The following is a 144,179-nucleotide window of genomic DNA, read 5'->3' as shown; positions in this document are numbered from 1 at the left end:
AATAGTCACTTTAACAAAGAATCAAAGAAAAAGCTGTGTTCAAACTCAGCTTTTCTCGCATACCTGAAGCTGGAGTGGTTACAGTAGTGGTTGACTTACAAATATATGCCAGAGGATAATTTTCATATTTGGTGTCACAGCTTGATCTGTCTGTTGCAATTTGCTGGCTCCATCAGTCATTCAACAACGGCGGTCCAAAGACCCCATGTGTTATAAAGCACACAGAGCAGAGATGGAGACTTCGGATTACAAAGAGGTGGCAGGGAGCCATTTGAAGGATGATGAGTTATGTCAGGAACGCGAAGAAATTTTCATCTCATCCACATCTGTAACTTAAAATGGAAGCTACTGGACGAGGAACGTCTGCTAATCTAGATTGTATTCGTTGGCTGTGTGTCTGTGGACAGAGAGGACAAACAGGGAGAAAGAACAGATCTGATGAATACTCATGAAACCTGCAAGTACTGTATGTGGTTCACTAGGCAACAATAATGCTTCAACCACTACCATTTCAAAAGGAAACAGTGTATTTGCCAGCCTGTCAGCACACAAACATACAACATAAAGCCAAACTGAAATCAGCAAACCCAAGCACAAAAAACCCCCAAAAGATCCACAAAGATCTCCAACATGACCATCCAGTTAAACATTATTGTACTAATTGTACTGTATTTTTCAGCAGTAAACCATATGAGCTGATTCATATTGCTAAGTGTTTGATTATACAGGGATTCTTCTATGCACTGTGGGTGTGAGTGTGAAAGAGAGAGAGAGAGTGTGTGTGTGCACATAGGCATGGATCTAATTAGGATTCAGGCAGTTAATGGGCAGAGGCCTGATGGTGTGTGATTTCCTAATGCGTAGCAGGCACTGGGGGGACCATCAGCCCTCATGTCTACATACACTTTGGTTGAAAACTACAGTGGCAGAGTAGCTTTCACCTTTTCACTGTTGTGTTTATGTTTGTTTGGTTTTTTTGTTCTTGTTCCTTGTTTTTTGTTCTTTCAGTTTTTGTTTTTCTGTACTTTTCTGTTATTTTCCGGACAAAAACTCTCACACCAACTTTCGCTTGCGCTCTCTCTCACACACAAACTAGTACTTCTATCTTTGTGAGGACCCCTCATTGACATAATTGGCTTTGGCATTCCCTAGCCCATTGCCCTATCCGTAACCATCACATCTGAATGCCTAACCCCAACCCTCAGCCTAACCCTAACCTGATTCTAACCTGAACACTAAAACCAAGTCCCAACATGTCCTCACTCTGTAAGGTCTATAACTCAAACTGGTCCTCACAAAGATAGAAATACAAGTAGACACACACACTCACACTGCCTAATGAATAATGGCTGAAGTCAGGGGCAGAGAGGTTATTCATTTACAAAGCACTTCCTCTGCTTTCATCTCCCTGTAGGGGCATCACTCTCACACTGAATGAATCCCAAGAAACACAGAAAGGTAGAGATGGAGAATTTAATATGCTTATTATATTGTGTGCTGCTGATGAGTCAACTTAGACACACACACACACACACACACACGCACACGCACACACTCAGCTGGTACCCACCGGAACTACTCTGACGATCATCTCTGACTTTCTTTATCACATCAGGACAGTCTTTCTTCTTCAGTTTATCCCAGTATACACTGCTGCCCAAACACAATGCAGCTGTATCACTTCTTGTTTAATGTTCTATTCTATTCTGTTGTGTTCTGAATTGTATTACTGTATTACTGAGTGGTTCATTAACACATCCATCTGGTTTGGCCAGACTCCTCCAACTCCTCCCACAGCACGCTGCAATGCCTCAATGAACGTACAGTTCTAACATGGCCTTGCCTCTTGATTAACGTACAGTCCATAGACAACTTGAACCACAGCAGCTGAATCTAAGGAGCTCCGGTCATACCAGGAAGTGGCACAGTGATGTTCATCCACATGTCTTCACAAAACAGGTGGTGCTGCAAATTCGGTGGCATTAACTGAGAGCACTGAACTCAGCTGTAATTTATAGTATGCTACTTCCCTTATAAAAACTTATTAAAAGACAGTGAAAGCAACAGAAACATCATCATAATCTGATAACTGTCACAAATAATACACTGCAGAGCTGTTAACCCTGTGTACAGTGCAGTGTAACCGCTTGGACAAGCAACAGACTGAGTGCACGACTGATCTGATGACTGAATCGCCACTGGATGTCAGGCCAAATTAACTGTGATGCATTTACTTACCTTTGTCATACTGAAACAGAACAGACTACATAGTCAGTGAATATGGATCTTTGAATTGAACTATACTGTATGAAGTGATTTGAATCAGCAAAGTATGTTTGTGATTTCCACCTCTAGTTTATACTCTTATACTCTGATACAGGATGAAGCACTCTTTTGGACTTTCCTTCTGAGATCAGCTATGTCAGGTTTGCTACCGGTCGAGGTGTCTTAATGGGAAAGCTGGAGTGATGGAGTATCTAGAATTACACACCACACCCTGAGGGAGCAGCAGAAGAAAATCTGCAGGAAATATTACTGTAATTCTGAGCTCTCTGGATCTGGTTTGTGGATTTAGAGCCAAAAACTGGAAGAAGTCCCATAGTCTTTCAGGGAGCTTAAAGACATTTGACCTTTTGCTTCAGTTTATTGGTTAAATTTTGAGTTTGTCTCTTCTCTTCACCATATGAGGGATAAGGTAATTACATTTTATTCATATAAATGTCCTTTCTCTACTCCCTAACTCTGACTGCTATGACACACACAGAAACCGAAGCAGTGCAGGAAAGCCTCTGGCAATCAGAATGGGATTTATTTACATTTGTGTTTGCTCGCAGTGAAAACAGGAAAAACTGGGTAGTTAGTATGAGCATCAATTCCAACCATGACTGAACAGAAAAAGAAAACAGGCCGTGCTTGATTGACAAGTGACCTCTGGGAAGTACAAAAGGACAGCAGCAGAGGGAACTTGGCACCAAGATAACCATGAATAAACGGAGGATTGAAAGGATTACCAGCGTAAATGCAGCAGGGAAGTTTGCATAGAGGACAGGGAACAAAGAGCTTGTTAGCAGAGTAGGGGTCACAACTTCAATATCTATTACAGACTTACATGAAAGTACTCAAGGATGATCCGAGCCAGTGGAGGGGAAAACAACCTCTGCATCTCTACAAAAGACAAAAATAAAGACAAATAAAATTGTCAGGACTCTCAACACTGACCTTCAGATGATCTGGATCACTGTGCTCTGTAACATACTGTATGGCCACACTGATAATAAGACACATCAATACAAATGTTTCTATAGCTGGAGACCACATGTGGCCTTGTTTTTTCTCTCCTGAATACAATGAAAATGAAAATGCTCTTCTTCTATTCACCTCATTTGCTTTCTTTGCCTCTAACTTTGTCAGTAGAACTCTATGTCACACACACACACACACGCAATCGCACACACGTACCTTTTCCCTTCCCCACGACCCTGCCTGCTGTGCCAATGTGTTGCTGTTCTAATTAAAGGCAAATTTCCACTGGGGGACGGGGACTGAGTTCATAACACCATCTGAGTGACAATAGAATTGACGGTGTTGTAGCACCATCAGTATGCCATGCAAAACTGCTCGGCCGTCCCCCACAGAAACACAAACACCTATGCTTATTAATAAAATTCCTGTGACTGAGCAGGAGAGGGGAGGGGTACTGTTTGTGTCTGGTGTTTGTAAGTTCACATAATTAATGTGTGTGCACGTGTCTGGCACTGATAAGAATGCCTGCGAGGGTGTTTTTAGTGTGGGAGTAGCTGTGTGTTTGTGTGGATGTGTGCATGTGTAATTATGTGTGTGTCAAGAGTTGCTGCCTGTCTTCACTCTCATTAACATACTCCTCTATCAGAGCAAGATCAGCAACAGCTACATGAGAGCTAACAACAACAGCTCGCACACAATTGCTTTCACAACACTACCTCTGTAAGCTGTCAGACGAAAAATCAACCAGCTGTGGCTAAAACAAGTGCAAATTGATCACAATTAAAAAAGACATGAAATGGGTCCACGAGGAAGGAAAAAAATGTCACGACTTTACAAGTAAATGGAAAAAAAAGCAAACCTGTTTCTTCAGTACACAACAATTTGAAACTTTAACAGCTCTCCATAGTGAATTAATGGGTTAGTGAGTTTAATGTGGCATTTGGCAAGGCTTTTTTGTGTGGGGGGGAACATACATGCCTCTGAACCATTAACTGGGGTTGCATTAGTGTGGACAAGCATCCCATCCCCACTAATTTCAGATGCTGGGGATTTACTCTGTTTCCTATGATTAATTACTTTCGGGGTTTAAGCCTGTCTCCGCCCACTGCAAAATTATGAAAAATATGTCCTGGGGTGAATAAGGGAGGAGTGGAACGGAAAAAAAATTGTTTACATATTAGACCTGATATCAGGGTGTTGTGATGAAGCTGCAGGGTTGAAGTGATGTTACTTTATTGGGTTGGATCTGAAGACTCCAAGAAAAAATCAAAAGGTGTGGCATTAGAAAGAAATGAGCTTACTAGCTGCTTCAGTTGCATTGATTTTGATCCATTGTGAGTCTGATAATGTTTTAGGAATGCAAATTAAAAGACTTATGCTCAAATTTAGTAATTTTTCAGTCTGCTTTTGTTTGTAAGTGCGTAGTGTATAAGCAAAAATAATGCACTCAGAGCTGTTCCAGTGTAGGAAAACGATGGACGAGTCAAAGTTTCAAAGAACGGTTTGATGTGAAACTGGAGCACTAATATATAAACTCCTCTCCATTGTATTAGGACACTGCATTGGGACAGCTCATCATGCACCATCACTTTCTTAGCAGGCAGACACAAACACGTCGTACCGTTCCTCTCACATCATATGAGACGTGCACTGGCGCAGCATGACAGTTACCTGATGTTTCCACAGACTGTTTAGCCTGCTTTAGATGTGATGGCGACATGTTGTAGTGTGCTGCTTGCCATACACGGCACAGTCGAACAGACTAACTCTATTCTCTGTGTTTCTCTGTCTGACTAGCTGCCTTCCCACTAAACCCTTTCTAAATGAATCCTTCTAAGACCCTTATTGTTCGTAGTGTGGCGGCTCCGCAGTTTAAGGTGTGGGATCGTAGTCATTTATAGCTCTCGGGCTGTGCGTCACCCAAACTGGGACGGGTTTCAGCAGAGCTGCTCAGAGAGATTAATCTGGTGGGGAGAAAATATATAGGAGAGAAACTAAGCGTAAGAGAAGTGTCCCCCAGTGGTGCACCTGTTTTCCTGAAGTGATTTATTTTGTGGAGAGTTCATAATACAATTATAATATAGGGCAAGAACACTGTGCTTCCATCTGACAACTCCTTGCTGGAAAGAGAAAATTCAGCAACAGCAAGAGAGAGAATAACTGTATACAGAACAGAGATCAATAAGTGGTTGAGATAGCTACTGCTTTTTCATGGCTTAATGGTATTTTAATGGTTTTTTAATGGTATTTTAGATATCAGGCATTCTCCACCTTCAGTCACTATATATCCTTAAAGATGCTCTGTTGAGTAAATAAAAAAAAGTTATGTTGTTTGTCAACAAAATGCTAAAAAGCATTGCACGTGTCCCTGAGCTAAAACAAATGCACCGAGCGCATTTCCTTCCACCAACACTCAGGGGAATAAAATGAACTCATTGGACGAACCGGGTATCGATTCACTGACATGCTTGAGTGAGAGCATATACAGTATGTCCTACATAAGGGGGACCCACTATCAGTTGTCACAGCACCTTTAAGGTGCCCTGACAAGTGTTAGATCCTTCAGTTTTGGTTGAGTCATAGTTTTCCTTTAAGGAGAGCAGAGGTACTGTACAATTTTACGTAGCTAAACCGATGCATGCTTTTGTACTCTACATTAGTCAGCTTGCTCTATTTATTTTTTTTAAAAAGAAGCAACATCGTCACAGTAAATTCTTGACGGCACTGAAGTAAGTTGTGTTTACAAAGCAAAGGGAAAATAAAAAGGATTTCCTTCAGTAAGATTGACACAGGGTCACCTCGATTCAGCGTCACAGCATCGTGCTAAGACTCTCTGCAAAGCGTCCTTCTGGCGTTGAGTCAGCGTTTATTCTGTTTGCTCTGTTTAAGTAAACAGAGGCGCCTCAGCACATCATAGAAAATACAGTCAAGACATAATGGACATATCTGTACACATACAGATGTGCCAGCATACTGTGGTGTGTGGGCACATGTGTTTTCAGATTTGCATTAATGAAGCATAAATACACATGCACACACCTACTGTACAGTGTATATGCATGAGCACACACTTTGACACACAGACTCCCAACGACCTAAGCTGAGACAGTGTTCCACTGTCTGAAAAAAGAAAGGAAGCCAGCTGATGGGGTTTTAAATAAAGTACAGAAGTTCAGAAGACAAACAGGTGGATGGTGAAAGGAAAATAAAAAAACCCCCAAAACATCCACTGTGTTTTGTTCTGTTACACAAAGATAATGCTTCTGAGAGTTAGACTGGTGACCTAGTTCCAAAGGATGTCTTAGTTTCCAGTATCTTTATACACTAGAAGATATAGAGGATACACTATAGATGTAGCTGTACCTACAAGATTCAGGAGACCTCAAATGGACAAAAGCAGAAGGAGCAGAGGAGGAGGAGGTGAAGGGCCTCGAGGATAGATGGAGGACAATTCTCATCTCAAGAGATTTTTCACGCTTCAGTGGTTTTTGTCCTTCCTCTCATCTGGCTTCACTGCTGTTAAAAAGCTTTTCACAGCTCAGACTAAATGTGAAACACGGTGTGTGTGTGTCTGAGAGAAAGGAAGTAGCAGAACTATTTTCAGATCTCCTAGCTGTACAGATCGGTGTGTATCCAGCTGTCCACAGACGCCAAATCACAAATGCAGCATTACAGAATCCTGAACACTTCACACACACTTCATCACGTCACATCTCTGCACCGACACACACACAGAGCCTCATTCACTCTTCCCATACTCCCCCTCAATCAATCAACAGCAGGCAGGTGATTCGGTTTCAGCTCTATCAGACTGACTGTCTTGGTGATTTGCTCTAAGTGGACATTCAGCCTCAGTAACATCTGTGTTTACCTCGCTCACTGAAAGCGGATGGATCAGCCTCTCTCCGCCTGCACTAAAAGGGCTCTTCACAGGAGGTGGCTGTAATCACTATGGAGCCCACAGCTTGTGGTCAGAAGAAGCTGCAGGATGCCGCATGCTGTGTGTATGTGACTATGGAGAGATGACATGATTGGAACAATGTTCCCGGGGGCCTTTAGTTAGTTTTTTCCTGTTATACACTGCACAAAATGTTGAAATGCTGATAACATTCTGCAGGGGGCTGATCACGGTTGCTGGGTTAGATCGGTACCAATAACTTCACTATTACTAAACCAGGTAATGAGATTTATGGAATCATCAAGACACTCTTCATCCCCACCCACTTCAATTATTAAAATATGGAGAGTTTGAGCTACTGTAAGTCTGTCTCGTTTGCTCTCTTCAGAGGGAGTGTGACCTCCTTCCCTCTGAGTACTGACACAAGACAGTTAAAACAAATGCAGTGAACTCTCTGGTTTATGTGTGCACTCTTTGTTTTATTTAAGGCTGAATTTCATAAAGGAAAAGACATATTTGGGTTGAAGTACGCCAGGAGGCAACTTCGTGGATGTAGATCCCTTTGCAGTCAGCGATGATGGCCATTACAGAGGGCTACCTTCTGTTTACTTTGGGCTGGACTCAAAGACAAGTGTTTGAAATGATTTATGTAAAAAACATGTTTTTACATAATTTAGCATTTTATAAAGCTGTAGGAGGATCATGCAGCTAGCCTTAACTGATGCTGTTGTATGTGACCCTTTGTTCCCCTGCATCTTAACAACGGAGTTGGGGAGTGCAAAGTTAGCACAACCCAAAGAGTCACAAAAATTAAAAATTTAAAAAACACTTTTTTTTTTGCGATATTGCAGATACAAACTTGAACATCAACAATTTTAAGGTAGTTCTGACTATGTCAGTGAAAAAACAAAGGTTACAAAAATGATTATTTTCCATTTAGCACTTCCACTGTGCCCCCTAAAACCTTGCTGCAGTGATTTCCTGAGTCCTGCATTTTTTTTTATTTTTTATTAAACTTTAATATCTGCCCCTCTGTGACATTGTTATTTCAGCCTTGGCCACCATGGTCACAATTACAAAAAAAAAAAGAAAAAAGTGGGAAATGGAAAAAGAAGAAGCAGAAAAACGAGAGCGCTTCTGTCTGACTGAAGGACAATCTGACAATTGACGGAAATCAGTGGAGCACTGGCAGCCTTGAGGGAGACACAAGAGCACCATCACCGACAGCTGAGGGTTCTTACAAGGACAAATATGTCCTCAATGGAGTAGCAAGAAAGAAAACCCGTATTTTTGCTGGCTTTGTTCACGCAACAGTGAGTACAAATCCTACTTTATTGTACAATTGTACAAACTGTTGTTTAGTAGTGTAGGAAAGAAGAGAGGTAATGCAATTTTACAGCTGTGTATACGTTGAAAATTGGAAATTCATGTCCGGTAATGTATACACAGTCTCAGGTCTCAAGTCACAGATTCAAGTCTTGAATCTATTAATATGAAAGTGACCTTGAAATCCCCAGTGATCAGGCTATCTTATTTAAGCACCACATCCTGTTTACCAAAATCTTTCAGTTGCTGTGTTTGGATGAAAGTCATCCTGTGAGGGCAGCAAGGTGCAGCTGCGCCTGGAGGCCTGTATCGTACCACATGGTTACCTGGATCTCAATGGCTCTTCTGTTTCCGCAGCTGTTGCAGCAGTAAAACCTTTTGGGGTAGCTGCTGGCCAACAATATCACCTTTCCTGGAGCAACAGAGGAGAAACAGGAGGTGGGTATTCTGTAGCCAACATTCATGACAGATGACACAAATGACAGAAACACAAATGGCTTAAACTCTATGGATCGGAAACTATATTTTACACCGTTTAAATTAGGAAACCCAGATCAAAATTAGTTTTATGAGTAAATCAACAACTGAAATTTTTGATACCCCAGCATCATTTATTTTAATCATGGAAATTACAACTTGTTGGGCTTTATCCCTTAGCTGAAGAAAACTTGGAGCGTCTTTTTCTCCATGGACATTGGAGTTGGTGATATCCTAAGGACGTGTACACCATGCTGAATGTAAAAACATGTTTAAATAGTTGATAAAGTCAGCAGGTCACAGTGCCATAACAAAGTCTCTGTTGTTTTTAGAGCTCCACACACCAGCATGAATCTGTCCCTTTCACTTCATGTCAAATATCTCTGCCTCATGTTCCTCCCTCTGTGACGCCACTGCAGTGCTTCCACATCCACCACCTCTGTGAGACGCACCTCACGGTTTGACAACTTCTGAAGTGTGATTGAATGATAGCAGCATTTTACCTTAGGGCATTTTCACATTAGTTACTGGTTACGCTTCTTCATGGATCATTGTGACCAAATGAAAAAACAACATATGCTCATGGTAAGATAATAAATAAGCTACCAAACGGAAGCTGAACACTAGTCATCTGTTGCTAAATAACAAATGAATATTCAGCCCCGTTTACATAAAGAAGCTTGTGACTTTTTGTTCAGTATTTGAAAATGGCATTCAGAAGGAGAAGGTACCACATCAACCAAGGTGAGGAAATGCTGTTATAAAAATTAACAAAGAACTGTCAAAGTAAAATACACATTCAGAGTGCAGCATCAAATAAAAAAAAAAAAAAAAAAAGAAAGACAAAACTTAACTTAAAGAAGTGAGATCTTGTCTGTGTATATGTCCAGAGGGAATGACAGTCCTCAGGCAAATCAGAAGATGAGGAGACATGCATGTCAAAGACTCTGTAGTCAGTCAGAAAACTTCAGCAGAAAGAAAATACTCATTGGGATTACAGCCACCACTGAAAAGATCAGCTAGGTGCATATAAAGGGAATCTCAAGTTCGGTGTTTCTTGTGCGACATCAGCTCTGCAGACTTCTGATTATTTCCCGTCTGTGTCTCAGAAACCTCCGGGGACAGCAAAGGGCTGAGAGTGGAGCGTAGTGAATGTGAAGGATAATGTGATAGAAAATGAATTGTCTCGGGTGGTTGGTTTTGTCTCTTAGGGAGGAACGGTATCCCAATATGTTTTTCCACAACACCAGTCAAAGCCCAAATTCTGCAAACAGAAGTCGACTTTCCACTAAATCTTGTGTGCTTTAAATGTCACCACGGTGCAGGAAGTCATTTTGTGGAAATTAGCTTTCCTTTTCTTTGCCAAAATAATGTGTAAAATAAAGTTACAGTAAATTTGGACTGAATGTGTCATAATCATTTTATATGCAAATAACTTCTTTGAATTTTAAGAACGAGACAGAAAATTGGGCTTTTTGCTCCCTCAATGAGGCCTGTCAGGCAGCTGTATAGACTGTAACAGCACACTGCAGCACATGATCGGTGAACTGTGAAACAGTTGAACTTACAGTTGAAGAGCCAGTCGAAAAAGAAATACTGAAAGAAGTAGCAGTTAAAAAGGAAGTGGTGAAAGAAGTTGAAGTGTCAATTTAACGTAAGCACTGAGTAGAGTGAAGTAGTGAAGTGAAGTATTGGGTGAAGTAAAAGGAAGCGAAGTCACGTCATGCAAATTTCTCACTCAAGTTGAAACATTTCAGCTTGAGAGGCGACTGTGCACAGAACCCACACATACTATCCACGGCTATTTGATAGAAGTACGTGAAGAATCGGACAGTGGCAGGTCTTTTCACAAACATGGCAGTGTAGCGTTGATGGTGTCAAAGCCATTCATTACGACGGCGGCTTTCTCTGCTCACAGAGAGGATGCTACAGTGCACAGGGTTAACAAGAAGCATTTGCCTGGAAATGGAAGCATGGCCTTATCTGTGTCACTGTTCGAAATCCTTTCTCCCAAATCAACACAGTGACCAAAGCCTGCTGAGCCCAGAGGTTGTCAAGTGAAACTTTGAGAAGAGAGTTTAAATGAACGAAGGATTAAATGTAGCAGCAGAGAGACACAGAGATACAAGCGAGATATCAGGAAATGCTTCAGAAGCTTTCCCGCCCACAGAGATGCTGCTCTGGTCACCTTAAAGCAAAGGCCTTCACACCCACAAAACCTTTCTGACTCCCCTGAGATGTGGAAAAACACTGTACAGAAAGTAAAAATTGGAAGTGTGCTGCCAAAGGCGGGAGCAAAGAATGGACAGAGGATCTGAACCTGCAGGTCAGGCGGCTGTTAGGAAACTCCACTCTGATGTCTCCACAATCTCTGAGAAACTGGGTAACGCCTGAAGAGAAAGTATAGTAGATCTGAGTATAGTTCTCCTGACTATTTCTCACACTCTCTGAGACGTTTGCTTCAGGTGAAAGAAGTTTTCTTCCTATTCTGAATCTTATTAAAACTTTCATCCAAGACACTAGAGAGGCTGTCAGCACTAGTGTTTCCACTGAGGATAGAGTCAGAAAGTCAGTGTGTGTCTAAAGTCTGTGATCAGATACGCAGAGACCAAAGCTCAAGTTTTGATCGTCATCTTTAAACAATCATCCAAAATGTGCCAGCCACAATCTCCATAAAGTACATTAAAAAATATTCTCAGAGAGACCATACAGGAGTGCTATGGGAGCCCACAAATCAGTAAATGCAGGAGCAAGCATGGAGCATGCAGGAAGGCTTATGAGAGGGAGGCTTGCAATATCTACATTCTCATTTCTTGTTTTTGGTTTGTTTTCTCACTTCATGGCTTGACAAGCTTGTAACCCATCCCCAGTATCATTTTGTTTAAATCTAAATTTAAAAAATCATCACAAAAGAACAGAAAAAATTGAATACAATTATTTTGCACACATTTACAGTTATGTAAATGCCAAACGTGGTTGATATTGACAGTGACGGAAAATCCTGTCATGTGAAAGGAGTGGTGATGGAATATTAAGCAGAAACCTGCAATAGCTAGTGACAGTGAGCCGACCGGGAAGCATCGCCAACTGGACGTTGCGTACTTGTGTAGAACAGAAACATGGCTGCCAACAGCACGTACAGGAGTTTGGCCTCCTGAGCGAGGTGGACAGTTGAAATGGAGGTTTCACTCTCCACCTGTGTACAAACACAAATAATAACGTTAGCTTGTAGCAGTAGCTTGCCCTTGCCCCTTTTGAGATTAACAATGAAAATTTATTTCCAAACCACAGCCTCCAACAAGGTCAAATAGCTGAATCAACACCTCTAAAGGAGGCTTCAACAAAAACTGAACATTATAACCTTCATGAAGGAGGATTTACTACAGCACTGTTGTATTAGACTGCATTGTTTTTAGCTAGGTGGATCAAATAAACTGCCAACTTAACACACAGTGTGTAGATACACATTCTAAAAAGGCATAGAAATGTACATGTTTCTATGTGTCATTAACATGCAGGTACAGTGGGCTGCAGCCACACACTACAGAAAAGTGAAACTCATAAAAGCATTAGATGATGAAGTATGATTTGAGGCATAATTCTCCACCATCTGTGTTGTTTGCTTATAGTCACATTGTATAGTTATATGTTGTGTTGACATTTATTACAGGCTTTTTTTAAATGAAGCAAATGCAAATTCAGAGCAAGCAGCTGTCCTGCTTTGTAGAGCAGAGGAACTACAGGGAATATATACTGTACAAATAAATAGCCCAAGGCTTTAATACATAAACTAGCTAATTAAACACTTGTGTTAAAATCACCTACAATGAGTTTCATTAATGTTTGTATCAATTACAATGATTCTGTGCCTGGAGCACTCATGAGGCAGGGTCACCTCAAGAGACTGTAAAATGTCAACTCTGAATAAATGAAAATTAACTGTAGTGATTCGCCCACAGCCAACTCTTAGACCTCAAACACCAGGAATTTGAATCAATAAAAATGTGACCTTGATACTGACAAGGGAAAGACTTTGCAAAGACTTCTTAATTTAAATACAAACACTGGCTATGGTTATGAATAGAGAATTTGTTTATCAACCTGGATACTGAATAGCAAAGTTTTGGGTTAACACAGGCAGATTTGGGTCAAACCAAGTTGGGAAAGTCAGAATAAAATGATGCTCTGAGCATGAAAAAGCAGATTCTGTCTGTCATAGCATATAATGTCAGTGTTACGTGGACTTACGTACTGTCACAGACCAACAAGTTCTCATCTGCAAGTTACACAATTTTTACAGTGCATTTCAAAATAATCCACGAGTGTTAAGATTATCTGGCATCCCTGTTGCTTGAATGATGACACTGCAGCACTAGTTCCATCCAGTCCCAATAGATACCACTCTCATGTCTGTGCGTTAAGTGTGGAGCTGGAGCCGAGAATCAACTAGCATAATAAATAATAAAGAATAAATGAGCTAGCCTCGTGTTTCAAAAGTTTGTAAATAATCCTGCAGCATCAACACTTGCCACTCGCCTCTGTGCAGCATCTCTGTCTGTAGTGATGGTTGCCAATGAGCGGTCAGTTGGTCAGTGAGTTGCCTCCTGGCTCCACATTTAACACAAAGACATAAATGTGGTGTCAATCTACTCCTCAAACTTTTGGATTAAAAAAAAAAATAGCAAAGAAACGTATTTCCACAAAGTTTGAACTATGCCTTAAAGGTCAGTGAAAATGTAGTGGTCATGCTTAGGCTTAGAGACAGAGTCACAGAGAGATAGAAAGCTAGTTTTGATGGTTAAAGGGCTTTTAAAGGGTTTCCAGTATTGATGTTAGAGGCTTTGTGCGTTTAGCGACCATCCACTACAACTTTCTGTTGCAAAACTACTCACAAAGTAGTTTGTTCTAAACTGTTATAAACAAACTACCAAAGCTGCTGTTTTTCTGGAGCTGATCGTCATTATGAGCACCAGCTTAAGACATTTAAACAGTCGACCAGTGTTGTTTTTTTTTAGTTAGGACAGTTTCATTTAGTAGGTACAAAGAGTTGCACGCTGAAGAGAAACACAAGCTGCTCTGGGTCTAAGTGTAACTAAGCAGAACTCAAAAATAATTAGCAACATGACTGCAGCTTAACTACAAAGTGCCTCCAGACAAATCACTGGGGAACTTTTACTAATGTTGACATGAACAATTCTGACACTTACTGCACATTATCATTTGTTTGTTCAGCTGCAATTATACTGGTCCCCTACGTACAATAATAAATATGTAAAAAGTTATCTCCTCTTGGGACTTTATAGATGATGGAATTTCCCACGATCCAATCCATACAGGGAAGTTTTTATCCATCTGCTCTTTATTTATCTATTTATTTATTATAAAAAACAGAAAAGCCAAAACAGATCAGACTCTGAAGTGGAGTTTACTGTTTCTGTCAACCAGGAGAGGAGTCGGCTCTCGAGACAAAACTAATAACAATAGAAGGACTTAACTTGTGAGGTTTAATGGAACGAAAGTAAAACTCTGTAACTATAAACAACAGATTGGATTTCAGCAAAACACAGGCAATTATCCTTTCAGGGTGTGCTTTCACTCTGAAACTCTGTAAATGTTATTATTCTCCAGTACATACTGTACTTATAGTAAATGCCCTAGAGACTATAATGCAGTGAGTAAATACATTTGGCCATCATTTATTTTTGCTTTCTCTGTCCCCAGTGGCAGTTTGTTGCCTCCAAGCAATCTCCTCATATCCATCTGTACTGTCATGTAGAGATGTATAGCTGGGCTATTTGTGTCCCATCCCGTCAACACAATCTTCAAAGTCCATCATACATCTCCTGAGGTTTACATGACCGTGCTTTTGTTTTCATGTTGAATTTACAGTGTGTGTGTAAGAATATGTACATTGCGAGAAAGAGTCAGAGGGAGAGCAGGAATCAAAGATACTAAGCGGTCGTCATTCTGACGATAGACCATGGCAAACCAAGGCTGCTAGAAGTGTCTAACGTGTGTGTGTGTGTTTTCAGTCTGACTGTATCTATAATCCACTACTCTTTCTGTGTTGCCTTGGGCTGATCAAAGCTCCTTTCTGCTGCAGAAGAGTCTCCAGGGTCCATGAGTGAATAATACTGCGCACACACGCGCACACACACACACACACACACACACACACACACACACACACACACACACACACACACACACACACACACACACACACACACACACACACTCAGTCACACACAGTCACACATCGCCTGATTCATAACAGTCCCAGCTATAATTAAAACCCATGTCTATTTTTTGAGCAGTGCACACATGAAAACATGTCTTGCTGCAGTGTTTCATAAACCAGAGGTCAGTATTCAAAATAGGTCATGAACACGCTTTGAGCCTGCATATAAAATTTCATTAAGAAGAAAAGTGTGCCCTGAGTTGGAACAAGTTGAAAAATCACTTGAGGTTTTATGCTTATGTTCTGAAACTAATGTTTGATAGCTCTAAAAATTCCTCTTGTAAATCCTCTTTCATTGATTGACTTCATGCTGTAATTTATACATATATTTAGTAAACCCACTTTCCTGTCATGTCTACTGAAGTTTGTGATTTTCTACATTCTCCCTGAGTGATTGTTACACGAGCCCAAAAATAGTTACTTGAAAGACGCCTCTGTGCTTTGATTCCAAGGGACACCAATACTAAAGATAGCATCCATCCATCATCCATTCCATCATAATCCATTGTAGCTAAAAACTAGTTTATTAGAGGCATGGATCCTTTAGTAGTTCCCTTATGGTGTGGATGTGGAGGCGGCAGGTATGTCGTGGCTCAAATCTCTCTCACAGTTGGTGTAGTTTCTGAATAGCTGAGTCAATAACTGCCTGTAAGTGAATAACTGTCTAACTGACTAATGTCAGTTATAACATTCCTCCACAAATGTGATTGTTGGACCTTTATCTGTGGGGACTCTCTTCATTACATCTGTTTGAAGAGTAAAGGATGTAAAGCTGCCAGCTGCTAGCTGTCAAATGTGATTCTAACAGGAGATCTTTAGTTAACTTATTTCATTTTTCACTTTAACTTTTTTCAGCTACTTTTGTGGACTAACGCTATGAGAACTTCATGATGACGCTGACATTTTATTTCTTCCTGGCATGAAACACATTGTTACTCATTCGACAGCTAGTCTATACGTCTATACGATTACTAATGTTAATCCAGTTTTCCTTGTTACTGTACAAATTCATTTTTATACTCTGTTTGCTCATGCTCCATTTACGCAGTGTTGGCAGATAAGATGAACAGAAGGAACACCTCTTATTCCGACTTGTGTTGACGCATTATAAGGTGCTTAGCCCTAATGCTGACCTTGTAGTCACACGAGACAGACAGAACATAAATTACCTTCTTTTGTTGTGTTACATATTTGTAGCAGTGTTACAAAGTGAAAACAGATGCAGACAGTGTATAACTCCTATAAAATCAGTTGAATCAATTGTATGTGTGTATTAATATGGGATTTTATTTTGATTTAACCAGTGGTGGTACATTTGCAGCCATTCTACCAAGTCTGTAGACGTGTCTGCAGCTGATTTCACCATGTGGGAAATATTGTCAGCGTCAGAAATTCCTGATATCTTCAACTCTGAATTAAAGGTCAGAAGCTGACGTGAACACTTACCAATGAAAGTGATGAATATATAAGTTGTAAGCTTCAACAGCACCAACCGGGGAGTCAGGGAGGTATCGCTCAAGAACAGTCCGCACACATCCACGCAGTCCTGAGAAGAGATCTAATCAGGCAGATTGAGAGAAAACACTTGTGTAGCAGCTTTAAAGGTGAAACAGGGTGAAAATGCAGCTTTAACCATCCCTGTAAAACCAGGCTTTAACTGCCCTGTACAAGCCCACAGATGTTTGCACTTGGTGCATTTGATTAAATCTCTGTTCAGGTTGAAGGTGGACGGAGCTATGCTGGAAATGATGTGAGGTCACCTAACTCCATGTGCTAACAACAATAATACAGATGTAATTTGTCCAGCCCTAACATGTGCCATGAAGTTGAAGAGTCAATATGCCTTTTTTTTTTTCTCTCACAGAAGACATTTTGACATGTGAAAGCAGGAATAGCATAAAAGTGAACAACAAAATTAGTGCTGGCTGTATTTCATTTAGCTGCTTCATTTTTCAGGGTCCTGGTATTGTGCATGCTGACTCACTTTCACACTGTCATGACTTACTGGGGCACTCGACTTGAACAGAGACATTGTTAATGCTATTAGTAAAACCTGTGCTTTTCCTTCTGCACCAAGACAGAATGTATGCTGTAAAAAAGACCTGTGAAGCTCAGTCTAGGAGGTGAATTTAAAAGAATTAAAATCACCTGTCTAGATATACCATGGGTTTTCAGGGCCTTTAATCTGTATTGACTGAAACATGAAGGCAGTGAAAAAGCAAAAAGGACAAACTCAATACTATAATAGCCAACATAAAAGAAGGATTAACTCACACAATTAGCCATTTGCATTACCTAAAATGTTTTTCTGTGCATCATGGTTTACGGAGCTCTAGTACTATAATGAAATAGACAAAAGATTTACAATAAAATGGACAAAGCAGCCATTAACAGGATACAACTGCAAAGTTCGTCTTTGGGTTCTGTTGACCTTATTAGGTGCATCAAATGAATTTTAGAAACTCTGAGAGAGGCAGCTTATATACACATACAAGGATACAGAGAGACACAGAGGTGCAGTCAGACCAGAGAACAAACCTTAGATGAAACTGAAGGATATACATGTGGTGTTGCAGGCAGTGTGGAAACCTGCAGGAAAGATGAATGAAATGATGACATAAAACACAGGTTCGTGTCCAGCACTGCAGGCTGAAGTTTGATCAGTACAACTCAACATATGGTTTTTGTTTACTGGGGAATTTTTCAGTCTTTTCCTTCAGTTCACTGTGTTTTTTTTTATATGATAGCTGCCTTCAGGTAATTGCCACTTTCTGTCTTTGTGTGTCTCTTCAGTGCTTGCTTGCTGCCTTGCTTGTTTGCTTTCTTGTTGTGTGATCTGGTCAATGTGTGAAGTGACGGGCGTTCAAGGTTGATTCAGACTTCAGACAGGCAGCGTTGGATGAATGTTAAAAGACGCTTTCACTCCCATCCTTTTCAAATGGGCCTCTTCATCTCCTCAGCCCGCCTGCTGAGCACCCTCACTGGGCAGAGGGAAGCTCAAGGCCAGCCTCTTTACCAGCTCTTCACTCCTCTGCCATCTTTCTATTTTTCTTTCTTTTTTTCTTCTTAAAGGAATCATTTACTGTTTGAAACAAGATAAGAGGCAGACAATTAGCAAATGATTCTTCTTAAATCCTCACTGGTGACCGATCTGTCCTTGTGTTTTACTTTTTCTAATGTATCGGCTTTGATGCCTGTCAACCTCAGAGGGCACATTTAACATGAATCAGGTACCTCTTTCCTCAGACTGTGTTGTGACAAATTGCTGCAGTGATGCATTAGTCCCATTAGCTGCAGAAACAGTTGGTACAAGGAAAAGCTTTGTTTGGTGTTTACTGTTTTTGGACTGGTGCTGTCCAAGAAAGTGTTAAAGGCTTTGTTTTCCAAAGAAAAGAGAAATTCCATATACTATCGTGGTTTATATTCAAAAATGCACACATATACATGAAGCAGTGCAGGCACTTGTTTCAGCTGCGAAAGTTGGCAGCTTGATACAACTTTACAAAGCATCTCGTAGTGATGGTCTCAGATGTTGTTTTCCATGCTGCAACCTTTCATTCACTGAATGGGAGTGAATGAAAGGTTGGCTACAAATATTTTATCTGCCAGGATTAACAGTAAACCCACAATGTGCAGAATCTGCATGTGACTGCAATGCAGGATCTTTCCAAAATATCCTGGTGCATACATTTTTAGAAAAATTAGATAATGCCAGATAAAAATGGGTCCAGTCTATGTTACTTGCAGCCCATTCATCTCCCCAGCTTGGACCTGTGTGGGGTACCTGTGTGCATCAAGGTGTTGTGCTCTGCCAGGGTTGATGTCCCTTTTTGCTTCATGGACAGGATCTGAAGCTGCAGCTGGGGGAGATGGAGAGTGTCCAGTTTGGGGTCCTCAGAATCAGAAGTACAGGTGTTGTGGTGAAGAGGGAGTTGAGCCTGAAGGTGAAGCTCTCAGTTTACCAGGCAATTTACACTGTAACCCTCACCTATGGCTTTGGGTAGCCACCAAAAGAATGATATCACGATGAGTTCCCTCTGTAGGGTGGCTTAGCTTACCCTAAGAGGTAGGTTAATGAGCTCAGGCCTGTCCTCCCTTTAGACGTTTGCTGGGCTTGACCAACCGGCAGGAGCCCTGGGGACAGAACAAGAATACAGTGGAGGGACTTTATATATTATCTGCCATGGGAACACCTCAGGATCTGCCAGGAGGAGTTAGAAGACATTGCTGGGGAGAGCGATGTCTGAACTACCTTGCTCAGCCTGTGACAGTAAAATAATTGTCACAGTCAATCAATACAACCATTTGGAGCCTCAAAGAGAAATATTCAAATCTTGCACATATTGACTTTAAAGGAAAATGCAGACAATGAGAGTCAAAAAGTCATCAAATCATGCTGGAATTGACCATAAAAAGAGATTTAAGACATCGGTGCGGTAAGTTTTTGTTTGTGGCTTTTGGAGAACACCACCCAAAGGGTTCACATTAGCCCTCAGTGTTTTATTTAGCACTGCATCACTGCATGTAGCTTATTGTGCCATGACCACCACTACTGAAAAGCCCCTTATTGAATCAGGCTTCTCTCTTTTTAACTCTCTCTCTCTCTCTCTCTGTCACTCACTAGTTCTCTCCCCTCATTACTGCAGCTCCCTGAGGGGATGATGGAGAAAGAGTTGGAAAGAGAAGTGCAGAAAAAGGGAGCTGCATACTGCAGGTGAGGAAAAGATGTGGTTAGAGTTGCTGAGGGAAGGCAGGGCGAGAGAACAAAGATGGAAGAAATACATGCAAATAAACAAATATGCATATGCACACACACACACACACACACACACACACACACAGACACACTGCTCCTACGCTGTTATCTGCACAGCTTAATGTTACACACTGCTTTGAGCCACTGCTTTCTTATTTAATACTGACGAAAAGAAAGAGAGAAAGTGAGGAGGAGGTGGAGGAAGAGAGGGATTTTCTCTTCATCCACTCACCTGGGGTGTCTGCCATTGATTTGCTGCTCTTTAAATATTTGAGCGGCTCTTTTATTTACACACAACTTTATTTATTCAGGCTCACGTCGACGCTCAGTAGGAGTCAGCCAGTTACCTATGCATTATTGACGAGGATGCTGTTGACCTCTCATGGCACCTTTCTCTTCCTCCTCCTCTCCTTCTTTTCCCCTCTTTCCCTCTCCTCTTGCTACATCTTCACCTACTTCTCCTTTCCCTTCCCTTTCATGTCTTTTTTTCTACCCACTCGTCTTTCCCCTTCTAATTTCATTGTACCTTTTATGTCTCCTCTTGCTTCATCTCTCCCTCCTTTCCTTTCATGCCTTTCCTTTTTTTCTCTCTCTCTGTCTTATCTTCCACTCTCCTGTTAGGTCTGGAGGTATTTTACTACAAAACAAAGGTGAATCTCAGTTCCATCTTATTGTGTTGGAGATTAACAGTGATTCATGCACACACTACACATTTAGATCTGCCTATTGTTCTCAATTGCTGTCAACTCCCTGCATAAATGCATATATATAAAAATTCATGCTACTGCTTCATCACTATGGTTTCCCAAGTTTGAACCCTGCTAATCTTCAGTATTGGCACAGCAGGGGAGATTTCTTTCCAGAGGGAGAGACTGAGATAGCAGCACATCTGAGACGAACAGGAAACAGGCCCACTCCACCTTGATGTGAAAAGCCCAGCGGGGATCTGACCACATGACTAAAGGCAATGGATGCATCCTCCTCCTCCTCCACTTCAAAAGACTGTCGGCTTCATTAAAGAGCTGCGCCAGGATACATGAGAAAGTACTACAAAGAGACGAGTGTTTGTCTTCACATCTGTAGGCGAGCTCGCACTTACAAACACACATACATTCGCCAAAAAGCTTCCGCTTACTTCCAGACATCAACACAGCGGCACATACATAAACATGCATGTACGTCTAAACAATACTACAAATGCACACGTAAACACATGTACTGTTGTATAATCCGAGGCTGAACGGGGACAACGCAGTGTGCTGAGGTAAAAACCAGAGGAAGAGGTAATTAGGGCCACGCTTACTGTAGCGGCTACGACAAGGCACAAACAAACAAAGTGCGTGTTAGCAAGACTGTTGTACCAAAGATCTGGTGGGCAAATTGGACCTCAGAGAAATGACACACAAAGCACGAACAAAAGAGAGACAGAGGGGGAGGAAAAGGGTGAAAAATGAGAGTCTGGATTTGGGTTGAAGGTGAGCAAGAACAAGTGTGCTCACACACACACACACACACACACACACACACACACACACACACACACACACACACACACACACACATCACACACATCTCTCTCTCTCTTTCTCTCTATCGAGGTGAGGTGTTGAATGTTGGAGAAGTTAGGATGACTCTAAAGGCCTGTGACTGGCAGGGGCCCAAAAAAGAATTAGATCATTAGGTACATTTATTTAAAATTGGTAGCCTCATCAACATTTACAGAATATTTTATTGTGTACTAATAAAAATGTTTCTTTTTCCTTCTCTTGCTTTTGCCAGAAAGTAAACATCTATAGAACCTCTGTCTTGCCCAGAAAAGGAAGAAGTGAAAGAGAGGAGAGAGAAAAGAAAGGGCGTCACTCTGTCGCCCAGTTTTTTTACAAAGAAAGGTGGGTGTAGTCCGTGAGCGGTGGAAATCAGCCTGGTTGTTTAGTCCATAATGAAATAGGCTGCTTGAACTCCTCTATCATTAGTTACTTGTGTTTACATTTCTCTCCTCCTTTAGTTGACATTTAATCAATGCAGGAAAACTCTTAGCAAGCTATTCATACTAAATCAGTCGCCCCTGCCTCTGCCCTTGTGCCAGGCCCAACAGATGCAGCTTCAGGCTCAGCAGCCCTGTCTCCCCATCCCCATACGCCTACCACTGAACCAGCCCTGCTCCTGAAGAAGGAGGTGAGCAGCATTGAGCTGAATGATATGGCAGTTGGTATAATTGCGGGAGGGACTCGTGGGAATTTCTTTTTTTATTATTACTATGAAAAAAGAAAAATAATTGCTGCTGATTTTCTAGTTGGTTTGTTCACTTAGTTCAAAAATCTGCTGCTGATTTTATTCCTTTTGTTCGTTACATCATTTTATTTATTAATCTATTCTATTTATCAATTAATTAATAGGATTTTCCATTAAAGAATTTAACCATTACAATTACATTAAAACAGCAAAAGATGGCCCTTAGCACATTATTGATCCAGGGTATCAGTCTTGCATCGATCAATGAACAGTGTTATATTTTCAGGGTTGTCATGGTCTCTGGTGGTGGGGCGGTGGGGGCCAGTGTGATGTGTTTCCATGGGACCCAAAATCCCCTGCAGCGCCCCTGTGGGGCTACTATGACCACACGTCAATGCCTTAGTCAATCTTAAGCCGAGGAACAGCAGGTTCTGACAAACATGCTTCCTGCGAGTTATATATTTATTATTGTCAATGGCTCAGTAATTATTCAGCTGTGTACATCAATCTGTTCCTGTGCTGATTAATTATTGTTTAAACAGCATAAATAATATGCTTGGATGTGGTTCTAATTCAAATTCCTTAACAGCTGACAGACCAAATAGGACTGATAATAAGCTCATTAATGCTGCTTTGTAGATACAGTTGCCCACGCAGCCTGGAAACTCTGAAAACAGACACAAACAAAAATAAGACAGACATGCACGCGGAGTAAGAAAGACAGAACAGCCACGAAAGTACATTTACTCATTTACCCTGTACTACTCTGAAGTACTCTCTATTTTGTTTTACTCTACTGGTTGGGGTTTTACATAAAAAAATATAGCATCATCTTATATTAGGACCGCAAATAACAATTGTTGTCATTATTGATTAATGTTATGATCATTTTCTTAATCAGTTAATAGGTTTGTTTATAATTTGTTCATCCAGATTCCAAGGTGATGCCTTCAAACATAGTTTAATGCAGTGGATCCTCACATTAGAGAAACAAGAAAAAAAAAAGAAAAATAAACTTACAGTTAATATTACAGTTCATTGTACTCTAATAGGTCTTTTATAATGTATTGCTTTACGTACTTCCACCTCCATCAGCTACAACATTAACATGCTGATTAATGCCTCAATTATAATAATTCAACAGTATATCAAGATATAATGACACTGGCAAGGGCCATTCTGCAGCCACAATGAACACATTACTTTTGATACTTTAAGTGCACTTTAAGCTGATTACACTTTATATGTAATTTGACTCCTGCTGCTTTTACTTAACTAAAAGATCTGAGTACTTCATCCACCACTGCATTATATATATAGATAGACTCTACATGTTATCATACACACATAAGGCTGGCAACTAACAATGATTTTCATAACTGATTAATCTGCCAATTGCTTTCATGATTAATTTATTAATCGTTACGTTTCAAAAATGTCAGGAAACAGTGAACAATGCCCACCACATCACAATTCCAATATAAGACAAAGAAAAGCAGCAGCACAATGCTAACGATCGAGAGGCTAGAACCAACATTTTTGGTATAAAAAATTACTCAGAAGATTGATCGGCAATCAGAATGGTTGCCAATGAATTTTCTGTCGATGAACAAAAAAAAAAGAATCTACTAATCGTTTCAGCTCTACAGACACGGACACACACGCCGGAGACTGACAAACAGAAGTCACGAGTGTTAAAATCCTCTTCTACAAATCTACAGGCAAGTCAAGTTCCCTCAGCACTGGCTCCCTCTGTGCTGTTGCCTGCCAACACCTCTTCACTGAGTCACATTCAAAACATATATATATATTTCTTGGAACAGGTGCATGAACAGTGAACCATTTCTTTCAGTTTTTCTTGTCACGAGCCTCACAAAGAAAACACAGTTTGCTACCATGCATACGAAGCATAATTATTCAAACAATGAGACTGGAAACCAAAAATGAGCATGCACGCTTCTCTCTGCTGGAGAACAAAAAGCGGCATCAGAATAAATGTTTAGTGAGAGTCTTAATCACACATGAACCTTCTTTAAATAGAAGGCAGATGAGCAGTTTTCACTGAAGGAGACTTGATTAGGCATTCCCCTCAGTGATCAGCCATTCTCTATGTAAATATTTCCCACTGTGGATTCACTGGTTTATCAGGCAAAAATATTTTTACCAGTCTTTACACTGAGCTATGAATTTTACCCTGATAAAACTGATAACTGATCCTGGCTGCTGCTGGATATTGTTTAGGTTCTGAAGTCTTAATCGCACAAAAATAATTCTCCTGGGAGAAGGAGCAAGAAATGTCTTTTTGCCGTTTTTATCAAATGCAGAGCAATAAAGTGGCTGGCACTGACATTTAAGTTCAGTTATAACATGTTAGCGCACTGTTTGTTTCTTATGCTTTACTTGCTAAAGTGTTTGGTTTATGTTATTCAGTCCGGATGGAGCCTTCAGTCAAAATGAATTGTGGAAATGCAAATACATTCTGCTTGGATTGTAGCCTGAAGCTATTTTGACGACTACAGCTCATTCTGCGTGGTGTATCTTCATACACGGACACACAAGCACGCACTGTGTCCTTCAGAGGCATGTCAAGAAATTTTTTGATGGGGGCCCTACAAAAAACAGGAAATGCAGCTGTAGGGAAAAAAAAAAAAAAAAAAAAATCCCCATCTGGTTACTAGGCAGCCGGGTGTATTAAGTTTGAAAGTCACCCTGAGAGCCGATAAAGGCTCCCAGAGAGAGATGGAAAGCTCTGGGTTTATAGGCTAAAAATTAATATCTGATGGCTGTAATAAAAGTATGCTCAGCCTTCAGTGGTTCAGTTTCATGTGCATGCTTCCACAGTAAGCTGCACAGTTCCTCACACAGACACAACTGCAGATTCTAAACAGCGACTATCAACCTTGTCTCCAATGAGTTTCGTTCACATTTAGCTAACTGGCAACAGTAACTTATGTCTATTGCCTCACAGGAAATAGTGTGAGGTTCATACAGTGCAGTTAAAAGTAAAGGTGTGGAGGTCAGGGAGGTGCAGGGGTATAGTAAGTGTTTAAGCCAGATTTTTTTTAAATATTCAACCGTGGCCACAGTCTCTCCCTAACCTTAAAGGAATACTTTGACATTTTGGGAAATACATTTATTTGCATTTTTACTGAGAGTTAGATTAAAAGATTGATATCACTGTGATATTTGTTCATTAAGGAAGAAGTGATTTCCTGGAGTCTACCCACTGATTGCCTGGCAGCTTCACTCCAAGATGAAGTGACTGCACACGGCCAAGAAGTCGTTCAGGACTTAACCCATGTCAAATCCATGGCTTGTTGTTTTAAAACATTAGTTTCTGTATGGATTAAAAAAATGAGATATAATGTGTTGATGAGTGAACTTCAGAGGTGTCTTCTATTTCCAGCTAATTGTCATCTGGCACCAGCATCTTACTGAATATAAAGCTATAAGAGTGGTAACATTTTCTCATCAAAACTCTATGTGGATCTCCCAAAATGTTGACCTATCATTTTAATCCAAAAAATCTTAGTTCCCTAAACTTAACTACACATTATTTTTGCCATAAGGTAATAAAGGAGGAATTAGAAACAAACTAACTAAAATACATAAAGAATTTATGCAAATCTAAATGTGTTGTTTGATATCTTGACATAAAGTGCAATCCAGGCAGCCCTGTGTTTCCCTCTCAAAACATACTTTGCTACTGCATAACATGCTCAGCTTTTAATTCATATGAATGAATGAATGAATCATCATCATCACACATTATGCTCAGAGTTGTGAGAGTTGAACCCTTCATTGGCTGCAGCCTGGCCTGATGTGCCGTGTCCACAGAGAGAGAGAAAGAACTGAATTTCTGTTCGAACGCCTAAGTGCTTTTTTATGATCATTGTAAATATTTTACTCAAGTAGATGGATGAATTGTGGAGATGAAAAGTGTTCACTGCAGTCTGAATTGCCTCTGGTGTTAAATTGATATCGCAGTGAGCTGGTGAATGGGGTGACATTTTTTCCCCATGCTAGTGCGGGTCAATGAGGATTTGATGAATCTACTTTGGCCTTCACACTTGTGATTTATTATTCATTGAATTATGCTTTAGTCACAGAGATTCAGAGCAAGAGCAGCTCTGTTTCTCTAACACACCCACACACACGTGCACTTGCATGCGCACACACACACACACACGCTATGTTTGACGCACAGGTATTCATTTATGAGTAAATCAAAGAGCTGTGTATTGATTATTGATTATAAGCCAGACCATCACTATTGTGGTTAATCTGATCTGACTTGATAAAAAACAAATAAGCAAACAAAAACGAGATGCCGTTTATCCTAAAATAAAAAACTTTCTACACCAAATACCAAACTGAAACTAGTTTTCAAACTAAACTGATTCCTCCTTTTGGTAAGTTAATGCTACAGAATTTAAGCTTATGCACAGAAATATAATAAAATATAAAACAGAAACAGAAAAGAACATATAAAGAACAAAAGTAGCCATGAAACACTGGTCTTCAGAATAACTGAATGTGTATCTGTTTGCATGAGGGAGAACAAAACTTTGCTGGAAAGTGTCATGAAAAAGAGATGTCAGAGATTTGAATTCAAACTGTGTGAAATCAGATCTCAGTTGCTCATGGCATAATGAACAGAGGTCAATTATTGACTTTTTGTTATATTAAAACAATGTAAGTTTACATTCTAAAGAGATGCAGAAAAAATTCTTGTTGTAAAGTAGTGCTCACTGCCCTCAGACTGGGACCTGTAGAGTTAAACAGTTAATCAGGATTGTTGCTTTAACTTTAACTTTAAACTCAATTTTTTTGTGACAAACCTTCAAAATAAGACTTCATTATAGTTAAAATGTGAACTCTCATTCAAGTAAGTTCCAACTGAAAAAAGCTTTTAACAATACAGGAACTAAAACGCAAAACTGTGGTTGTTTGCCATTGAAATGCATTTTACTGAACCATAATCCAGGCTGTTCACACGTTTCCCTCAGTGTGACTTTTTAGCTTCATAAGTGATTTCCTTTCTTTCCCAGACAGCTGCTAACCAGCCTTTAGAGTAATGGACATTAACCTTTTTTCCTCTGTACGGCACATTACTGCAGATTTTTTTTTTCAGTCAACCACAATTTTAAAAAGTAAAAGCACATTGTTGACAATCAGCTTCTAAAATCTGATTTTCCTCCTCCCATATCTCTGTTACTTTCTCCTTGGTTTCTAATTGACAGCTACAACCTGCGCTGGCTGTTGACTCCCCGTGAAAAAGATCAAACGTTCCTCCCTACAGTCGGATGGATTGATGGAAGTCTGGATGAATGTGGATGGCGGGAGGTGCAAGAAGAGAACAAACCCTCCAACCTAAAAAGACAGGAAGGAACTGTGTGAAGACCAGATGCAATATAAAAATCCACCACAACACTTTGATGTGTTCTGATTTTTTTATTTTATGACTTTTTTTTTTTCCAACAAAAAGCCCAGAGGACTCTTTTAAAATCCAGCAGTGAGCTCTAAAGGCTTATTTATTGAAAAATAATCTTGTACCCTTTATCTTTGTCCTCTGTCCTCCTTTCTTTTTGCGACCAGAGATGATTGCATTGACCGATGCTGCCTCAGACTTGGGGTTCAGTCTGATAAATGACTCTGTCCATCATTGGAGGAGGGAGGAAAAAGCGAGGGAGATAACCCACCTGTCCATCATCCTTTGTCCAAGTGCAGAGAGGAGATTGGATATTGACCCATGGTTGCCTTCTCCAAGCCAAGATATTTGAAGACTCTGTCATGGAATGACACTGTAGTCCCAATACTGAGTCTCTCTGCAGTCACAAGTGTACATTTTCCAACTTAAACCCCTTATTTTCAGCAAGATACAGTTCCAAAAATGAAATGTTGTGTATCACATCTTGTAGAAACTATTATCCTGTAGTCGGAGGGTTAATGTGAAAGTTGGTTGGCTTGGTGAGTTGTAACCCAGCCTTTGCCCCTTCAGTGGAATGTACTTCCTCATTGTAATGACAAGTGGTATCATCGCTACCCTGTTCTAGGAAGTCTTGCAGCTACCCAGTACGTCTCCAGCCTGTTACAGAATAGTAGCTGCTTTAACAACTACAGTCAACCACAATCAAACTGGCAGCTATCCAAGCCTACTTTAAGCTCCTCAAATCACTGCATGCCTGTCCCTCATCATCCTACATTTACTGTTTTGGGGGGAAGCTGCCTTCCTGCACCATTAGGTAATTTGTCACACCCGCTCTGGCTGTAGCTGCCTTCCAGTGTCCCTCTTTCCCCTGCCAATCTGTGTCTAATTCTTTTGTATCTTCCCTTCACATGCCCTGTCATTATAGACAGTCTCTGCACAGCGCCACCTGGCCGCGGCGGAAGTCTCTGCAGGGGCAAAGACGTCTGTATTTGGGGGAGTGACCTGCACAGCTGAAGAGGAGGGGTTCCCGCTGCAGGCCGCACTCCTGCCGCACCACCGAGAAGGCTGGGAGGATGTGGTTGATCTCTGAGTCTACCACCTCGCACTGCACCTCCAACCTGAGCGAGTGAAAAGAGAGGCAGAAATCTGAACCCACACTAAAATAACACTTCACTGGGTTTAATATTCTTGTTGTGTTCTTCAAAGGAGAACTTTGAATCTCAGAAAATACAAGTAATAAAAGTTATTTTTAACTATTCAAGTAACGGGAAAGTGGAAGTGGCATAACCTCAAAATAAGTGGAAAGCAGAGACAGAAAAAGAGAGATTTCATCACTTTCATCACACGACAGATGCCAATTTAAAAAGAGTAGGAAGGAATTTGATGGAGAAGCGACAAGGAAGTTGGAAAAACTGCAGGTATGAGATGTCACTGTGAGAAAGAGAACTTGTGTCAGAGACACAGACCTGAGCTACAAGGAGGAGTAACAGAACAGAAACAAAGGAGAGAGGCACTGTAAACCAACAAAGGCAGAAAAAAAAGTGAACACAAAAGATACTTGGAGGATGAGAGAAGAGCAAAGAAGAAAAGCTGGAACTGAAAGCAGTCAGGATGGGGAGTGTTTGGAGGAGAGACTCAAACACCAGCAGGCTTTCAGTCTAGGAGCTACAAAAAAAGGAAAAGTCTGAAACTTAAGTTTCTGCTTCAGCTGCCTGGAGCTGGTACAGTAAACTAAATAAACACCTGGCGAGATTCTGCCTCACCTACTCTCAACTAGAGTTGAAATGTAGAATCTTTAAAAATTTGAATTGTTCAGCAAAATTTTATTTCCAGTTAAACTGTAGATCTTTATATCAACCTGGCCATTTAAGTGGCCTCTCACCTAGAAATAATAAAGTGTTGCTTCATAGGGACAGCATTTAGCTTTGATTAATTTAGTTTCAATTAATTTTTCAAATAATTTTGTAGGCATGATGAAAGCCCCAAAACTGTGACTGGGCAATTCAAATGTAATGAAAAGTATCAACACATAGAAAACTAAACTTTCTGTTAAAACTTGATTTGAAGTTTGACAGCACAGTTACTTTAGGCTGACTCACCCACGCAGGGCCTCCTTGTTGTTGATGAAGCGGAAGTGAGCGGGCTCACAGATGAAGCCGGCAGACTGGCATGCCTCCACACAGGACTGGCCCTCTTGAGATACAAGCAACCTGAGGGAGGTGAGAGGAGGCCAGGCAGGGGGAGCCGTCACATTGGACGCCCAACCAAGGACTGTGGAATTGGGCAGAGGCACAAACAGAGGTCCTGTAACCCTGCTGCCACCGGCAGACCCCTGTTTGGAGAGGTTGGCTGGAGTGAAGGGAGGCTCTGGAGCACAGAAGTCCTGCAGGTGAAAGATACAGCAGAATTAGTTTGTGCAATCATGTTATTGTGGTACTGCTGTTGGAGGATTACCTAAGAATGTGTCTTTTGCTGTGTTTATGGGCAGAATGGTGATGCAGCTCAGTGGAAAGCATATTAACAGCAGGTTGTTTCACACAGCAAGTGTTTTCATTGGTGTTCTGTATTTTAAATAGCTGCTTAGGGGGCCCTACCTCACCGCCATGGCAGCTGACTATATCCAATACTACTGAAAGCCTGTATCATATGCAAGAGGTTGTTGCTACCACTGTACTCTAACACTGTCTCCACAGGAGGCGTAGTGTGAGCAGCACATTAGCGAAGCAGAGCAATTGATGCCATTAGCTCAGGGGTTCACATATTTTTTTCCCAGCCTACAGTGTGAAAGGACAAGAATAATACAATGATTTGTGTGATATTAGTTAAATTAGATTTTCTTTATTCATAATTGTAACTTAGAAAAAGATCTGACAATGTTTAAAGACAAATTTATACATAAATGTGAGTAATACCAAAGGGTTCCCATATGATACACAGTATTATAAACAGTATGTATAGATCCAGACTGGCTGATCTGGATGATCTGGATGGCTGGTGTGGGGGTGCAGGTAACACATAACTCAGGGAACTCAGGGAAAACATTAATACCATGCTCTGCATTGTTCTTCTCAGTTTGATTTCTGTGGTTGCCATGGTCACATGGCGAGCTGTGGCGGCAAATTGAAAACTGTTCAACCCTCAACTGCTCAACCAATATGTCAGCGGCAATCAGCTGTGCAAGTTCACAGGAGCGCAGCTGCCCTTTTACTCTATGCCGCTGCTATGTGCCTAAAATGCTTGATGAAGCACTGACTTAAAAAACAAACAAACAAACAAACAAACAAAAATATATAAAAGCATATTAATCATGTTAAAATATCCAAGTGTGAGACAAAAAGAAGGTAATTTAGCCAGCTGCTATAACGGGATGTTGTATCGTGTATCGTTATTGCTAATGCATATGTGCTGACAAATAAGTGTTCTTTAGTACTGTGGAATAAGCGAAACAAAAACACTAGAGAAAGCACAAAGGTTCACCATCTGCAAGCGGCGGTTTCTATCTTAAATCTTGGTAAACAGGAATCTAGTTTAACTTTCTCCAGTCTCTCCTTTGATAGTATAAATGCTGTAGTAGTGGTTTCTCTGTCCAAACCACCTGCCAGTCAGGAGCTGGCAAAGATTGTTGAGAGACCCTCTGCAGTTTGTCTGACATCTAGGGTGGGATTATTAAAAAAAAATAAATAAATAAAAAGTCTCTCTTTCATGCTAGTCCTCCATCATTATCATCCTCATACTTCAGTTCTTTCTCCTTTACTCATCCCTCCTCATTAGTGTCAGAGGACCTTCTGCTTTAGAGCTGCAGGGCAGATATGTGGTTTGTTATGAGAGTTAGCATGTAGATTAACCACAAGTCCACATACATGGAGCACAAAAACACACAGAGACACACACAGAGACACACACAGACACATAAGCCGAGATACGCAATGTTCTGGGTGTTGAATGCACACAATGATGAAATACAGAGCAGAGTGGGGAGTGTGAGAGCTGGTGAAAGGAGTGTATGGTTGAGAGAGAAGGCGGGGTAGTGAATAGAAGAGACCATCCATGCATGTGGGTGTTATGTCCCCTGGTCTGTGCACATTTGTGTTGACATGGACTGGACCTCACCTGATGCTGTATGTAGGCATGTACTCTCTCCAGCATCCCCTCACAGGTGTATTCATAAGGCAGATAAGGCTCAACCTGAAAATAGCACACACAGAAACACACAGGCACAGTCCTCACCCTGTTATTTTTTTCCCATAATTTGCACATATTAAAGTGTACTTTTTTGCTGTCACTTCATTGTTCACTCTAATTGCAATAAATTGTCTCTTCTCCTTGTTAATTTCAGCAGATGAATGTTTCTATTGTCAGATTTCTGCGAGGCCTAATCACAGTATGTCACTGCTTGGAAACTCATTAGGCTTTATTTGCATACCAATAGATCATACCCTGCTGTGATGTGCAGGTTTTATAGCTAAAGCACACTTTTGATTGGCCTAATTAGAGATGAGCTGGAAACACTATATATGTATTCTTTTGTGTGTCTAGATAACACCAATGTTGAAAACATGCGAACAAACTGACACAAAACTGGGTGAATGTAAAATGTCTGAGTGCAAAGCTGGGATTAATAGAAACTGAATTAGCATTTAATTTAATAAACAGTTTTATAGTGTTGATATTGTATTTTTGAAATCAGACAAAAATGTCAATTAAGGCTTCATGACTGATTTAAAAGATGTTGTGCAACGAACGGAAAGAATTTTAACAGCTAACAGCAGACAGAGAGAGAGAGAGAGAGAGAGAGAGAGAGAGAGAGAGAGAGAGAGAGAGAGAGAGAGAGAGAGAGAGAGAGAACATCAGAGAGATCCAGCCTTTGTAAATGGTACGCACCTCACTAAATTGTATTTCCAATCTAAAATCAAAGCAGTCTAATGTTCAGCCACGTGTGAAATCAGGCTTGGCCCATTTCAAGTGAAAACCACCGAGAAGCAAGTATGCAGAGATGATGCAATTTAAAAAGTTCCGCGCTCTACAAATCTGATCAAAGCTTTATGTTAATCTACTTTGTAAGCTGGAGCAGAAAGTAAACATGTGGACAGAAGTGTTACACAAACAAGCTCCCTGCGATAACAATCTATGTAACAGAGTTTTCTTTCAATCGCGTCTCTTGTTAAGCATTACTTAACCAGGCATGGTGACTTAGAGCACATTCTCATTTGCAGGAACAGCCCTGAGGAGAGAGATGCTTTAAATAAAGACCAAAAATATTCCCCTTTTATCAAAAAAACCTTTTAACTATCAGACTTTTTCAGACATGGCTTGTAAAATAACCTTCACCGTCTTTAAAGACCTTCCTTTGAACGATAATTTTAACTAACTACAGAATGAAATACTGAAGCATAATTTGGCCTGAGACTATGCAAAGGTCTTTGACAGCAAGCAACAGGTCAGACAGGAGGAAGAAAGAATGAAGGACAGAAACAGAAAAACACATATAGAAAGGAGGAATGTTGGATGGTAAGGGAATAACAAAACCAAGGATGGATAAGAAAGAGAGAGAGAAAGAGACTGAAATAGATGGAGAAAGGATTTATTGGAACATGAGAACTTGTTATCCAGAGACGGCTTTGTCCTGCATGACTGAACATGAGACTCTGCCCCACATAGAGTGTATATGTGTGTATGTTTGTGCATCTTGTAGTAAAGGGCTATAATGTGCAGGTAAGGCTCTCTGCGCTGATATACCTGAGGTGTGCAATTTCAGTGTCTCTGACTCTATGATCCAGCTGTGGTTATATGTTTGGGCAGTATAATATTATATGACTCTGTGTGTGTGTGTGTGTCTGCTTGCTGGGGCATTGTGACTCCAGTGAAGGGTGAAGTGGTCCATCAGCTCTCTCTCAGTGGTCTGACAAAGCAGACGGAGACAGAGCATTCACCCAGTGCTGCTGAACGGTAGCTTGTCTGACAACAACAGACAAGACGATGAGATGAGAGCTGAGACACACACAAACACACACACACACACACACAGGCATCACTACAGATATCACCTTTTGTCTCATCTTTATGCACATTACTTCTAATCTGCTAAAGGTGCAAACTCTTACAGAACATTTAAGGGACAGACAGCTGTCTTTCTGCTGTGTTCAGCTTTAAATATACAGCTGTAAATATGTCACTTTGTCAGACGTAAAAATAACTTCAAGAATATCTACTGGACAGCCAGTTATTAAGCAGTGTTGCACAAGTGTTGGATTTGTGCACTTGATGCACGTGCAGTCTTAACTTTTCACTTCACTTAGTTCGAGATATAAATGGTTTATGCTGTGGTTATTTTAAATTGCACAATGTGTCTTGTTGGCACATTGGTCTTCCATTTTAATGAGAGCAGAAAGTTTTCGTAACGTTTAGTCGATTTCGGCCTCAGACTCCCTCTCAACCTCTCTGTTCCTCTGTCTGTATGTTCATCTCTCTCGCTTTCCTCTCTTTCGTGCTTTTCAGAAAGATTTAATCTGCCCGGTTGGCTCCTTAATTAACCTCTCTCCCACTCTTGGCAGTTCCTAGCATCCTCAAATTCTCTGTCAGCCCACATTTTCTGTGTGGAAAAGTTCAGTAATATCAGACTGCTACCTACATACTGGCAAACTCTGCTGTGGTAAAAGCTACTATGCTGTTGCATCAAAGTTTAGGAGTTTTATCAATCTCCCAGCGACAACAGCAGGTCCAGCACTTTAAACTCCATCACAGCTTCTTAAAGGAAAAAGCAAGCAAAAAACATCTATAAAGATAAAATCACAGAGTAAAAGAATTGAGTGATTCATTATCACAAGCCATACAAAAATATTGCTATTACTATTATTTTTTATGTCACTACACAGATATGAACCATTGAGCCACACATCGTTATATGTTTGTCCCCTCATATCCATCTGACAAGACTGTTTTTTAGATAATCTATGTGCAGTGAAACTGAAGAATAAAACAATCAAGATTTTTTATTTATTGAGTGAACCAGTATTTACATGAACTCAGAGACACTTCAATTCACAAGTCTCGTTTTTTTATCTTTGAGTTACAGTGCACAGTGGGTGAGAATACCTTGGTCCTCATGATTTCCCTGATGGCAGAGTCGAACTCCAGGGAGTTGTTGTAGTCCACTGTCATGACGTGAGGTCTGCCAATGTACTGCTCTGCATATGGGTGCTGGGAGGACACCTACAGGAAACACATGCAGAGCATCCAGTGAGAGCTCTATAAATAGTTGTCTTTAAAGTGTTATTGTGGGGACTGGTGATGAATGATGATGAAGATGCTGTCAGAGATAATAAAGTCAATTTGATCATATCAAATGCATACCATCCATGATCATTTTGTACACTGAAAAAAATGTTTTTTTACAATACTACCTTAGAAATTACCTTACCTCTCTAGAAGTGGGCTTGCCTCTGAAAAACTCGTGATTGAGTGAGCTGTGAGGTGGGTGGAACTTGGGTTGGAGGAAAATGCAACCATTGGCTATTGCTTCAAGAGGGGCAGGGCCTTCGTAGGGGAAACCAAAGCCAATAAAAAGCTAGGAAAAAAAAAATCACAAATGTTATTTTATAATTATGGTAACTAAGTTCAACATGTTTTTGGATCAGTTATTGCAATGTGTTGTGTGTAAGCCAAAATCAGTTTTTAAATAAATGTCAGGAGAGGTGGGTAGTGTAAGCCTGAGAGAAACACAGAATAGAAGCTGCAGATGAAGAGTCTGTGTGCACTCAGACTGACACCAGCAGTGAGAATTTAGCAAATGAAGTATGTGTGCAGGACATATTTTCTTCAGTCTCTTGCCTTGGCCCTGCGCAGCAGTTGCTGCAGTTCATGCTGGGGCAGCAGGCCGTGGTTCTTCACAAAAGCCGGGACCTCGGGAGGCCTCTGAGTCTCATAGTACACTGTGCCATGGACCTCCATGTACCTGTGGAGAATCTGCAGGAAACCTTCCTTACCCTGCTGAGAGAGGAGGGGAAAAAGATGAGTTGGTGAGATGGAGGGCAAGGGGTGAAGAGGAGGGAGTATGGAAAAAGAGTCAGTGTAGAGAAGAATATGATTAAAGGCTGCGAGTCCAAATACAGTGTGCAGTGTTTGTTTTGTCTCTGATCTTTGTGTGAGTTGTCTGAAGTCTGAATGTGCGGCTGTTGGCTTTTGGTGTCTGACTGTGTCTATAACTCTACATCTAAAACTACGTTCAGGGTGGATACACAGCAGCCTGTGTCCACATTAGCATTTGGAGATCATTTTCATCAAGATTTCTATCCACACAAAAATGCAACAGGAAAAAGGAAATCATTTTCATTTTACTCCTCCTCGACTTAATATAACACAACTCTCCAGTGCATTGCAGTCATTATTTAAGAAGCAGGACAGACAAAGCACAAATACTCTTGACCAGGTTCTCAGCTGGTTAACCCTCCATTCTCCATTCATATATTGTACCATAAAAAAACAGTAGCTAATGTAATCCCTGTTCTGTGTGTTGAGATGGTAATAAGAAAATCTCTTCTTTTTATTCCCCAAAATGTAACTTAAACATAAAGACAAATTTGTCCTTAGTGTGTGGACACGGTTTAAGTCTCTTTTCAAGTATGTATGAATTCCGAAGTCCTCTGGCCATCTACTGTAAAACTATGTGTTTTTTTATAGTGGGTTTGACAGTTCTACCAGAAAAAAACAAGTCCACCTGAAACCGACCACAGAGTAACACCAGGACAGAAAACAAAGATCAAGAGGAGAAACTGCCACAGTGGTATGCTGCCAATGTTCAACATGCACATGAACATGAACTCCACTATATTGCTGCCACTACCCTGTATTCTCACTGTTTTTTGATTTGTAGGAAACATACTGGATAAGCACTGGATACATGTACACCTTTCGTTCTGTTACCCACAGAGAGGCTTCTTTGTCCAAGGATTAAAACCTGCCCTGAGATGCAGAATCTGGTTTAAAAGTTTTTGTATCAAAATCAAAAGAATGACATCCATTCATGAAAATCAACAGGTTATTTACTTAAAATACAAAACATTAGCTTAAAAGGAAACATAGAATGTTATTAAACTCATTCACCAAGCAGGTGCATCTCTTTTACAAAATGATCATGCTGGGGCTTGTGTGGGTGTGAGGTGCGATAAAGCATTACTCGTGCTTACTCATAGCTGTGCATTCATTTCTGTTTATTTTTCCAAACAATATAAGCATTTCAGTTTGTGTGTTGAGAGAGCCCGAGGGTCATACTTTCAAAGTCAGGGTTGAGCATGATGACTGGGAGAACAAAAAAACAAAACCAGAATCAGCTAACAACCAAAACTGAATCATGTGAATGGAGTGTAACCCTGGGCCAGAGTATTGACTGACCATACGGTGTTAAGCAGCTTACTGTATCCCTGTTCTGTGCTGTGGACCCCCGTAGCTGTAATTGGAGGCTGTAGCAATCGATAGTTTCCTCTGTGAGGATTTTCCCAGCCAATTAGGAGATTAGCTCAAGCGCTAAGTGCAGCAGACAACATGAATTAGCAGAAGGAGAAACATAGGCAAGGAAGAGGGAGGTTTCATAACCTGCACTTGTAGTTGTGTACATGTATGTGTGTGTGTGCATGCATGTCCAAGCGAACTCTCACACCATGCATTGGATTAGGAATGGTAATAAGTGCATTCTGCTGTGCAGGTTTTTATGCCTCACTACATTTCATGTGGATTTAACAAAATAGTTTTCAGGACACCAACATGCTGAGTTCATTTTGCATGGCATGTTGGAAGTATATCACTACATAAAGAATTATTTGCAAAGCCTTATCCTCCTCGCTAATCACCTGCTTGGGAGCCTCAATTTGCCACACCCGTCAAGCTTTCAGTCCTCACATGCTACATATGTTGATTGCAGTGTAAACAGTGGCAGTCTGGCAGATTTACCCGGCACATCTCTTTGTTATTTTTTGAAAGAATGTCTGTGATTTCAAACAGAGGCAGAAAAAGCCAGGCATCTAATTTCAAGCTGGCACCTGATGTGTGCACACATATTTCTTTTATTTCGTTCTAACTCAACTCTGTTCGGCTGTTTAGCTTAAACTTATTTGTATTTTCAAACTCAGTGTTTTCACTTTTGATGTTTCAGGAGAAAAGGTTTTAGGATGAGGACAAAGTGATATGTTTGGCAAACGTAAATCCTATCTTCGGTAACGTTTGCTGGGGGTTGCTGGAGCGTAAACTGTCCTAAATCCAATAAAGAGCAGGACAGAGCCATTTCAACTAGTTACCTTTGCTAATCCACGGTTGGACAGTTACTGTCTGGGGGAGGAGTTTAGCACAAAGTCAGTTCTTATCCAAAATGCTTCAGTGGTTCTACTGACAGGTTGGGAGCCTCAATTTACATCTCATTGCAGAAACCTCTCAGCAGGTAAAAGACCATACAAGTACGAAATTATTAAATTACTGCTGTGAATAAGCTGGGAGTCACTTGAGAGAGAGCAGCATCATCCATTAGTGCTGCATTGGCCACATTAACCAAGCTATGCTGTCAAAAGTTTCAACACAAAAGTCACATCCTTCAAATGATTGGCTGCCTGTCCAGTCATTGTGCTTTCTGACAAGAAAGACGATAAAGAAGATAATCACTGTTATACATACAACTCTTGAAAAATGATGCGGTGCATTTGTGAATCTGTAGCTTCTCATAAATCACTTTTCTGGAAGGAGATGTGATAAGAGCTGTGTTTGCATAAATGCTTGTCTGTGATAATGAGAATGTGTGTACTCCTTGACATGTTAACAGCTCAGAGTAACTTTGTGCGGATGCATTGGCTGTAAGGTGGACATGACAGGAATATTTTTGGCGAAAGTGACAGGCTCTTACCTGAAGCTAATGAGCATCCAGCCAGATACAACGGTGCACCACAAAAGAAAGAAAGGGAGAGAATGAGGAAAATAAAATCAGATAAAAATGTAGATAGACAATAGGACAACAATGGTGTAAACAGAAGCGAGAGAGAGAGAACACTAAAATCACATATTACGTTTTCTGCTTTTTCACCAGGCCTTTTGCAGATCAGTGTATTGTGCTTTTATAGTCTTTCATCTCCCTTATGTGCTCATCTCTTTCACAAGTCACAGCTATCAAGAAATCCAGGAAGATTGTAGACAGGCGGTGGAAACAACATCTCTATAATCATTTTAACAATGGAAGCACAACTGTGCCCTTCTACAGTATGCAAAGGAAGAGCAGACAGCTTTTGAGACAAAAATTGCCTGTAAATTAAAGCAGTACAATTGTGTATATAGAGCCACATGAAGCTGAACTGCAATGGTACAAACAGCGGGGTGTGCAAAATGCTGTCACTGGATTTTTTTTGTTAACACTGCAGTATACGGTTGGGTGTATTTTGTGCGTGTGTGTGAATCTGCATGTATCAACTCTGAAAGAGACTGCTGTATGAAGAATTCAGCTTTTGATCTGTTGATTGATATTATGCATGGAAACATTCAACAGCAGCAGCAAGATCAACAATAACAGAGACATACTGAGACAGTTTCAGTTTGTCTTTGCCATTGTTTTAGGGAGCAAACAGCTCTTGCGAAAGCAAGTCTCTATATAGCTCCAGAATCTATAGCATCAATAACAAAATTTTTGTGTGTGTGTCTGTGATTTGTTGTCTGTACCTTCCACATGCTGGCCTCTTTCCCGTACACAACGGCCATGTTGTTGACTTTGTTCTGCTGAATGCTCCTCTTCTCTGTCTCATTCAGCTCCTCCGAAACGAAGCCCATGAATGAGTTGTCTGGTGTGTGAGCTGAATGTGTGCGTGTATGTGAGTAATAAGGACAGGAAGGATAGCAGAGAGTAAAGAGAGAGAAAACATTACACAAAGAGGGAAGAAGAGAGGGGGAGAAAGAACGTTTCACAGTGAGTGAGAGACAGAGAAGAAAGACAGAAACAGAGCACTACATCCTTGTTTGCCTCAGCTCAGTGGCAAAACCAGCGTGATTATTTTCTTCCTCAGTATTATAAATAGCGATTGTCATAAAGCCAAGCTGCTGTTGGGCTCTGATGGTTTGGTAGTATGGAAATAGTTTTTAAGTACTGGCTGTAAGTTTAAAGTATTTTTCTTGATGAAATACAACTATGGAGATATTCATACTCTCTTAGAATGGCTTTCTAAAAACCACCTATCTACTGTAACTTCACAGTCACAGCCATTTTTATTGCATATCAGTGCACATTCTCAGATATTGAATAACCATAATGAATTATGGTGCCTGATGCGCTCTCATAAGGATGACATAGCTGATGAAGGCTGAGTCGGTCATTATAGCTTAGGACAGTGCGAGAACAGTCAGCCACATATTGATGTTATAACGATCCTGTTGTCGAGTGGCAGCTATAGATGAATGGACATGGCAGTGTTGAGAACTGAATGTGAGAGCAGAAGAGAGTTAAGTAGTCAATGTTTCAGTAAGGAACAACGAGGAGACAGACAATAATGTGGGCTTTGAAATCAGCAGATCAGACATATTGTGTAGCATGAAAAGGAAAAAGAAAGAAAACGAGAGAAGGAACAGATGCAGCTTGAAGGGATGCAAGAAGCTGTGGTGTTGCTGAAAATAGGTGCATTAAACACATTACTCCAAATTAATGTGAACAAGCAGCCAGACCTGTCAAAGAAAGTGAAAACACTGAATTGGAGTCATTTTTATCACATTTAGAATGACTGTCAAAACTGATGACAGATCTTTGTGTGTGTGTGTGAGTGTGTGTGTGTGTGTGTGTGTGTGTGTGTGACAGTTAAGAGTTTTGAAGTTGTAAAATGCAAATGTTTGAACTGATGGAGTTTGTACAAGTTTGGGATTGGGAGGATATGAAACTGTGAGCAAAAGCACAAGTTAGTTTGAGCATTCTTTACTTATAGAAAGATTGTTCATTACTGATTTTGATAGGGATGGCTGCAGCTGGTTTCAGAATTACTTCAGTGACAGACATCAGTATGTGAAGATGGACAGAGTCCAGTCTGGATTCCTGTTGGTTACAGTGGACATACCACAGGGATCTTCTCTGTTCCCGTACCTATTGAAACTGTCTCCTCTCCACACAATTGCCAAATTCATGCAGACGATACAGTTTTGTACCGTACTTCTGAATTTGTCAAATCAGCCATGAAGAAACTACGACCCTCCCTTCATGCATTGTAAAATTCTCTTATTAATCTTTAACTAATACCTAATACAAATGAAACTAAATCCAGGGTTTTCTTGACATCGGAAAACATAGACTACTGTGCTTCCAGTGTGCCCTTAGATTCTTTTTACCATTCATTCATATCTATAAAGCCCTGGTTAGTAAAATACCACCATATATCACATCTATGTTGCATTGAAAAAGTATTATATTAGTGCAGCAGACTCACAGAATCTCTTGTAACCTAAAGCTGAATACTCTCATACCTCTTGGACACTTATGGAACTGTCCATTTCCTGCCTGTAACTGTTTTAAGTGATTTTGTTTGTTGATTTTGTATATTTCTGTTGTCCATGGTGTAATCTTGACATCATTGTAAACGAGGATCACCCTCAAAACTTTCTCCCAGAGACTTCAAAAAAGGGTTATATATACAGAGGGGTCCAAAAGTCTGAGACCACTCTCCTGAAAAACTGTATACTGATATTTGGATGAAAAATTCCCAAAATTAAACTTAAGGAAGTGAATTTTTTCTTACGGAACATGGTCATGTACTGTCTGGCATTGAGGTTCCAGTAGCCCCAGTTGGTCCGGTAGCCGTGCAGGGTAGCATACTCCTCATGATTGTAAGCTGGCTCTGTCCCAAAGGTGTCAATCACTCGAATGTGACATCTGTAAAGACAAAGGACAACCACTTTAAAACCAAATGTTCCTAATGTGCAAAAAATATCAGGAACAATTTTTCTTAGCCCCTATTTAGCATTTATAAAGAATTTATTAACACTTATAACTGGTTTATGACAGAATATAAAGCTCTACAATGCAATTTTACACACCAATTGTAACACAATTAATGTTGCCAACAACTATAACTTCATGACACTGATAATAGTGTAGTTATTTATCATTTATACATATATGAAATACAGGAAGACACATGATATAATGTTGTCACGACTTTTGAACACATTTATAAACAGTTTTGAATCCTTGTTTTGTGTTGACACACTGGAAACCACATTAATAAATCATGTAGCATCTTCATCATATATATTTATACTGCAATTTATCTCTACATTACATAACAGTCTTTTGTGCATCTTATGACACTTCATATCTTTCTCATTTTCTATAAAGTTGGATAAACTGCATTCATTGTAATTTTATAAGTCACAGTCATATTTTCTTAGGTGTTGTAGTCAGACAAATCTAAGCTCTGCCTCACTTGCAGGAAGCACCTGGAGGGTCGTCCCTGATGCTGACTGAATTACATGCTAAATTTACTCAGATTGTGAGCACAAGCTGAACGCAAGGCACAGCACAAACAACAGCAACCAGCAGTTTTTTTCTACAAAGTGTAGCGCGGGAGGTTTGACATGAAAATGAGAAGGAAAAATTTTGAGGTTTAGAAGGTGGAGGTGTGACAGATAAGCAGACACACACACACACACACACACACACACGCTCTCACATAAACACACGCCCTTGTCTGTACTAGAGAGCATGTTTAATTTGGCCTGTATGTGAGCTGAAGGGATTAAGAAGAGCTGAAGGTGGCAGAGTCCATTTCCATATCGCTGAGACTCTTTCCTGGCAGGTAACTGTGTGTCTGCATTTGTATGTGTGTGTGTGTGTGTATGTGAAAAAGAGAAAGAGTGAGATAGTCCAATAACATTGTCTGAGAGTCTCAAGAGCACTTAAAGGCTTTTACCTCTGCATACTTCATCAAAAAGCTCACATAACTGTTTCCTGGCACATCTCTTGCCTTGAAGCTGCACATAGGTGTCTATTTTAACATGCTGATATTCTCACATATTTACAACATCCCAACGACGGGATGTTCAATGTATTACCCTTTCACTGTAGACACTGTCCCTCAACATGTCTTTCTGTGTTTCAATTAGTTATATCCTATGTTTTTCAAAATTACTTTTCAAAAACTGCACTGAGGGGCCATGAAGTTGTTCCCTTAAAAAAAAAAAAAGTGTGAATTGCAGTGATCATTACTCTGTTTGATATACATGTAGATAGAGGTAAGTACGGCAATAGAGGTTATTCATGTGAGAGTCTTAAAGGACAGCTGAGTATTTCACTGGTGTACTGGTATGGCCTCTCCACAGATTATGTTTTACAGTTCAGACTTTACAGTAGCCTAAAAGTAGCATAGCTAGCAAGGTTACAGAAAAGCTGTCTCTGTAACATGACATATTCACATATCCTGTCAAAGCTGTCTCTTGAGAATCCTCAGGTTTCCAACCACACTTCATACTCAGACACAACATGTTTTGTTGCTACTCTGTTTTATGGTCTACTGAAGCTGCTCACACTGGAGAAATTGTGAGAAATCTATGATGGATTTCTCCCCTTTACTTTTTGAACACTAGTGTAAATTGTGAGTCCAGAAAAAAAACAGTCTTTGATTCTGATAACCTGACATCGAAGCAAAAAGTCCTCTATTACTCTCCTTTACTGTAGCTGCCTGGATAAGAAGTCATGTTTCGGTGCTTACCCCCTTGATTGAGCAAGGTAATCTTAACTGTTCTGAAGTGTTTTAAACAGAAACACTTCAGAGTTTCTTTGTAGAACTACTACAATAATATATTGTCAGTCTTTTATGTGACCTACTCTCAACAATTGCCAGTTCTCTAACCTTCAATTGTAAGAGTTCATCTTCCAAGAACAGCATTTAGCTTTGAACACAGACGTCTGCCAAATGAAAAACAGAGTCCTTGTGTGTTTTTGTGTTTATATGTTTTCAGGAGCTTTAATACGGAAAAGAGAAGAAAAAAAAATCCTCTGAGGGGATTCCAATCTCATTCAAGACAAGGTGACACCCCAATCTTGTTTGACACTCTTGTTGATATTTCTGTCGTTGACTGCAGCATGCAAGAGGCCAACCTTTAAATTGACAGAGATATAACTTGGATATAAAAAAGGCTTATCTGCAAGAGGGAGTAAAGAAACATGCACTTATCTCTGCAGCCTTGTTTTGAGGCATCGAAGAAATTCTGAGGAAAATATTGTGTATTTATTTGTAAGGGTCACAGAAGCTGACAATGAATTATTAATATCAAATGTTAGTTTCCCTTGTCTCTGTCTCCCCTCGTCCGCTCTCTCTAACCTGCGCTATCACATATCGCCAGCTCTGAAACGGTGAAAATGTTTCTGTCTGCAGATAAGAGGTCCCAGAGGGAGGGGGAAAAAGAAAAAAAAATGGAAGAAGAGGGGATAAGCGGAGGAGTAGCTGAGCTGAATATCTAACAGGAGATCATAGTATGGAGCTAATCTGGGTTAAACGGCTGCTCAGAAAGGCTCAACAGTCCTCTGAGGTGAGGGAAATATGGCAGAGGGGTGCTTTGTCACCCAGAGTTTAAGAGCTAGAAGAACCTGGCTTTCATTGGACAACAGCCGACACTTTACACTTTAATTTTAAGATTTGTCTGTTATTGTTATCTGCCTGATCCTATGAGCAGTTTAGAAGTACAACCATACATCAGAAACTCACTTAACTCCGGCAGAATCCTTTTCACATGTAGAAGGTGGATGCACATAATGAGGGCTATCTGTATTCAATCACAGTTCCTCAGACTTGATTAATATTTGGTTTGTGATTCAACAGCAGACATGTGGGCAGGCAACAGGCTTTCTAATGAATCTGCTTGCTAATAAGTCTCTGAAACTTTGTTACGATACTCTGCCACCTAACAAATGTAATCAGATCTCTCAACATGTTAAAGCACTCTTAAAAAGCATGATGACCAAACTAATGATGTGCTTCTGCAATATGAACTACCGTATACTGCCATTTCAGTCACTTAAGACACTTAAGTCAAGGAACTGACCATTTTCAAATGGTTAAACAGAATGATTTGAAAAGAAATGTTCTTTGTTCTTTGACGGAGGTCTCAAAGAACCAGAGCAGCAATTAGGACTGTACTGTGGGAACTAATCCTCTTGATACACTTACATGAAGATTAAATCTTAGTTTAATTAACAATATCAAGAATAAAGCATGTAAGGAGGAGGGGGACTTGTGGCAGCAAACAGCGTTGGCATGAGCGTGAGCCAATAGAACAGTGTGAAGTGTGAGGTTATACAGTAACTGCCAGTCTGTGTACCTGTATAAATATGACTGGATGTTAGTAGTCAACTGATCAGCCAAGAAGCTGATGAACAAACTAGTCATTTATGAAGGGTCTATGAAATTTCTGATGTCTGACTACAGCTCTTTGTCTGAACCGATGCCATGCTTCATTCAGCTTAGGCCTCTATTAATCATTCTTCATTGATATCTCCGGGTGTTTTTTGACATTTGTACTTCGGTAAGTGCTGGGGTCAGCTACAACCTTCCACGTACACACACACTCACACACAAACACTCCACTCCAAATACAAAACTTTCCAATAATTTTCAGGTGGCTCATTGCCTGATTAAAATGGCACAGTCCCAGTTTTGAAGCATTTGATTTTGCCAACTCAGTCTGTGCTTCAGGTCCAGAGGTTGCCCAAATACTTGGACAGACATTTGTTGGCTGGCTTTCTGGCAGTGAAGCATTCGTAACACACAGCCACATTAGTGCACCACACCTGACACAGTGGTAAAGTGGGATGCAAGATATTCCTTTACTGCCTGAGTGAAAGCGCTGAGCTGCAGCTGATTGTGTCAGTTTACTGCTACCCAGAGGCCTTCGTCTCTCTCTGTGTCTATGTCTGTTTCCCTTTGTCTGCATCTCTCTCTCTCTCTCTCCGTCTCTCTCTTACTCGTTTGCTCAGCTGTTTCGTAGGAAGTTTCAGCCTTAGAGAAACAGAATAATACAGCTAAGATCACTGTACAGACTTTATAGACAAAAATTCAGTGTTATGTCTTCTTCCATGACCCTTAATATTTTATTGTCCTAATGACATGGAAGATGAAATTAAGCTTAAATTTTTCTGGTCATTGGTTTTATTTGTAATGTTCTGAAGAGTTTTAAAAAAATCGTTGGGAAATTTTGCAGTCTTTAACTGGACTGAGTGCCCATTGTATGTATTAACTGTGCATGGCCATTATGAATGTAACACTCTGTAAAAACATATTACTATGTAGTTATACACCAGTAACCTAATACGTATACTCTAGACATAGATCATCAGTACACATGGTAATCACTGTGTTTACACAAGAAATACACTAAGTTAAAAGAAAGGCCCTGTGCTCTTTTAGAGTGTTGTTCAAAGGCTATATTGGCACGTGGAATTTCAGAGATTAAGAAATAAGATAAATGGTTAATTGTGCTACATGCAGTCTTGTAATTTTGTTAAATTATTCCAACTATATCTGCGGGATTCCTTTCTTTCAGAGTGCAGCAATGTGTTCAATAGTCCCTACTCCATCTATCATTTATCCTTCATTACTTTAGCAAATGCTGTGGCTTAGTCACTACACTATACCCATTAGTCTGTGTTAGACTACTGTAAAGTAGAACTGCCTGAGAATAACCATGACGAGTTGAATCGAGGGCAACTGGACTCGGTTGTAGACCTTGAAGATGTTTCAGCTCTCTTCTAAGAGGTTCTAACTGACTGGTATCCCTTCTTGGATAACCATGACCTGGATGACTGAGACTCTTCACAGACATCTTACTTGAACATATTGTTGTTATACTGTGGATCTGGAGCCACGGTGCTTTTTCAAAAATGTTTTCATTTCAACTAAAAGCAGTGGTGCTGCTAGTTGGAGGAAACTCAGCTAAGCAACTGTTCCAGTGGTACAGAGCTGAAAAGAAGCCCAAGAACATGCCAGGAATTACAGATATTAATAATCTCACAGCAGCTGTTAAAGTGTTGTCAAGGGGCCCAAAAGTTGTGCCACTGATTGAAAGACTAAAGTAGATTGCTTGTCTATGGTCTCAGTTGAGAAAATTCCTTGGACAAATGAAACCTTCTGTAACTTAATTATTTAAAATCAGAAAGATGTTTATCAAGATACAAACATGCTGGAGGTAGAGTATGTTTTCATGTGACAGTACAATTTCTAACACAAATCTCAGCCAACTCAAAACCAGATCATTCTTTTTTTTCAGTTTTACTAAATAAAACTTGATTTTTGAAATAAGTACTCTTTACAACATTAATGCAAGATGACAAATCTTCCATAATCAACAATGATCAAAACAAAAAACCAGCAACTGATACCTGCATGAAACGTGTTCTTTTGCTTGCTAAAATTAAGTGAAATTGTTAAAAGTTAGTGAAGTGTCCCCAAAGGATCAGCAGGCTCCAGGGAAGTCCAGGCGTGTCCTAGCTCATCCTCTGTCTTAGTAAGGAGGGTTTTTTTTTTCTTTTTTTTGGTTTGTTCTTTTGCAGGCACCCCCCTGGATATCTTCACCGATCTGCCTCTATCAGAGCAGTAAATTTACCATGCAGAGGAAATCAATACGCTAGTCCTATTATCAGACGTGTGGGTGTGATTTAAGACTGTCCTCTATCGGCTTTCAGCATCTTTAATGACAGCGCACATGCCCCGACACAGCCTTGCCTGCACGCACACACACACACACACGATCTCACAAGCACAACAACACACTGGACAGCACCATGTTGTCCAGGCATAATAACTGAATGTGGATGTTGGAAGGAACATAAAACAAAAGTAATTAAAGGGAGCTGAAGGGCCCCAAAGCTCAGAGCACTTGATTAATGATGCCTTTCAGCGCACAGGGCTCAACTAGACTGGTGTAAAGAGGTGAGTGTGAGAGAGAGAGAGAGAGAGAGAGGGAGAGAGAGAAGGAGAGAGAGAGAGAGAAGGAGAGAGAGAGGGAGAAAGGGAGAGAGAGGTCAATAAGTCATTGACCTATCCTAAACCTCAGGTGAATTGTTGAACTGTAGGGTTAAGATGAATGGATAAAATGAACAGGCATAGATACCTGGTGGGGAAATACTGGAGAGGGTGTAGGTTTCTTGCTCTACAGTTGATCAATACAAATTAATGGAGTATGTAACATATTATGCACCTGACTGTAAATTTTGTGTGAATTCTTTAAAGCTTATAGTGTCTTAACAGATCTTTACACGAGCTCTCGAGCACACAAAGAAATGAATATCCTGGGCATATCCTCTTCATATATTTGAAATCACTGAGGTGCATCCTCTCGTGAAAGCGAGGATAGGTGTTCCTTGTTCCACCTGTATTGCTGAAAAATTCAGATAATTCCCTCACTGCAAGCTTCTGGGTAAACAAAAGAGACCGTCTCTTAGAAACACTAAAAGTCACATCCTGTTAGAGAAAGCAGAAATCAAGGCTCCACGCGGTAATGATGGAGCTGGGAGCTGCTGACCTAAGCAAGCAATTAGGTGCGGACTGCAGGCTGACTGGCATCTCGTCTGGGGGAAATGTGGGATTATGTGTGTGTGTGTGTGTCTGTGTGTGTGTGTGAGAGAGAGAGAGGCAACTTGTGAGAAAGAGGAAGACGGCAAAATAGGTTGTGTGCTGGGAAAATAGCTCCCCAATCCACCCGTAATGCATTTCTCTTGCTCATAATTGGATTTTAAAAATACATGGAGTGGCCCTTTACACGTGGTGTCAAGCTGATGCCTGATCCCTTCTTCTCCCTCTGTTTTATGGTATCTCTCCTTCTCTGTTCTCTCTATTCTCCTCTGTTGCCATCTCTCCACACACCTTCACTCTTTCATTGTTTCCTCAGTCTTTCCTCTCTCTGTTTCACTTTCCTTTGGCCTTTATCTTTTATTGTTGCTTCTTTATGCTGGGAGCAAGAACAAGGAAAGCAAAATGTCAATTGCTGCCATCACACACAGGGGATAGATGAAGACGCCAATTTATTGGACCAAGAAAGATGAGAGTGGGACAAAAGGGGGTGGCTGCAAGCTGTTTTTAAGGGTCTGGAGAGGACAAGGCTCAAGCTGGACTTTCGATCTTTTGTGCTTTTTTTTTTTTTTTTTTTGGCCACAACAGCACAAAAAGCCTCTAAAGATAGGACAAGGTTATGCTGATTTTTTTTTCTTAAATGCACTGTGGCACTTTAAATTCTTGTTTTGGGTATTACATTACTGTTTTGTTGCCTTGGTCTCATGACTGTCATGGCCTAGTTTCCAAGTTGTTCCATCTTTGTAGCAATGCCAAAAGCCATTAAGCACATTTTTGTAACAGCATGAAAAAAAAACCCTCAGTCTGTTTCTTCTTAACATCTCACTAATCTTTCTTCTTTCTCATGAGGCAGATGTCTCCTGTTTTTTTTCCTTTCTTCCTGTCTCTTCTTCTTTCTGTGTTTAACTACATGCCTCCTGTTGAGCCTCTCAGTGCATTCAAACAACAACGATAATAAGCTGCTGAGACAGGGTTCAATTGGAAACTGGTGGAGTCTCAAACTGATGTTTATGCGCGCGTGTGTGTGTGTGTAAGAGTTGGGGGCGTGCATGATTTGTATATGCGTGCCAGTGTGCTTGCACGTTGACTTGTCAATATCTCATATGTCTCTAATCTCACACTACATGTAACACTTATCTTATGAGTGCTGTGCCAGGTAATGGTGCATGACACGTGGTATCAGCTTGTGTGTGTGTGTGTTTGGTTTGTTGTGAAGTTGTTCCACTATATCACACCATGCAAAATCATATGTGTTTGTGTTTGACATGTTGTGCATTTTGATCTTTTGGTTTTTTAGCTGGACGGAGATTAGTAGAGAAAATGTGTGTGTATGTACGTTTGTGTTTATGTGACAGAAAGTGTGTGTGAATTTAACAAGCTCAGAGATTTACGGTCAGACCTCGAGACAGAGACACGTACACCTTATTACCAGGAACAATTAATCCACAAGCACAGCCAGTAATCTACCTACATCTCTGCCAAGAACATTGCTGAAATGCACACACCTACAGACACGCACCTGACATACACACACACACACACACACACACAAATGAAAATATACACGGATAAAGCAGCACACAGACACACAATAACCATCACTAACTTGTGTTTCTTGAGTGAGAGCCCCATGTGTTGCTTCATCTGCTGCAGGCCATGGTAGTCAGTGTAGATGAGGTCAAAGGGCAGCGGGCCAGTGAGTGGGCAACTGCCTCTGCCCGGAGGCACGCCGAGAAAGCTGGAACACACATAAGTAAAACACTCAGTTAGGAAAAACAGAGGAACATGACAGAGAAAACAGAAGGTTCACTCTGAAAACACTGTGAGCACATGAGCTGCACTTCAGCCGGCTGAGCTACCGGAGCATCCAAACATTCATTATTAACTCGGACAAAAACTTTTTGGTTTTGCTACAAAAAGAAACGGTGCAGAGAAGGTGAGCATACATCAGTGTTAGCTGTAAGTCAACATTTGAAAGTTTGTAGGGTAGGGATATATTCTCATTGTACAACATTTTATGGACTGTATTAAGCTGATAATGAGCCTGCTTGCATTTTCTGTCTCTGTTGTAATTATCACCCTTGACTGCTTTGAAAAAAAATGTAGGCTAGTGTTTAACTTGCTTTCTATTGTACTGTTGTGTAAAACATTCTTAAATGTGTTTACAGTATTGTAATAATGGTTGTACCACAGTGAGTTAAATTACCCAACGTTAACACATTAATGATGGGCAGCATTTAGTTTGACATCATTAAATTCTGTATAGTGACTTTCTCTCTGTACCTCCTAACTTCTATTACCTTCTGGCATCCCTGAATGCATTTAAATGTGATCGCAAATCCTCAGTCTCATAACTGGTTTACAACTAAATAACCACAAACTAATGGAATTCCCATCAGCCTTAGCTGCAATTTGTGTTTAGTGCTAATCAGAAAATGTTTGCATATTAACATGCTAAACTAAGATTCTGAACATGGTAAAAGATTATACCTGCTTACCATCAGAGTGTCAGCAGTGTCATGTCTAACATTAGTTTTCAGCTTAACCATTGCACCACATGAAATTTAAAAGCTTCAATATCCAAAAGTGATAATGGAAATTATACTTGATAACAGTTGGAATCACCTGGAAAACAAAGACTGCTGATTTACACTGTTCCATCAGCAAAAGAACTGCATGGTTAGCATCAGCAGTGTTGGCTGAATAGACAAAGAGCACCAGCTACAGAGACTGAACTTCATCAGCAGAAAACCTGGTTTGACTGACAGCTGATCTCTGAGAAGTGCAGCCTTGCAAAGAGAACACAGCAGGGAGACTTTAACACTACAGATGGAACCTTTTCTTTCTTTCTTTTTTTTTTTTTTTCTCGAAAGAACCGTGCTACACTAAAACTACAGAAGAATACATTTTTTTTAAATGCTGCATGCTGCTCGAAGAAATCAAAACCCTTAACCTGGAGCTGTTAGACTCAACCTGCTGAGACACGCACACAGACAGAGGTGACAGAAATATACTGCATAGTACGAATATGAACCATAGCAGTCACATTACAAGGAACTCCCTGCATTTTCTGCCTAAATGATAAAGCCCACCAGCGTATCCTTCATAAAAAGTTGGGTGACTGCAATGACAAAGTAACTCGATAAGCTACTACTCAAAACATGCCAACCACTGTTTGCATCTTCCCTTGCTTTGAGTTTCTCACATCAAAGTTAAAAATCTAATACCCTGGAGAGTCCCAAACTTGAACAGTGCTGTTGACTCAAAGCTGAATTAAAAAGTGTGTTTGTGGATCGGAGAGTATCACGTAGGTAATGCTGAGTTCAATCAAAGTCAAGCCAGGGGGCACAGAGAAGGCCTATAATTCAAACAAACAGGATGAAAAGAGCTGAATTTATAATGACCTGGCTGAATTTTACCTTACAGCAACAACAACAGATGGTCGATGGATGGAGGGAGGGAGAGAGAGAGAGAGAGAGAGAGAGAGAGAGAGAGAGAGAGAGAGAGAGAGAGAGAGAGAGAGAGAGAGAGAGAGAGCAGGAAGAGATACGTCTATATCCAGTGTATTGAGGTTGTGTTTGTGCGTGTCTATGTGTGTATATGTGTGACAGGTGATCTAGTGTGTATTATCTATACCTGCTGTGTTGTGAGATTCAAATGTCTGCCTGTCAGTTTATTGATACATCCACTTCTACCACTTCCCAAAAGTCTACTTTGATTACAAGACTTTCAAGACATGAACACACACATACACACGAACACACGTACACACGTACACACACACACACACACACAAAGTACAAACCAAAGGAGTAGAGAGATATTATTCCTAAGTGTGTGGTGTACTGCGCCCAGTTTCACATCCTTGTTTGACTCAGCTTCAACTCATTGATCGACTGAGGGCTTCTCTGTTACCGTGCGGACAGAACTGCTATTGGATATCTGACCTGTGAGTGGTCTGCTAGCTCTTACTTAGCTCTTATTTCTGTGACAGATGAGGCCAAAGGCTAATGGAGACTGTAATGCAATTCGTACCCCCAGTGAATTTCATCTCGCTATGCTAGTTTTACAATGGAGTCTTTTTGGCTGCACCGCTTATCCAAAGGGTCATTTGATAGTGTTGTGAGGCAGCACTTACAGGAGCTCTGCTGGCAGCTACTAACCACCATCAGACAGCAGGGAAAACACACGCATAAAACAGTCTGATGTAGTGATTGAAGTGAAAAATGAAAAAGGTACTAGTGGTCTAAACCAACAACTGCAGCATGTGGTTTCTAAGTGTGGGCATGTTTTTGTTTGGCGTACTGAGATAAATGGCAAACTGTTGGCAAGCTGACATTTGTTCATTGGTTAAGGCTTTGAGATGCATCTGAACGCTCTGGAAAAACCTATTAAGCGGTTAAGTTTAGAGTTGAGATTATCTTGCCAAATTTCTATTCCCAAGATCAAGAATGAACTTTCAGGCTCAAGTAGTAGCACGTAGTACCCTATAAACATAATCACATTTCCGGGAACATTTCTCTGCGTGTACGAAAACCACATCCACATTTACTCAGCTCAAGTTCGTGCACCATGAAATTTAGGCTGTTGTTGAAATTTTCAAAGAAGAAAACCTAGGACGCAACGTAAATGACACAGGTGCTGTATGAAATATCACGGTAAATATTCCATGAGTACAACATGAAAAAACAATAAAAATGCATGACTAAAATTAAACACAATTGTATAAAAGAAAATCATTTGATAAAGCTGTCATAACTTGTAACATAACAGCTGACAATATTTACATTAGTATAAATTCAATGGTGAAAGAAATGTTTAGATTTTCTACTTAAGTGAAAGAAATACCACACAGTGACAATTTTTTAAAATTGTATTTAAGCAAAAATAGAAGTGTTATGAGCAAGTATCAAAAGTATTATGTATTTTTTAAATGTATTTCTATATAGCATAATTTGAATGATTGTATATTACGTATGGTGCATTACTGGATCATTATGAATGATGCCCAGATGTGCAAACAGAATTTAATGTTGCAGCACTTTTTATTTGAACTATTTTCTGTACTGTTGGGCAATGGGATCTTTAACTATGCACCACATTTAAAAAAAAACTAGTCTTAAGTTTTCCATAAAAGCGTAATCTGCAAAATAAAATTTGGTGACTTAAAAAGTAAAATGTAATGTAGTAAAGTAGGAGAAAATGGAAATACATAAGTAAAGTACAAGTCCACCTCAAAACTGCACATAAATACAGTAGTAAATGGACTAAGATTCCACAAGTGCTGAAAGTAATGTGCATTATTTGTCAAAAGACCAAAATCGAATTAAACCAGGGGTCAAAATTAGTCCTGCATTTAGTTTAACAGCATCTTTATGTCTATTCAGTGTATTCAGTGGAATTAGAAACACTTCCAGTTCACATCCAGTTCCATGTCTCTTACATCAAAATCCATAGCAGGCATTTTAGAAACTACCTGCATCTGCGGTTTGAAGTCGTGTAACACGTTATGGAATAGCATGATGGGAGTTCAAGTGTGCACTTAGCCTGGAGTGTGGTGCCTCTCATTAGTCTTGTTTCTATTAGTGATACAATGTCTGCCTCCATCCTTATAGATAAAGGTGCACCCTCTTAGTTAAAGAGGCCTATTCAAAGAGTCCATTCAATGAGAACCAATCACATTTCAGGGATGTCAGAGAATAGCAAGCTTTCTACAGCATTATTTAGGCTTGTGACAGAACCTTTAGATAAAAATACGTATCAACCCGGTCCTAAAACCAGACTCTTTAAGTCAAGAATGCGGGAAGCTACACAGACATAGCCAAAACACAACTCAGCTAGTAAGAGAGAAGAGGAATGGTAGCCACCAACTACAACTTAATTCATTAGAATTGTTAATTAACTCTTTTCTTTTATAGCTTTGGACAAAATACTTAAAGCATTTGCTTACTAAGCCTCACCATGGGGATTTAGTGGTGTGTTGTATTTCACTGCATGACTCGCTCTTCAAAGCCTCGGATTATTTATCAGATTATGTAAAGATAAACAGTGAGTCAGGTCATTTTAGTCAAGTCTGCTTGCATGTACTGTCTGTGCAATATTACAGATTTACCCAGTCTTGGCACAATCATTATTGTTGAAATATCTACATGCTCAAGGGTGAGGAGGGTTCAGGAGTGAGACAGGGACGATGTTATTTGCTCTAAACAATTGAGAAAATATCAGTTTGATACAAATGGTTGGCCCTACTTACTCATTCATTGTTTCATTTATAAATACCAGAAACTTTATGATAGATAATGTTTACAAGAAACGTACCAAAAAGCTGTGTACTAAAAAATCTGCAAAGCACTTATTGCACCACTCACTGCTGCTCAGTGAGCTCATTGCTCTGGGTCCACAGAGATAACTGAAGGGGACTCAGATGAGTGTATTAACTTATTCATCAACAGGAAACCACAGCAAGGAAACCTGATATGTTATTATTTTTAATTTTCCCCAGTGGAAATTACAGCCTTATATGTGCTAAGATGTTCTCTTAAAAAATTAAAGCTGAGGGTAAAAAAACACGAGGTGTGGAAGTAAAGGAAGGGTCATCATACTGAAGGTGAGGGTATGAGTGGAAGAAAAGTATGAACATCTTGGATGAGGCCTGGAAATGTTTGGGTGACCATGCTTTTAAAAATGGTTTGACTACAGTGTATTACCAACCCTCACACTGCTGCCTCAGGTTCCCAGATTTTCATATTTTCACATTTTCTTTCCAGGCTGTATATAAGTCCCTTAAAATCCTTCAAAATGCATCTAGCTCTAGACATTCATGCTGTCAAAAATATTTATAGTATATTTGGCTTCTTTTATAAATAAAGAAAGAAAAAGTTTTTGCATATCTTTGGAAAACAATATTCTCTTTCAAAGTGTATAAAACAAATTGGAGTCATGCAAAAGGTCCCCAAAGCAAAGTCGCACAACAGCAGTGAACATGTGTATCATATTGTGTCCTAAAGCAGTCAAATACTTCGCAAAAACCCAGAAAATAAACTTAATTTTATGGATGTTTCAGGGTGTGACAATTGTGACGATTCATGTTTGTGTGGATGTTGTGTCTATGGTTAATGTGTTAATGCTTATAGCGGATGTTTATCATTGATTAGAGAAAAAGCCATGATATGCTAAGTTGTGCCTGGTTATTCATTGAGGAAATCCAGCAATAACATAATATGAATAATCCATTTTCATTAAGCAGTGCTGGAGCTCAGTCAGTCCTTTTGTTTGTCTGCAGAGGCCTATCAGTCTCCTCCGTCTGTCTGTCATGACAGGGAGAAGCGGGACAATGAAACCAGCAAGAAAGGGCTTGGATAATTGCAGTAATGCTAACTGAGATTCAAAAGAATAAGAGAAAGAAAAAAACAAAACAAACAGAAAATAAGAAAACAAAGAAAGAAAAAAGCACACACTGTAATGTACTAACAGCTGAGAAAACAGCAGCATGGCAGAAAATGGCAGATTTTGTTTTTCATTTTCCATCAGAAACCCATTTCTCTCGTTCTTTCGCTCTAATCCCTCTTTTGGCAGCTACTCAACTATAACATATCCGCCAAGAGTGAAAATGATTTGTTTATTCCTGAAATAGTCTAATTCATTCTCTCTTTTGTTAAGGAACACTGAGGGACATCTTTTGCTGATCACACTACAATAACCACCTGACCTCTGGATGGTATACTTGTTTACAAAGCTCAGCTCAACCAGCTGTCCATTAAATTTGCCCTTTGATAGAGGTCGGTACAGTATGAACACCTTGCTCACACCTTGTATATGACGACGCAATGACATTCAACTAAATTTGGCTTTACTGCTAATTGGACACGCTGCCAGTGTTAGAAACAGACAATGTCAGGCTTGTGACAAACCAACAACAAAAAGTATTGTTGTTATGGAAAGGTAAATGTTGAAAGTTGTGCCATTAGGTCATTAAAGTAAAATAGTACTGCATTTTTGGAATAATTCAATTTGCAATCTATAATTAGCTGCAGAATTTTGCAGCTATAATACTAATACTAAACAAAAGAAACAGAGCATCACTCAAGCCCACTTGCCTAGAGATACAATATTTGTTACATACACAACAGTTCTACAATAGATACAGTACAGTAGTGAACAGTATACCAGCACAACACGTATCAACATTTTAAACCGTGCATGAATGCTGACATGCAGAAAAGACTCTACTCACAGATTCAAAATAGACATCAGTAATATGCACACACAAACACACACACTTAGGATGGCAGCCATCCCAGACACAATTCCAGTGCCATGCAATGCCACACAGGAGTCCAATTACCCAGGTTCTCTTGACTCCTGGCTGGCATGTAGTCAACGAGCCCTCAGACTGAACTCACACACATGTACACACACATACACACAAAGATGAGGAGAAAGGCAATGAAATACCATTCAGTATGAGAATATGGGAATGGAGAGCAGCGTACCAATATAATAAACCAGCAGTATTGCAGAAAAAAAACAAGTGTGGCTCATGCAGTTGTTGATAGTGTCCTACAATCTGAAAGAGATGTGGCATAGTCCAGTGCTCATGAAACCTTTTTAACAGGGTAATGTCCACTGTTGACAGGACAAAAACTAGCAAAATTGGAAATTCAAGGACATCTGTAGGTCGTGTTAAAAGCAGTTACTCTACAGCAGTCATGAACCAAACTGAAGTGTTTTGGTTGTTGTACAGGAAGACAACTCTGATGGGAAGTGGTCCCTTACAAAGTAGCAAACATAAATGATTCAAGTTTACATTACATGTGAAACAACATGTGATCAAGACAATCTCAATGAAATGCTGCATATAATGTTGTATGTGTGTGTGTGTCTATGTTGGTAGTTATGCTATAAACTGTAGCTATTCCACTGAACACCATGTGACAGTATTGATCTCCTAAGGAGCAATTTAGCAGTGTGTTATTAGATGTTGAAAAGCCATAACACAAAATGTGAAATAACACACAAAGCTTTCCTTCTGGAGAACGAATATCTGTCATTTATATTATTTTTATCTCTCTTGCGCTATATGTAAATATATATGTGTGTGTGTATGCAGTGTGTAGTGAGTGTGTCTTGGTAAGGAATTCTATTATTCTCTCACCCCTGCTCCCTGGTCTGTAGTCATTGTATGCATTGGTTAATGTCATAGCCTCTTTATCCTTTTTTACAGTATATGTGTGTTTGTGTGTGTGTATGTGCGTGTGTGTATGTGCGTGCGCGTCTGTGTGTTTGTTTGTGTATGTATGCGTGACATACCAAACAGCTGGCCTTGTGCCACTGTGAGGTGAAGATATTCTTCTCAGTTGGCGACACTGAGAGAACAGGTGATCCATACTGGCCACAGGGATGCGTGACCAACTGTGTGTACAGAATGCACTGCATGGGTGAGATGTTTGTGAGTACATGCATTCATATTGTATCCATTTGTGTGTGTATTTGTCTGCATGACACAAAAGTTGAAGGGCATTCCAATCAGTGCTGTCAGCTAATGTCATCCCCACTGTCCTGGTTGACAGAGGGCGAGACGGGGTCAGCGGTGAGACGGGGATGGTAGCAGCTGAGACCGTGACAAGCAGTGCACAGTATGTATATGTGTGTGTATCCTGGGACGAATAAAAAAACAAAACAGACTGATGGTCATGTTTGCTATCAGATCCAGATCAAATCTAGATTTTGAAGAGACCTGGTTCACTTCATATTTACTGTTCTACTAGCATTTACTTCATCCTAAAAAGAAACTGCATATATATATATATATATATATATACATTCAGGAACAGAGCTTTGTATCACAATAACTAAGTTATGTCTATGCACATTTTATTTGACCTCTTATATCAAAGAAAAAAACTGCACTGGCAGGTTGATCTCTTCACTGGACATCAGCATGATGCAGCGTTTTGACCTTCAAAGCCAGGCACTCTCTTTTAATCACATTTTTGTTTCTACATTTTTCTTTTATTATTCAAGCAAGTCAAAACAAATTAAAATAGTCCCCAGGACTTTGCAGGACATCCAATTTGCTTATTAAATTTTCAATTTGGATGAAACATTTTCAACTACATAACAACAGTACATAAATTTTTTGTTTTGACATCTTGCTACCTGGGCAGCTCAGATTAATCTACACAAGCATAATACATGCAAGTAAAAATTCAAACACACCTCACTCTGCCAGGAAAGAAAGCTAATATCGAAAACAATATGGTAATCATTTCTATTTCAATATAGGAGAGTGGTCAAGCCAACAGAGCACATTTAGAGAGCAAAGACGGTGTGAAATAGAACTGCATGTAACTTTCATCAGCACTGCTTTGCAAATTTTAGCATAAAACTTTGAGGGAATGTGTGCTTGGTATGCAAAATGTGTACATGTTTACAAGCCCAAAAATTTCAAAGAAGGGTCATGCAAAACTTAAATTATGAAACCAAAAAAAAAAAAAAAAATTTACTCCTAAATTTCATGAAACTGTTGCTTTGGTGTTGCATAAGGTATCATCAAAAAGTTTCTGCCTTAAAACTCACAAAGTTGAATTTGGTGAAAAAGTTTATCGCCATGACATGATGACAAAATTGTGCACCACCAACTTGATCCTCTCATGTGTGGACCCTGGAGGCAGCTGTAGGAAGTATAATACTCCCATTTCAGGAAGACAAGTCTCTGTGACATGTCTAGAAGTTACTTCAGTTATGTGAATGTGTGTGAGTGAGTGTGTGCACGTGCTGTAATGTAGATAGCCAGAATATTTTTTTTAAAAAATCCTGACTGAAAAAGTTGTAAATAACAAATACTGTTGTAAATCATCATGTTCTTAATTCTCAGCTCAATCTCACACACACACACACACACACACTAATCAAACACTCATGTAATCATCTGTTTCCACATCCGCTTCTGATTGCACCCAGGGGATGGCAATCTGTGTGCATGTTGGCAAAGTTTTTCTTACTTGACACAGACACACCCGCACACACCCGCACACACATGCACACACACACACACAGAAATGTACATGCACATACTATTCAACACAATCTTTCACATGCAAGCACTCACATACACTGAAACACACATGCATATACGGCTGTGCTAGAAGCAGCTGACAGGCCCCAGTTATCATCCAGGGCAGGTTGCACTAGATAAGGAAGCCGCTAGGCATCATAAACACCAATACACAGCGAGAGAGAGAGAAAGAGAGAGATAGAGAGAGAGGGAGGGAAAGAGAGAGAGCGAGAGAGAGAGAGAGCAGCAGAGGGAGGGATGAATCAGAGATGAAAGAAGGAAGGGGAAAAAATTCAACACTCCTGTCAGAGATATTAAAATACTTAGATGAAGAGCTTCAGTGGAGAGAGTCAGAATGAGAGACGGGAGGGGGAGAGAAAGAGAGAGAGAGAGAGAGAGAGAGAGAAGGGAGAGAGAGAGAGAGAGAGAGAGAGAGAGAGAAAGAGAGAGAGGGAAAACCAAGTGGGAGTAAGTGAGAGGAGAGAAGAAGAGGGGAAAGAGTGGGAGGAAAGAGGAGAAGGCAAGAAGAGAGAAAGAGATCAGGTAATGCTGGACAGAAAGATGAAGAGGCTGGAGCAGCAGATTCGGGTATGTGGGGATATCAGTTTCTAAGTGAGGGTGTGTGTGTGTGTGTGTGTGTGTGTGTGTGTGTGCACGTGCGTTTGGGTGAGTTAAAAAGGAAGAGAGAGAGGGAGAGAGAAAGGCAGATGAAGTGATAATAAGAAAGGAAAATAAACCTCTAACCTCCAAGGTCTTGACTTTGGGCTCTGGGGGAAGTATGAATCTACAGAAAGATTTTCATGCACAGTCACATGTACACACTCACACACACACACACACACACGCACCGCATATGCATATACCCCTGTGCTAATAAAGCCTGCTCCTGCTTTGTCTCCCCAGATGTCAGGCGTGCTGCTCTTTTCCCTTCGTCAGCAACTTTTGATCTAATCCCACTAAATCAAGAGGAATAAGAGTTGGGATTGGTTCTGACGGAGGAAGTCGAGGGAATTGAAAACACACACACACACACACACACACACCAATGGATACACATGTGAGACCACACACACACCACGTATGAACATGCATATGGTCGGATATGGGTGTGTAAATAGATACTTTGGCAGATGTACATATCATTATGCTCTCACACATGGTGCAGATCAGATAAATCCACTCTGCAACCTGCCACCGACACTCAGGAAGGAATGAAACAGAAGCAGAGGACCAGTCAAGTGATACAGCAGGCAGATGCCTTTCATTCAAGTGTGGAGCGAACACACGCATATGGATGAATGTGTAGGAACAAACACTTACACACGCAAATCATCTGAAGTGAAGTGGTTGTGTGGATGCAAGTGCCATCCCACATCCCAGCGTGCGCGCACACACGCGCACACGCACGCGCACGCGCACACACACACAACGTATTCAAGTGAACTCATTAGTATTACCCTGCTGACAGGGCAGAGCACTGACTGAGAACCAGATTTTATCGATGTGTGTTGTAGACCATCGACCTTCTGAAGATGCACTCAACTGCCTGAATTGAGCTCGAGCTCACGCCTGACATTAGACTTTCAAACCCACACTGGGGCTACAGCAAAGACTTTTCCAGTGGCAGTCGAACGACAGGGAATAAACCCACCGCTCGTCTGTGCCTTGATAAGATGCAGAAAAAGTTTGCACTCTTGTTGTCTTCAGGGAAGTCATCAGTCGTACTTGACAAGTGTTAATTAGCGAGTTGTCTGTTCACACCTAGAGTTGATATAACTCTGGGGCAGCCATGCAAAAGTATCCAACGTGTTATTTATACAAAGTGGTGGAAAGAAACAGCGGCACAGAGAATTTCTGACTCTGTTCTCCCATGAAAAACAACAGCCCTGGCCGTTTCAGCAAATGACCACAAATAACATTTATGTTCAAGCGACAAAGCCCACTAGAAGCCATAGGAATTATGACTCTTGTCTGTTGGCAGCAAATGAGGGAAATAGTGTGCTACAGTTATAAAAGTGACAAGGAAGACCACTGTTTGCTCCCTGTTTTCTAGAACAGTCAACATTTCTTTCTTATAACCATGACCACAATTGATCCCTAACCTTAAACAAATAGTTTTTAGATGTTCTAGTGGCATGACTCTAGGGTGAGTCATGTGTTGGTCTATCTGCCTGGCTGTTGGTTGGTTGGTCACTTTGGTCCTGACTAAAATGTCAAAACTAAAAGTACACAAATCAGTTTAATTAGGAAGACTTGTTGGACATTTTCCAAATATGTTCTTTTCAGGATAAAATGAAAGAAGGGACAACAGAGAAATGATCTCTGCTGACGTCATTTGAGGTTCATGTAAAAGGGCTAGTAAACGGGAGACCTGCATCGGTCCCTGACAGGGTGGATTTTAACTCGACACAGAATGAAAAATTCTGAGAAAAAAACATAAAAGTGGTGGTTTGTGGAGGACATAGATGTTATAGACCCTCATACATCCGCTCACATCTCCCCATCAGACAAATGGAGCAGAAACTCCATGTCGGTTTGCCAGTGAAGGAGCTGTAAAGAGGCTGTTAGAGCAGCATCTGTCGGCACTGATACTGTAGGCATCCACAGAAAGAACCGCCAGTGGATTTTATAGCTGTCTTTCCTTTCTTGAGTTCAGTTATTATCCAAAATTTGCTGCACAAACCACAGATAGTGTGAGAGCGACTGGAGTGATGTGTGCATAAAGGAAAAGGCTAAAGTGAGACAAACTAGAGAAAAAAAAAAAGTAAAGGTGAGAGAAAAGACAGCAATCTATTTAGATTTAGTGAAATCAACCTTTCTTCGCTCAACCTAATTTCAAGCCTGACTGCCCTAAAATGGCCCAATTTTCTCCTGGAGAGGGTGAAGAAATATCAGGTGTACTGACATCAGTTTGAGCCCGGCTTTGACAGCCCGTCGCTTTTTAAGCCATTAGGAAGAGCAGACGGTGACAGCATCATTGAGCCAAATGTTTTGGGTTCTCGTGTTAACTCTGAACAACCTCAAGGACACCACGTGAGGTGCAGTACGTAGACACCAAACCCAATTATGCTTGACTTGGCTCACATCAGCCGCACTCTCTTTTCAATGGAAGTAGAGATAACAAGGGCTCTGATACAACTAACAAGCACTGTCAAGCTTGCTAAAGGAAAATATGGATAATAAGAGGTTTCTGACCCCATTTTTAGTAGTGCTTGGCACAGATGTGATAAATTGGTGTCTCTGGTTTGAATGTCATTTAAATTACTGAAGATTCCCAGATAAAGTTAAAGAAAAAAAGGGCAGATAAAGAACAAAGAGTCGACTCAGTACACAGATATACTGTACGTGTTATGCTAATAAGTAATCACTAATAAAAGTCATAACAAATTTGTGAGAAAAGGAACAGAGGCCAGAATGTGAGAACCCTATACCCTGAATGTGATTTCCTATCAACTATTCAGTTTTATGATGTACATAACAAATGATGTAACTATTGCTATATTCTTTTAATGAATGACTGAATACTTTCCCAACATCAAAAGTGATGACTATGTGCTTGCTCTGCAGGTGCTGCACACTAATTTATCAGTAGTGGTCATGCACCATTGCACTGAGAACCAATTAAGAACCATTATGTGGTTCATAATCTTTCAAGCCAGGGCTCATTACCTCTCTTAACCCAAGAATGAATTTCATTCTTTCAGCCTCACCCTACAGTATCTATGACGCTAGATCTTTCACTAAGCTACTCCACCCTTTATGGCGCCTTACTGAGTTGCATAATAAATCTGCTTACTGTATACAAAAATACTAGCCATCATAAATGTATTAGTTTTTGACAAATTTAATGGGAGACTATCCAAAGTGAGGCTGATGCAGTTATAGCACCCCTCTGCATTGTTTTACTGCAGGCCTGTTTTGGGTCTGAAATTCCAATAAATCAAACAAACTGACATTTAATTAACGAAAAAAAACAAACAATTTTTAGGGCTGTCACATTTTCACAAACTTTTCAAGCTAACATGTAATTTCTTCAAATTTGTTCCATCGTTGGTGCTTAATACAAAAATGCTCCCACATAATACTACTCTACTATCTGCTCAGTAAACAGTGGTGCTTCTTCCACTTTGTGCTAGCCAACAACAACGGCCTAGTTTGCTGAGAGAAAGAAGGCTGTAATGGGTCAGACAGACAGTGATTAGGTTGATTTATGATGGTGCCTAGATTTCTGTAGTGTAAAGCCAGATGTGTTCTTACATGAGATTACACTTCCTCCAACCTCTCTTTTCTTTCCTTTTCTTTATTTCCTTTTCTGTCTGCCTAAGGCAACTTCTCGTGAGAAATAAAGCTTGGTGAAGGAAAGGAGGTTGATGAATGGCTGATAGTGTCGGTTTTACCAGAGCTCGGCTCAATGTGTCCCCGGGCCGTGGAGCCTATTCATAGTTAGAACTCTCCTCCCCTGTTTCCATTCCCCAGTAAGAGGAGATTGAAAAGCCCTTAGCGCCTGGGTCTGGGATGAGGAAACACACTCACTCCCATGCAACACGCAAACACACACCTTGTCTCTGGCACATCCCCTTTCTGTACCTGTCTATCTAGCTTTTCTTTTTTCCTCACTTTTTTCTCACCCGGAGCTAAATGTTTGGGCCCTGCAGCTGCTAGAAGCTGACCTTGGCCTTTCTACACTCTACACACTTCTACAGTCAGACAGCTGAGGCTGTATAAAGACAAAGATGGAAAGTCTCCACTCTAGCCCCCTCTCTCTTTGTCAATCACCATTCTGCTTGCGCACACTAGACAAAAATGATTTAATGGGCCAAAATGGCTTACAAAGAAACTACTGTCTCCTCAGAGACATAGACTGCATCCTATTTAGGATTATCAAACCACATTTACTGATAAATCACATTTATGGCTTATGAGTGAGGAAAAAGTTTTCCTGTCACCACTTGTTCTCATTCATGCCTCTCTCTCTCACCCACACAGATCATTCAGTGGTTGAACTGATCAGGGATTAGATAAACGCTGTAAGAGTCTGACGCGCTGTCTGTAAGATTGTATGTGTTAAAATCGCTGGAACCGCTTTTCTTTCTGTCTCAAGTGACATGAAGAATGACAGTGGAATTCCAGCTGCCATTATAACAGGGGACAGACCTTGTACAGGCTGCTTCCGAAGATCCCTTACCGATACAGTTAAACTTGGGAGGAGTAAAGATTGCACGTGTCTTGGAGAGGTGTGTGGATTAACATTTTTTTTAACATCTGGCTAAAATGCAGGCTATTTCAACTGACTGCCTCCTGCCCAACACACCTGACGTGACTAAGTGTAAATGGGGTCTATGTTCCAGCATGCCATTGTACATGCTGACTGGGCACTTAAATGGAACACAGCTTACTTAATATATATAATATAATATTTTTACTTACACCTGTGATTTCTTTCTGCTTTGGGAGGTAAAAATGTCAGCTGTGAAAAAAGGTCTATAAAGAGAGGGATTAAAGACTGAGGATTTAAGATGAATGCTAGGACTGAGTGACTCTAGGAAAAAATTGCAATCAGTATTATTACAAAATATGGCCCAGCTCTTCTTCATGTTGTAAAGCTGTCCTTATGTTTAAGGTCTCCAAACTGCATTGTACAAGACAAAATGTACCAGCTTACACAGACACACTTATGTGAGTACACAAAAGATTGTGCAAAATCAGCTAAAGAAACATAAGCAGAAGCTTGTCCTATTTGTATTCCCAAGTCCCAGTTGTGTTATGCAGACCAATTAGAGGTAATGTCATGTGGAGATGTGAGTCAAAGCAGCACCAGTAACGAAAGACACAGCAACCCATGGGCCACAACTGTTTTTTCCCCTCAGCTCTTTAAATCTGAGACAAGGGATAAGGGAAGTCATTACAAAGCATGTGCTCAGTTGTGGGGTGTGTGTGTGTGTGTGTGTCTGTAAGGGGTTAGAAGCAAGGGTAGGGGTGATGAAATGCTGTAACAATCCGGGAAGTTGCTAACAAGCACATTGATTTGAGCTTAGAGGGGAACAAACTGTGGGGAAAGAGAGAAAGAAACAGAGGCAAAGAGAGAGAGAGAGACAGACATATAGAAACCAAAACAGAAACAAAGGTGAGAAGACACAAGGCAACAGAGAAAGGGAGGAGAGGAAAGAAGGGGAGAGGAGGTTGCTTGCAGTTTGTTTCTGCAAACTCGTACACTTTACAGGACCAGTGTAAGATCTGGGAGGCAAAAAAAAAAAAATCCCAATTATGTTTTCATTAGTATATACTCACCTGTAACTCTGAATTGTTGTATTTTCGTTAGCTTAGAATGAGCCCTTCATATCTACATAGGGAGCAGGTCCTCTTTCACGGAGTCCGCAATGGTGACCACCACGTTTCAAACCGAACACTGGCTCTGGAGAGCCAATGTTTTTATGTTACCTGAAGGTCACCATAGGTTCTCCTACATGATTGGAAAGGGAGGGATATTCAGTTGCTTGCAATCTGCAACCTCACTGCTGAATGTCACTAAATGCTACACACTGGTCTTTCAAGCAGAGAAAAGGATGCAGACTGAGCATACTACTCATTTGCACGCTCTAGTTTTTAACACAGAGATACGCTGACACGCCTTCCCACATACCAACACACACACACACACACACACACAAACATCTCCCCACAACTGATTAATGTTAATGCGCTACAGTTTTGCCTTAAAGGGGGAGCTATCTCGCCAGTCTCTTCAGGAGTTTCACACACCTCAGCACGTTCCCTTGAATAAAGAGATCGGATACACACTCCCTACATAACTCAAAGGTTGGATATTTTTAATAGGAGACACTTCTTCCCCCGCATTTACAGCCAAGTGTATAATGATGTTTCGAGTCAGCTGCTTTACAAGTTGTTTCCCCCTAAAACCTGCGTAGTTGCTCACTTGCATAACAAAGTCAGAGAGAACAGAAAAGTATTAAAGTTATGAAAAATATAAGAGAAAGCAGCGATGTCAGGAAAGTGAGAACAGCCTAATTGTGCGAGAGAGGAAAGGAAAGCATGATTGGGGTTTTAAAGAGGATGTGTGTGTGTGTGTGCGTGTGTGTGCTTATCTGCTTTGGGTAGGTATAATAAAGCGGCTCGTAGCCAGCCTGTGGTAGAGAAGGAGGTGAACTGAGGTCACTGACTCCAGTCTCTCTATAGGATTCACTTTAATGATGGTGGAAGGTGAGGGAGTCGGGTTGATGGGGGGTGACGAAAGGAGAAGAGACATGTGGAGACAATGGGAGAACTAGAGACACAGGGAAAAGGGGGAGGGTTTATGAGGCACAGAGATCCACAGAGCGAGACTTGGCTTTTCAGGGACTACAGAAAAACAGACACACCTTAAAGCAAAATAGAGGAAGTAGTAAACACCTTCAAAAAGAGCCACTCCCACCACCACCCACACGTCCACATCCACACACTTATTCTGCATAATGCACAAGTTCAATTTCTGAGAGAAATTTCTTAGCTGAAGCTGTGCAGAGAATCCACACCTCTAATGTAACTACAATGTCTCTGACCAGTCACTTACAGACACACAACTCATTTAACACATTTAGTCCACTGATTTTGAGAAACACATGAAAGCGAGAGAGGAAACTGTTGGAAACTGAGACACTGTTGGAAAACAGAAGAGAAGGAAGAAACAGATTAAAACAAGGTTTTTACAAGTGTCTACAAAGAGAGGCTGAAATGCAGCAATGGTCAAACTAGAGGGCCCACAAGGCACAGAGCAAAATACAGAGAAAACAAGTGTGCAACTGAGAGAATCTGAAGACCAATCCAATTTTATAACTTTTATAAGGCATTACATAATCTCAGTAGATAGCTCTTTTTGCATTAATCTCTTGGGTTATGCAAGCCAACTCCGGGCCAGAAGTGCTAGACTTATAGCAATGAGCTTATGATGCAAACTATTACTACTTCTTTTACAGCATGCTGCCACTGCTGTACACACACACACACACACACACACATGGATTCACAAGCGCATATGGAGCCTTCTTCTCCTGTAACACACTCCCTCTCACGCCAGACATACTTACATGCAGACCAATAGGTAGATTAAACACACACATAAACACAACTGCTCTACTGAACTGGCTGAAGGTAGCTCTGACTGTTGCCCTATTTTACAGCTAAACACCAGAGGCTCTATAGGCTTTTAATACTGATGCCTGTCCAAATAGTATAAAAGCCAAACTTCCATGACCTTTTGTACAGAAGACAGGGTGCTCACAGAGAAATGGGAGCATGTATGCTGTTCGAAAGGAGGAGGAGAGGTGAAAAGAGAAAAAGAAGAGAAAAAAAAACAACAGAACAAAAAGCCTAGATAGGTCAGTTCAGTGTGAAGGGTACAGTGTCAACAGTAAACCTGAAATCACTGCACCAGATAAAACACAAGCCTGTTCAGTCGCTTACCCTTACTGTGAGAAAGAGCTTAAGGCAACCGGGGGATTAAAGTCTGGGAAAGACAGACTGACGCTCATTGAGATTTGCTTGTTATATGAATGGTTGACTTCAGTAGTTTGACTAACATGAAGAGAAGACAGGAAGGAGAGGCAATAAGACAATAAGCAGAAGGAGAATCACTTAAATGCACAGGGAATGTAGCTGGCAATGTAGGGAGGCATCTAAAAAGAAAAACTTAAAGAGGTTTTATGGTACAGATGAAAGCTAAAGTGCAAAAGATTTATGAACCGACGGCCTTTATAGCATCTGTTAACTGTTATTAAGAGTGGTACAAAAACTGATCTCAGCCACCAGAGAGAACTGAACCATTATCTTGTCTCTCTGTGGCCCAGGAAGTCCTGACTCAGCAGCCTGAGAGAAACTTGTAAAGAAACACACATGAGCAGAAAACAGCAACATTAAGTCGCCAAAGCAGCGTTACTTCATAACTGCATTAACTCATATCAGCAGCATTAAATCACAGCAAAAGAATTTACTTATATCACTAACATTAAATCATAACACTACCATTAACTAACAACAGCAGCCATCAGCATTCAAAGACTCTTCGAGGGAAGGGGCAGAATGACAAAGGGGCACTTCTAACTGTGTACATGTTTAGCCAGCAATGTCATACCAAAGAGGCCCTAAAGCTTAACAGAACACCCAGGTAGGTTAACTACAGGTGCAAGTTTGTGGAGCTGAGGGGCACTTGGGCTGACCAAAGAGGAACCGAAGAGCCTCATGTGCCCATCAAGTGCCCAAGTGATGTAACATTGGGAGAAAGTGAACCATGACACTGGCAGGTACTTGGGGGCCAGTTGGTACAAGCAGATTAGAAACCACCAATCCAATACACAACACTACAAAACATGCAGTCCTTTGCTCTGCAACCTTTCTTAATAGTCATTGCGTTACATGCGATCAGGAGTAGCCCACAATGCTCTGATGGCACACGATATGCCACAGGGGAAAGCAAAAAAACCCTCCACATTTCTGTAGTGCTCAAAACACTACTAAAATAAAAAAAATAAAAATAAAAACACCTTACAGATCTGAAAGGAAGGTCTGAATGACTGCGAATCCCTACAGTAGGCCTTATATCCGTCCCGTACCACTATCCAATTATCAGCACATCTCAGGGACAAAAGAGAGTCGATGCTTTTAGTTTCTTCACTTCTACTCTCTCCTTTACTGTACTGGAGGTGTTGATTGGCTGTTACGCTGTCTCTCTCCACCTCCAAACCCAAACAGCCCAGAGTCATGGAGTCTGATCTCCATGGCAACTATGAAATTACCTGTATTTGGGATGAGACTGTGAAACCTGACACCTCAAGTTTGAAAAAGGGATGGAAAGGGAGCGCATTAAAAAGGAAGTAATGGAGAGTGTGGGAAGAGATCAAACATTTAAAGCCTATAGCCTTTGTTTGGGTTTTAAATTGCTCAACCTGACTAAATTTAACACTGTTGTGCTATACAAACGTAAAACACGGTATAAGTTTGGAAAAACGTAAGCACTTAATGCTCAGCAACACCAACACTGGACCCTCGAGTTTCAAGAAATCTTTGCACCCTTCAGTGGACAAATAAGAAAGGAAACAAACTCCAGTGCGACAAACAATGTTCATAAAGAATCCTATAAAATCTGATCAATTTAACACTTGAACACTTTTCAGCAGCAACAGCCACGAAATTCAATCCACTTCCTGATTTGTCTCATTCATTGCTTTTCACTGGTTTTCACAGATTGCCTTTGTCAGCTGTCCCATAATGCCACGATGATGCACGTCAAAACACATGCTCCTATTGTTTTCTATGTAAGGCACCACACGCATTGCACCAGAAAAGCAGCACTTTTATCCCATTTGTTCCCTGGTTCTTCACATCCAAGGTTATGTTACTGTATAATGACTACTTCCTCTGTCCACATGGTGTTTCAAGTGTGTGCTATGGGCTGTGCACTGCAAAAAGCCATTGATTTTTTTTATGCTGTATCAGATTCTTTCATCTTTCAATTAAACTGAACTTTCTATCACTTTACAGTAGTGACAGGATCCAACAGAAAGGTGCTAGCCATCCACCATCACAACGACTGCTGCAGCTCTTAGAGATCTGGAACCTCCGCTCTGTAACGTAGAGCAGACGGAGCCCTGTCTTTTCTCCCACTCACACTAATACATCTCAGGTGCCTTTCCAATCTAATTGGCACCAAATTCAGCCTGTCAAGCTGCTCCGTTAGCCCACACTGTGCGCAGTGCACACTCAGCAGAGATGCAAAAATCTGCATTGAATTAACTCATGTTTGTGTGCTGCTGTGTGTGGGCAAGTAAATGGTGCAAGTGAAATTTCTGCTTTGTGAATAAATGAAAGAGAGGCCAAAATTCAAAACAATGAGATGGTGACAGTAAGCCTTCCAAAAAAAAAAAAAGAAAAAAAAGAAATCCATTGCAAAGAACCATTATTTGCATATTTGAATAACAAAACTCCTGCCCCACCTCAACAGATGCCAACTCAGCACTTTTCTAAACTCCCTTTTCGTCCCTGTTCTCCCCCATAGGCTTCTCCATACACATTTTCTCATGAGTCCATCCACCAGCCGCACAGTGACAGTGTTATGAGAGAGAAAAGTCTCTGCTCTGTCACATAAAAAGGGAGATTATATGTTTATGATTCCCTGTGCCATTATGTCACTGCAGTCCTACACGACAACATAATCACCTTCATACAGAAATCTATAGAGCTTTTCATCTCTGCCCTCAGAATTCAGCTCAGTTCAGTAAGTATAATACATCACAAGTTATATCAATAGAAGTTGTTTTTGTCTACATGCTCTGGTTTATTTTCATTCTCAGGCATTGCCCATGGACCACAGTAGATTACAGAGTCTCTCTGTGCTGTGTTCATGCCTCTCTAGTGAATAATGTCCAGCCGCTTGACCACAGTACAGACTGGAAACTACAAGCCACGGTGTATGTTATATACAGTAACACAACTCCAGCCCTAATCAGCCCCTCAGTGGCCAATTACAGCAACTCTCTGCACCCTCCTTAGCCAATCACAACTCTTAGTTGTGGCCATGAAATCAATATATCCCAGACTATGTGCACATACACACAGAGCCACACAGGAGACTGTGGAGTTGTGGAGTCGTAGAGGTGCATGGACTCCGGGCACTTTTTGTTCGGTTTTGTTCTAACACTGGTCAGCGTTGCCCAAAGGAAAGCAAAGCTGCTTCCAAATCTGTGTTTGGACTCAACTTCCACTAAAACAGCCTCTTTGGGACAATCGTTGTCTGCCTGCCTGGTTTTCCATTTGTCTCATTCAGCCTACCTGTCCAGACTGTCAGATCATTTCCCTGTATTTTTATCTTTGTGTGTCTGTCTGGTTCCATCTCTCCACCTTTCTGTCTTTGGGGAAAAATGTTCAAAATGTCTAACCTGCTGTCTATGTCTTTTTGCACATTCCTGGGGATGGAAACAACGGGGGAAGTAAAGTATGTCTATAGAAATGGGCAATATTGGGAACAAGTGAGAGAAAGAAGGTGCTGAGGGAAACTACTTTCAAACTACACAGGAGTGCTGACCGAGGAATAAATAAACACAGCAAGTGTCAGACATTTTGAAATTCTGAAGGAATTATTTACCCAAAACAATGCAATGGGACATTGTTTATCTATCAGCATGCCTCTTTACCTCCATCACACCAGCACACAATACTTTTATTTGATAGCACAATGAATCAGCATCAGCAGCAACAATGAGATCAACACAAGACATCCGTTTGGAAAAACTATATGACATAAAATTTTACCAATGCTGATTTGCATCTGAGGGATACTTTGTGTGAAATGTTGTTGACTGTGAGACATGATGGTGTGACGTTGTTACATAGAGTGCAAGGTAATCACTATGGCTACCATGCTTCCTGTCTGTTTAAAGTGTGAAATAACAAAAGCATGAAAACAATGTTCTTACCCTCAGTGCATTTCAACACAATAAAGACAACATTATCAGATTTGTCTCAACATGAGACATAAGAAAGGAACGCACACCAGTCTCATTTTTCTAGTAAAACTGTGTGACAGCTAAACTGCATAATTGCCTTTGCTCAGCTGTATCTCTCTTTTTTTTTGTCTTACTGAAAGTAGGGACCTGAGGAAATGAGTGTGAGAACAAAAAAAGGTGACACATCAACAAAAAAATGACTGGACACACTGTATAAATCCTCTCTATTGCACTTTCCTGCAGCAAACCATGAGTAGATTGACATCAGGACTGAGTCGGGATCCAAATGCAGTCTGAAGAAAGATTAGACTGTGTCTGAGTAATCCAAAGCTAAAAGCTATTTTTCCTTCTCAAAGCCATTCCATGTGGGTGAGGTGGACAAAATAATTCTTCATGCTGGTATGTTAGATTATGCTGCACAGTCTCTAAAAACATTGCAGCCCGGGTTGTGAGAAAGACCAATTTTAAAATGTGGGTCCCAAGATACTACAGTGACGCACACGCAGTTAAAACGAGCCTGCCATCGATTTCAAATCTGACAACTGAACTCAGCCTTGTGTGTGTCCCTGCCATCTCTAAACTCATTTTTTAAGTGTACAATTCCTTTAGATTTTTCCACTCTCTCCTGCTCCCTGCAGAGAGGTTATATGTCTACAAAATGACTGCCAAAGGCTGGGAGTCAATACAATACTTCTTCAATGATTTGTGAGAGTTGTCACACGCAATGCTCAGTGTAAAATGCAGAGTACTGCAGGGTCTCTAAAGACATCATTATATTGATCTATACGCTATACCTGTGTCACAGCAATGATCAGTGATGACAGAAAGACAAAGACCATTGGCCCAATCAAGGCTGAACAAAGACGTTGCCCATCTACAGTGTGATTCAGCTGTCTTCTCACACTCATACCTATTCATAATTCTGCTGTTCAACATTAGCCATCCATCTTCAGCCTGACAGCCTGTGGGATTTATTCAGTCTCGGCCATGAAGTAGATATTGCCGAGCCTGGACAGAACAAGCCTGAGGGATCTTTCCCAACAGGATAGATTTACATCCACCCCCCCCATCTGTGTATGTGTGTGTTGGCTATACAGCTGTATCCGTCAGCAGAAACATGTAAGCGTGCTGACGCAGGGGATAAAAAGAGACACCAATGCAGTCACACTGACAGGAAGCTGTGGAGTGCGTCAATATGAGATCAATACAGCAACAAATATATCAACAGGACCTTAGGGCCCTCATGCCTAATCTTTGGGTTAAGTGGGAATGGGGTGTAATTAGAGCACAATGCTCTCTTACACAAATTGAATAGAATATGTGGAGTACAAGAGCAGAGTGATAATGAGAGGATTGTAAAAGGCCCCTGGTTTGTTGTCAGAGCTATTGTCAAGGGTTCTTTTGTGGCATAATAACAGAAGGTCTACACTTTACTATCTTTCCAACTATTTTAGTATTTTTATTTTGATTTTATAAATTGATCTTGCAAGTTCTATTTTGTTTTATGTTTTACATTTTTGCACAAATTTTTGATTTTGCCACTCACTGTCATTTATAATAATAATGATAAAAAATAAATGTTCAATTTATATAGCAGATTTAGTTACAAAGTGCTTTACCAGACAAAACAAAAACAATTGGGAAGGAAATATATGAGCAAAATTTCTTTAAATAAGGTAGAGCAAAATAAAACAGAACATTCTAAAATGATTAAAATTATCGATAAAATTAGAAACAGGAGAATGACTTCATAAAATAAGAAGTTTAAAGAAGTGACGGCAAAATTCGGCAAAAGTCAGGGCCCCAAAGAGTGGGGGCCCTGACAGAACAGACCCGGTCACCTTTGGCTCTTAGATGAGATTGTGGAGTGGCTAGCACAGCCTTAGCTGAGGACCTCAGGTTGCGACAGGGCACATCTGGTGCCAGAAGAGGCACTGAAAGTCATCTTCAAGATCTTCAAATATTGACATAATGTAATTAGTCAACTGGAGAAATGTCACTGACAGGCCCCTCTTAATACCATCTCAGATGGAGGTTTATTCAAGTTTCAGCACTAAATCCTTGATCATGAACAATTTTACAAACCAATCAACCACAAATACGTCCAGTGTTGGTTTGATACAGTTAGCACATAGCAACTCACCCCTGTAGCTCCTTGACCGACATGGAAATCTTGAGGTTATGTCCCAGAACATGAAGGGCGGTGAGGATGTCAGCCCACTGGACCATCTCTCCCAGTGGACCCCCCTTCAGCACCTTGGGGCTGAAAACATCTCCAGACTCCTCTGTTAGAAAGCCTACATGGACCAGGATCTGAAGAAAGACAGGGACATATTGTGGCAGAGAGTTGAAATAAAAGTCTGTGGAGGAATGAAAACATTCCTCTTCCTTTAATAAACTATTTACTAACATTAACAAAATGAATCTCAATACAATCTACTAATTATAAAATGATGTTAGGCTGTTAACTCCTTTGCGAGTTAACACCGTTATTCTAATTTGACATTTGAAAGTGGCATTTCTGAACTCAAAGTAGTAATAACTCCATTTACTGTGTAGTGTAGATAATATAATTGAAAACATCCAGCCATTCCTCACATGCAATAATAATGTGCATCTGTTCAATGTACATACTTTACAGGCGACTGATTGATGATACTCATAAAGTATATATTGTACAGTACATTTAATTTAATCTGATTTATATTACTTATAAAGTATGTGTGCGTTCTGAGTAAAGTTAAGCTCCTTGAAAGTTAAGCTTCTGCAGTTCAAACTGTTTTAATGAGTTTGAGGATTAGAATCATTTGAATTTCAGACTCTTCCAAAAGGAAATTATGGAAACTGAAAAGTAATTCTTTGAAATCCTTTATGAATTATCCCTTCATGTGCCAATGGAATAGCATGCACATGAAGAAATACATGATTATGGACTTCACTGTACAACTCATCTTATATGCACTGTATGTTCATACAGATAACCGCTGTAACTAATTCCTGGGCAACCAATCAGAAAATCCCTTTTGTTTTACAACATCATATAACACATGTGAAGGTTTATATGTTGCACTTTTACACAACTTTGCCCAAACAGGTTCCGGTCCTGTCATGCATGTGCACCTAGCAACTCCATAATTAGTGCAACCCACCGAGAAATGAGCAACACGTAGCTTTTTTACAGCGGATTAGACGCAGTCATGTCCAAACGTTGCTCTGCTGAGTAATCCTGATTAGCTAACGCAGCATGAACACCTCCCGCTGCTTTTGCTGGCAAATGCAGCCAACAACTTTCACCATGCAACATACATAATGAGCTTAGGGTCAACTGTGTGGAGTTGGCTAGAAACTTTTGATGGCGATTGCTTGCTATGTCTCCCTCTGCAAGTGTATGCGCGTTCTGTGTCTGTACCTTCACAGCAGTGGAGGTAAATGATGAAAAGCCTCCAAGAGCTTTTTACAAGTGTGCTGCAGTGCACTCTGGTATTACTCTCTTCCCCTCTCCATCATGTCTCATTAGCCCCTATGCGCTAAAGTGAAGTTTACTGTCGGAGCCAACACTTCACACAAAACAAACATGCCCTGCCCCTACATATCACATATTTCATGATCCTGTAACCCGTATGGAAGTATATAATATAGTTAAATGTTTTGAAAACTGTTTTGAGAGGTCGTGTATTATAGCTGTATACGTGCAGTACAAATGCTATAGTCATTCCACTGATGTCCCATAGTTAACATGTACAGAATGTGTGTAAAACATTAGACAATGGTGTGTATGCAGCAGAGTCAAGCTCCAGTGAGACTCCAGCTGGCGTGAAAAATCCCCTGATTTAATAAGCCTGCTCTATTAACTTCTGCTTCATAAAAGAAGATAAGTGAAATTTAATTACAGTTTGGGTGGCAGATGGCAAGAGTGAGAATTCATGGCACCAATACTATTCACTCTCTTGACTTGGTGGTGGTGGTGGAGCACACAAACACTGGCGACCACGCAAAAATGGAGACAGAAGGAGCTGCATTTCACATACTGGCAGCAGCACAGTAACGCTGCTAAATAAATATGAGAAATATCACAGAGTGGCAGCGGAGCTGAATAACTGTGGATTGGATCCTATAAACCTGGCATCCACACAGAGAGGCATAGTTAATAGGGAGAGAGGTAAGGGTGCTTCGCAAAACCTGGCAACTTGCACCCAAGATCTAAACTGCTGAGGAGGGATTTCACTTTCTCTCTAATAGGCAGTATTTATCTCCATTTGCTAATGCTAATTCTGCCGTATGGGAACAAAATTAGAGTGGAGTTCAATGAAACATATCAGAACAACGCTGGAGAAGTAACCTTTATATCACAGAGTAGGAATCAATAGCTTGAGCAGAGAGGCGAGAGAAACTAGTGTGGGTGGCTCGCACAGTGTTTTTTTTTTTGGTGCAGATCACCGGTACACACTCTCACCGCCAACACAGTCTTGCATATTTGTTCATGCGCTTGCTTGAAAGCGAACAGGTGGAAAAGCCACACAATGGGAAGTGAACAAGAGAGGGAGTAACTCTGAAGCTAAGGCTGCACTTCCTAATAAACTCCTGTATCACTGCCAGCTGCCTCCCTCGGGAAACTGATCACACGCGAGTGAGTGGAGCTCTTTATGCAGTGGACTTGTAGTACTCCCAGATGGTGTGTGTGCTGATGGATTTTGGAATATTGTTAGTTTTTGTTTGTTTGCGAGCATTTTTTTCCCACACTGACATACATCAATGAACTCCAGTCAGAATGCGGTGTGTGTTTGTGGATGTTTGTGTGTCTTTCGCAGTGGATGCCTGCACACTCACCGTGAGCTCGGGGGATTCTCAACAGGATCTAAAGCTGCTCTGTACTGTCAATGTCCCGTGGGGATTGAACACAAAGACCTGCCAAACCCACTGAGACAGACAGAGAGGTACAATAACAAGGCACTCGTGCTCAAATCTCTCGCTCACCTGTACAACGCCCCTTCTGCCTACGTGTGTTCGAAACTTTAATGCCACAAGTCAAGGTTTTTTCACCATATTTTCCCTGTTCTGAGTGTTGTTTCCTAGTTATATAACTTGGATTATATTTTGGAAAAGGAAATCTTTTGTCTTTCATGCACTGATGTTAGGAATGTTGTTGTGTAGTATGAGTGTGTGTCTGAGGAAAAATCCTTGGAAAGTCCTTGCGTACATACGAGAGCAGAAATGGCTCTCAAGGATGTGATACCACTCCACTGCTCTGCTCCACTCCACTCATCACTAACAGGCTAACAACAGAAGAATGCTAATGCTTGTCTCAGCATCTGTAAGCGCAGGACTTTGCATGAATGCATGTGTGTTTGAGTGTGTGTGCAACTCTGTTCGTTCATGCACTGTGGCCCTTATGAAGGTCGCAGCTGTCCGATGGAAGGCCACGGGTGGCCATACAAGCTGGCACTGCCAGCCATCACTACTCTACCCTTAATTTCACCTTCTCTCTCAGCCACTTCTACAGACGACTTTCTCTTCTTCATTTCTCCTCACGTCTTTCCTCCTTCCCTTAGTGTCAAATTCTTCCGGCCTGCTTCCTTGTCCTCCTCTTTCCTTCTTACTTTTACTTTTTCTTAGTCCCCCCCTCATCACTTCACCTTCCATATCCCATTAGTCTCCTCCACTGTCTGCACTTCATCAACCAGAGGTCAATTAACTCTCAAGAGGGCAGACACAGGGAGAAGGGAAATTAACAGTTTGGCATATGCTGACAAACTCACTAAATGTGCATGCTCAGTGCACACCAAGCAGGCACAGATGCACACAAAGTTACTTGCTGAGACACTTCAACTAACAGGCAGAGAGTGCACTGTCACAGGTTAACAGGATAAGTGTCTTTGAGTCTGTTTCCTAAAAACCTTTCCATTACGCCATGATTTAGCTGAATGTCTCCTTTGATGTGCAGAAAAAAAGAGAACAGCAATTTGTTTTATATTATATTTATACACAAAATGTTCCATTAGCTACGTTATAACGGATGAATGGGTTGACCCAGGCTTTTAATTTAGTTTGATAACAACACCTGAAAAAAAAAGAAGAGTTCTATCAGATGTGTAACTGCTTTGAAAGTGAAGTGCAGCAAAAGGTTGATTGCATTCTTTCTGAACTTCACAAGCATTGAGGAAATAGGCAGATTAGTCACAAAATGAAAGCGATTTCCAAGAATATTTAACACAGACTTCATCTTCTTCATCACACACCACGGCACAAAATCTCTCAAATGTCTATGTCTGAAAAATATTTGACTGGAGAAAATCTATTCTGCTCTGAGTCTCAGGTAAAAAAAAACCCAAACTCTTCATAATTGCATTTCTCAAGTTTCCAATCGCTCTCATGCGTACACACGCACCTCCCTGTTTCTTGTCCTTGTGTCTGCAGCTGACAGTTAAAAAGAATCATCTTGCTTCTCTCTTGATCCTTTCTCCCCCCACCCTTGCCTCTGTGCTCTACTAATTTACTTGTTTTCTGAGTAAACATCTACTCTGCTTACAGTCAAAGATGGAGCTAAACAAGGAAACAGAACTGAATCAACAGAGCCCCATTGGAATTGTAAAGACTGCGAACTCAAGCAGAATTCTAAAGTCGCTATTGGAAGTGGGGATTTTGTCAAAGGCAAAGGTTAGGTGAGTACAGAGCCTTAGTCATTTCACATCAGACAGTTTTTTCTGAGGTCAGAGTTAATTAAAATCAAACAGTGCTCCCTTTCTCAATGTTGCAGTTAGTGCTTATTTTAAAGTTTAAATGAATCTTCCTGCGTGGGAGGAAAGTAACAGTCAAAAATGGTAAATTTGACTGGAAGAGACTGAGATTTCATTTTCAAATAAAATGCAAGAGATTCTGCCTTCGGCTTATATTGCAGTGATATCCAATTAGCAGTCAAGCACACACACACACACACACACACACACACACACACACACACACACACACACACACACACACACAGACCCAAACAGGCACAAAAGCACACATTTTTACTTCCGTTTCTAATTATTGTGATAAACAGTGTTTGACAGCCAAGGCTAACTCTTACAAACACCAGGACATCTGCTGTTGAGATAGCAGCAGTATGTCGTAAGGCATATAGGCCGTCGAAACAGCCACAGAACCACGATAGAGGATAACAAATCCCCTCAGTGCACTACAAGAAAAGAGAACATCAATCACAGTGACGGAGGACTATTTCCACCCTTGTTAACTTATTTTAGAGAGAGATGGGGGCAGAGAGAAACATTTTGGAGAGAAGAAGCAGAATGTGTGCTCAATCTGCCTTCTCACATCAACTCATTCACTTATCGTTATTTTCTTAACTAAAAGATTATGAGTCTGCTCGGAACAGGAAAAGGAAAGTAATAGGTAGGAAGGCCTGGCCAACCTAAAATGTAGTGGTGCGAAAGGTTACACGCTGCAAGACTCCTGAAGTTTTAATCACAGGGAGCTTTTGTTGACATTTGGAAAAGTAAGCCTTTAAATTACAACCTTAGTTTTTTTATTTTAAACCAATTTTTAATGGAATTGCCAGTAATCACAGGCAACCTGAATCTCCGGTCTTTGCTGCTTGCACATCTCAGCTGTGCCTCATGACTCCCCTATCTACCTCCATCAGCCCTTTCCTAATCCGTATTCTACAGTATCCTTCCCCACCATCATCCATCCCCCTCTTGTGCTTCCTTTCTCATCTTATTCTTCTTCCTCTGACACTAGCACATGCTTCGCATCTTGTCATAATTCCAATCATTCATCATCATCCTTCCTTACCCCCTATCTCCCTTTCTTTCTCTCTTTCTTTTTTTTACAAGCTACAAGCAGGAAGTAGCCAAACCCATACCGTGCAGTTTTAATACCAACCAAAAAGGGGTTTAACAATTTAACAGTATGATACTGGAATAATTTTTTATTTTACAGTATACAGTTTTGAGAGCTATTTTTGAATTGATATATAAAGACACACCAGTTACAGAAGAAGAATGTCAACTGCAGTGATGAATGACAACCTATCATTACCTCCTCTATCATTTTTCTCCTACCAGCTATTATCATTCAAATGGCGAACCTTCAAAATGCATCTGAAAAGGCTTTTTGTGTCTAACAACTTGAGTGGAAAACAGTGTTTGCCATAACTATTACCTATGAAACAAAATGTTTTTAGCTAACCTTGACTCACCCATTTTACTGTAAGGCATTTATAGATCACTTTGAGTCCTGAACATATTTATGCTCTCAAGACTGTTTTGTCTGGTAGTGTAAGGTGCACTATGTACATTAATGTTTTTCATGTCTTTCCTCAGCCGCACTTTGCGTTTAGCCATGATAGAAAGACATGTTATTATCGTGCCTGATCACGGTCAAAAGAGTGTGAAACATTTCTCCCAGCATCCCATCACCCCTCATCAGTTTCTCTCTCCAGACCTTCTCTTACCTTCTTCTGGTCCCTCCATCGTTGCTCCAGCTTTGCATCCAGGCGGTTGGCGGCCGTTGCCCACTGCTGTGCGAGGCGGCGTATTCGGCGCTTCATGAAGCTGAGGGATTCCTTGCCTGTCCCAACCTGGTCCAGAAGTACAGAGAGATCTGTGCGGAAAGCAGCCTGGGGGCAGGGGGAAGGGGTGGTTGGGTAGAGGTGTGATGGATAGAAAAGTAAAAGGGGAGACAGAATTAGAGAATGGGTAATGGGAATGGTCCTTTAGCATTTGGATTTTAGCATCAATATTACTACTCCCAAGTAGTCTTGCCTTGTTAGTGGCATGGTTCTAGGGATGGCAGTGTCAGTAGAAACTTTGTACAGACATTCATGATGAATCCTACTGTCTTTGGTGAGCCACTCATTTTTCAGAGTGAACTGTCTCAACAACTGTTGGACAGATTGCCATGTATTTTTTTTAAGATAGAGGGAAAAGAGGAGAGTGTCATCTGCAGATTTAAAAACGTCAGCTGATGTAACCTGTACATATAAATCTTCTTCTTGTATGTGATGGTAATTCTGTATTCTCTGTAAATGCAGGAAAACACTGACTGGCGGATCTTTAAAAGAAGGAGCAATTTTGCAACATGATGCAATATTTGCCTTGTCAACTATAACATTTTAGAGGACACGTTTTTTTTTTTCAAGAAAAATCGTGTCCCAAGGGAACCTTGCTCACTTTACTACTTTGAGGCTGGCTTTAGTTTCGCTTGTCAAACAAATGTATGGAAAGAAGTTACAACTGCATGCACTGCATTTTCAAAACAGTGAAGCTTTTTCTACTCTCAAAACAACCTTGGCTCAGTCCTGCTTGAGTGCAAGAAACGCAAAGAGTGTGTAATCCACCGTTCGGTAATTTGGGTCACAGAGTAAGATGGAGATATCAGTCTTCGTTTACCCTGACATTCTGCTTTACCTCATGAAAATTTCACTGCTACTACAAATAAAGTGTAAAAGGCAAGGTGAAATTAAACAAACACAAATATAACTCACACACCCCACTTTAATAACTATTTTAAACATTCATGATTGCCTTGTGTTCCCAAACAAACAATGCAAAAAGGCTGACAAAGCCTCTGTAACTGAGAACAATACCAACCACTGTATTCAGAATGTGTGTGTGTGTGGTTAAGACTTTTCTTATTTCGTTTGGTGAACATCCAAATCCAAAAGCACCTCATTATCACTGCACAGACTTTGCCCCAGAGGGCACCTTCAGCTGTATTGTGTCATCAATGTGAGGAATAAAGTAGTTAATATTAAAATAGAAGCCACATCATTGCCCTGCACTCAAAAGTAGTCATTGCTGGTAACAGTAAAAGTGAGAATGACATTTAGCATTTCTTTCCAAAGGTAAACAAGGAGAACTAGGGCAGACTGTCACAACCCGGACTCTATATGTATCCATGTCGAGATAATAACTTTATAGACTAATAAGTATATAAACAGATACTTAGATAGACTATTAATACACACACACACAATATGTTAATAGTCTTTAAATAGTATTTCTTTGTGTATAAGGTGTTAAAGTTTTGGACTATTCCATGACCTCAAAGTCAATGTTGAGAAAAATAGAGGGTAGAAGATAATGATGAGGGAGATCAGGCCTGTTTTAACTGGTTGAAAGTGAACAGGGTCAAATGAAGGTTAACTATTATGTAGTGATGGGGGAAAACTGCTAAAGCGCCTAATTACTGAACAGCGTCTTCTCAGAAAAAGACTGCTATCCTGCTGCTTTTGATTGTCACTATGGACATGTGATTGACAATTTGATGACCACTAATAACCGCTCTTGTTGTTTTTAATTTTCTGTCCTTGCTGTTATTAAAGGCTGTCTAAAGCAGAAGACGCAAAGGCAACAATTTGACATGAATAACAGAGTCAGAAAAATATCTTTGACGGTATTTTTGTTTTGTAAAAATGTCATTTTCTCTTTTCTTTTCCTCTCAGTCTTCATTTTTCTAAAACATTTAATACTGAAGCAAGCAATTAACATTTAAGGTCACAGACTACTGAATGGATGTTGCTTTAGCTGTTAACAGCTTAGGAAACTTAACAATGCAGGGCTTATAAGAAGGGCAAGCAACTACATGTTGTTAACATGTTTTGTTCATCTCATGAGATAAAAATCATAGATGGTCTTAGATGTTATGACACCATGCATTTGGTTTTTCTAATTAAAATCCTGTGCATTTTTCTCATCCCAAAAACACTGTAAGGAAGACCAAAAAAGTCCCAAATAATCTACAGTGGCCTAAAGGGGACAGTAGTTATATCCTTTGTTTAACGTACGACAGCTAAATAAAAAAATGTGAACACACAGTAAAAGTTGCTTGTAATTATCAGCTGCATTCTTTGGCCCTAATTTCTACTTTCACAGTATTTTAACTGTTACCCTGATTCTCCAGTAATTTGTAGGTAAAGGCACTAGCTAACTAGCTATTGGAGAGACCAATATTTTGTCCACGGAACAGTGGGTGGCAAAGGTCCTCAGCTGTTCTAAATCTGATGACAGATTTTTACATTTAAACAGGACTAAATGTAGTCTGTTTTATCTCATTTCAAAGTTGCAACCAATGAGTACTGTGCATGTGTTAAGTTGACAGTGCAGCATCAAAACACCATCTAGAGTGTGTCAAAACAACTGTGTCAGGCTGAATCCTGTCCATCCTCACAGCTGTCGAGAAATTTCCTCAGTCACTGGCAATGATGTGATCAAACCCAGTTACAGTGCCACTCTAACTGTAGACTTGACGGAGAGCTACATTTAGAACAACTCAAACAATTTTTCTAACCTGAAAAGGTTGAAACCGTACCTCCTGAACTATAAATACTGCTCAGATAACTCTTTTTCGAAATAGCTTCTCTATCTATCTGTCAGTCTTCACTTAACTTGTTTGTTTCTGAATATAGATTTTTTTTTGTTTTAGTAATCTTTCGCTGTCGCTATTATAATGGTACATGAGAGTAGTCTTCTCACCTGTCTCCTGGGGGCCTTTGCCTGTTGTACATTCTGTGTAGGGGGGCTGCTGTGGTTCCTCCAGGTCAGTGGTGGGCAGAACCACTCCACCTCACTCAGGTAGATGAGGAAGGAGCAGTCTGAGCCGTCAACACCATAGAAGGCATAGCAAGGGTCCGAGGTCCAACGCGCTCGCATCCACTGTACACAAAAAGACATTCACACACACACACACACACACACACACACACACACACACACACACAAATATAAATAAATAAATAAAAACAGATAAGGGGGGGATTATTAGATATTCTCTGTCCCAGTGGCTCCCAAACTAGTCATGGTAAAAAAAATAATAAAATAAAAAAATATAATAAAAAAAAAAAAACCCTGAATAATAATTAAATAACTTTCAGTATAACAGTTCACAGTGTAAATTAGAATTACTGCCTTCTGGTCATATACCTCCATCAACCAGTTAATAAAAAAGGTATTAAAGAGTATTGTGTCATAATTAATGAATTTAAATCACAAATTCTTGAGTTCTGGCCAAATACATGTTTTGTAAGGTCACAGTGACTTTGACCTTTGACCACCAAATTCTAATCAGCCCGTCTTCACATTTGTGCCAAATTTGAGAAATTCTCTCAAGGTGCTCCTGAGATTTATCATTTACGAGAATGGGACAGATGGACGAACGACCCAAAAACATGATACCTCTAGCCACGGCTGTAGCCGCCGCAGAGGTACAAAAAGGTTGGGAACCCTTGCTCTGTTTTAATCAAAATGACAGTAACAGACTGACACTCACATCTACTTTCCCAGGACACTCTGGAAAGCGTGGGTCTCTTGGTACTTCACACTGGCTTGACGTCCCATCTCTCACTGCTGAAAAGATACAGTGAGTGAAATTTCACCTTCAGTTATAAACCATTAATATAGTTTTTGTTGGCTGAACACCTTCCAGAAGACGGCCTGCAAAACACCAGAATCCATTTTTTTTAATTAAGCTACAAATGATCAATCCATATTTACTTATTGTGAGTGGAATACAAGTTCCATGCCTTTGCTTTGCTCACGATCACTGCTGCTTCATCAGTCTATAGGCTTAGTAGCTTAGCTCACTTAAATCAGTTGGCTTTAATGTGAATATTCATTCTCCAGTGAAGTTAATGATTCCAACAGCAATCAGCTAGTGTAATAATATCTATCAGCTCATTTAGCAATATATGGTGCATGCCAAAAACTCTTTAAAATTCAGGTTTTAATCAATTAACTTTCACAAAATGACTGCAGACATGAAATGTTTTGACCCACAGGCTCACCCCCCCCACCCAGAACTGCCAGGTTACAGTATCACTCACATTAACAGCTTTTCTCTATTCGCTTGTGGACATGGCAATATTCACTTTCTCCCTCACCATCATCATTTCCAGTGTGTGCCATATGTGCTGTCGGTGCCCATAAATCCCTGTGCTTCCTGCTTTGCAACACCATCGCACCATATCTGCTCTACTGCAGTGCACACCATTCACTGGGCCTGACAAAGCAGCACAGCCTGTCTCCCACCACTGCCAAGCATCCTAGGGTTATGCTAGCAAGTACGTCTACTCACTTAGGCTGCACTCACTGCATTAATTGCTCCACTGACTTAGTTAACTGCCTCTCTGCTGCTGATGTGAGGAAAAGAAGAGGAGAGAGAGAGAGATAGAGAGAGAGAGAGAGAAAAAGAGAGAACTGAAGTGATATCGTCCATGAAGGAACCAATGCAGATTCATTTTCTCATTGTTTTTCTGTCTTTCAAACCCCTCCCTTCTCTCCCTCTTTCTCTCTCTGGACCAACAAATTTGCCTTCGCTCTAGATTCTGCCTGTTTCCATTTGCCTAATGAAAAAGAGACATTTCTCCACATAAGTCTTCCCCGGGGCTTCTCTCCATTGACTGAAAAAACACACACAGAGGCACAAGCTGCCTACAAACGTGATTACAGTAGCAACCACTGCAGCAACAATTGGAAATGTGGTCAACTAACTAGATAAAAACATGACTCCTGTCCTTGCAAGACAGAGCATAAAAGCCTCGTCAGAGCTTGAGGGGGGGGAAATTCTAATCACGTCCTCTGTCTCTGGCTTTCTCCTGTCGCTCTCTCTCGCACATGCCTGACCATGAGATAAATAAACCGCCACTGAGCCGTATGATAATAAAGTCTGCCGGCGGTGTTTCAATTCATCTGTGATTAGAGAAAGCAGCAGTGTTTTCATTTTGGCGTGTGCCGCCGTCCCTGCAGATGCAGTGGGGAAAAACAAAAGGAGATGTAATGCTCATTTATTCTCATGTAGAGAGTTGGGCAATTACCCTCAAGAGAAAAAGTGAGAGGAGAATAAGTAGGAAAGAATGATTATAATGGTGTGTGTGTGTGTGTGTGTGTGCGTGTGTGTGTGTGTGCAGAACTGTCGCAAGTTTAAAATTATTTAGGTTTTGATTAAAAATGTACAAGTGCAAGACAAGATATAACAACACAGCTGGATGGAAGCATGAACCCAGTGCCCCACACACACAAATGTGCTCCACCTATTACTTGACTACTCACATTTATTTCTCTTATTACATTGCTTTCCTAAAAATAAAATAAAAATAAAATCAGTCCACTAAATAACTATAAATTCTTCCTTCCTCAGTGCTGGAAAAGCTGCAGCAAACACACTTGTTTTATGATTTTACTGTGATGTGTTTGATGACTTATTTTTAACTTTACCGTGATAATTGTTTAGTGTTTTTGTGTGAAAGGTTGTATAAGTGAAACAGTCACCTGTGTGTTTTGGCAAGATGTCAGAAGAGCTTTGTGTCAGTGGGAAAATCAGCTCAACATCCTCACTTACACAAATGCGTCTCTCTCTCTCTGTATGTCTGCAGATCTGTTTTGTATTCTCTTCCACTGTCTCGTAAATACCATCAGAAACTGAAGTTTTGCTCCAATGCAAGCTGACAGCTGTGCATGAGTCCAGCTGTGCTTCAAGTTGAACATTACTGAAGAGTTAGATGTAGACTGAGTTACTTTTTGTACCCTGACAATTTAATCTTAAGATCTGCATCAGTAATACTGCACACCAGCCAAGTGATTTGTCCACCTCTCCATGTACTTTATTGGAAATCTGTAACCAGACAGAATGAGAGAGTATTGTTATATTCTTTATTCTGAATTCAAGCTTTTACCTCTAGGTAGTTCATGGCTCCTGAGTGCGAGCTAAACTGCAACATTTATACCTATGGTAAGTAAACAACTTAACACCAAAAGGTAACTATATTTAACTTAACTGTATTTATAACTTAAGCAGTTGTAAGTACTGTGTGTTTATATTTTTTTTGCTGTATTCCATCAAGTATACACACAGATTCTTACATTAGTTTTGCACATTTCCAGATTTGTGTACTTGTAGAAGTGTAGGCTGGTGCTGGGTAAGTACTGTGTTATTTGTGTATTGTTTGTAATGCTGTACTGTGCTTGTGTGATGTTGTGTATTGTCACTGGTAGTGGGTGTCTGCCGTGTTTGGCTTTAATGGTTTTTACCGTCTATGTTTTTATTACGTTTGTTCAGTATTGTGCTCACAGTGAAAACCAATTTCTCTTTGGAATAATAAAGTTAATCAATACATTTTTTATTGTGAGTCATAAGAAAGGAGTGGGTCGAATCAGATTGCTGTGTGGATGTGTGCATGTGTTTCATATGACTTGTATGCTTCTGTTTTGTTCTTGTAATATAACTGTGCTGTCTATTTACTTTATATGGCTGCTTGTAATATGGGCTGACCTACAGCATGATGAAGTCTAGGATAAGTTTCTCCAAGGGGTTTTAAAAAAGTATGCCAGATGAGATATTTGATTAGTGAGTCGTGAGTCATAAATTCAGGATCTTACTCACTTATTTTTATCAATCTTTATACCTAGTTTAGTTTGTGTTATGTATACATACTGTAAATAAGAAGGTAAAGGCATGTCACTGTGATGATAATGATACTGTACCTCGTCCTTGCACCATGCTGTTTTGCAGTATTTGCTCCACCCTGATGGCAATGTTGGAGACATTCTGGGCTATAGCTTGGATCTTCTCCACCAGGCCGGCTGGTTGAAACCTGCACACAGACACACACACAGACACAAACGCAGAGTGAAGAAGAGATAAAGGTATGTGACAGTGACAGGTACCCTCACACTGCTGTCACACCATGTAAACTCAGTTTGTAAACAGAGTGCCAAAGACAAAAACCAAATGCCTCTGCATTGGAGTAAAGTATCGCTATCACACCCATACAGACTAACACACACCTGGCGCTCAAAACTTTTACCAACAGTTAAAAAAAATAAAATAAAAAAATCTCTCATTATCTGTTCCTCTTCTCCCAATAGTATAACCTCCTCCTTCAGTCCTTTCCCTACTTCACATTCTTCCTCTGTCACTTCAGTCATGGGCTAGTCTCTCTCCTCTTCACTTATCTCCCTCTTTTTCTGTTGTTTCATGTCTGCCTTTTTTTTGTCTCACTCTTTTCTCACTCTTCTCCCCAGCCCTTTCTTCTCTGCTTCCCCTCCCTCCTTTTTTTTTTTACATCTCAACAGATGTAGAAGTGTTAGAGGGAGATGCAAATTGGTAGTCACTTGGTTGGAGCGTGAAATAGAAAAAGACCTGCGCCGTTAATACCACTTCCTTTGTAGTGAGAAACTTTCCATTCACATAATAAGACGTGTGGGAAACGTGTGTGTGTGTTTGTTGTGTGTTATGTGTTTCAGTTTGCATCTGTTTGTGTCCTCTTTGCAGTTTTGCATATTTCCAAGGCATCAGACTGCATGGCTGCACATCGTGCAAAGCCAAGGCTGCATACCCACACATGCTCATGCTGCTGTGCCCATTATGTCCATTTAAATGACTCGATTTCAGTGTGCATCGTGTGTGTGTGCTTGTCTCTCCATATTCTCTAATGAGCAGATGACATTAACCCTCTTTAAAGCCACAGGCCTATGAGCAGTATAATAACACATCATTGCAGATTATTGATTGTGTGTGTGTATGTGTGTGTGCCAGCTTGTTTTACTATATTCATGAGGTCAGACAGCTTGGTGGGTACCAAAAGGCTGGACCCCACAACTTTAAAGGGCTCTTTGAGGGTTAAGAATTGGTTTTAGAGTTCAGGTTAGAATTGGGTTTAGGTTATGGTCAAGTGTTGGCATTAGACATTTAGTTGTGATGGTTAAGGTTACGGTAATGGACTAGGAAATGATTTATGTCAATGAGTGTCCTCATAACTAGTGTCAGACAAGATTTTGTGTGTATGTGTGTGTGTGTATTCTGGATGGAATGCAAGGCTGCTCAACTAACTAACCGCCAACAACAGCTGCATGAAAATGAACTAAAAAAAAAAAAAAAAAAATCGTGGGACTCAGGGAATATGTGAGGAAAGTGTGTTGCTGCTTTACAAAATGCAAACAAAAAATAACACAGCCATCAAAGTCACAGGCAGTCTCCATGCTCCATTAACAACTTTGTAAGTGTCACTTGTAAGCATCCCTAAGTGAGTCTGCATCCTCTTTAATATGTTTACAACAACAGACAAGCCATTATTCCTTAGTGCATGGGTATTTCAGAGGCAACAGCTGTATTAAAAATGTGCTGAAATGTAAAATTGCAAAGTGATGTACAGTATTTTTGTTGGATAAGACAAATCTTTTATATAGAGTACATAAGCTCTTTCTTATTCTGCAAAATGCACATCAGGGGGGCAATCCTCCAGTAAATTCTAACTTTTGAAAATCATACGAGACATCCACAATGTAGAGGTGGTGCTCATTTCTGTTCCCACAAGAGGACTTGGACATTTAAAAAATGGTAACAAGTATCCTTTGGTAGCATAAACCAGTAAGCGGTGGCACAAATTAACATGAAAGCACATCTGTGGAAGCTGAAAACAATGGAATGTTGGTAAATGGAGAGCTTCACCATCATGCTCTGCTCCCTCTTCGACAACGTCTGATTTAGTGCTGCTGTAATACCAGCAGCCTCGAGAACAAGACCCCAAGATACTTAAACTCCCTCACTTGACACTCTCCAAGCCCCGAAGGGAACAATCCACACTTTTCTAACAGAGCACGATGGCCTCAGACTTGGAGGTGCTGACCCTCATCTCTGTCGCTTGACACTTAGAGGTGTTTTCTGCGACTGACCTGATCATATGAGGACATGATTGTGTCTACCTAACTTTTGTAATGTGGGATCATTTCATAGCTTTTCTCTGGACTATTCTTGCATTCAGCAGCCATGGATGTTTTGGAAGGATGAACCTTTAATTTCATTATTGTTATTATTATTATTACAAATGACTTTTCTCTCACCTGCTAGCAGACGCTCCGCTATGTAAATAAACCTTCCCAAACATGCTTGACAAGAAAGCACACTGAAACAGTGTTATCTCACAAAAAGCATATGACAGAACTAATTACAATTCCCTCCATTCTGCACAAGTGAGGCAAATACAGTGTGTGCATTTGTAAAACGTATTGCCTTCCATTGTCTTATATGAGAGCCAGCATTATGTTAGAATATAAAACTAAAACATTTATTACATTTCACAGCAGTTCCCAGCTGTAGAGGATTACAACTACCGTGATGCCTAAGTTGCAATGTATTTGGCCTGAAGGACAAAACCTTTGCTTTCTAAGCTGGGTAACCCCTATTGCTGTAAAGCTGTCTTTGGGGGGTGGGGTGGGCGCTTGACTGTGATTGTGCAAGTTGGCCTTCACAAGACGTGACCTTCTAATCTCACCTCTAATGTCTGCTACAGTATGAACTCATCCCTCGAGATGAACACAGAGTGAAGGAGAAAGGGAGCGAGTCATAGAAAGAAAGACTAAGGCAGAGAAATGGATCAAAGACTGAAGGGAGAGGATTGCACAATGAGATCCAAGGAGGGCAAGAAAAAAAAAAACGAGGCAGACAGGGAAACATACAGTGGGAGAGCTGAGGCAAAACTGAAATAAAAGCAGCCAGAAAAGAAAGAGAAGGAGATCAACCATCAACAGCACACAGACCAGGAGTACCAGGGGGACCTTTCTGTCAAGAAAGAAAGAGGATAAAATAAAGAGATCCTCTGCGTCTTTGTGCGGAAGCCAACAAAAAAAGCTTGACTGAAACATTAAACAATGATTGTGATCAAAGAATATGGGGATATACATATTTGATGGTCCGCTGTTGCATGCTACTCGCAATGAAGCTTCCCGCCTTTTGATGAATGTAGACAGTTGGCTCTTTTACAAATGAGGGAAACAAAACAGATATGAGGAAGAGCAAAGAGAAGACAAAATGGGAGGAAAGTGTAGAGGGGGAGAAGAAACAACAAGAGGAAATCCACCGGCGGATGCCAAGCAGAAGTAGAACACTGAGAGAGAGAAGCGGTGAGAGAAAATCAATGATAACTAGAGGGAGAGTTTCTAAGGATACAAATAAAAATGTGTTTTCATGTTCTCCTTGTTTCTCTTCCCACCAACCCCCTCTCTATCTAATGAGCTCATCCTCTTAAGGGAAGAGGACAGTTCTGGCAGCATCCCATCAAACAAAGCTGTCAAGGGCCAGAGATGCATGTGACAAGGTGTCAGCATGGTTTTTTTTTTTTTGTGTGTGTCTGTGTGTGTGTGCTTGGCTGATGTCCAGTTGTTTGTGTGTGGTGTTTTAGCATCATGACATCAAGAGGAGTAACACTTGATGGCATGATGTTAAAACATCACACAGCACAGCATTTATCCCACAGCTCACACATACACACGCAAACACAAATGCCTACACACGTGCATGAATGCACAGACATGCACTCGGGTTTTCATGTATAGTGATTACAGAAAATGAAACTTGGAACAGCCTTTCCACTATGGTCTGTTTCTCCCACTGAAACAGTGCACAGAGCAACTGAAATCAGGAAAAATGACTCAAAGAAATAAAAGAATAATTTAAGTGTCTCCCTTGCTGAATATTTCCAGCAAAGCTACAGTATGACATTGACTTGAGTGCTGTGGAATAGAAGGCCTCCCGAGATAAAGGCTGTTACTGACAGAGCTTAGATGGGTGCTTAAGGGAGGAGAAATAGGTAAAGCCAAGCCAGAGCAGTGATCGTCAGAGAGCGTGCGCCTAAGGGGAGACTTACCAATCTCCCCTCTCATCTGCTGCACAGTAAACCAGAGTGAATCAACTCCGCACCCTTTTCTCCTCCTTCATCTCTCCCTCTCTCTCTCTCTCATTTTCTCAGGCTCTTTGCTGTCCCTCTCCCTCCCTCGTTATTTTCCCTCCGTTTTCTGCTCTAACGAGTGGCTGCCCTGTGGGCGAATCATAGGCTGGGGCCTCAGACATCAAGTCCCATTCGCCGCTACACAGGAGTATGTCAGCACCAATGAAGCTCACACGAAGATGAGACTCCCGCCCAGTGAGTGTGTGTGTGTGTGTGTGATTGTGTGTGTGTCTTTCTGCAAATGCATGCCTGACTGGCCTGGATTTGGGATATGTTTTTATAAAGCTTCCTCTTCCCATTTGCTCCTTTCCCCGCTGGCAAAAATCACACTTTACCACATCACTCATACCAACCAAGTACCTTTCTCGCACACACTCTCTCACTCTGTGCATGTGTGTGAGTGCAAAAAAAAAGAGAATAAGTAGTAAGAAAATAAAGTAAAAAGGAGACAGAGAGAAAGAAAGGAACAGCAGAGAGAGTAAAAGTAGAAAGAAAAAGAGAAAAAGAAGCAAGAGGAGGGTAGAAATGAGCGATGGAATGAAATCATCGGACTGAAGAGAGACTTCAGTCCAACGATTGTCGCTGTTGTGACATTCAGTGTGTGTGAGCGTGCGTGTGTGTCTATGTGTGTATGGCTATTAATCCTGCAGGCTGTGTGCTCAGTCAGGAGTCTGTGCCCTGGTCTCACGCCCAGACTGGTTTTAGCAAGTGTCACCTCAAGTGAACTAATACACAGACACCCGCATGCATGACGCAATTACACACAAACACAGACACACACTCGTTAAACACATCTTACTCTTCTTCAGCAGGAAGCCATCAAAAGAACATCATCAAGACAAAAAGTGTGTGCGTATGTTTTGTGTCCACCACAATTTCCCGAGTCAATATCTTTTTCATTCTGCTTCCTGAATCCAAAATTTCACTCCAGCTATTAGAGCTGCTTCACTCTTTTCAGCCCATAACAAAAACTGTACTCAAAATAAGAAAAAAAAAAAATATATATAGTGTGCTCTGGTTTTGATTACATATTGTCCACAAAGAACTGCTGTTGAACAGAACGACGTTTCAAAAATAATTCATCTAAGTTTGACCTGAGTTTAAGAGCTTGGATGAAGTTTTTGTTGGGCTTGCTGAAAGATGTTTGAGTTTGATGCTTACTGCTTATAACCCATCATAACATCATACTGTAAGCTTGCATCAAATAGCACTAACATAAGTTACGCAAGTCACAGTATGTTTACAAGATGTGTTTTTTTTTTTCAATTTCTGTTTTCAAAGCTTGAATTTTTAAAGTAGTGTAGCAACAAAATTATTCTTCATACTAGTGAATCAGAATGTAAACAAAGGTGTGCAATCAAAACACTTTGCTGCAGCTCATTACGTTATGCAATTAAATCAAATAATGTTTTAAAATAAAACATTATTATAAAATTTCTCATAGCATTATCACTTGTTATTAAGCAGTCACTGTTCTTTTCATTAGGGGTAACACTTACAGGTGTAAGCAAAATCACCAAATCACAACTACATTCTCTGCTACAAATGTGGGTAATTGGTTTAATGCCAGTTGTGTGTAATGGGATGCCCAGCCAAGCCGAATGCACTCTTACTGCGGATTAAGCTTGGCAGTGGTGGCTGAAGGCCTTTTTTTCCCTGTAGCACTCAGGCATCCCAACTAAACCCTAGTATGATATTATTTTGATCGTGTACACACTGTTTAACCCCCACAAGACCAACTCTGCTGATAAAACACACAGAGCTATTTTAACCAGTTAACACAAACACTGTCAATCGACATCTTAAACAACCCAAAGGCGTGAACACTTTCAAGTCGTAACCATGGAGATCTATCTCTACCTTCCATCCCACACAAGGTGAACTTGGCAGAAGATGTGCTAGTATTTTTTAAAATATTATTTAAATATTCATAAATAATCACTTATTATAGTGATTATTACCATTAGTATAACCCTGTCATTTTCAATTAGTTTAACAAGGCAATGAAGTAAACCTATCTGTTATTTATCTGTAAAATTACAGGCTGACAACAAGGCTAGTGGTTAAGGGCAAACTGTCCACTAACCTATTTAAAACAGGATGGTTCACACAACATTGATTTCAGCTCTTGTATTTGACCCTAATTACACCCTAACCATAACCCTCTATCTAGCCAAACTGTCCCCTTCAAGGCAATAACTGCAAATTGATTTCTGTTATAGTTACGCATGCATGTACTCTCCTAGTTAGAGTCCCTGACAATAGACAGAGTTACACCCTGTAGCCTAAGAGTAGAGCTGCTTCCTCCACATTAAACAGCCCATTACTAGACATTGATTGCAGTTAACACCAACGCCAGACCATATTAATCGTTCCATCCTTCCGCTCTAGTGCCTCAGCGCAGATCTGAACCTGAGCTCTTATCCGGGATCATTTAACAAAGTTCGAGGAAGTGGGGGCATTTCTGTCAGTGTGTATCACATCACTCCTGCTGCACTGAGTTTAGTCAGGCTGTTTGAAAATGAAAAGAGTCGGAATGACGAGAACGTTAGACAGAGAAGACAAATTGGATGTCTAGGCGCTAAGGGGGCGAAGGGAGGAGCAGTTTGATAAAAGCAGTCGCAGCAAGGTCATACAAGACTCGTCTGTTTGCAGCTGCGAATTTGAGGTAATAGGCAGCAATTTCCACAGGTGACTGTGTGAGGAGAAAAAAATGGGAGCGAAGACCAGAGCAAAATACAATAAGGTGCAGAGTTAAAAGGAGGGAAGATAGAAGTCATGACTATAGTAGATGGTCGTATAGAGACTGAGAGGTGAGGTACAGTATGGCAATGACGAATACTTTTCATCTAAAATTATGTTTCCAATGAATGTATTTTTACAGAGTAAAGTAAAGGCACTAAAATAAGTGTCTCTCAATATAATCATTTACATCTGGGGAGTACTGATTAATGTATAAGAATTTTGTTGATTGCAAGAAACAGTTAACACAGACAGAATAAAGCTGTAAAATGCAGGAAAAACTCAGTGTACCTGTTGATAGCAGAGCTGAGCTCATCCAGGCGCCGTGCGTCGGTGGTGGAGGTGTTGTCGAGTTTGGACAGACTGTCCATCCTCTTCAGAATCACCTCCAGCATGTCACTGATCTTCCTCAGCACACCACGTGACTCCACGCCTCCCAGCACTGAGTGAGAGAGACAGGAGACAAATGAAAAGCTGGACAGTGCAGTACATGACAAACTCGCAGAGCAGCATGCACATTAATCACAAAGCCCGCAGCTCCTCTGGCTCACTGTACTGTAGCTGATTTTGGCTGTGGTTTTGTTTTGGACAACTGTCTCTGCACACTTCACTGCAATGTAGATGAAAAGCAAATTCCCTGCTCTTGTGTGCCAAACAATGCAAAAGTCCTCAATTAAATTTGTGAGAAAACACACGCGATCTACCTTCCTTCTGTGCTGCCTGCCACTGCTCTGTTGAAAACATTTAGTTCTTCTCAAATTAAATTGTTTTAAAAAGCTGCCACTTCACATTACTGTGTTTATTATCAACATTTTCATCTAATAGCTAATAAGCCTAAATGAGAAAGTGGAGCTGCAACAGAACAGTATCACCTGTAGACCCCCACCCCATTTAGCCACTCAAACGTTGGTGTTTGCTGTGGCCAAAACACCAAAAGGAAGAGGTAAATCAACATTTCAGAGTGAAATCCAAAGTGTCTCATAGTAAGTGAAACACCTTCCCCAAAGAAAGTGGAGTTACAAAAGCTTGATCTTCTCTTTGTTGATATACAGCCCAGTTTACTGATTAAACCAGTTCTCAGCCTGTCAGTATTACCATAATGTTAACAGCTAACATACCTAAATCCGTTATTCAGCTTGACTCCTTGTTCATAAGAAATTGAAGGTTTTATGAACTGAAGCCTTATGAAGCCTTTCAATTTTATTCTTTGTCACCGTAATATGCATAATGCTACTGTATTAAATGTTTAGATATTCAATTATCAATTTTGATTCAAGCTGTCATTTAGTGCGCCACACTTTGAGTCGAGTTTAGCTTTGAGATGATGTAATCCATCCATCCAGTATGCTGACACCCACACACACACACACGGTCGCTGAGGAGGCCTACCCCTACCATAATACCACTTTAACCTCATGAGAGCATCTCCTCTTCACTTGAGCCTGTGTGTTATTCCTCATCTTCAAGTCTCAAAGCCAACACTTTGATTATTTCAGTCTTTAACCTGTATATCTACAGCTTTAATTCCAATTTCCTCTGCCTACAGGAGCGCATGTTGCCCAGTGCTGTATTCTGATCTCTTGTAATAAACTGGGTTTTGTTCAGGCCAGACACCCAGACACTCGGGAGTCTGATGTCTGAATATGAGCTTACCTTTATATCCTTCGATACCCTTTGAAATGAGAATGAGACGTTCACCAAGACGTTATGAAAAGTCATGAAAAGCCAGGAACTAATTACACTGAGGCTCCCTCTTTTCTTGCTTCTTTCTCAGTCTGTGTCTGTGTGATGGCCAATTTATTTCCTTCACCTCACATGGCAGAGAGGCCTCTCTGCTATGATAACAGATGAAGATGAATGCGCTGGCTGAGTTGAAAAGTGAATCTTAACACAAACAAGCATACACGCACAGATGCAGAGACAGTGAGGGAGAGAGGCAGAATATACTCTGACTGCCAAAGGTGTACCAGACCTGATTAGAATAATTACAACGACACTGCCAGGGTCACAGTGTCTGTGAATTCAGTCATAATGGCCCAGAACAAGGAAGGTGAGTGAAAGGCGGAGATACAGATGGAAAGCTTTCTCATTTATTAACTTTGCAGAATGAATTTCTCCGTATATGTCCAACTCATCATTTTAAAGTGCTCATGGAAAAAGTGAAACTCAAAAGAATGAGAGAGAAGAACTGTGGCTCCAGTAAGAGAACTTAAAAAGAGAAATACAAGGCTCCATACTAACTTTTTACATTACAGTGGTGCTTTATAATTTAGGTGCACCCAAAAATTTTCACTGCGCCTCTTGGCGCCACAATAATACATCAACGTCGATGCTCCAACAGCAAAAACACTGCTCTCAGCCACGCTTGTCCACACACTGCAATAAATACAATGCATAATGTTAACCGTTTCAACATGAGCCACGGAAATTGGACAAGCCATTCTTTGTAACAGGCATATGTCTTGGCCTTTATATTTGTTGTAGGGTCTGACTCTGGCTTGGAGTCAGATGAGGCCACCTTCGCCAGAGATGCTGGGTCAGGATTAGGCATGTCACTGGGGTCAGGAGAGATGGGTGCAGTTTCCTCACTGATGATGTCGCTCGACCTTTCAGGTGTAACAGGAACTGCAGCACTTTTTTTTTTTTAATGAAAAATAACAAAACAATCTATAGTTCTCCTCAATTTGAATTACCAGTATGTTTTAAAGTTGCAAATCTACTGTGTATATAATAAATCCTAAGGGACATCCTGTGTGTCATGTTTATGCATTTTAAGCTTTTCATCTTTCATTTAATGCCTTTTGGGTTTTCAGTTAGGATTAGGGATACATAGAGTCCACATCTTCTAGTCCTGGAAAACGGCCACAACCATAGCTAACCAAAGAAAATAATGCTACACACATACACACACACACAAAGACAGACCTGCTAAATGTCAGGCACACCAATGCAACCAATGAAAGCGTTTAGTTGCACCTGACTTTGATTTTGTTTGCATGTGAGGCCATGTGATATGGAAACATTTTACCTTGTTCAATTTTTTTTAATCAATATTCTTTCATGTAAATCATTCATAAACCTACAACTCACTGTGCCCTGAACAAAGGTGCAGCTGCTTTTTCTGGATACGGGGATGTGACAGTGGATGGAAAGCTTCATTGTTAACATGCTTTCCTGTTACATCACCTATGACACCCTTAACACCTAGAATCAATATATATCTTGGATGATCAGATACAATAATTAAAGCCAATAGTCAAGGAAGGAACAGTTTGACACATATGTAAATATGCTTATTCAATTTCTTAGATGAGAAGGTGTATACCACACTCATATCTGTGAGCTAAATATAAAGTTACAGTCATCATTCAGTCAGCTTAGTCTTTAAAAAAAATCAAAACAGGGAGAAACAGCTAACTTGGCTCTTTATAAAGTCCACCTACCAGCACCTCTACAGTAAAGCTCACTAGTTAAATTGTTGCAAGTTGTTTGTTTAATCTGTACAAAAGCCAAATTGCAGAGACGACAAGTCGTAGTTTCACAGGAGGTTATCTGCTGAGCTATTTCGCAGCCGGGAGCAGGAGGGATCTCTAATGTCATCATTGGATATATCATTCTGTATGCAAATCCAATAAGGAGACAAACACAAATTAGACAGATGGCAGAAAATGTCAAGTGTGAAATACAATACTCGTCAAAAAGGATGCTTGCAGCTTTTTTTCACGTCAGGTGCAATTATAGCATATAAAAAGTCAACACAATCCAAAAACTGTAAAACATGATAATGCAGAGTAAAGAAAGCCAAGGAAGATCCGTCCACTTCAATCTGATGCCATCATTAAAACTTCAGCAACCTCACACGATGCAGTCAACAGCCTAATAGGATACAGCTTGGGAAATAAGGGACACAAAGGTCAGAGTGTGTTCTTCTAGCCTCCCATCAGACCATTTGGAAGAACCCACAGTGACACTGCAAACACCTGGATTACACTGTCTGACCACTCTGTCAAACCCCATGTCTGCTGCTTGACAGGCAATTACAGCCAATGGGCTTCAGCGCCTAACAGAGCCGGAGCAAGGTCATTGTCTAAGTTCAGTGAGTTATCTCCACAGCGACAGATGTGCTCGTGTGAGACTGACAGTGTCATGTCCTTCGCCTGTGATTGATCGCTGTGTCAGGGTGCGCTGACGGGTCGCTCCAGTGACATCTTTGTGATTGGCTGATCCATGTTAAGGGTCAAGCAAATTGTGGCCAGGCTGAGAAAATGATAACTTATGATTAAGGGTTGCACAAATAAAAGTTTGTCTAATATTAAGTGCTTCTCCCGGAAATTATATTCTTGGCAAAGCCCCTGAAAAAGCATTTAGATGACCCAACACCATTTTAGAGTTTGTTTGGTTTCTTACGTTTGGCTGTTCACAACCTAAGTTAATATAAGATTAGAAAAACAAAAGAAAGCAATAGAAGACAATAATAAAGTAGTACAGAAAAATAAGTAATATTACAATACCCTTACTGATAGATAGCAGCCACAAACGGCTGTGATGTTCAGCAGTGCAGCAAAATGAGCAGATGGGAATGATTCAACAAAGCCTAAAGGTGCAAGAGATCCAAAAAGTCAGACAGTAGATATTTCACATGTTCTCATGGACTCATGTATCAACTATCATTTCAGGTCAGGGGGCTAATGTACGTGACTAAGGAGACCAAATACCAAAAGTTAAAGGACAATTGCCTATATTCCGATAGCTTGCTTAAGTGATACAATTATGTAGAAAGTGATAGCTCTCATCAGACTGAACCTCATTCAGACCTCAATGTTGTAATGTATGTGCAAGTGGAGGACACTGTGACCTTAGATACTGTATGTAATGGAAACAGCAGCAATAACATTACAGCAGAGATGAAGATGGTTTGACTTGCTCAACCTTAATGGCAGTTGAGTCAAATGCAGGAGTGTGTGTGTGTGTGTGTGTGTATGGGTGACTTTGACGTCACAGGCACAATAGCACCTGGAAATAACAGGGATGCAAAAATCAGGACGTGAAAGGCAAGAATCAACAAGAGAAGGATGAACAAAGAGCATGGCCAAGAATCAAGATTAAACGCCAAAGAGCATCCAGTTTCCTCCTCGAGGTGTCTGTACTGTAACACAGACAGAAAATAGTCGGGTTAAATTGTTTACGTGGTACAATTTTTCTTTTGACTGGTTTATGAAAAGTCGAAACTACCCCTCTGCAACTGACTCTATTGACAAGTTCTACTCAGTACATTAACAGCTCCAAAGCCAGAGGAAAACATTTCATGGGAAAGAATCAGCTTTCTTTCATTGTTAATCACAAAGTATTTGTGATGTAGAACAATAGCTTACAAACAGTTTTCACTGTTTCACTGACCCCAAAAGAGCCACATGGCTTTCAATTCTAACTGTAACACTGAAACAAAAGGGCACAAGTTATATTTTAGGTTTTATGAACTGCAGCAGTAATTGTTACTTAAATTTCCATAAGAGATCAAAGAGACCACAACTGATGCCACAGATGTCAGAACCGTCCAGTTAAGAGTTCACTGATGACAAAAAGTCTGCCTCAGATCACTGTTAATGCCCATGGTGCTGGCATATTTTCCTTCAGTTAGAGAAACCTACCTCTATGAATATTCATATGTACATTTGGACAATTACCATTGCAAATGCCATCACAGACGTTACTCTATGACACACTGATACCTAAGTTATATTAAGGTCCCTGCTGAAAGCAAATATTCCAACTCTGAGTTAGAGCAGCTTATAATAGTAATGGCTGCCTCAAGGACTAGGTGACTAAGGCACCAAATTAAGCAAGTTTTAGCAAAAAAATCTTTTAGCAAAATGCATCATGGAACAACATGGGACAATGGAAGGTACAGCATGCTATAGCAGGTCAAAGGTTTGTGAGTTGTGCTAATAATAATGCACTTGCACTGTGTGTGAGTCACTTGTTAATGAAATACTTCATGGTGAAATTGCCCATCTTGATGAATATATGTATTAATGTGGTAAAAATTGATTGATATGTCACTACCCTGCAGTTCCAATTATGCTGTAATGACAACTTTAATCCCATAATAAAGATATAACGGAAAATTAAAAGAGGAGACATGTGTAGACTTCTAAACTGACACCACATAATCAAATTTATTATTTACTTTAATTATAAGTGTGCTCCAACTTATTGACTATGCATGAAGCGATAACTTATCTCAAGAGATCAAACAAAAGTAATATTGGGGCCTTCAGTCATGAATCGAGGACAGGACAGGGTTATCGTAGTGTCTGAGTGACCACCTGTTTGTGTTTGTAGGAGATAAATGCAGACTTGAGATTCAATGAGAGTGAAAGCAGTGAACTAACAGGACCAAGCTGCTGGCATACTATTTCATGCCGTGTTTGGCTTCCCCCACTAGCATGGGGTGGAATAAAATCAGCACACAGACACACATGCACGCATACACAGTGCCCTTGCTTAGCCACCATATTGGACTGAATATTTAGTGTCACGGCACATCACATTTCTCCTGAGGACTGAAACGCGTGAAGCGTGAACAGAATCCTTGTTAGTGTCTCTAAACGGACTACTGAAACCTGAGAGATAGAGGCTGTTTGTGTATTTGTACTGTATGCAGGTGTGTATGTGTGTGTGCACATACTGTAGGCTACATAAAAACTTGGCTATTTTTCCTTAACCATTTTGAGCTTCTGAGCAGCCGAATCTTGACAGTGGGAACAATTAACGTTAGTGACTGGAAATTAAATTCACCGGCCAGATGCAGCTTCGCTAAGACTCCATACAGAATACTAAAACTAATATAATAAGTCACTGTGTGTGTGTCTCTGTGAGAGTGTGTGTGCATGCTCTTGTAAAATGAGTTCATGAAATAGCCACAGCGTGCCCGTCTGCTTGACTTTATGGTAATGAGAATGACAGAAAGGGTCACACAATATAAAACGGCTATGAGTTCCCTCCATCAAATCCTTTTATGTCACTAACTTCAAAAATTCACATTTCACCCAGGCTGGGAACAGCATTTGTCTGTGTCAACTGCACCGTCGAAAAAAAAAAAGACTTTTCATATCTCAGCACAGTCGGGTGTCACATAAAGACAGGAAAGGCAGGGGTGTGTTTGTACAGTATATAAGTATGTCTATGACTAAGGCATGTACGATGTGCAGGGCGAAATACAATGGATTCTTCCATTACTGTTGAAAAAAGGATTTAAAGCAGTGGGGTGCTTCCATTAAAAATGTGTGATTGTGCCCTGAGGTGCTCCAGCAGCCTGTGTGCGCGTGTGCGTATGTGTGTGTGTGTGTGTTCGTGTTTGTAAAAAGGACAGAGGTCATAGACAGGGCAGCAGGGGGAAGAGATGGATTTCTCCAGCTTTTTGCACAGCTAACTGAATTTAACGAAATTAAACGGCACAAATTATGAATTCAAAACAACATGACAGCACGTTTACATTTAATTCATTGTATTACAAAGGTGTTTAGATATAGATTAGTGAAGCTAAAGTATAGTGAACAATTCATATTGACAGTCTAGTACCACTACTAATCAAATACAGCATGATTTAAAAAAAAAAAATAGCTTTTTGAAACTAAGAAATGGAAAAACTCAGCAGAAAGACGTGGTGAACGAGCATTCACCTGTAGCGGAGTTATGGCACTATGAGAACGTTTCCCTATCTCCACATCTCAAGCAAGATCAAGCTCTGTCTTTGAAAATGAAACTGTCTTGAAGCAAACTCTCAATCATTTGATATGTGGTGGGTTTGTGAGACAGCTCTGAACTATAAACCTTCCTACACTGAGTCAGCCATACATTTGTGAGCGTCTGTGTGTGCCCATGGAATATATGCGCAACGCTGTGTGAGTGTGTCTACACGATCATCTCTCTGAGTGTGGATGAAGTTGCACACAACAAACACAAGTGGCTTACTCATATGTATGCCGGCACATACACACACATTCATCTGTGTGCATGAGGTATTATGTGTGCCAGAACAGGATGGTGTTTTGATTGGCTGGGGGGGGGTGTTTGCATATTCATGAGGAGAAAACCATTTGTGCCTTGATGAATGCTGACAGAAGGGCCTGCTGGATAGGAGTTGACACAGCTAAATTAACTGGAGACCGATGTCATTTTGTCACAGGAGCACACACACAGAAACACACACGCATGCACAGAATGACAGACATGACTGAAAGCTACTTAAACAGGAACATCCACCCTAAACAAAATTGTGATAGTATTTCACACCTTGAAGTCAACATCTAAAAAATAGATACCTGTCTCTGTAGGGTAAAAATCAGGGAATTAAGACTTGGAAAGGTGATACAACATGATACATTAAAGGATGTTTCATTAGTGCTTAATAATTCTGTGGGCTCATAAATGTTTTGTTTGAGATATCCCATTTCACTGAGTATAATTTGAATCCAGGGCTTCCAGCTGTGACTCAGTCCCAGTACCATCACCATGGGTGTTGTCATGGTGTCCTGCCTGTTGTTTCCCATTATTCACTGTCAGCTCCAGGATTTGTCTGGAGATGGAATCATCACCGCAGTCCGCCTCGGCTTCTCAGGTTAAGGAGGGACTTGTTCAAAACCATTAACTTAAACCAAGCCAGACAATCCACGCGCATACGTGTTAATTCAGACATGATGCATGTTTACCTGAGCACACACTCTTTCTCTGACTGTCAACCACCTCATGCCCTACTCTCACTCCTTCACCTGATTCTTCACCCCCCTCTTCTCTGCAGCAAAGGAAACAACACAATCGCCAAGTGAAACTCCTCTTTCACCCCACAGCGGGCAGACAGACAGGCAGAGTGGTGCTTAATGCCCTGCTACCACTCCAATCTCCAGCACATCTCCTCTCCTCATTTCCACACCCACATTCAATTACTACAAATTACATGCAGTTTAATTATTATGGCGTAGGAGCTCTACTGTTCATTAGCTAAAGAACGGCAGGACTGAGTGCAGACAGAAAAGAGTGGGATGGAGTTTTTTTTTTTTTTTAGCTGCACACTGGGAATGAAAGTATACAGTGGGAGCAGGGTTTAGGCTAATGAAAATGCAGCAAATGAAGCATGACGGAAGTGAAACATCATGCTGGCAATAAAGTAAATACAATAAATACCAATGATCTAAAAGACAATTTAATAAGATGGAAGACCAGAAATGATAGGATGATCAATAAGCTATTTTGTACACCACAGCAGAGAAAAGAATAGAATAAAATAAAATAGAGTAGAATAGAACCAGCTGGTGATGGTTAGAAAAAAAAACCCCTCCATCTTAATTCCCCCTCTTGGTTCGGCTTTTGAAATATTTATTGTTCATTTGGTTTTGACATTTTCTCACCATTCATTCAGCGATATCAAGGCAAATGGGATTTCATGAAGGGAGATGGGATAGATGAGAGGATATTAAAAGACATAAAGAAGGAGAGACAGCTACAATACCTAATAATGCTGACAGTTTCTGTCACTTCTTTTTTGAGAGTGATTGAGGGAGGGGATGAAGAAAGACTCTGTATGGCTATAATCCAACTCTTTGTGTCTCAACAGATTTAACCTTTATCCTCTTCCCCCTGCTTTCCTAAATTCTGTTCACTTACAGAGCCTCTGTAAGCTGTTGTTTAATTTGAATTGTAGTTTTTGCTTTGAAGATGTCACATTCCAAGTGGACAAGATCCTTCTCTCGTTCTAGTATCTCCCGCTCTTCTCCCATTTGAAATATCTTTTTATATTCTTCCTCTTATCTTTCATTCTCTCTCTCTAATTTTCACTCTCTCGCTCTCCGTCATCTTGATTTATCATAGCGTATTTTATGATGATGACAGAGGATGAAAAACTGGCATCACTGAGCTCACAGACACACTCACCCACCCAAAGCACTTGAGATGGACAAATAAAAAAACAATATTTGAATACAGACCAAATTGCAAATACACATATGCAGCATGAAAGGTTAATCTGTTGACAAGCACAGTGTGTCTGCGTGCGTGGGTGTATTTGTTTCTTGATGAAACTGTGATGAAATGGGGTGATAGCGTTTTGGTTTTTTTTGTTTCAAACCACAATTTCAAATGGAATACGAATCAATGTGTTTCTTCATCAGATAGCATTATACTTCCTGGAATTACACATGTGAAATGCAGTGTTTATCTGTTGCCCTGAATGGTGACATTTACAAGTGATGACCTCCAGTCTGCAAACACACACACACACACACACACCATATATGAGAACATACAAGAAAGCACACTCATTCTGACAAGCTTGCCAGAAACAAGCTGTGACCCTCATTACCATTTTCACCACCTACTGAAGTCGCTGTCTATCAGAAAGCATTTCTGTGTTGACTTTAACTAGTTCAGCACAGCTCTGCTGTTCAAAGCAGACAGACACACAGCTGGAGGGGCTCCTTTCACCACAACCACGTCAGTGTACGTTAGTGTGACAGAGCATTGTGTGGTACTTTGAGACCGGCAGAGACGGAGAGGTTGAGTTTAAAGTGTGTGAGTGTGTATGTGTGCGTGTTGGATAGAGGAAAACAAGAATTTAGACGGGAAATATGTGTGTCATGACCTTTTCACTGTTCTGCGTGAATGAGTGTGCATATTTGGCTACGGTGTGTACACAAATGTGTGTGTATGAGAAGACCTTTGATGATGTTTAGTCTCTTAGGGAAATTTCCAGGAAAGATGAGGGAGAAGACAGGCAGTAACAGAGGAATGCAACGGTCCTACTGGTGGGTGTCTTCACCTCATTCATAGTAGAGAAGAGAATAATTCCCATGTAAATGACTTGTAAGCATTTACCTTGTTTATAAAATTGTATTAACTTCAGATGACATGAGGCATTCGTGTTTGGTTTTCAGGCACTTCCTTATTAGTAACTACACCCTGAATGTTGATGTGTGGTTGATGTGGATGATGGCTAGCTTACCAGATGCATGTTAGGACACATTACCTAGCTATTCTTCTGTGACAAAACTTCCTCGAAACAAAACAGTAAGTCCAGTTTCCTTTGACTTTAGTCACGCCATGACCTGATTGGTATGACAAATAATCTGCATAGAGTTGCATGGAGCGACTCACAGTTATACATCAAATTCTGCACAAGCAAATCAATAGATAGAGCTTTAGAAGGAAAACATCATTGGGCAGATTAAACTGCTTTGTTTCTGGTTTCCATTAAAGTAAGTAGAGCTTCACACTAAGATCGATCATGTTATGTGAAGCTCAACTGACTAAAGAAATAACACTGTAATGTGTAAATTAAACGCAGAATAAGAAGTCTTAGTGACTGACAGGTGGAAAATATTAAGATGGTTCTGCAAGTTTGTAAAAATGTTCAAAAAATGAAAGATGCTCACATTTTGCACATGCATAGTACAAGTTCTGCACGTGTGCAATGGAGTCTAAGCCCTAGGCAGTAACTGCATGCGCTGTATATCCTCTGCCTCTCCATTATCTTCCACTACATCACCTGAATGCCTCCTATCAATCAAGATCACAATGAAACATAGTTACGTTGCAACCCTGAGGGAAGGAGAAGAGAGAGATGGAAGACAAACAGAAGGACAGCAGTAAAGCTCTTTCAAGACAAGTGGATTTCAACGGCCATCCATCGGCTCTTCAGAAATAACAACATACGTGTCAGGCCAGTGTCACATTTACTGTCTGTGTCCGTCATACAGAAAATGCAATGCTAGCATCAGGCAAGAAACTGAAAATCTGAAATGTAAAATTTATAACAGTGGGAACATTCCTAAAGCCATTCTTTCATTTTCCTCCATGTCTTTTCTTTCATTTGTAATATATTTTATCGTACACAATTATATAATTAATGTAGGCATCTGATGTTTTCAGCTGTGCTTTCAGGAAATGCACCAAGGTGCCATCTCCTAACTTGTGCTACCAGTCATTCATTCACAACTCCATCCAAAACTTTTTACTTATCTTGTACTGCCTGTGCAACAATTTCAGATTACATGTTTTGGCAACTGTGTATAAAACCCATTATCTGCCAGAGAGCAGTTTTTATGGTGATTATGTGTAATGTGGACAAAAACAAAGTTTCTTATCTCTCTTTGCCTCTCTCATCCTGTATGGTACAGCAGAGACAATCTATTGAAATTTGGACTGTGAATATATTCACTCTCCAGAAATCAATCTCTTCTGTGACCTCTCAATAATCTTACTTTCCGTTGTCTCAATTTTCTCTCTCTCCTTCGATTTCATGTACTCACAGATTCTTTATCCTCACTTTTCCCCACTTCTTCATACTTTCCTTCCTAGCATCTCTCGCTCCTGATTCCCCTTAAATCTTATCTAATAGTCTCTCCCTCTTTCTCTCTCTGGATCTATAAGCGTTTGTCTCTATAATTCAGCCCTCAGCAGATAAATTAGCATCTGTCAAGGCTTTGCTCTGTGCTGAGAGCTTTGGCAGAAGCTGTTTTTTTTTTTTTTTTCCTCTGCTCGATGGCACACTTCAGCGCCCTGGCACTTTCACTCATCCCGTTATTTATCCTGACTCACAGGTAATGAAGCAAAGGACTGGTGAAACTGTGTGTGAGAGAGGAAAGACATACCACTCTTGGAGCCAGAATGGACATCTGGCCTTGTGATACTGGGGGGCTGCGCTGCAAACTGGGGATATACAAATGTTTACAGTCGAAATGAACAGCTGGGTTGGGGGCAGTTTAGTAGTACAGTGAAAAAGGTGTTTATCTGAAGGCTTTTAGCCAACAGCAACAACTGTGCCATGTGTTCTGCAGAGCCAAAATAGAAAATGAACAACACTCTTTAGAGCCATAACACAGTTGTTGCCTCTAATGTGGAAAAACACTGGTCGATTGTACATATTTCATTTTTTTCGAGTTGTTCATATAGAGTTCAATTTATTCAGACAGGGAAAATAAACCCCAAGAAATGTACTGTGGCAAGCATACATCTTGTTAAAGTGCAAGCAGCGTCTATGCAGCTCCTAAAAAAGGGATAAACAGCATTTTGCTGGAACAGCCATCAATGCTTTTTGCAACTGTAAACTCCCAAACTTTCACTCACCGATAGAATTTTAAAGGACCAAATGTTGTTTTTTTTCCCTAAGACAAGTAAATAAGAAAAGAGAGGGCACTGTTTAAATTTTCAGGAAACACAACTAGCAGCAGGTAGCTACTTTAAAATCTGCACTAAATAATGAAACACTTTATCTTGATTTTATGTATCACTGATGCAGCCCTTATCTGTGTATATTTTCCACCTCATTACAACAAAAACAGTAAATAATCCAATCAAAGTTCAACATTTTCTCTTTGTTGACTCAAGTGGAATCAGCCTACACTGGACATTGGTGTTCGTTTCTATACACTATGTGCTATACAGTATTCAAATTAGTGGGCTATGGCACCCTACCTCATGAGTCTAAGATGATTTTGGAGCTTTCATAATGATCATGTGAAAGCAGTTTTTAAAAAATGATCAAACATCAAAAAAGTTTTAACAACCATAACGAAATTCACCCAAGTGACCCAAAAAAAGAGAATAATTTATCATACAAATCAATAAAAGTTTTCCAGTCACTGTTTCATTTGTCCCTGTGACTTGTAGTGGAATATGTGTAGGGTTATAGCACAGTGCGAAATCTGAGCCAAAGTAAAGTCAATTTAAAAGTGCAATTAAAATATATAAAAACTAATTGATTTGATTTGAAATCTGCAGCTGAGGATAATCGCAGATTTAGGTAGGAAAAAAAAGCAAATGAAACGAAGCAGAAACTACACAAAACGACAGAGGCCCTAAAAGGTTTGCATCCAAGTGGACTAGGACAAGAGTGACCTCTCTTCCCAATGGACACATTGTTTCACACACAGACCCAAACACTTATACACATACCCACACAAATCAACACAAACGCATACTAAAGCTCAGACTCTGATCTGTCCCCCTCCCAGCTTAATCTGACAGCCATGTCAGCTTCAATAAGCCTCTGTTTGCAGCTGAGGCTCTGTGGTCTCTGTCTAATTGCATTATCTTCCAGCTACCTGAGACACTACTGTGTTTTACTCCGCTGATGCTAACGAAGAGGTGAGATGTTAGTTACTGTGGAGGGAGATTTGGAACAAAGTGAGTGCTGTGTTGATAACATTGCTGGCCGCTCAAAGGTGAAAGTGTGTGACGATTATAGTTAGGCCAGGAGAAATATGTGTGCACACCGCACTCGCATCCACACACACAGGCACAGCTTGGAAATCATAACACAGTGCATGCAAAGAACACACATATTAAATCCCACAGGATGGCTGATCAATTATTTATTAATTCCCCCATGCTGAGGACGATGTTCTTTTGAAATATTGATGATAGCGACTAGACAGTCCCAAGTGTGTTTGTGTTGTTCCTGTGTGTGAATGTGAAGGCCAATAAATATAAAACTGTATTACCAGCTTTTTGTGCATGGCATATTTATAAGACTGCATGTACTTAAGTGTTTTCTGCTGTGTCCATTTACTGAGACATAATGATCTGTAAAGGACAAGCTTAAACAGAGACTAATTTATGCCCTGCAAAGTTTCTTTCTCTTAGAAGTGAAATACATAACTTATTTTGTTAATGTGCTTGCTTGAGTGCTGTTACACTGTAAGACTCACCATCTCTTTGTGCCACCATTCAGTCACATTGTTATACAGCAGCCTGCCACCTTACTGTCTAACAACGCTAATAAAGTCTCTTTGAAGAGTTGCCGTCACACAAAAAGTGGTACAAATTCAAGTTAGTGTGAAATTCTATGTTGTATATTCATACATGTTGCACTGGAGAAGGAGATGCTTTCCATCTCGTTGTACATGTAAAAGATGTCCAATGACAATAAAAGGCATTCTATTCTATTCTAAATTGCTTTTATATCCCAAAATCTTTGATGCAATCGCAACACTTTAGCAAAACAAATGATCAAAACCATTACCTGGTTGGTGCAGGACACTTTCACTTTCAAGAAAGTTCTTTAAACACAAATCTTTTGCCAACTGCCACCTGTTTAGCTCCTCACATCGTTAAAGTGACATAGGTGTGCACTGGATATTTAATTTTTGAAGTTGCTTGATATTTGTGAGTTTCAAAAAGTCTGTGACTAGTATACCAGCATGTAGTGATTGTTCTTAAAAGAAACACATTAAGTAAACAAGCAATCTTGATACAGACGCCTATATAGTAATAATAATAATCATCATCATCATCATCTTTATCTCAGTAATTTAGCTTTGTTTCCAAAGTTGCAATACTGTATAAAGTTGCGATACTGGACAAATATTGGATATTTGTCCAGAATCGACAAATACTGGATATTTGTCCAGGGCACATAAACACTGTGCCCTGGACAAATGGCTGAAGCTGAAGGGTCACAGAACAGCAGTCCATATATTGGACTTTCACAGTCCACCCCCGGCAACAAATGATGATACGTGACCACTTAGACACGCACAGCACAGCTTAACCTCAACAGATTTTGTCAGATGCTTGACAGCAGTGACACTGAATGGGCTGGTAATGACAGTATGGTATTGCTCTATTCAGCTGCAGAAAGCAGACATTTAGTTTAAAGGTAAAGGCAGTGGTCCGCTTTCTGCCAGCATTTTTTCCTGCATGGCAACACAAGAAATAAAGCCGAAGTGAGGAAAACACTCAAGACAAGCTGCTGTTTAAGCACTCCAATAATAACTGGACAGTGCAGTTTGTGTTACAGAAACCCTGTTGAAACATGGCAACAAGACACCACACTGGGTGCATTGCACTGAAACAGATCCATAATGTACTTGCACAAAAAAAAAAAATCTCACAGGAAGATACACTAACTATTCTACAGCATTTAAATACAGTAGGTGTGATGTACATTTAATCGCTGTGAACACGTTTTCTGGATGTGAATGTAGCATGGATTTTATTTGCACAAAGCAGTGCTGAGGGGCTCGAGACAATTTTCTCCATCGACTTGCTAAACTGTGTGAGCTCAGCTGCTTGGAAAGCTTGTGGGTATAGTTAGCTCTGTGTGTGTATATGTGAGTGCCCTTGTGTGAGACAGAGAAACAGAGCTGGGGCTGGTGCATGTATGTGTGTGTATGTGATGCCCTACATATGTTTGGAAACCATCAGACCACTGATTTGTAGGAGTAAATAATCTTGAAGCTTGAACTACAGCTTTATGTGTATTCCAGGATTGGCCAACCACAGGATGCTGAGGCGGACACATTTCATTCTTCACCCTGATGGACTGGTGAGAGGAACAGAGACTGACGCCGCCTTGAGCGGATCCATTAAGGAAATGAGAGTGATCAATCAAAACGTATTAATCCAACTTGATCTCCCAAAGGCAGATAAAGAAATTTAAATCTGGACCAACGTGAGTACAAGCACAAAGACAGAGATACAACATGCTGACATGGATGCCCACACATGTACGCACATGCACAGAAACATACATACAGTACAGTGCACAAATGCACGGACCAATATTAAGTGATTTTGAGGTTACGACTATGGGTAAAACTCTATATTAAGAAACCATGGTTTGCCTCTGTGACTGCTTCAAGTGCACAGGATTAAACTCACACGTTTGCAAATCCCAGGAAAGTGACTGCACTCCGCCACATCGATTGTAAGGTGAGCATTTCTGAAACGTTTCTGACATGTAAAAATGGCTGCCATTGTTAAAGCAGTTCTCATTCAAACATGGTGCATTCATTCCTCAGCAGACAAATCTACTGAATGTTACATGACAGAAACAAAGAATGAGAGATTTGGGAAAACCTTTTAGAAATTGCTTTTTCTGTTGTGATTCGGCACGTCTTTTATTTACTGAGAAACGGATGGGTCCTATCATCAGAGCTGACAGGTAATGCCATTTACACTTTCCCAGAGAGAGGAAGAGCCCAAGGCTTAGCAGTACAGCACACGCGCTACCAGACTAGTTCAGTAAGCTGCTAAACAGATGCTTGAGTGGAAAAAAGCTGTCAGCAGGCTACATGTACATCTAGATAAAATACTGGAGTGATTGTCTTCATTCACTATGCGGTCTTGGCAAAGAATACAACGTTTTACTTTATTCAAAGTGTACACACATACAGTTCTGTATAAACTGTCTGTAAACACATGCATTTATTAACACCAGTGAGTTACTACCAAGAGGGTAATACACATAAAATTTGTGTTTTGCAGACTGAACGTGCAGTACGCTAAAACAGTGCCCATGGAAAATTCATTTAATGAAAAGAATGTGAGATCCTGAGTGATACTGTCCTCATGCTTGATTTCACAAGATAAATACCATATGTGCAACATTATCAACTATGAAGATGTCTTACAAATACCTGGAACAGCTTTCCCATGGTTTGAGACACATAAATTTCAACTTGTGGTTATTTCTGTAACATACAGTAAAATGAGAAGTGAGATTATCCAATAGTATAAAACTTGCCAATAAAAGAAGAATCTAACTGCAATATTTTCACTCCCCCCGTCCTTCAGTTTGCAATATTTATCTTATAAATGTTGTCTGAACAACTACAGCTCATAGGGGTAAAAACAGGAATCAGTTATTGGACGCTGATGCTAATAAGGCAACCACTGGGGAAAGCTTTTGTGAGTGTGCGCAACAAGACCGGTGGCAAGCATCAACAGCTCCATGACATTAACACGCACTGCTGACAGATGTGTAACATAATGGCGAATATCAGCGCTGCTGGTATGATTATTAGTGCCACATGATTACTAGAAGCACATACAAGTGTGACGTATGTGTGCGAGTGTGTGCATTTTAGCCGCATGGTGGAGAGAGGGAGAGAGGGGGAGAGAGAGAGAGAGAGAGAGATGCAAAGGGGGGAAAGAGAGATGCAAAGTGGTTGACTGTAATTTCAACTGACTGCGTGACAAGTGTGCAACAGACAGTGCTTATGCATTTGTGTTTTCAGCACACATGCATCTTAATTTAGCTTTGCGCCCATGTGTATCCCCTGCTTTAAAAAGGAAACATCGCAGCTGCCCTAAACTGAGCTTTCTCCCCCTCTCCTGAACTCTCAGCAATTCCTCCCCCTTTCCTTTTAAGTCAGCTTTACAGCCCAGACACAGTTCATCTCCCCAGGTGCTGCAGACAGGGCCTTTACACACTCACACACACACATATAGACAAACACAACAAACACACACCTAGATGAGGTTAAGTCCACCTGTCTAGTGTTTAGAGAGATTCAGCAGAGCTCCTGTTCATCTCTCTCTCTCTTTTTTTTCTTTCAGGTCTTTGTTTTCTGTGGTGCTTCTCTCATTCTCTGCCGCTACCTGTCAAGACGAGCTGTTTTCTGTGTTCATCTTGAGGCACTGTTGGATAGTAGACATAAAGATTTAAGAAACACTTCTGAGTGTGTAAGTATAGCTTAGAGAAAGACAGAGGGAGGGTAGTGCTGCCAAATCCCAATCACTTACATCTCAGAAAGAGCACTCATCAGACCATGAATGGCATTTTATCCTAAACATCATATTAGACAGCAAATCATTCTTAATTAACCGTACCTTTTCAGTCCTTTAATGCCAGCTAAACTGATTGTGCCTCTTGCATCAAACTTCCAAGAACTGCTGACAAAGATTACATTTACTGCCCTCGAACTAGAAGCCAGAGCAAGAGACAAAAAAAAAAGAAACAATAGGGAGAGAAAGAAAGAGACGTATAGACAAAGATGAAATGAGAGCATCAGTGTGGAAGCAGCAAACAATGCAACTAAACAAACAAGCGGAGCAGAGCAGAGTTAACTCTTATTAGAGCAATCTCTCTCATCCGTTGTTTTCTCCTCATCTGTCTATCTATACTGCATCTCTGCTGCCCTTCGAGACGTGTCACTTCCTCCTTGCAGCGTTTCCTGAAATAGCACCAGTGCCCTCATAGGCGTTGTGCTGCTACATAAACACCATACCCAACAAAGCATTTCAGATATAGTACATACAGTATATGGGATTTACTGTGCCACTAATCTAAAATCAGTGCTGGTAACATCATTTATTTATGGTAGCTTATGCACGCATTTCTCACATCAGCTTAGCTCTGCTCTCTATCCATTTCCACCAGGGGTCATTTTTGGTATTACATATAATTAGACCGTGGCATGTCATATGCCAGTTTTATAGCAGTCAGCCACTAATCCCCTGTAAGGCTCTTTTTCATGTGTGTCTCCTTGTGACACAGACGATAGTTTGCGTTAATGAGTCCACTCGGTTTTCTTGTTTTAGTTTATATTTGCTTTATTTTGCTTTTTTTCCATTTTAACTGCCAGATATTACTGAATTATTTGAACAACTTGTCACAGTAACTGTGAAACAACTGAGACTAGGGTTAATAGTATGTACTCCTAATGCTACTGCAAAATTAAACTTCCCACTGTTCCCTGTGATACACTAAATGCTGCCACTATCCTTTCTTGGCAGTGCTGTGTGTGTAGTGTGTTCTGAATAGATGTAACATACATTCAATCAGTCCTTTATTTTATAGAAAGCCTATATCTATACTTATATCCATACTTCAAAGCACGACAAGGAAGATCGTTTTAAACATTTTTCAACAGGCAGAAAGACAATACAAGAGTCAGAGTCAACTGCACATGAAAAAAAGATTGAAGGGCTGTCTTTCTGCTATTGTGTTCAACTGATAGTTGTCTGCTGATCATTTGAAACTAAGCTTCATTATTTAAGGTCAAATCTGTCAGTTTGATGACAGTAAAATGGTTCAGAAACCTCAATTTCTTTGCCTTTTCATCACCCACTTTACACTTTGTATCTAATAAATGAATTCCTGTGCATTGCAGCGATCATTACTGGCACTTATCAGACAAAGGCAAAAGTGTCTTTTTGGCTCTGTGGGAACTGTCCAACTGCATTCAACACAGGCATGCATGTGAAAGCAGGGGGAAAAAAAAGAAGAACAGGCAGAAGTGAGCTGAAGAAACAAAGAAAAAGCTACAGCTACCCAGCAATTATTCAGTCTCACACCGGGCACTTAATATATTCATCTCTGAGGGGAAAGAAATGAGAGAGAATGAGCAGCTGGAGGAAAAAGCAAGAGAAGGGGGGAGGAAAAGAGGTGGCTTAAGGAAAGAAATAATCTCAAGTCATGCTTGGTGTGCTTTTATGGCCTTATCAGCCACACCAGTAAAGAAACCAGACATATACAGCTGTCCTTTTTGTCAACACAGACATAATACAATCGGTAGTCTTCTCAAAACTGTTAAGCAACAGAAGCCATGGCTTCATAAATACCATTAGTGTATATCTGCAGAAAGGAAGCACAAGCACGCTTGACTATGACACTATCAGGACCTGGGAAAATAACTAGCTTATGGCAGAGGAAATGATGAGCTAGCCACCTGTAGACAAAGCTTGACGCAGGCCGGGTAATTGAGACAGCATATTGCAGCACAGTAACCTTCCCAGAGACATAACCATAATATAATGTGCTGTGGAGAAATTTCTCATTTACGGCTGGGTAATAGCACTTAGGTCAGAACAATGGCCCTCTCTACTTGGAAATTGGATAGGCTTTCTCATTAATATGTATTGGCGTTAGGAAAGGGCTAAAGATGGAATAACAGGGAATGGCCTGAAGTTTGCACAGAGGGGGAAACAAAGTTGGGGAGGAGAGTTATAAATAGAGATAATACAGATATGTTCAATAGATGCAGCCCTAGTTCAAACATGCCGTACTTATCGGTGGTAGAGGTAAAGAAAAACTGATCTAAGGTACGTGCTGGTACATTTTATTGACATAATATTGTCACAGCAACCACTGCACATAATATGTGCTTATCTAACTTAAATGCTGGTGATTGGTAAAACCAGGTGCACAGGGATCGTTGGTGTCACCCTCACAACATAAAGGAGCATAGCATCACGTCAGGTCAGGCAGAGCACAGAAGTTGTGCTTGCAATAAGCTGATTCATCAGATGTTTCCTTCGAGCTTTACCATCAGCTGACAACTAATGTCCAATCACATTCATTCATGTATGGCAATTTTAAACTGACACCTCTCATAATTTCCTTCATTCTGCTGATACTGTATCATCATGTAATTATACATGCAAAATGTAAACAATAACTGCACCACTGGAGAACTGAGTTCAGTCCCTGATAGAGGTGCTGTTGGTTCTGCCTTTACACAAAGAGTACACAGGTGGGAAGCTGGTGAGGGATCATCATGTCACAACAACAGTGTCTCCTACTATTTGGGCTGTGTGCACACTGTCTGTCTGTATTCCAACATCCAAAGGTCAAGCACTACACAGCAGCAAAGGGGAGCAGAGAATAGGTGATTTTATATTTTGGTCTATTTGGGAACATATTACAGTTGCACTTTTGAAGGAACACATTGTAGGGATAGAAAAAGACCTCTTTTTTTTTTACTCTTCTTACAATCCTGCTGTACATTTTCCAGAGACTGCTTTAAACCTGTTTTTTTACTCTTTGGCATATAACGAACACAGTACCTATGACAGCTCACTGTTCAATATATATGTGTTTCCATGGACATTTTCCAAGATTCTCTAATGAAAAACACAGCATAGCAGGACTCACCAGCTTCCTTTTATTACATTCATCCTCTTAATACGTAAATTGCCACCCATATAAGAACATACCCTTACCTAATTCTAACCTTTACCTCAGCCCTTTTCTATTTAAAACTAAAGCAATATATATATTTTTTTTTTGAATCACCCACATACTTTTATTAAGATTAACAAATTTATGGATGTGGATCAAGCTCCTCTCTAAAGAGAAATACACCAATAAACCTTCTCCAAAGCTAGATGGCTGGCATTAAACAGCCTTCAAGTTTTAATTTACCCATTTGCAAAGTCACTAATTTGAATACAAGAAATGAAATGACTGTCCGATCCACCATGTTCCCAGCCATGGAAATGTTTGGAAATGAGTTGTTAATGTTATGCTGACAAACAAATATGCAGAGACCTTAAAAAAGGCATCCTTGAGTTTGTGTGTGTGACAGGCTATAATGGAAATGGTAAAATGTTTCAGCCTCCCAGCACTCCAAACTTCTGGAAATGCCACCGTATTATCCCAATTTAATCTAACCTTTATCCTAAACCTGCCTTTAAGCTTAAGAATAAAACCAATTATTAATATTAATGTATCTCATTGATTTGAATCTAGTGTGGAAAGGCACTGGCAAAAGTGAAAATTGGCTCAATTTCCTCAATTTTAATGATGAACTATTTTCCTTATGTTCTACATTTCAACTTGTGAGGAATACACATGTTTGCACACAGGCACATCTACACAGACAGACAGACACACATACACTCAGTTACAACCAAACCATTTTATATTTTTCGCACTTAGTTGATGGTGTAATCAGGAGAGAATCACACACCCATAAACCCACATGCATACGTGAACACACACAGTCCATTCAAACTCCCCAGGCTATGAGTGCACTGATAAAGTGTACTCCCCGAGTGACTCCCCTGCTGCACCTAGCGCCAGCGACATGTAGAAGATTGTCATGCCAGATTTGTTCGACATGAAGCGATGGAAAGGAAACATAACTGGAGGGAATGTGTGATAGAGATGAACATCCGCCGTGAAAAAAACATGAAAGGGGACCACAGAGCGGGGGTGTATGATGTGCTCAACCGGTACCAGCTACTGCATATTGAAATATACATGGGTTTTTGTATATGCATGATGTATATGCAAGTAAACTGCGGTTACTTTCATGAGTGTACTGTTTCAGCTGAGGTCCTTTTGGGACACAAGTAAAAATATCTTTTGGGAATATGACACATAGGTGAGTCTTTTTCTGACTGATGGCATGGAAACTTTCAGACGAACCTCACAGAACTGAGTTTAATGCGAGTCAAACAGCCATTAGTCTCAACCTCTGTTTGGAAGTAAGCACAGAAAACAGTGTTTTCCTTGTGGCGATTGTAAGTCTTCCATTTTATAAATTAAAGTCTGTGACTGACGGTTTTCTTAAGCATTTAGCCATTAAACCTACAGAGATGAAAGGACTGCAAAATTTAAAACTGACATAAAAATATAAAATAAAATTCTCTATCCCATCTGGGACCCACCTAGACAGCGAGAAAGCCCTCAGTCTTTCAGCTACAACAAACAGTGAAGTCAGAAACATGCTTGGGGTAAAGGGACTGTCATGGGTCCTTGTTAATGTAATAAACCACAGAGTATGAACAAGCTCCATAGGGAGGGCCTTTGATCAAGCTAACATCTCCCTTTTGTCTGATTTAATATGGAGAAAAAAAAAATCTGGTTGTGTACCTTTCTATGCCTCTTTTTCATCTGCCTCTTTGGTGAGCAGTGCAACCTCTCAAAATCTCTTTCTCTTGCTTAATCACAGATGCACAAACACAAACACTCTCTATTCTACCTCCACTTCTTTCTTCCTCCTCCACTTTCTCGTTTACACTATCGAGCCCCTACCTCTCCATCTCCGGCTCACAGCTCTTGATGAGTTTGTCAGTCACTGAGGAGAGACGGGGATTTGAGCGAATACCCGGCACTCTGAACCTCCAGTGGAAGCCGATAATCCACGGAAGGGAGAGGTGGCAGCGAAATTCAGCTAATACCCAAACAAATGCTATCAGTGCAACTCCCACTAAGGTGACAACACAAATTACACAAATTTGGCTGTTATTGTTTGCAAACAACAAGCTCGTATCTGCATAAAAATGACTATGGCATTATATGAGATGAAATAGGAACTCATCTACTTGTGTTCCTGATGGCTTTGTTGTCAACACATCATGGATGATCATTAGCTGTAGGCGACAGCTGCGGAATCAGACAGCTGTAATTCAGTAATACATGGGAATTTTGTGATAACAGAAATAGACAGTAGTGACTTAAAAATTGCTGTTGGCTTATATGGACAAAACTGTTATGGATAAATATTGTTGGCCCTTATTTGTGGTTTAAACCAGCTCTCTTATGTGGCTCGCAATGTTTGAAAGACTTAAATTCAATCATCATCATTAAGCAAATTAAACTTTTTAAGAAGCTTTCCTATTATTGCAATGAAGCGTTTCCATTTTGAAGTTAACAAGGACCAGTTTTTTCAGACAGTCAAGTAAAGAAAAATCAACTATAGACTCTATAGAAAAAAACTAATTTAGTTCACATTCACCAAGATAACGTATCAGTCGTATATTTGACAAGACTCAATATTCAGATTCAATCATCACACTCAAAAGTGGCATTATATTTATTGATAACAGCTGCATAGTTGATCATAATGGCAAATTAGAATTTTGATCAGATCAGATTACCGAGATCTTTTATGGAGAAGACAACCTGCAGCAAAAAGACACAGTGCTTTACTGTTTTTTCCAAACATGAAAAATAATACAGAGTGGTGTCTCTTCTTCTGAGGAAAACAATCTTTGGCCAAGCGTAAATTTTACAGCAACAGTTGTCATTGCAGCCAGTGAAATTATCTGATACTGGCATAAACGGTTACTTGCGATAGCATGTTGAGACACTGTTAATGATTGAAGTTGCAATTAAAATCATTGCTTCTTCAGGCCTAGCTGCTCCCAAACCACAAATCAGGTATTTCTTGGCAGCTGTCAAATGGTCACACACATGATTATGACTAAACTTAATCCTGTCATGGATTGCAAAAACACAGTTGATTAACAAAGTGAATTGAGGGCAAATGAAAATGACCACAGTGATAAAGTCATCACTGAATTAAGTAGCTCAGCTTTGCTGGACTCTGAACTGCGTGTGTGTGTGAGTGCGCGTGTTGCTCTGCAGGTGGTGAGTGGAGGCTTAATGAAAGGGCCAGTTGTTTTGTGGGGCTGATTTGCAGAGAGCAGATGGATCGGTCTCTCAGTCTTTCTGATCTCAATCTTGTCCCACATTGCTGCTGTCGCCCCATTTAACAGCCAATTTCCTGCCAGCTCATCACAAACACACTGACACACACACACACACACACTCACAGCAGAGAAAGGGAGAAAGCAGCAAAAACAGTGTGTGGTAGTAGACCATAGGGACACGCATAAAAGGAGAAAAGAGGGTGACACACTGGGTCACACACACAAACAAATGTACCCAGGCACATAGTAGATGATAGAGACACGAGCATCTTTTGTGCACAGACAAGCGGAAAAATATTTAAGTACATAAAGGGATACACAGAAATAGGTAGAGGTACTCCCGCACACACACATAAACACAAGAGTAAACTCCTATGGGGAAGCACAGTGGGACACTATACAGTTTTTAATGAGCTTGCTCCAGATGTCTTCCCCGGCTGCAGCGCATGAGTAGTTGATTAATCAAGTACATTTTACTAAGAAATACTGACACATACACACTAATCCTAATTTATCACACAAACAAAGTAATCTCAATTTATCACAAACACAGTAATCCCAAATGACCCCCCCCCCCCCCCCCCCCCCCGCCCCCCACATCCCTCTGTCCCATTATCTCTCTCGCAGACACACACACACACACTGTGCCTGATTTTTAAGATGCTTCGGCATCTCTGCATTCAGTTAAGTCTGCTGTTTTCTGTTTCCATTTTCACTGGTTCATCTTTCTCTGTGACAGATTACAGCATATACCACACACTCACGCACACCAACACCGGACTAATTCACACTCATAGTAACACTTGCTCTATTTTTCACTTGCACTCACACCCACGCAAACCAACACATGACTTGCTTCAACTACAAAGAGAGTGCAACCATGCTACACACATGTTGGCGCAAAAGCACAGAACACAGGATTTCTTGCTTTAACTCTAGCGGTCAAATGACCTCTGGCTTTCAATTTTCGCACTTTGTACAGCAGGAGATTACAATGGCGCCCTTTTTTTCTGCCTTGCCACTGGCAGTCAGCCTTCACTCTGGGTGATGTGATATCGCTGGCTGGCCAAAGTGTTAATGACATTTCATTGGTGAGATATGGCTTCGCCGGACGTAACGGACGGACGCTTCCATTTCCATGCAACACAAGTGCAGCAACCAACATGCAGTGTGCAGCGATATGGAAATTCATGGTTATTAGGGTCGTATTTATCTGACAGTTATGTCTGTGGACAAATGATCACACCGAGAAGTATCTGCTTTATGCTTTAGTTCCAGGTCATTTCTTTATATTTTTCAAATGTAATTTTTAAAAGAAGACATTTGCATTCTTTCATATACAGGTTACTACTACTACTACTACAGTCTTACTAGGTCACGTACAGCCAGTGGCTAATATTACTTTTCTGAACTCAACACAGACACTTGGGAAATGTTGGGGAATTCACTGCATCATCATACCGCAATTTCCACTTGTGGCTACAGCAAACGTTTTATAGGCTTGCTTTAATGGACTACCATGTTTTGGCAAGTCTCAAAAGAAAATCCTGAGTGGCTTGATGGGAGCTGTAAAATGCATTTTAGGCTGGATTGCTTATGGTTCCTCTAAAGTCATCAGAGATAGTGCAAGAAGTAAGGGGAGTGAGTTTTGCTGTCAGTCTATAAACATTAACTAGATTAATTCTATTGTAAATTCTGCATAGTTTTTAGTGTTTTGTCTTAATGTAAAGTAGTTGTCAGCTGAGGAAACATTTCATTAAACATACAGTATGTCTCACACACAGCCCCTCCATGTACTCTTTGTATGAAAGAGAGAATAGGGCTGGAGAAGTGAGGGTGAAACCCAAAGATATAATATTAGCCACCCACCCTACTGTCACTGCTGGGGACTGGACCAGTAATTTCTGATTGGCTGGCCTCTCTACAACCAGCCACATCGGTCTTATTTTACAAGCATGTTGATTTATCTCTCAGCACTTGACCACGACCATGGAGCAGCTTTTCTGCTTAAGGTTACATGAATGTAATGTTTTACCTATTCACTGGTTCTGAAATGGCATGAACATTTACTTTATGATTTCTTTGCCTCATCCTGACATTCCAGGCCATTTTATCTCGGGCTTCCAGTGCATCGCAATATGCTGTGACATCGGTGAAGGAACTGTTTACACAGAAACACACACATGCACACACACATACACATGTCAGTACCTTCTGTGCGGATGGTGAATGGGGAGTCCCCCAGTCTCTTTGCTGAGAACTGCCCCCCCAGAGAGGTCATTAGAAAGCACAGGCTGAAGAAGCCTATTCCCACCACGAATATCCTGTAACACAAGGGGAGGAGAGAGGGAATGGATGAAAACGGAGTTGAGATACACCGACATATTTATGGGGGACGGACAGGTAAATAGATGTTTTGGGTGAGTAGTTGGGAAATATGAAGATGAGCAGAGGGAGAGATGGAAAGTGAGATATTTGGAGGCAGACAAAGGTGTGGTTAGAGGGTAAGAGGTAGGAAAAACCAAAGGGAGAATTTAGGCACATCAACAGGCCGACAATGATGGCAGATCGACAGAGGGGAAAAAAAGATGGAGGAAAAATAGAGATGCAAATGCGAGAGGATGAGAGAAAATGTGGCGGCAGAGGAAGAGGGTAGAGAAATGAAAAGACAGTCAAAAAACAGCAAGCACGACTTCTTAGAAGGTGGAGCATAAACAGAGCAATGATCACACATAGAAAAATAGAAACTTGAAGCCGAAGTGCAGTTGAAAGATTTTAGTATTGTGATGTTACTGCTTGGCATACATCTAGGACAAGTGTAAAAATAAGGGTGAGCAGCTTGTCCCCGAGTGCAGGCAAAATGGATTTGATTATTTCTGAAATCTCAGAGGCACAGAAAGGGGAAGGGAAGAAAAGGAAAGAAGAGGACAGGAGACAGCCAAAAACATCAAGGCATTTAAGGTGAGTAACAAAGTGTTAAGACAGGTTAAATCCCAAGTAAAGTCTCTGAACACACAAACTGGTCTCAGCTGCCCCTCTGTCTGAACCACACAAAAAGTAGGTCAACAATAACGGACTATGCAATTCAGTCTCCACTCTGTGAGTTACAGTACACTGTGGCACCCTGAGATTTCAGCTACATCTATATTCAAAGAGCAGTTCTCTGGTCACTGTTTGGCTGTTAATAAAATGTCCTGGTGCGTGACAAAGTCTCTGGTGATCATATTCTTAAATACATCAGGATCTTTTCTACAGACCTGGCTTTCTCACATAAACTTCTACTTTACTCCGCTTTATGGCAGAGATCTGATATTTGAAAAGCTACCATTCCACAGAGGGGAAAATAAAATGAGACTCTGTGTGGGTTCTCCCTTGTTAGACAGCCATGAGAGAATCAGATCTTTGACTTAAAAGAGTTGAAAATCAGGTCTTTTGTGTCTGTGTAAATCCTGCCCTAGTTAAGCTACTCTCTTCAGTGTATATGGATCAAAGGTTATCTTATTATGCCAAGACTCTTTGGGGAACCAGCGAGGCAAAGCTTTCTGTGATTCTTATCCACTGGACAAAATACCAGTCAGCCTCCATGACTAACAAGTCAAGCCCTACTTTAAAAAATGCTTTCTGCTCTGCTGCTAACCCCCACAAGAGTTAAATTCTTGGAACATTTTTGTAGAAGTAGTGCAGTATAACGGCAGATTTATGTAACAAAGAATGGCTGACACTCCAGCACTCATACTGCATTTTATTTTTTCCCCCACTCATGTATATTTGTTTGGGTAGATGCATTATAATTTTACAAAAATTGTGCCCAAACAAGTAGTAACAACTGGCATATGAGGAATAAATCTAAAGCAATAGAAGGAATATAATAAAACAGCAGGAAGAAAAGGAAGTCATGGGAGTTTTTGTGATATAATTATCACATTTGACTTCATAATTTAGGGCCGACCCTGCACAGGTAACCTTTAAACTTTTAAGCACTGCATCTGAGGTTGGAAAACTGAATCTTAACATAACAAATGACTGAATAATTCATAACTACTGCTTTCTCTTCAAAGCCAGGCAAGAGCTGTTTGCTTGGATGCACGGCCCAGTGTAAAATCTGACAGCACTTCCTGGAATGGTAAGTAGCTCCCGTCACGCAAAGTTCTGAACGAAAACCTCTTAATATTGATGAGGCCATAAGAAATGAATTTCTATCAACAGCAACAAAGAATGGCCACTTACAGGAACATTTGCTGAACTAATCTGATTGACCCAAAGGGATCAAGATGATGTTGAATAATCTGTTAAGTATAGAGTGTAGTGGTTTGGCAAGCTCCCAGGGTGACTTTATATTCAAAGACAGAGCCAATGTGTCTTGTCCTGGGTTGTTATACACTCAGATAGCTTCAAGGACAGATGGAGGGATGTGGCCTCTCTGAGAGGAAACTCTTCACTCTGGCATTCAATAATGACTATCATCAAGGCACTTGTTATCAAATGTGATAACAGCCATCTGACGGCTCCAAAAAGTAAAGCAGTTGTACAATGATTACAGTTAAACTGGTCATTCATCTTCATGTTCCATACATTCTGTAAGCAAAGTGATCAGACTACATTTTGAGCTGAAGTTGAAGCTAATGAATTACAGTTCTGATTACACTTGAATCAAGACAAACAGTAATTTGTGCATGAATACGCGTTGGAATTAGAAGTCCCAATTCTGATTATCATCGTGATTTGCTGCTGGTGGAAGCACATTATTAGACAACACTTTAATGTGATGATCAGTGTGATCATCAGGATTACAGCAAGAGGCTTCAAAAGCAAAATGTCAGCATGTCAACGGCCGCCCCTGTGTTTAGCATTTCTTTATAAATTTACACTGAAAATATAGGAAAACCATAATCATACTGTATTTGCATCAAAGTCCCAGCATCTAAGTACATGCTCGTTCACTCCGCTTTCTCATATACCTCTGTGTCTTTGCCAGAATACTGTAGTATTATGAAATAATGAAATATTATGCCCATCTGTTCCAGGCATATTGTGGAATGAATGGAAATAGCTCAATCACTGTCACAGGACCCCAGAGCGGCGATACAGCAACTGATGTGAATCCAATCCTATACAATCATTATGATCAAGGGATTATTAGTTATGAATATGAAGCCATGCTCCAGAGATACTTCAACCTGCATGGATTATGTACTTACTATCCAACCATCTGGTCAGCAAGCCAAATAAGTGGAAGCTGAAAATCAAAATCACTGACCTGACTTAGAACAACTTAACTGGCCCATTATTTGTTTTTCATTCCCATCCTTCATGTCTTTTATTATTACAATAAGAAAAACTGAGGAGGCTCAACGACAGGTTTAAAGAGATGAAGAGGTTACACAAAGGAAATAATGCCAAATGGGCTGGTTTTACGGATAACCAATCTCTGTGATCCAGGGCTTAATAATCGTATGAGTGCAGGACAGGGGAACAGTAGAAATGCTTGTATGCAACACAAAGACTGATGAAAAGGAATATTCAGCTCATGCGGGTGTGCAGACGCTGGTCTGATGACGTCCTAGGGCGATCGTTTTCTCTCTTATCATTTAGCCGTTTTCCAAAGTGGCGTTAGGTGGGTGATATGAGAGGATTAGGCCCCGGTCCTGCCTGACGAGTCTTTAATTAACAGGCTTAAAGTAAATGCTCTGCTCCCTATAATTGGATCAGAAGGAGAGATCGGCTATCAGCTAATTGGCTTCCTCACACATATAGACTTATCAGATTTTGCCTCTAGGTAGATGAATTTGAAGCGAGGAGTTGTGCCAGGCGTGGAGGAGCCGTGGTGTAGGTGTTATTTGTGGTGTTTTCCAAGAAACTTTTCCTGGCTAATGAACTAGCCTAAATTCTGAGAACGACTCGGGTTTCCTGGCATCCACACAGGAGCTCCGCTGCCTGCATTTTAAGATGATGACGATTTTCAAATTAAACATTAAATAGAGTATCACAGGCAGCACCTTTGGCTATGAACTCTTTACTGCTTTAGATCTTGTCAATGGATCAGACATGTCAAGTAAAACTCCAGTTGTCCAAAATTTAGGACATAGTTACTAATCTTTACTGCCTGATCATCTGTCTACTGTAACTGTCCTGGTGCTCCAGGGATCAAGATACATATTCACAATATCCCCAGTTCACTTAGGGCCAGGAAACTATTATTTATACTATTTCCCCAGGTTTTTGTTTGTTTTTCTTGACGAACAGAAAACGGCTGAAAACCAAGCTCCAGGCTACTGATCTGGTTTCATTTTGAATGAAATAACCTGCGGCAAGCTCTCATTGTCTGTGCTGTCAAGGCGAGTGCGGCTTTGTCAGAAAGCTGCTTTAATTGAATGTATCTGAATAAATGCTTGATCTACTGAGTTGATAGCAGGTGAGGCAATTCAGTACTGCATGAATGTAACTATCACAGAGGCCCTTTTTTTTTTTTAAAACAAAGGTTGCTGCACAGCTGCTGCACCATTGCTCCAGCCCACTAGCAAAATAGTTTTGAAAATCCAGCTGTATTAGCAGCAGGTGGAAAAAGGTGATTGGTACTAACCACTTGAGGAGATCATCTAGCTCTTGTGCCACAGACAATCACTGCTGCTTTTAATCTCTCAACTCCCAGACTCAATATTAAAAAACAAATAAATAGATGGAATAATTCAATGATTTTAAAGCCTGCCATTGTTCTGCACCTATCAGGGCCAATAAAATAAAGCAGGTTGGCACAGCATGGCTCAATGGACTGTAAAAGTATCAGCTGTTTAAGTGGTTAACATGTGTATGAAATCCCCTCCAGTTTCCCCTTTTACATCTTTACAAACAAAGCCCAGCCACACAGTGATAATGGAGCTATCCATGCAGGAAGAAACTAAGTTAGAGCTCGGCTGACTGGAAGTTCAGGCTTATTCACCACTGCTCTTTCATGATTTATCGCTGCGTGTTGTCCCTTTATTCATGTGAGTCTAAACCTAATTCATCTGGTAGAGGAACATCTGGTGTGTGTGTGTGTATGTGTGTGTCAACCCTCACCTGAACACATGCACACACACACCTTGGTTCCACATAAAGTCCACAGTGGAACAGTTATGTATTTTCCTCGGGCTTTTAAAACTCAATGAGACCATTCCTCAACATGAAATCTCTATAAAATGTATGCCAAACAGATAAGCAGTGAGAAAACGTTCATTTAAAACCAACACTAACCAACCACAGTGCTCGAGGCTAAAGAAAAAACTCGGTGCAAAAATAACGTCGTCAGCTCTTTTGTCTCTTACCTGAACGGCTTGAACGTTACTAGACATCTTCTGACCATTATTTTACCGTCGGTGCTGCCAGTAATCATTTTCCAAAACGAGCGGCCCCTGACATTGTTGTTAACCTCCCGACCTGGAACTTGAGGTGACCAAACATTTTTATCCGCGTGCCATCCAGCGGTCCACGGCGGCGGTTAAATCGGCTGCTTTAAACGAAAAAGGCACCCATGAGCGCTTCTTTACCCTCTCCTGGAGAAATGGTGGAAAGTTTCATTTAGCAAGTCTCCTTCCGCCGCGTGTGTAAAAAAAATGTCATTTAAAGTGTTATTCCGTCGTCAGACAAACACTCTGAATCTGAGGCGAAGTCGCTGCAGGTGGTGTCGACCGTTGGAGTCATATCCGATGAGAGTTCTTTATTTAAAAAAAATGGCGTTGTTGTCAAACTCGTACATAAAAGTGTGTCTTGTTTGAAATCTATGTCTTTTTCTCTCTCTCTCTCTCTTTCGCTCTGTGGAGGACTTTACGGAGAGGAGGGCTAGCTTCATGGATGCCTCAACTTCACAGTAAAGCAGCGAGAGTGTGGCAACTCAGCCGTGTTGCCTCGTATTCATTCACTGCTCAGAAGGGAAGGCAGCTGTAGTGAGTGGTTGAACATCCTGTTGATCCTTTCAAAGTAAAAGCCCCATGTCTACTGGCAACGGCAAATTGTGTCTATTTTATTCATCAACCTTACAAATGATTTGCTTCGCTCACTATCCTTAGACCTTACAATTGTATGAAAAAAGAGTACACACCAGTGGCTAGACAGATCGGAAGATGAAAACACTTCTGGGGAATAGTGTTAAAAATGTTACTTTCTATGTGGCTTGATGATCGTGTAGATGGTTTGTTGGCCAGAATTGGTACTGGCTATCCAATTGTGTTAGATGCAGATATAAAGTACTTCATCAGGATAAAAGATAAGGTTTTGTAAACGATTTTTTTTTATTTATCGCAGAGGCTGTCAGTTGAAGCACTTCACCACCACTGAGTGCGAACACTGTGTTCTTTTATTTTTTGGAGGCCACTTCCCATTGTTTTGCAGCTTCCTCCGGCTGACTTGACGCTAGTCCGGCTGCACAGTAATAGAAAGATCCGGTGGTCTGACGCCTCCGCACCTCTGCACAGCGCCATCTAAGGCTTTTAAGTTAGGTGTTGTGACATTAGAGGCGTTCATGTAGACTCAAAACCTCAATTTTCACTGTCCCTGCCTTGGTACTATAAACAAAACGTTGAGCAGTTTTACTATAGCCTACTTTCCCTCTATGCAGCCTGTAAATAGGACAATTTCTTAATCGGGCTCTGAACTCTAGTCCGGCTCGAGAAGATCACTGATTCCCGCAGGTGGTATCCAGTGTGTCTTCAGAAAACGACAAATAATTCAATTATTACTGTATTTTCATTCTCTAGAAGTGAACTGAGTATCTTCTACGCGCAGAGTAGGTTTCACTGTCCACACAGTTACACCTGGTATGGACTTATTTATATTTCTTTAATTACAGTTTTGGGTCATTGGGATCCAGACTGTGATCGTGCATCCACGGTATTTGATGGTGACTGTGTTGAGCATGGCAGTTGAGCATTTCAGCACCACGGACAGCAAATGTGATCAGGATGCAACAGCGGCACCCAGCGGCAGGTCATTTTACTGTAGCCACGGTGATCCAGTCACAGCTGCATCAGTAGTATTGGAAATAATAGTAATAGTAATAGTAGTAGAAGTAACAATGTGTAGCAAAACACTTTGAAATAAACAAATAAAATGGTGGGAATGAAGGCGACAATGTAATAACAGCAGACTTAAATACAACAGGAGCATTTTTTGTTTGGTTTTTCCCATTGGCAATTTAAAAAAAAAATGTATCCTTAACACAACTTTTTCAATACTACAGTGAGAATTAGCTCAAACCAAAGGGGGAGGAAACCCAGGTAGAACTCTAGACGACCCTACTTGTTCAGTTAATTGATTAGCAGTCAGTGTTAGTTGTGGCACAGATTATACAGTCTCTGTGGCCAGCGAAGCGTTGGAGCAGAAATGGAGGCAGAAGGGGGAGATCTGCAGGGGGACCAGACTGAAGATGACAGTGAAATCTCAAACTCCCTTCATGCATCACTCGCCCCAGTACATGTGGATTTGACTGACAGCCCACCGCCCACGCCGGCTGTCCCTCTCTGTGGGTTGTGGGAATAGTTCTGCACAGTAGTAGAAATCACTGAAGTCTGGAAAACATTCTGTCAGATACAGAGAATACCCAAAGGCAGAAGGCTTCACCTCACTTCAGACTCCAAGCAAATATAGACGTTATCACCTGGTTCACTTTTAAGGAATCATTTAGAAACCGTTGCACTGGATAGATGCGTTTTTAAAATGGCAAGAGCTGCCCAATGCTGCAGTGAACTGTATTATTTCAGCGGTATTAGGTCCAATTCTACGGTGGAGAAAGTGTCACAGGGCCTGTCATAGCTATAATATGTAGCTTTTCGTTTTGTTAGTCCTGTCCTCCTTCCCCTCAGTTGGTTAAGTTTCCTCCACAGAACTTGTCACTAGAGCTGTCTGCCTTGAAACAGCATCTAGCCTGAGGCTGAGCTTACCAGCGTCTGTAAAGCCACCACAGGCACAGAAGAAGCAGGCAATCTGTAATAAAAACAAAAGGCTGTCCTTATGTTCATTGCATTCATTGTGTTGCACATTTGTTGTGTTGTTTGACTTTCATTTTGTATTGTTTTGTTGTTGCTGTTCTTTATAAATGAATTTCCCACCCAGCTTATTGTTGCCTCTCCAAAAGATAAATACCTTAATGTAGGCCAGGGGGTTAATGCATGAACACAGTGTGTAATTTATCCTATTTACCATGTTAGTCTATTTTTGCATATAGACTTTGCATAATGCAGCTTTACAACAGAATAAAGCAGTAGGTGCAGAGCCAGTTTCAAATATGCCCTAAAACTGGCACTATACCCACAGATTCCCACAGGTCTGTACACCTTGTCAAATGATTGTAACTGTGCTAATCAATTGTATATGGATTTGTTTTGTGATCTGTGAGCTAATCATTATGGCATTTTGACAAATGTAGTCAAAATATTTTAGCAGCCAAAAACCCATCAATACACTCTTTCAGGAGGAATTCAACACAAGATCCAGCACAATGACCTCTTTGACCATACAGGATGGTAGGAACCCATAAATAATGACCCCATGCCCTAAAGTAAGGCACATGCACTACACACTCTTTTTCAGGTAGAAGGAGAGAAGACACATTGTGATTGTGTATTTGAGTTATTGAATTTAAATTGTGTTCACCAATCTCCTTTGTTGCACTTCTTCCTCTGTCAGACCAGGAACAGCCAAACCTGGGCTGGAGCGGTCCATTTGGTTAAATAGGGGAGTTCACAGGGGAAGAAACCAAGTGTATTAGAGTGGGAGGGGTGTTTTGTCTTTTGTGGTGAAATGACCAGTGTAAGTATCATGTTTAAAAAGAATGTGTTTTTAAAGTAAGTTTAAGTGAACTTCTATTTGATAATATGTTATTTGATACTGTGATTATTGCAAATGTGCTGGAAGAGATAATTGATATTGATTTCTTGAGAAGGTGCAGTCCACCAGTATAAAAGTGAGGAGGCTGTGGTGGCTGGGAGCTAGAGAGGAGAGAGGCACAGCTCCAGAACACATTCCAGAATAAGCAGTATACAAATACAACAGCACTGCAGAAAATAAGGAGAGCTATGAGACCCTCAGACATTGAGACAAACACACCACACAAAGAGGCACAGAACAAGTGAAATATAGATCAAGAGAGAATGTTTCTTACATATAGTATGCTTAACACATTTTCTTGTAGGATGGATGACTAAACTAGAGGGGGAGCACAATCCATCTATCAGCCGACAGGGACAAAGGGAAGCGAGCATACAGGCACATTTGTTTCAACTGTTTCACAAGAACTTCTTTTATCTGGCCCACAAAGTTGTTATCAGTTACCAGTCATCTCTCTTAACAATGGGGAGAAATGACTTTGAAAATAACAATGCTGGAACATACCAGCCACAGATAACATTTCCATGGTGTGACTTAGATACTGGCCATGGAGTATGCAACTATAGATGAGCTTATGGGGTACGCAGTAAAAAGCACAACAAAATGCATCTTACTACAGAAGGAAAAAGAGAGAGACTGATGGAAACACTCTTAATTAAATTGCAGAGGCATTATACTGATGGAATATAAAAACAAATCTTTTTAGTGGGACTGGATTTAAAGAAATTGCCTCATTACATGCCCTTCATTATTTGAAATTCTGAAATGATATGCGTTTTGGGCTAAATCGATAGATAGATATAGACATACGAACAGGCTGAGAAACTGATGCTACTTAAAATCTTTAAAAAACAGAGCAAGTCATGAACTCATGGCATATTATGGCCAAAAGAAAGGACATCGTCCTCATGTCACATGGACCAGGTGCCACTGTAATATCTTGCTTACTGGTTTTCCTCTGAAAGTGCCAATGCTGATTAATGCTGCAGGCTGACGACACAGCTGGTAGCCCGATTCTTCCAGACTGAAGACTGAACAGACGTGCATGGCTGATTGGTTCTGATAATCTTGTGGTGTGTGAGGGTTAAGGAATTTCCTCTTGCTTGCAAATGTCAGCTCGCAGCACATGGGATTATCTCAAGCATGTCTGATTTTCACATGTTAAATTATCTAAACAAATCTGGATAAAGGGAGCAAAACAATTTGATGAGTGATTATAAAACTAATCAGTGTTCAACAGTCTTATGTACGATAAAGTGGTACACAATTGATCTCAATTAGTCTCCTAGCCTGATTTACAAATGTACACCTTTAGTTTGTAAAGACATACAGTTAAATGCCTTCACATTTCAAAGCTCCTTGTTAGATAAATAAATAAATAACTACTCATTTGACTTTTGAAATTCAGATTCAAATGATTTTGCATGATTAGACTGTAAGTTTACTGATTCAGACTGTAAACCTATATGACGCATAAACCACAAAAGCCCTAGTGCAAGATGATGATAAATTACACCATGACATGCTTTTCCTTCTGTTCAATTATGAATTACAAAATGCTCCTAATAACTGAGCATGTATTTAAAAACCATCTTTTACTCACGGGCTTTCTCTAAATGATGGTGTAACAGATATTATGTGGATAAGGCTAATGATCCTACATTGTGAGCCGATGGAGAAACTGTTTATCAGGACCGCAGCATAAATTGATTTATAGTTTCTGGAGCCAGAAAAGGTCAAAGACACTTCCTCATTTCTAAATTCATCTTGCTGGGACAACACGCAAGAAGAGTCAGCTAAACAAAATGTGATTCTAATCGAGTGATTTATGCAGGTCATTATATAGGTAAGTTGCTGTCACAAGAGGAGTTGAGACGAGGGCAACAGACTGAGATCAAACTCCAAACTCTGATCACGTAGACAAATCGCATATCAGTGTCACACACCCGTGGCAGCCAATCTAATTTAATTTTCTCTGGCAGTGAGGAGAAACTGCAAAAAAGAAAGAAAACCATGTTACTGTTTCAGCGCTTAAGATGTTGCAAAAAGTAACTGGGATGGCAAAAAAAATCAGACAACACTCAGAAAGATACGTCAAGGTGGAGACATTATAAGGACCCTAGCCAAGGGTGTATGTAAATATATGGACCTGTCCCCAGAAAATTTCTATTGCACTTCTGAGAAAGATAAAATGAGGCTTCAGCAGTCTGAGTTAGCAAAATTGAATATGTTATATTATATTTATTATTATATTCCATCTTTGTGTTTCCCTGTACAGCTGTGGAGATTGGATACATACTTATATTTGACTGGACTATAGGTTTGTTGCTGGGACAAAACACTGGCACTAAACCTACACAACTGGCAGGACGAACAAATCTCAATTCACTGGCATTCACTCTGGTCACCTAAGACTGCTAAGGAAGCAGTCTTAGGTGACACCTAAGTCTCATATTTGCCTTATCTCAACTTTGGAATGTATTTCCGCACAGATCAAGAACTTTGAACTTTCTTCCCTTGCAGTGTGGTATCCCAATGACTTGAAAAACATCACAGCCGATCCTTTAACTGTAGGACCGGCAGCAATAATCACTATTTTCCTTTTTCCTATTTTAATGACGCTCACATGACAATGGGTATGTGAAAGGCCTGTGTGCGGCCAAACTGCAGTTCCCATCAGTTCCACAAGGCAACCTAACATATTTAAGCTTATGGTTTTCTGGCCTGCAATTTTACTGTTCGGTTTGGTCCATTCTCATCCCTCACACTTTTCAGCCACAGTAGGCAGCTGGATGCAAATTTTGCAAGATACGTGGTGAACGTGTTGGATTGTATGGCAACTAAAAAACCAGAAATTTCCTCAGGAGTTTGTGGAGACCCAAAAAGAACTAAAAGAGCACTTAAATTCATCAGGTAGTCAGAAACACAACTACAAATAAATATGCTTAGTTTCTAGCTGGATGAAAAAATGGGCAAAGTTTGCTAACAATGTCACCTTGAAAGGTGATAATGTGTGATAATGTTTACAGCTTGTTTCTGCTGCCACAACATGGACAAAAAACTCAGCAGACAAGTCACATGTCAGTGTCGCAAGCTATTGCAAGATCGTAAACTGAAGGTATTCTGCCAATTAGACTACATTAGACAGGGTTCTCACCTGTCACTAAAAAAAAAGTCCTGTGCACTGTGTTGGAATTGTGTTTACAACACAAATCATTTACATTTCAGTGGAATAAACTCCTGTGATGCCGTTCAATCAAATTTGAAAACTAATCCCTTTGTTAATTTAGTCCCACTCAATTTTTGTCTCAAACTCACTCCTTCCACCCCTCCCTCTCTGGTCTCCCAAACAAAAACGGGCTAATTGGGAGTCTGGACTCGGTTACAAAAAAACCAAACAAAAAACAATTAATTACCTCTGAACTGTAATTGAAAACAGCACCTAGAGTTAATTACTAATCGTTAATCATCCCATTCACCTCCAGCTACCTGTTCTCTTTATCGTTTTTCATTCCACCAACTTTTTTTTAAAATACCAATTACAAGCCTCCCTCTGGATGGACCGGAGGGAAACTGTTGAAAAGAGGGATGAAGACAAAACAGTTCAGACAAATGGAGGGATGACAGAAATCGATGGAGGAATAGAGAATGGACATGAGGAGAGAACCTAACAATAAGGGAGATTGATTTATCTGTAATGAATGAGGGAAATGGCTTGGTGGAGTGATTTGTCCCAGTCACGTCTGGGTTGATTGTGGGCCGTTTTGTGAGAGGTTGAAAGGCGGTGGAGTATTGTGATGCTGATTGACAGCACAGGTCGACACCAGAAAGACAATTTGCATTTTCATTACATTCGAGATTGACTCCCCTCTCCTGTGTGATTTGACACTCGCACACACATGCACGCGTGCACACACACACGCGCGCTCACACTCACTCTTACACACATACTTATACAAACATGCAAACATTGTGGCGCTGTCTCAATGCAAAGTCTCGGTATCTCTGCAGTGTGTGAGTGACAGCTACACAGTGGCCCCGTGTGAGTCTGTGTGGAATTTGGAAATAGTAGCAAAAACCTCTGTGCTGCTCTCATCATAGTGAAGCTAAATTATTTACTGTACGCAAAGTCTAAAATTTAAAACAAGGTATTATTTCAACATTAAATCAGGTGTCCAGCTTTGTGGGAAAGTGAAAAAAAACCTGTGCTCAAGAAAGTGCAGATTTTAACACAGAGAGGTCATAGGAACTTGGGGAGACAATACTGTGGATTAAAGCTTATTGCTGTGAGTAGTTTTGGAGTCACAGGGTCGAGGGTATAATTACTAAAGACGACAGGTGTGTATATCCAGTACATTGACAAAGAAAGAAAGCAGTAAAATATGAATAAACTGCATAACTTTAACAGCAACAGGAAAACAAAGTACATCCACATGCCTAAAATCTTTAGTAAAACACTGATGTACAGTCAGATGATTTAGAAGAAGACGGACTAAACAAGGTTTCACTTGATTTGCTAACACACTACCACTTGCTATGAGTCAACTACAATGTTAATTTGAGGTAGTATTCACATGAGTGTAAAATGTCGTCTATTATGTCTGGTTTAGGTTTGATTTTAGATGCCTCAATGGTCAAATTATCATAGTATGGCTATAGATACAAGATACTTTGTTAATATACTTTGTAAGGACTTCAGGAGTTCATTCTGTTGAAAATGATAATAGATGACAGACAGAATAGTGAGCACAGCTTGCAGCACATTTTCACCTTGGTATGTCAGCACACATTTGTGTTTTTTTCTGAAAAACTCATTTACCTGGACATACAGTTTATTTCATATCTTTGGTTGAAATGATGAAATTGGACATACACAACATATTCTGCATGTAGCTCTGACCAGTATGGATGGACAACACCACTTCTGGCAGATATTACACCATCACAAAGCTTCTGGTTGTGTGCATGTCTACACAGACAGGTCACTGCAAACAGGAGCTAAGCAAGACAGACATGGCAGTATTTGTAGTTTATTGTAACCGGATTTGTAGTGTTATGTGTGATGATGAAGCCATACACTTTACACACACACAGTTTACAGTTTACACACACACACACACACACACACACACACACACACACACACACACACACACACACACACACACACACACACATGTTTCTTCAGATAAGCACTTTTGTCAAGCAGACTGTTTTGACAGCCGGCAGCCCTCAGACTGAAAGGAGCAGTCATCAGAGTGTGACATCACTGAGGAACGCCAAAGGGGAAAGGCCTGCAGGGGCCATTGAGGGCCCTAATACTGACACTGTGACTGACAGACATACAGTCCCAGTTTGTGACAGCAGGGCAAGCATGGCGTATACAGAGGTGACACACTTCCCAAAGCATCTTCCTAGAGACAGAAAAGAGCTGATCCCCTCATTTTGATCCAAACAGAAATATTCCCTCTCTGGCTCTCTGACTGTCTCACACAAATCACACTGGGCAGCCAGCAGCCACAGAGGACACACACATTCTGTCCTGGCAGAGGAAACTGCTGGTGGCATGTAGCATGTTAAAACTTGATTCCAAAGATTTACATGTGCATACACACATGGGAGAGCCTCTTTTTTTCCTCCTATTTATTCTGTTCTGTCTCTGTCATCCCAACAGCAGGCAGAAATAAATATACTATAAATCAAATGAGGCAATTCAGACATCATGAACTTTGCACTTTGCTCTGAGACTGCTTTTCGTGGTTTTGGCTAGGTCCTTTCATTCCATTTCCTTTCCCTTACATAACTGTAATCTTAGAACACACAATTATATTTTCAGCAACAGTGTGCTTTCAGTTTGGGGGAGACCCCTTCCATTTTTCAGCATGACAAAACCCCTGTGCACAAAGCAAGGTCAACAAAGTAATGGCTTTCCTTTTGTGTGGAGGAAGGCCTGCACAGAGCCCAGCACCTTTGGGATGAACGAGAATACTGGCTGTGAGTCAGGCCCATCATCAGTATCCGACCTTTTATCAGAATGGGAGTAAATTCCTGCAGCTGGATTCCCAAGCCTTGTAGAAAGCCTTCCACAAGGACAAGTGAAAGTAGTAATAGCAACATCTGGAAGGAGATAAGGACACATATGGATGAATGCTCAGCTTTGTCTACATGCTTTTGCACAGAAATGCTAATTTTTATGCAAAAAAAAAAAAACAAACAAACAAAAAGAAAAACAAAAAACCCAGTTTAAACTGTGAATTCCTGTTTGAAAAGGCTGGCACGTAAAGAATCAACATGAGGAGTGAACTCCAGCTTCCTTCAAGCTTCCTTGGCTGTAGTTCTTGGCTTTCCTTGTTGAGAGCAGAATCCTAGTCTGTCTCTCGCAGTGGGAGTAAAACAGCCACATCCCACAGTGTGTAAACTCTGAAGCCACTCTGCTGCACGCCCTGCTTGCTGGTGTTATCACATCCTCCGGGGCGACATCTCAGCAGTTTCACACAGACTCACCATGATCCACCATCACATCTGTGTGTGATTTGCTGCCCTGCTTTTGTGCTTTTGAGAAGACGGGGCAGGAGAGGACAGTTGTGGAAATTCAGGCTATAAATGGGGTGAGGAAAGCGAGGAAGGCAAACTAGAAACCGTAGGAGTGGGAGGGAATGAGCAGTCACGTTCCATTTGGAGCTAACTTCACATCAACCTCATATCTCTGCGTGAGAATTGAGTCCCAGGATGACTTTCTCAGCCAATAATCATCCAACCATCCTCATGTGCTCTGAGAGTAAATGATTGCCATCCAAGAGGCTTCTTTCCTTTTAGTTGCTTTCTTTAATTTCCCAAATAGTGGCACAGCAGCTGCTGCAGTCATACACCAACCTAGCTTCTTCATGAAATTCAAAACCTTCAAAACAGAAATGAGAACAAAAGAGGATTTTGCGACTCAGCTGCAATCTCCTCAGTTCCCTCACAGTAAAGCAGCAACATATTTGGCATATGATGGAACTTTTTCATCCACTGGTGTGTCTACAGAGCCACTCAGGTTTCTGCCTTAGGGTGGCAAATGGAGAAAAGAGGAGTGATTGATTCTATTCACTTTCTACCTTACGTAGCAATAAAAAGACAGACCAGGGCAAAATCAATAGAGGTTTATAAAGGTTGGTGTTGCACTGTGGATATAATGTTGTGACCTCTCTGAGTTAAATAGAGTGAGGTTGGCATTGAAAGCAGATAACCTGACAAACCTGCTTATTTTTTTAATGTAACTAAAATTCATATCAGTATTCATGTCAGTATGTAGGAATTTTCACAGCGATCCAGCCTGCCCCAGCTGTGCTGTATTTTACCAGCTCTACACAACACTGTACCTCCAACATCTAATTGTCTACAAGGGTAGAGACAGTGTCCTAAATAGGACAAATGGTGCAAGGGCTCTGAGAAGGCAGCGATGTGTCAAACCCTGCCATGGCTGGTAAGCGGTTGGAGAGCCAGAGTGATTAAAGCAATGAATCACTTGTGGGGAGGTCTCAGCTGCTGGCGTCATCTTACACGCAAGCTGACAATTCAGGGCGCCCATAAGCAGAAACAGCCATTCTTTACCAAAAGTAGGGAACAAAGTGTGTGAGTGTGTGTGTGTCCGAGAGAGTGAAGCAGAGTGAGAGAGAGATGTTTCAACACAGACACATTGTTTTTCACTCTGTTGTTTATACAACACTGAATAAATGTGTCCAATTTCAGTCTCATTCTTCGCAAGCCGAAACAAGACTCATAAATCTAGATGGTGGATGCGTTCGGAGGGCCACAATCACTTTGTAATGCTGTGAACAAATGGGCTCAGGTGTTACTTGCAGGTGGGTAGTGATGTGCAGAGAGGCTCTATACTTTGTTTATGCTTAAGACAGAAAAACAAAACCAGGGTTATTTAATTATGTTAAACCTTAGCAAAAAGAAAAGTACACTTTGTGGTATAACAGAAAGAAGACAAATTCTTCTCTGCTGTAAGACTAAAATAAAATAAAAATATTAATGTTTCTTGGTTTAAATAAATAAATAAATTAGAGAATGTAATTTAGTTTTACTGAACATAATTAGATAGTGATTTTTTTTCCCCATAGGCATTATGTGCTTCATCACCACACTAATACACAGCTCATGTAGTGTGGAAGAAGCATTTGATTTATGATTGACTGATATTTCTGTTGAATTTGCTATAGCACTTCTCAGCCTAAAATAGTGTTACAAACTCACTCGAGTGCTGTGTGACAAAGTTTAGCTTTAAGCTGAGTGGGAGGCGACAGAATGACACCAGTTCAGTACTGCAAACCTGACTCAACTGGGCTACCACTGACACCAGCGCTCGTACAAATATGCTGCCCGACATTTCCCATATAAACGGGGAGTCTAGGGCTTGCCAGATTTGTTCATGTACCAGAGACAGACTCATTGCTTGTTAGCTTGTTAGCCTATTAGCCCAGTAGATATCACTCCGTATCGCTTTAGAGAGACTCGCTGATAAAGAAGTTGTGAAAATAATGATTTACTTTTGCTCAGTACATGTCCTGAACGTACAGATGCGTGCACCATTTGTTATGCTTCACAACAAGCCTAGCCAAAATGCTAGCAGCTCTGTGAGGCCGTATGCAGGTACAGTGGTGAGCTAATTGCTAACAGCAACATGCTGACGCTCGCAACAATGTTTAAATGCAGACAAACACTGCCATCCTTAGAGTCACACCACTAGTGTGGCTCAAAGAGTAGTGGAGCTAAATAATAATCATAAAAAAAAATGTCCAAAATGAAATTGAATTTTTTGGATAGAGGACATGATAAAAAAAATTTTTTAAAAGAAAAGAAAAAGGACTAGATAGTGGAAACAAAGTCAGCACAACTAACCGTGATTCTGTTGGCCACACAGACAGAAGCAGAGCCAATCCATCCTTGTCTTTCATTTCATGCCTCTGCTTGGATCGTTTATCCTATTCAAGCGAGGCGTCAATGCCAATATTTAGCAATATGAACTGTGATTGATGGTGACATCCACAGTCTGCCACAGCAACTATTCTTTTCACAACAACAGGACACTTACATCTGCTTTAATTGACAGAACAGTAGCACAACCATCCAGCAGCTGTTCTCAGACACCTGGGAAACTAACAGGGAGGATGATAGTCCAGCAGGAACCACTTTTTTTTTTTTTTTTTATCAACAACAGCGCCAAAATTTAGTTCTTCCTTAAGGTGTTGCTATATTTATTTATTTTTTGTCACAGCTCAACATCAGAATATGAAAGAGAGATGTTCAGTTAGCTCTTTTTTAGTTTCTTTAAGTTTATTGTCACTTGTTACATTTTATCAAGTATATATATATATATATATATGATGGTAATTTGCATTTTTTTGAAAAATATCACTGTTTTGTATGTTGAAATCATTCTGGAATTAGGACATTTTTGCAACATAGATATAAAGTCTATTTTCAACCTGTACAGACTACTTTAGTTGTTTGCCTTCAGCCAAGATGATCAGAAAAGCGTGGGTGAGGAGCTTTGCAGAAATAAATTGATGGTGCGGTAGCAGTTTCTTGTGTGAGAGTCTTAAATACATTATATAGGACTAAAAGAAAGGAAAATGAAAAGGAGATGGTGTTCCTGGCCACCTGCAGATAATATCTGATCACAAGCCAAGCAGGCAGGGTGGTTGATCTTGGAGATGGACACATACAACGAGCTGCAAGACTCCTTGATCAAGGACCTGTGAACAGCAGGCGATCTCAGACTCAAACTGAATCAACAGCTGAGTCTTATTCATCTCTTGATGTAGCCCAGAATCCTTTTTTTTTTTTTACCAAAGCCAAGACAGAGTTTATGATTAAAAGATCCAGTGCAGGTGTCTCAGTATTAAACTGTTTGACTTTTTAATTGACTCAGCAGGAGAGGGATGAAATCATTACCTTAAAGCAGCCATTGTGATGAAATGCAAATGGCTGTCAAGTATCATTTCACGTTTTGGCTTTGAAGGGCCGGCTGTGGGCATCAGTCTGTTGGCAGGATTTAGGTTTATTTGTGACGATAAGTCCAGAGGGAGAGAGGATCAGAGAGTAGGAAAGCTGTGAACTTAAGCCAAGTGCATTTGGTTTTAGCAGCACATCTTAGTATTTATGATGCTTAAAGTCAAAGTCAAACAACTCTATGAAGTGGCTTGGAAAAAAAGTGCCAAAATAGTTTGTTAATTTTGTACTTAGCAACACACTTACATTAAAAGCAAATTAGACTGTGATGGAGATACTGGAGGCATATCTGTGAAAAAACATTCTCAACTTATAAGTATCCCATTGGGGCAAACTCTGTGTGTGTGTGTGTGTGTGTGTGTGTGTGTGTGTGTGTGTGTGTGTGTGTGTGTGTGTGTGTGTGTGAATTATTCTGGATGAATGGAAGGAAACCAAGGCAGATAACTCACGCCTTGAAATGACAGATTCATCCCCCTCATTTCCCTTTCACAATATTGCTAAGTGGTTGATGTATTCACCTTGTACAGTGTACATCTGTGAGTGTGTGTGTCTCAGTGCAAAGTTATCGTAAATTAGTTAAAAGTGGTATGACTTGCGGATTAAATGTTTCTACACAGTGTTATCTCACCCATGTTGTTTCTTTTGCACTTAATGAGTTGAGTGCGGTTTACAGTGACATATTAGCCACTTGAAAATCAGGGATATTTATGAAACAATGGGTACTTGACTTAAGTAAACAAAACCATGACCTGCATAAATTTATTTTATTATAATTTTTTTTTTTTTTAATCTGTAACCATCAGTTTTCCTGGCTAAAGTGACATTTACCTCTGTCACATTTTATTAGCTGCAGCTAGCTAACTAACATTAACTCTGTGAGTTGGTAAAAAAAAATGCATCTCTGGTTGACTTTTTTTTGCATCCAGCTAACTTGTTTGGTCTTGAAAATGTTTTTGATGGATACATACATTATATTATACTTGTATTGCATGATAGTTTGTGAGCCACAGGCTTATGGCTTTTCTATTGTGAGGAGAAGTGTAAAAATATTTTACATTTACTACAGTATATTACTTGGACATTTGCAGTAATTACTTGGACAAATAACAAAACTGAAACTGACATAAAACTATAATTATGTAGTGAGCTTATCATATGCTATATCTTTGCCTTAGAAATAATACTCAGTTACTACATAACCAGTTAGACAGAAAGGCTAAAGTAAGAACCTTTCTGAATAGCACACAAATCCACGCTGTTTAATTTATTTCTTACACTTTTGCTCTTGCATTTTTGATGTTGGGAAAAAAAGACAGAACACAAACACACAAACTTTTTATGGTCAGAGTATCCCACTTGTGATGTTCCATAAACTCAGTGACTCTGTATATATCCAAGGTGATAGCCTGTATATAAAGGTTATTTAAAATACTTCACATTTCTTCTATTATTCTCTCATAACTTCAGTCATGTCATTGTGTATTTATTAATTTCTTTTACTTTCACTGATGTGCTACCTCAGTCTATTATGTTTAACCTGTTAATGCAACCTCATTGCTTGTTTGTGAAACCAAAATTATCAAAATAATGTAAATAATGAGCTTTTCAGCAGTAAATTGTAATATAACTTTGAAATATCATACATAAGGAGGTAGTATGAGCCTAGGGCCGTAACACAATGTACAGACGCAGATTTTTTTATGTGTTTATCTAGAAATACTACCCAGAGGCAATGTAAATATACAAGAAGGTACCAGACAGTGTGATCAATATTGCACCACAGTGATCATTTGAAAGTGACTGGACAAGCTCAGCTTTTCACAAAATGTATTCACCTCGTCTTGTTTGCAGCTGAAACACCAGGTCTCAAGCTCACTCCTAAGGGAGGACCCCTTGTCAACAGTGATCGATCACTGGGGGGCCACCCATCAAAAGGTGACATTGACAAGTTGAAACAGCTTTTTGTGTTTCTCACTGAGACGAATGGTAGTTTGAGGTTATTGACAATACCCTACGCTATAATCTCCACAGGCAGCTATCTCTGCTTGGACTGCTATTACAGTCCAGCAATCCAGTGTATGATTTTATTACAAGAGGGCTTAAATCAAAGTAATTTTTTTTTGATTACGTGAGCTGTCAGTTTGGTATAAGCAAACTCTAAATGTTACTGGAGAACGTTCAGATCTACACCTCTATTTTTACAACACAGACTTTGTTGCAGGAGACAGCACTATGCTTTTGCTCTTCACTATTGTTTGGCAGTCAGTGTTGGTTGGCTATAAAACAGTAAGATTTGAGGAGCTGGGAGACAGAAATAAATGGATTCTATTTTGAGACATCTGCTGTGTCTAGACAACCTAGATATGCCAATACTTGATCTGGCACACTGTCACTGGCGGCCTTTATGCCTAAATGTCTCCCCTGGCCATGAAAGATTGTACTTGAGCACACAGAGGTAGGTGTTTTGTGCCCCTGGGTTGTTTGATGAGATGAAAAGTGATTCTCTTCTCTTAGCTTTTATGAGTCTACCATGCTTAGGGAGAGAAGTGCCCACTCTGTCTGGGCCTAGAGGGGGTATCGTCATGCAAAGTTTCCCACTCTGCTTCTGGTTCTGCTCCAGAGATACACAAATCTCACCACACTGTAGCTACCCCCCACCAATTTGAGCAATAGGCTTTGAAGTTTCCATTACTGAATGGGGGAGGACCGGGTCTGAACTGGTACAAAGAATGTCACAGATTGATAACATTTTCTGCCCAAAAATCTCTAAGAGATCCAGTGCCTAACAATTTTAGATACAATGACTGAAAGCATTGTTATTACTAAGTCAGTTGAGAAATGAATGTACTGGCTCTTTGTGAAACTCATCATGAAAGCAAAGAAATGTCTGAAATTACTGGTACTAAACACACACACACACACAAAATAGTATAAAGGAAAATTTAGCTATTTGACTTGGCCAGGATACCAGTGACCACTTCAGTGTGACATTGGGCACAGGACTGAAAAGTTTCAACACCTTTCTTTTTTTTGTAATGAGACCAAATTTGGAGTGTAACAGTAAACAGTAAACCACCTCATCTGTAAACCCTGGAGTCTTTTTGACTCACACTACATTTTTCTCTCTTTCCAAACAAATTCTGACTCCAGTACGGATGATTTAACAGTCAAATGAGTACAGCTATTGCCTATCAGATACAGAGGGCAATTTTCTCTTTTACTTGAACAAAATAAACTTAAATGCATTTTGTGCACTTTTAGCATCGTGGACAACTCAACATAGAAAGAATCCAAACAACTATTTTTCACTGACTCGCACTATGTGTTATATATCAGCTGATATAAAAACAGCTCTAACAGTTCCCTCTAATTAAATGAACAACAAACACATTGTAATATTTTACTTGGGGATGAAAAGTGTCTGAAATGACCCATAGTTTACAATAGATTGCGCGGGAGAGAGCCTGTATACATTGAGTGAAATAAGTAGGTGATTTTGTTAATGATATTATTATTACTAACTTTATTTCTGCTAAAAAATGTGTTAAAAGAGCTACTGTTGATTCAATCTGAGTGCCATCTGCTGGAGTGATGAGAGTGATGCTCTAATAAATTCATCTTTGTCCAGTGATCTCATTACCTCATGCTCAATTGAAGTCTGAGCAAAAGCTGACAGATGCTCCTGGAGCATGGTTGACCTCAAATACATTGTGATGAGTTTTAGGCATGAGAAACTGGAAGACAGTTCAACTAAATTGTTGGTGTAAATGTAAATGTAGCTAAAACTCTGCAGGCTAGTGTTTTCTTTTGCACCCACGGCATTGCCTGCAGCCATCATATTGAGCTAAAGGTCCTAAGCATCCACGTCGCCAAGTGTTCTCTCTGTGTTTATGCAGTTTCAGCGTGCGACCTTGGACGGCCTTCTTTATTTCCTCTCTTCCATAAATGAAGCCTTTCACTGTGTCACTCCCATTGCTCGTTGGATATGGCCTTCAGGGTCCTTTGAGGGAGATTCTCCTTGAAAAGCTCCCATGTCTGTGTTGATGAGCTGAATTTTATGTGTAGATGTTGCAGCACGCTCCACATTTGATTTTGCATCTGCAATGACTAGGTTTAGACTGTGTCTAGCACATGTCATGAGCAGTGCATTTTTGTTAATATCCAGCACCGTCTTGCTGGATAATTGCCTCTGTTATCATCCCTCCCC

The 144,179-nt window shown here is 40.4% G+C and overlaps 1 protein-coding gene across 1 annotated transcript; it reads right to left on the bottom strand.

Moving 5' to 3' along the window:
• Positions 1–27,883: 27,883 nt before the first annotated feature.
• Positions 27,884–126,485, bottom strand: LOC121180621 (alpha-1,6-mannosylglycoprotein 6-beta-N-acetylglucosaminyltransferase B-like). The gene is made up of 18 exons (XM_041036203.1): positions 126,418–126,485; positions 121,328–121,440; positions 94,466–94,616; positions 87,192–87,301; positions 83,983–84,059; positions 83,190–83,369; positions 80,168–80,332; positions 73,856–74,025; positions 49,772–49,903; positions 41,341–41,474; positions 39,290–39,420; positions 38,487–38,492; positions 35,432–35,587; positions 35,022–35,168; positions 34,697–34,813; positions 31,715–31,789; positions 29,704–29,987; positions 27,884–28,722 (listed from the first exon to the last, which is right to left on the bottom strand). The coding sequence occupies exons 1-18, from the start codon at positions 126,483–126,485 to the stop codon at positions 28,524–28,526; spliced, it is 2,415 nt and encodes an 804-aa protein (XP_040892137.1). The 3' UTR covers positions 27,884–28,523.
• Positions 126,486–144,179: the final 17,694 nt, after the last annotated feature.

This window comes from Toxotes jaculatrix, chromosome 4, assembly GCF_017976425.1.
Source record: "Toxotes jaculatrix isolate fToxJac2 chromosome 4, fToxJac2.pri, whole genome shotgun sequence".
NCBI lineage: Eukaryota > Metazoa > Chordata > Actinopteri > Toxotidae > Toxotes > Toxotes jaculatrix.
The sequence above is the reverse complement of the archived record's forward strand: the minus strand, read 5'-3'. Positions and strand labels throughout refer to the sequence as shown.

What these genes read in the sequence shown, in the direction of transcription:
- LOC121180621 (XM_041036203.1), bottom strand. Translation starts at nt 126,485, where the DNA reads ATGATTACTGGCAGCACCGACGGTAAAATAATGGTCAGAAGATGTCTA. An exon ending in GTAACGTTCAAGCCGTTCAG is followed by an intron (nt 121,441 to 126,417) that starts GTAAGAGACAAA and finishes CTTGTGTTACAG; the next exon opens with GATATTCGTGGTGGGAATAG. An exon ending in GATGGAGGGACCAGAAGAAG is followed by an intron (nt 74,026 to 80,167) that starts GTAAGAGAAGGT and finishes GTCTTTCTTCAG; the next exon opens with ATCCTGGTCCATGTAGGCTT.